This window comes from Homalodisca vitripennis, chromosome 6, assembly GCF_021130785.1.
Source record: "Homalodisca vitripennis isolate AUS2020 chromosome 6, UT_GWSS_2.1, whole genome shotgun sequence".
NCBI classification, from domain to species: domain Eukaryota; kingdom Metazoa; phylum Arthropoda; class Insecta; order Hemiptera; family Cicadellidae; genus Homalodisca; species Homalodisca vitripennis.
The window spans coordinates 35,443,072-35,564,346 of record NC_060212.1 but is presented as its reverse complement, the minus strand read 5'-3'; the positions used below and the strand labels follow the sequence as shown (position 1 = coordinate 35,564,346).

At 32.4% G+C, this 121,275-nt stretch overlaps 3 protein-coding genes across 4 annotated transcripts; 2 read left to right on the top strand and 1 right to left on the bottom strand.

The window, feature by feature from the left end:
- Positions 1–3,255: 3,255 nt before the first annotated feature.
- On the bottom strand, positions 3,256–20,290 carry LOC124364272 (UNC93-like protein MFSD11). The gene is made up of 5 exons (XM_046819618.1): positions 19,970–20,290; positions 18,706–18,831; positions 10,942–11,116; positions 9,174–9,309; positions 3,256–5,491 (listed from the first exon to the last, which is right to left on the bottom strand). Exons 1-5 carry the CDS (start codon positions 20,232–20,234, stop codon positions 5,330–5,332), a joined length of 864 nt encoding a protein of 287 aa, XP_046675574.1. The 5' UTR covers positions 20,235–20,290; the 3' UTR covers positions 3,256–5,329.
- A 13,120-nt stretch (positions 20,291–33,410) lies between these two features.
- On the top strand, positions 33,411–41,782 carry LOC124364271. The gene is made up of 4 exons (XM_046819617.1): positions 33,411–33,650; positions 36,988–37,257; positions 38,926–39,154; positions 41,480–41,782. The coding sequence occupies exons 1-4, from the start codon at positions 33,429–33,431 to the stop codon at positions 41,758–41,760; spliced, it is 1,002 nt and encodes a 333-aa protein (XP_046675573.1). The 5' UTR covers positions 33,411–33,428; the 3' UTR covers positions 41,761–41,782.
- Positions 41,783–53,738: 11,956 nt separating this feature from the next.
- On the top strand, positions 53,739–119,287 carry LOC124364270 (UNC93-like protein MFSD11). 2 transcript variants are annotated; one of them, XM_046819616.1, is made up of 8 exons: positions 53,739–53,958; positions 84,135–84,304; positions 92,187–92,363; positions 104,682–104,977; positions 106,115–106,240; positions 113,428–113,602; positions 115,232–115,367; positions 118,032–119,287. In XM_046819616.1, exons 1-8 carry the CDS (start codon positions 53,833–53,835, stop codon positions 118,191–118,193), a joined length of 1,368 nt encoding a protein of 455 aa, XP_046675572.1. In that variant the 5' UTR covers positions 53,739–53,832; the 3' UTR covers positions 118,194–119,287. The 2 variants fall into 2 exon arrangements, with proteins under 2 accessions (XP_046675572.1, XP_046675570.1); XM_046819614.1 differs by lacking the exon at positions 53,739–53,958 and adding an exon at positions 62,579–62,847.
- Positions 119,288–121,275: the final 1,988 nt, after the last annotated feature.

Here is a 121,275-nt window from a genome sequence, read left to right as displayed (position 1 = left end):
TTTTACGAATAAACTTTTTAAGGTTCTTTATTAAAATACTGAACAATTATTATAACATAAAAAAATATTACTGTCATTTTTGTTCCATTTACAGTAATCAATGTGTTATACACACACAAATAAAAAAGAAACAAACTATTCACAATGCTCTTAAAAAAACAATAGCATAATATTACATGAAAACAGCTGACCAACAATCAGCAACCAAATCAGGTGTTTTAAATGAAGAAAAAACTAATAAACAAACTATCAAGACATTGTTGAGCAAGTCTATGTTTTGAACGTGATTGTCACCGTTTGAATGTTCTGTTCTTCTTTGTAATTCCTGTTAGTTTTTCCTGTTAATTTAAATTTCTTTTATTACTTTGTTTCTTGTACGATATGAACCGTTTTACTTTTGAAGAGTATGCTGATATTCACTTTGTGTACGGACTTGCTGGAGGCAATGCCAGATTAGCTAGCAGATTGTACAGAGAGCGCTTTCCAGATAGGCTGCACCCAGTTCATAGCGTCTTCAGTGCCGTTCATATTCGTCTTAGGGAAACTGGACATTTGAAAAATAATGTTGTAGAACGGGTAAAATACAGACTGTTGATTTTGAAGAAGAGGTTTTATTATTCGTAGAAGAAGAAAACCCCTCCAGCAGCGTTCGCGCTATTGCTCATAATTTGGATGTATGCAAAAGTTCTGTGTGGAAAGTGTTAAATGAAGAACGTTTGTGCCCTTACAGACATCAGAAAGTACAAGCCTTAGAACCTGCAGATTTTCCTCTCAGGGTAGACTGCTCTCGTTGGTTCCTTCACAAATTAGTTGATGAACCCGATTTTTTAAGGTATATTCTCTTTACTGACGAAGCATCATTTACTCGAGATGGCATAATTAATAGCCAAAACAGCCATTTATGGGCTGAAGAGAACCCTCATGAAATTGTGCAATGTAAGTTTCAGCACAAATTTTCTGTTTAATATCTGGGCTGGAATAGTAGACGGATATTTGATTGGGCCACACATTATACCAAACAGACTGAACGGACCTTATGAAGTCAAAAATTAAAAAAGAGGTTCCAGACTTAATTGACACCCTGTATATCATTCTAAGGGAAGCATAACAGCCCCTCTTGTTCAACAAATTATCAGGATGAATTCCACTTGGTCCTCCATTCACATTAAATTATTTATACATCATAAAGGACGTCTATAAGTTCATCAGTTTCATGAGATGTACGTTTCAGTATGATTGCCACAATTGTGAGCCAGTTTTGACCAAACTAGAAATAGTATTACTTCCATTTATTTCTATTAAGCTACAGGGTTGTAAAAACAGAATTATGGCAGTTGAACTCTTAATGACAAGGAATCAACAATACCACAACTGGCAACAATTTTATGATAAAAAAAAAAATAAAATGATTTGTTGACTGAGCCACACCTAAAAATATTTGGTAGATTCCAGTGTACAAAGTAGATTCTTGCTTCTCACTGATCTTAAACAAATCTAAAATTTTGGGCTGGTTTGAATACAGTTTTGATATTGTCTCATAAATATTCTACTTATTTTATCGGGTTTTCCTTGAATGTAAGTCATGTAGGCTAGTTTTGAATGTTCTTCATTTGGACTCTGATCTAAATATGACAAATTTTGACAAGTAAATCCAAAATTAGATTTTTAAAATACATTTATCTGTGTTTTTTTATAACAATAATCAAGAACAAAAATAACTTCAACAAAGAAGATGTGTGAAATTGTCTAAAAGTTAGTAAATTGTGATATGAAAGTCATTTTGTTATTTTCATTAGTCAGTGGTTAGTTAAGCTTCAGCCAATCACAATAAAGCTGCGTTCTTCAACTTGCCTATACAGACTGCACACCATTGGAAGTTTTGGTTTAATATCTGTTAACTGAAGATCGCTATCCACAGCAAAGCTGAAATATCTCAAAAAACCAATTTTGTAAGCAATGTTTTGATGTGGTGTGAACGGGAAGGCTTTGATGTTGGTTAATATTATTTCTTTCGTGATGGCTAGGGATATCTTCTAAATATGCAGCATTAGTAATAAAAAACATCTCATTAAATCTAGCTTAAAACTTATAATCATAAAATATATTTTTACTCATGTAAAAGTTTTATACTGATTAATAAAATAATTTGGAGCAATACTGCCTATAATTCACACTAGAACTCTGTAGATAAAAGAACAAGATAAAATAACATAAAATAAAATTAAAGCTCTATCAGTAATACAACAATTTTAGTCCGTGAAAAATGGCAGAATCCAAATTGAACTCCTTTTTGTAAGGCATGCATATTTGGAATATTTGTACTAAAAAATTTCTTCTGGAAAATCAATATCGAAAAAATATAAAGCTTTTGGATGTGCATTAAACATGTCTTTAAATTGAGACACATAAATAATTTAACAGCCACAAATAAACATGTAAGTGTTACAGGCTTCAACCTTGTTATTATGTATGTGGCTAAAATCCAAATAAATCCACCATGCAACAGTGAATTTACTGTGGGTTGTATAAATTAAGCAATCAAATAAATTTTCAAAATTTTGATGGATTAAAAGGGGAATTCCAGAAAGTTGAATCGAATTTCAGACACAATGGATACAATCAATCAGTAGTAAACAAGTATAAATGAACCAGAAGAATCATTCCCAAGTCAGTAAATCAGAATAAAGATAAATTTGCCTTTATGTCAATACATTGTGTGCCAGGTTTGTCTGAGAAAATTAGAAGAATAGGTAGAAAGTATAACATTAGAACTGTGTTTAAAACACATCAACTCTGAGACAAAGTCTCGTAAAAACAAAACCAAATATTGGATACAATAGTTACCATTTATTATTGGTCTCTGGTCAATTCTCTGTGGTTGGTCGGTGAGTGCAGACTTATTGTGACCTGTATTCTTTAGTTTGTTCAATTATAAAAATGAGCGTTTTGTGTTTATTAAATGGATGTTTTAGTGTTAGTGTGTCTGGAGTTGACACACAACATGGTTGTTGTGATTCCTGACTTATGCATGTCATGATGCTCTGGTATGATTTGGTTACTTTAATCTGAATTGTAGTTATGTGGTAGGTTAGTTATTCACATGAGGAAGAGATCAGATTTCATATCTCGAACATAGTGTTACTGATCATTTGTAACACTGAACAATGGCAAATGTCCAGAAAAATCCTGTTTCATCCATAATCCTTCCATCGCCAAAACCAAACTTCAAACACAAGGTTATAAATAAAAAGAGCAGATTTTTAAATGTATTATATTACACTTAAAATATTTTATTTCTGTATCACAATTCATAAAAAACTATTTATTCCCCTAAACAGCTAAGAGGAGAAGAAGGGTGTATAAAATTCAATAAAATTTTATACAAGAACATACAATTAGATTAGAAAGGGACATTCACATGATTCCTATTCCTGTTTGTATTATAAACTGATACCTTTGTACTACATCCTTAATAATTATCATTAATTAAATGCAAAATAACATTCAAAATTAACAAATCAATAAATTAGGGTCGTTTAATTAAAATAAATTTAAGATAACTAGGTGTTAAAATTCACTATTTTAAAGTTCGATAATGTAGTTGCGAACTGGACAAAAATAAACTAAATTATTATTTAAGTAGTTTGATTAACAATTAAAATTAACACATTTATTAAGTATAATTTGAGAATCAAAATTAAAAGTAATAAAAATAAATTGTATTAAGTATTAAACATTGGTCTCATTTATAGGAAACTTATTAAGGTTCGTTGTTAAGCAAATATCTTAAGTGCTTTAACAAGGGCTTACAACATATATTATTATAACAAATTAACAAAGTTATAATAAAACAGATATTCTAAATTTAATTTACTATTTTTGCTCGCCCTTTCAAAGCAGCAAAATATTTACAAAAATTAACATTGTGCAGGTTAAATTACCAAATTGATTCTAAAAACTGCTTTGTTCAACAGTAATCTTTGTTTTTATAACTCTACTTCATCAGTTTTTACTATGAGGATTAAAGCTTTCTACAGCAACTTAAGAGCCAGCTATAGTAAAACGACCTAAAGTTTTACTCAATTAGAATAATGTTACACCTCAACAATTTTTCGCTTTTAGTTTTGGTTGTAGAACTGTCAGAGATGCCTCATTTTAAGCTACATTCAATATGCATACAAAGAGTTTATACTTTTTGTACATTTAAATAAGGAATCGCAACAACAAAAATTTGAGATTAAAAAAAAAAATTACAAATAAAAATATTAAAAAATGGTTTAAGTACGTATTAATAATATGTTTGAAAGTGGGGCATCTCCCACAATTCTACAATTAAAAATAAAATGTCAAAGTGTGTGAGGCTTAACATTACTCTTATAGAGTTGAAGACAAGATGGCCGCCAGTACGGCTGACTCTTAAGTGGATATTTACAGGACAACGTTTGTCCGTATTTGGCTGTTTGATCACACTGGAGAGCAACACAAACTCACTTGGCGGTTCTAGGGTGTTCTGTCGTTAAAATTGTTTTATTGGAACTTTCTAATATTTACAGCTGATCTGAAGTTTCAGTTTCTGAATGTACTTAAAGACTGGGATGAGAACACACTCAGCAACTTATAGGAAGGAATACGTTTCGATCGACTGGATAAATCTTTTGGTGTATTCAACATTTTCAAAAGAGTCCTCATAAGAGCAGGCACCCAAAATCAATTTTTTAAATTGAAATTCCCATTTTAAGATACATTAACTAAATAATACTCGTGTTGACATCTTCCCAAAAATTATAAACATAAAACATTGAAGGAATCTTTGAGCTAGCAATACAAAAGTGTGCACAAATTCAGCACTTAAAAGTACATCTTGAACTAGTGAATATGATTTTAATACTTAAAAATTAATTTCCAGTACTAGAAAGTCACTATAAACTGAATTTTTTAAAGAATATAAAAAACATTATTGACGGCCACATATCCTTAAGGAAGGGAATACATGTTTACATGAAACATGTTTCCCTGTTAAACATATATGAAAACATAATCACAAAATTATATAATAAAAACTCAAACTTAAGCCATTAAAAAGAGCTTCCAAAATTCTAACAAAAAGTCATTTCAATCAGTCATAAAAGTAAAATTCTAGACTTAGAACCGCCTAATAACACAAATTAACCTAACTTTTAAATACAACTCTAAATTAACTATTTTAAATTTAAATGGAGAAACAAATTAAACAAAACGTTCACAGCAAAACATGTGTTCAGCTAAGCTCGCCCATGGAGATGTTGACTGGAGGAAATGGCACCGACGGTACAAAGTGAGACGAATACTGTTAGTGTGTGCTGAGCGCCTGACTGGCGACCCCACGCTTCACCTGCGCAGTGACCACAGCATAGCCGATACTGCCGGTCAGCCCGGTCAACACCAGAATCAGCAGTTGAGTGTGCAGACCCAGCATTGTGCTGCTGTAGAAACTGGTAGCTGATGCTAGCGCCTGCAACAATATTGGAACTGTTAGTGTGTGCTGAGAGCCTGCTGTATTAAGTATTAAACAGCATACAGTATTAAGGTGACACCTTTCTTGACTTGTACATACGAGACATATCCAGAAAGTAAGTGTACTGAGGCTCTCACGGACAGGACTTTTCTCTCAGCATGTTGGCTACACTGCTGTGTAGCCTGATTCCTTCTACGAGAACAGTTTGATATCAGTGCGTTGAGACAATATGTTTTGTGAAAAATGTCAATTCAATGTCCCGCCAAGATTGAAATACACACCGTCATCCATTATCTCAATTGGAAGGGAAAAACTCTGGTTGAGGTTTATAATGATGTCAAAGTTGCATATGGTGTTAAAGCTCTGAATCGTACGAGTGTGTTTAAGTGGTGTGACAAGTTTTTGAAAACAGTCGTACATCTGTGCATAATGATCAGAGGAGTGGATGACTTTAAATTGTGGCTGAAATTCTGGAAAAAATTGAAAATGTGCTCATAACGACCACAGATTGACTATGGATGAACTCTGCAATATTTCTGCAAATCTCCAGATCTCTGCTACACAAAACCATTAAGTTGACAGACCAACACAAGATGAATCGAGCAGAGGTTGAGTAAGAGTTTTTGAGACGCTATTAACTCCATAGATAAACTGATTTATCCACTCCATTATTTGGAATTATCCAGTTTTTAATCTCATTATAAACCTCAACCAGAGTTTTTCCTTTTAAACAAGATAATAGATGAAACCGCATTTTTTGCACTTGGTGGAAGATTGGATTGTTTTTTTTACAAAATGTACTGTCACATTAACAAAATGGTTACAACATACTGATCTCAAAATGGTTTAAAGTTTGTTATTCACGATGGAACGTTTGAAAGGATAACAGGATTTTGGACACTTGCCATAATTGGTAAAAGTCCGAAATCCTGTTATCTTCTCAAAATGGTCTTGTTGCGGAGGGGCGGAATCAGTCTACACAGCAGTGTAGCCAACTTGTTGAAAAATAATCCCTGGATATGCCTCGTAGTAGACTAAATTTTGTGGATTAGAATCTATTTTAATCTTCAGGTGCCAGAAATACATCAGACATAACGTTTACAAGAACAGACAATTTTTTTTTAACACCTTTACTCAACCCAAAGCTAATAATAGCTGTACCTAAACGAGTATTGTTGCCATTAGTCGGTTGTCTGAACCTTCACATCAACTTCTTGCTGTTACCTGATACTTCGACATGTCAAGGCTGGTTTTTTCCTGTCCTGATGTCATAGAAGTCTATAAATTGGGTTGGCACTCTCACAGTTCATCAACTTCTTGATCGGTTGTACATGAGAGGTTAGTCACAGATTGACTTTGACAGTAAATAAAGCGCTTTTTTGAATATTTTCATATCGGTATATTTAGGAGAAACCATATTTTTTAAATACATAACAATAATTTTGGCTTAGCGATTAAAGCATTTTGTAGGTATATTTTTGTTACAAATTAGTATGTTTTGAAAATGCAATACTTTTTGCACATTAGTCTGAGTTTGGCTGGTTCATACTGTTATTTCGGGTAACAACTTATTGGTCTGGTTTGGCTGGTTTTCCTTTAAGATAAGGATTATATCAAACTAGCGGACCCGGCGCGCTTCGCTGCGCATTTCAATAAGTTTCCCGCGGCTTCGCACGCAATTTCCCGTTGAAAACAGTACACTATATTCACTTATTCATTTTCTATCACATTCTAAACATTGCTGAGATAATTGATAGTCGTTCCTTCGTGAGCTTCTTGGGCGCATTATGAAGGTATGTACCACATTCCTGATACTTCTGTCAAAAAAAAACAACTAAGGTTGATTTTATAACATTCTTTATATTTGTAGCCAACGTAAGATAGTAATTATGATATCTGCATTGCTCTTCTGATCAAGCATGAGCATGGTTTATATTAAATAAATATTGCAGTTAAAGGTGAATTTTTACATCAAATTTGAATTGTATTATCTGGATAGTAAAGTCTATGTTTAACAGTGATTGCAGAAACAGTTTAAACAAAATTTGTCGTTTCTCTTAAGCTTACTCTATGCTTTAAAACTATAAGTGTAGTAATTAAATTATATATAAATATATTTTTTTGTCGCATTATATATGTTTACAAAGAACAGCTGATTAAAAATTTGAAAAGACTCTTTCACTTAATAACATATGTTTGCTGCAATGCATTTCTTACGGGTATTTCTGTAACCAGTGGGGCGGAATCCTGAATCGGGAAAGGGATAAAAAGTATCCTATAACCTTCTACAGATCAAGACGAACAAATAAAAAAAAAAATTAGGCGAATCCGTCCAGCCGTTTGTGAGTGATGCTGTTACACACGAACAGTTTCATTTTTATATAATAGATAAAACAAATTGTATGAGTGCATTTTAACTTCACAACAATCTTATTCTAATTTTCTTTGGAGTCTCCAAATATATTGAGGCATTTATCTTAGGCAAATTAGCTGCGCATATACCATTTCAGCACCAACGTTTTGGTATCCATCAAGCATAGAACTTGTGATAGCCGATATTTTGTGTAACAATTTCATGCAATAAACAGAAATAAAAAGAAATTTGTGGAAAGTCCTGTAATCTTGAAATGGTAGTTTTCAAGAATTTTCTCACTCACTTTTACCACCAGTCAATCTATAAAAAGATGCTCTTTGTGAACGTTAGCAAAATTATTTAATAATTTTTCCTTCACTTATTTTCACTTCTTATATTCTTTCAATTAACTGCAGAAAACAAACTAACATCTTTTAATAGACTTTATAGCACATTTTAAATGTACAATAAGGATATGAAATAACAATATGACCCTTTTCAAAATCTGAATAAATGAAATAAATACTACAATTCAAGTTTAGTTGCTGGATAACCAAACACGTTAACAGTATCCCTATAATGGCATGACAAAACAGATTTTTAAACATCTGCTGACATTACGGAATGATTGACAATAAAGAGCAAAGATATATGTCTAACATAAATGAGGTCACAGTATCTTAATCATGTTGATACATTTACACTTTGCACTATAGTAAGCACTGATTTAAGTATAAAAGTACTATGCGGAAGAATCATTTTAGTACAAACTGATTATTTTATAGAATATTGTATAATATGTAATAGTGTGATATTATTGTAATATCACACTAGCTTCAACTGATGCATTACAACACTACCAGTCCAAATTCCAAGTAGTAATGTATGTCCATAGCACAGTATTTATGATAGACTTCCTTATGTGGCAGATTGCCACGGAGGTAGACTTTTATTAATTTTTTTGTCATTTACGAAAAACAGTGTGAAAATTTGTCAGATTGTCTCCATCCCAACCTATTCTAGCTAACCCTACGTTAGGTGTTCAAAATTTAAGTTTTAACTGCAAAAACAACCAAAAACACAAAACATTTTGATATATTTGCGGAATGAAATTAACTCCTTCCACTGATTAACGTAAAATATAAAGAAAAATTTAATAATTTAAAAGATTTAACAATGGAAATGCAGTATTTACTTGATGAATGATCTCCACCACGGATGGATAAAAATTTAACCAGTACTTTCTCTGGTACTTAACATACGGTTATGGCTATTTACTATTTATTCTCGTGCATTAGTACTTTTAGGAAATATAATTAAACTTACATTGATAAAGTTGAACAGAGCTACTGTCTGAGAACTGTCGTTAGGGTACATCGTCTCCAGGAGAGAGTAGATCTGAGATGTGAAACAACCATCTCCAATACCAATCATCATGCCACACAGGAGGCAGAGTGGAATACTGGAAATAGAACATCCAGTTAGACAAATCACATGGCAATGCAGTCTGGAACTATTCTACAAAACCATTTATTCAACAAATATTATAATATTGTGTTATGTATTGTTCAAAATAATTTGTCTTATTGTGAGATAAAAAATTTAAAATATATTATCACTGCTGTGTTTTTAATCTAACTCATGTATCAGTCAATTATAAATTACTACACATTTTTCTCTTTTTTTGTTGATATACTTGAAAGGGCCTCAAAATCATTTGAATGCAACATGTCTTTAAAAATGTATCTTTCCTTTTTTCTTACCTGATAGCTTAATAAAAACATATGCAATCAATTATTTTAAAGAATCCGTAGTAATTAATGATCATGAAACACCAGGAACTCAATAATTATAATTACTATTCTCTTCAAATTTTGCACATAACGTGTATTTTTCACATCCACCTTATATTTATTTAGCAACATAGAATTGCATACCTATACAGTTGGAGGAATTTAGCTGTGCTCGTAGGGCCCTAATACTACCCTTTCAACAAATATATTATAATATAATATAATATAAACGCTATCTGTGTGGCGGGTTGCATTTACGTGCTAGCCGCTGAGATGAAGGCGCAACAATCGCTTTAACGACTTTAAACTCACGATGTCGATTTGCAGATTAGTATTGACAAATACGTTATTTTCAAAAGCACGTTAAACAACACTATAACAACTGAAAAACAAGGATAAGTCCTATTATTGCTATTATTTTGTATTATCTTATTATTTAATTCCACCACAATCAGCACTGTCACAAAAAAGTCTGATTTTAGCGAGTGTGGTGAGTTATTTGGGCCAATACCCTCCTGAAAGGGTTTTATCCATGAGTCACAGGAAATGTTTTCGGGATGCAGCGCATAATGCTACCCCGCCACCCCTCCTGCCTTTCACCATACACTCAAGGTCACACGCACAGCTAAAGTCCTCGAACTGTACATATTGATGGTTCGTGGAATTAAGGATCAAATTACAAGAGAAGTACTGTAATATAATACCAATAAAATTGTGATAAAGGATCACTTCAGATGTTTTGTAATTTTGTACTACTTTTTACATCACTTCAAGAGAGAGGTTACTAAGTCATTAGAACTTGCATTACAACTCTTTTGCTTTTTCGGTTTAAGCATCCTATCTATAAAATTTCTGAAATACCAATTAAACCCTAATGATCATAGACCATTTCCTCAATAGTCTCATGAGAGTAAAGAAGATAGCTGTACAGATACTAGCCATTAAATATTGCTGTCTGGAGAAGGCACTTTTTCTGCTCTGTTGACATCATATGCCGTAGCGTTGTACTGCAGTGCTTCTACCCATACCTTGTCTGAGCATGGGATATGTGGACATATTGTTTCCTACAGGTCTACCATTGAGATAGTGATTTCTGCCACACGAGATATCTATCCCAAAAAATAAGCTTTGTTTCGTTCTTTACAATGAGATATTTCAGAGCCCTTTTGGTGTAGCTGTATTCCTGGATAAAAAGGCCAATCCTCCAACTCATGAGAAGGACAATTTTAGTGAAAACTTCAATAAAAGTACTATTTAAGGGAAAACATACTAAAATCACAGAACTAGTTCATCTCACTTACTTGCTTGTCAAGATAGCCGTGTCATAGGTGTCACCAAACACGGCAGCATTTGGCAAGTTCAGGAACACCATGAAGAAACACGTGGCTTGGACCACAAATCCTGTGGATACTATCCACACACCTCCCCACTTGAACTTTGAAAAGTGAGTGCCTTTTAAAATGAGGATTGAACCGGCTGAAACAGAACAAATGGTTGATTGAATAATATCAAGTATGTAAGCTACTATATAAAATTGGTGATTCTGGAATATACGTATGTAGCCAATTGAATCCATAAAACTTATTTTTATATGCTAAACAACTATAAACTTCACATATATTTTGTGTTCATTGAAATATTAAGAGGACAAAAATTTTCTGAAACAATGAAATATGTTTAAAAAATCCAGATTTTACGGTTATATTTATTCACACAACTGTTATTGGAAAAGCTAATTATTTTTTTTATTTTTCTCGTTGTAAAACAACAGAAAGATGTTCACATTTAACTGAGAAAATGAAAATTATTATTGAACACATTTTAAAATCATCATCATTATAATTTACTTTACGTTTCACAATGCTTCAAAAGATTATTTCTTGAAATATTTGACCTCACCGTGGAGTTGCAGATGATTTTGGCTTTATGTTAATTCTAAATCTGCCTGTAATATATATCTGCCAATACAGATGAGTTGTGATCACAACTCAGAACTGAGATGATTAATATATATTTATTTATTTATATTAATTAAAAACCTACCTGTATATTACTTTATTAAAATAAAGAAATTTGTGTAGTAAATCATTAGTTTGATTATGTTCCACAATATCAAACAAACTTTTAACTTAAACCGTTTTAAACTTACAGTAACATTTTAAACTCCAAATGATTAGAAGTATACTAAAATAGCCACACTATCAAAAACAAAATACCACAAAACTAATTTATTCTGAACAAAGTTTAAAGGAGTCGTTTTACGTAATTATCTGTGCAATTACTTTAATCATTGTGTGTGTTATTGAGGCCAAAGTTAAAATAGCGATGACATTGGGGCCGAAAGTCATAAAAGTAGTGTTATTGTGAGATAAGGGCAATTAACTTTTATTAAACTGTGATTAATGTATCGTTGAAAACAAACAGATATTACAGAGGATGAGGACATGGAAGAGCCTCACCTACTTTTTAGCCTAAGATGTTAAGGAGTATCCTACTAATTAAATACAAAACAATTCATTCATTTCTGCCAAAGCAGGCCATTATAATGCCTCCATTGTTGAGAGCTTAGTAGCAACTGAGAGAAAAGAAATGGAGGATAATGACAATATCATATATAACAAAATCAATATAAAGAAAGCAAGTACTACTGATGCAACACCCTCTCACTCCTACTGTCGGTTAACCAGACATTATCATGAACAACAAACCACACTTTTCTTTAACCACAAAACATGGTAGTAGAATTTGGAGAAAGAACTGTGATCTTCCTTTACACGGAAAAAATACATATTGGAGGAAAGAACTGTGCATTTCTTTTATCACATATTTGTGCCAATAACAAAAAAAAAAAAAAAAAAAAACTAAACTTTTGTTTTATTTATTTATTTATAAATAAATAAATAAATAACATGATCGATTTATCTGCTAATATCGGTTGGGATACTTGCTGTATTATGCCTGCAATTGTATTGCCTGTGAGTAGAATATACACCTATGCCACCCTCATGTGACAGAGAATGGAGTGGAGACGTAATATACCCGTGTCATTTTGAGGTAGTCATGATTTTATTTTGGAGGATCTATATATTTAGATATATTGTATTCAAATATGTCACGTCTAATCAAATAAGAAATCCATAACTTCGCCGAACCATAGGGTTGTGTTTGTTTTCAACTCAAGGTATTCCATGAATCATTTTTAATCTAATTTTTTTACTTCTTACATTAACCCTCCGACTGCCACTCAATGGATATCTGTTGCTTATTTTTGTTCCTTAAACGCCAATCAATGGGTATCCGTTGATTTGGACTGCCCACTTAATCTCATTTATTGTAATAAACAGTCAAGTAAACAATAAAGTATCAATGTGATTCATATACCATTGGAAAGGTACCGAGTTGCTGAACACAGCTGTAAATAAAATTATACCGAATATTGAATATAGTATAATTTTATTAAATAGGTAATATAGGTATAGGTTTTATTATAAGTTTATCACAATTTATGAACATTTTTAGTAATTGATGTAGTTTTGATCTCAAAAACCATGCTGCCTGTAGTACCTTATATTTTCGCGTAAGTAAAACTGATTTATTTACCCAAAGACTCATACAAATCTATACATTTTCTGAAATTCTGAAAATAGACTAAATTTGCGACCCGGGAATTTGAAATTTATATTCTGAACTATTTTTTTTAGGCACACCCTTCCCCCTTTTTTACTTAAAAATAATAAAATAATTCTCCAACTCACTGTAAAAAAAATCAAATGAAAATATTTACCCTAGTTACTTATTATTGTTGCATTATACTGTTCACTGAAAACAAAATAATACCAAATACAATTAGGTTTGAAAAAGAAAACAAATTTTTACAAATTTTAGAAAAATAGCTTGCAAAACTGAGAAAAAAGGGCCTGGCATTTAAGGAGAACATTAAGAGCAGGGGAGGGTTAATTATTAAGTGTAATTGAAAACTTGGAATTATATTTATTTAAACAACTGTTAAGCAAATAACTACACACTTTACTAAATGATCACTTCTTCAATGTTAATACACTCAAAACAATAGCAAAAAAGGATATTTCTATGAATTGAACAAACAAACCATACAGGTATCAAAGTAGTTCAGTCATTGCAATGTATCCATCTGCTGTTAATTTATTATGTTATAAAATGTATTGATACAGCCAAAAAAGTGAATTTTTATACTCTGGCTGGATAAGTTATAATCCTGTTTATGAAACTACATACACACCAAAAAGATGCTGGTAATTGAGGTGATAAAAGTGTGTATAAATGAAAAAAATCTTGCATTGTCATATTTGAAAACAAATTACTGCAAAGTTAAGTCACAGAATACAATCCAACAAAACAATACCTATTTCTGATAAACTCAACATAATAGAACATAAAACATTTCTCTGTCAATTGCACAAGTAAACATTACAACAGACAATGCTGTTGTCAATTACCCACCTGCTGGCAAATTGTTTTGACCAACACAATAAAATTTCTTTTCTACACAGGCAACACTAATTTTGATGATGGTGCATGATCACGCTATGGAATTTGGCTGAATGTTAGCAAATATTTGTTATCCTCTATTTATTCATGTGATATTGATATAAACCATGCAAGTGAACTATAATTAACTGAATCGTAAGGACCCATACCTCGACCAAACAGATTAATTTTTTTTTTAATGTAAAGAGATAACAAAATATTCGAGTCTTGTATTGTGACTTACAATAGTTCGTAAATTGCCATCTAGCGAAAGGAAATAATAAACAGGTGGGACAAAAAGAGCTCATACTGAAGATGACTCAGAGTAGACAAACTTGCATTTCCACAAAGCTGTATATAATCTTGTTTATTCATTTATAAAAAATTAAGTACTTTTTAATTCTTAGGGTTACGCTTAATTTATGGCTTAACTCTCGACAGCGTGACCAAAACATTTCCAGTTTTGAATCGTGTTTACAATTTTTTGACACAGCGTGGTGAACAGGAAAACCTTATTTATAGTCAAAGTTTACATAAGAACACATTTTTTTGTGTGATCAGCATGACAAGTTAATGCAAGTTTTCACCTTACATCACATGATCATTGTACATTTCACGGACTGGACGATGAATGTCAGCTGATTTTATGTTTATAGCCGTCATAATCTGACAACTGAGAAAAAGTACAGTAAATAATACTATTACTATTTTAGTGGTGTGTATGCAGTCAGAAAGACATATTTTAGTGTCTATTTGTTACATAGCAAAATTTTAGCTAATAAAGCAGCATAGCAAATCATTATCAAGTAAAGAAATTTAAGAAAATTGATGTTATTGGAATAAAATCTTCCAATATAATTAATTCTTTTAACACCAGCCACTCTGTATTGTGGTTTGAGAATACTGCTTTTATTTATTATTATGTTCATTTCTTATTTGTGAAAGAATTTAAGTTTTTTTTCATTTATTCAAAATTCAAACATAGTTTACAGGCAAACAATAAATACTTGTTTAACTATAATAATAATAATTACATTTGAACAAATACAAATAAAAAAGTCAAATATAAAAACTTTTATTTAGATTTAAGCACAATAATTATTTAAGTAATGTTAAGAAAATTGATGTTATTGGAATAAAATCTTCCAATAAATTAATTCTTTTAACACCAGCCACTCTGTATTGTGGTTTGAGAATACTGCTTTTATTTATAAAATTGTTCATTTCTTATTTGTGAAAGAATTTAAGTTTTTTTTTTTCATTTATTCAAAATTAAACATAGTTTACAGGTAAACAATAAATACTTGTTTAACTATAATAATAATAAAATTTGAACAAATACACATAAAAAAATCAAATATAAAAACTTTTATTTAGATTTAAGCACAATAATTATTTAAGTAATTTTAAGAAAATTGATGTTATTGGAATAAAATCTTCCAATATATTAATTCTTTTAACACCAGCCACTCTGTATTGTGGTTTGAGAAAACTGCTTTTATTTATAAAGTTGTTCATTTCTTATAATTTGTGAAAGAATTTAAGTTTTTTTTTTCATTTATTCAAAATCAAACATAGTTTACAGGCAAACAATAAATACTTGTTTAACTATAATAATAATAAAATTTGAACAAATACACATAAAAATGTCAAATATAAACACTTTTATTTAAATTTATGCACAATAATTATTTAATTGACAAATATTTTTGGCTAGAAGTTAATTAATAATAGTACATACTGAATGTAGAAAAAGAAAAATATATACATTTAGCTTTCAAGAATCAAGAATCATTTTATTGTCGTCCCACATTACAATGCCATGACAAAGTCAAAGAAATTAGATAATACTAGGTTTAGCACTTATGGTCATAAGTACATGTCAAAAAACATAAAAAAACTAAATTAAAATACAATGTCAATACTGCCTGATAACATCTCATCAACAGAATAAAAAGCTTTTTTCTTAAGCCATCTTAAAACAACATTTTTAAAAACTTTACACGTAATATCTCTACAGCCTAATGGTAACTTATTGAAGATTTATTGGTAACTTTATTGTAAGGAGAGATTTAGCGGTTTTTGCCAATGTCATGTACTTTGAACAATATAATACCTGTGACCCTTTTACTAAATTATTTAGGTGAATCTTATTAAAAATTAAGAGAGAAGTATTGACTGTAAATGCCTCTCAATGAGCATAATTCAGTCAAATTGAACCTTTACTACAATTTTCAGCTGTTTGCAACTTGCTGTTCAAGTTCACAGTAATGTTATAAATTGCTAAGTACAAAATTATAGACTAACAATGAGTAATTTTATTTCTGTTCTCCAACTTTATAATGTTAGTGTGATAGATTAAAATTCGTACTGAGAATATGGATCCTAAAATTACAAAAATCTGAGTGCCTGCATTAAAAGGGTTGAACAGAATATTGACTCAGCCTAAATTCTCAGATTAAGACTATTCCAAAAGTTAAGGAATGTTGTAATCAGCTTTAATGTACGGAATATGTTCAATATCAACACAGTTCTGATAGATATGGAATAGATTCCTTAATAAAAACTAAAATTACAAGGGTCGGAAAGTAAATTTTCCAGGCATCTGATTGCTGAATGGGTGGGAGTAGCAGTGTGATCTAATTGGCATTATACATTCAGTAAGTATCTGAAGGTCACTATGCCATTCTAAGCATTCTAAACTAGTGTTTAAAATGGTCACCACAACCAACTCTCCCAACCAGTGTGAAGTAAAGAGCGTTGTTGCATTTCGTTTGGTAAAGAAAATGAAACCAGTGGAAATTCATTTTAAACTGTGTTTTGTAGAAGGAAAAGATATTATGAGCTATACTGCTGTTTAAAATGGTGCCACTTGTTTTGTGAACAACACACTAATGTTCACAACGAAAAACGAATCGGCTGATTGCCTGTCGTTACCAATGAACTCATTGAATAAACCAATCATAGGGAAAATTTAAGTTTCACAATCAAAAGTATTTCAAAACATTTTTTCCACAATATAAAAATACTTGGATAGGTATCATGAATTTTGTGTCCGATGGGTACTCTAGCTCTTGACTAAGGACTCAAAACAAAGAGGATGAGACTGGCTCAAAATTTTCTTATCCAGACTATTATGAAGATGGTACCAACATTTTTTAACCACACAGTCACTGGTAATTAAACATGGGTTTCTTATGTTAATGTCGAACAAGAAAAACAATCAATGAAGTGGGTTCACACCTCGTTGCCACAAAAACACCACAATCAGTTACATGCATTGATGACAGAGTTTTAATCAGTAACAATTGAAAAGCTAGTATCCAGATACAAAAACTGACCACATATAACTGGTAGGCCTAACCATGTTGAAAATTGTTTAAGAATTGTTCTTTCAAATGTATATAATATAAGATCTGTAAACATTATATGCAAGTTTTTATTTATTAAAGCAACTTTAACAAATGACCCTCATATAAAAACAAAATAGGAACCTCAAAAGTAATAAAACCTAAATTCAACAACATTAAAAATCAAGAAATGATTTTAGCAGTAATTCAAAACGTAACAAGTTTCATAATCATGACATAAAGAGCCAAGCATGTACTGAAGATAGATGAAAGACTTCAAAACTACGTCATTAAAGAATGATCAACAAGACGCTTTTGATCTGACGAGTTAGAGACACAAACATTCAGCATTACTGTTTACCTGACAAAATTTCACTTTTAGAAATGACGAAGCTACATTTCTTTCCATCCCGTATAAGATGTTCATCCAATGATGAATGGCAACATTTTGCGGTTTTAGCCAAGCTCAATCTACTATCTACAGATACATCTGCAGTAAATCCTTTGGCCTGCTTGATGAAAGCTATATATATATTTGGATTTATATGAATTTAAAAGAAGCTTTTTGAATGAATACAAATTATTTTACCATTGCCAGGCCAATGAAGATGATTCCCAGTTTTAAAATTGTTCGAGTCACAAAGCATACACAGGCACACATGACACCTCTTTCTTACCACACGTGTTAACCTTTTAGATGGCAGAGAAAAATAGAAGAGAACTAAATATGGACTCCTGAAGGACACCATTCTGTAATTCCAGTACATTTAAGAAAAGCTTTCCTTATCTACTTGAAAAATGAATGGTAACATGCTTTGTTTTTAAATACTACTTTCTTTAAAATAGGAATTACATTTTCATGCTCATTTTTGTGTACTCCAAAGATACTAGGTGTTTCTAACAACATTTTTATATGAAACACTATCACAAGTCCTGGTTAGTGTATTAGCGGTTATCTTCACAAGCCCTCCATAAAAATAAATTTCAACTTTGGAAACAAAGGTTTTAGAATGATTTCAAATCATCTTTGACTTCTCCCTTTGACATTGACTGCCTTTAATTCTTATAAATCTGTTCCTTTTTCGTGGGAACACAAAGTGTGGTTCAAAGTGTAGTTCCCTACTGTTATAATTATAAATTAGGCTACTCAAACAAACTGATAGATACGATAACTTTAAACTCAAAAATTTAAACAAATACTATACTTACTGACAAGTTCTCCCAGACCAATAAATATGCCCACAAGAGGAATGAGTTTCTTACTGTCTTCGCCCAAATTTCTGGTGAAACCCACACAGGCACTATAGATTCCTGAGTGGTACGACACTTGGAATCCTGAAACATACAAAATAAAATGTCATATTAGTATTTAATAAATGAAAGACAAGAGAATGACGTTAAATGCAGTGATTAGATGGATAGAAGTTGTAACAATACTGAATCCTTAAATCCATATATCCTCAGGAGCACACTCAATTTTTTATTTGTTTAAATGTACACTATTTTTATGATTGAGTTAGGAATGATAATAGGATTTTGGACATTTGCCATAATTTCGTTACAGGAAAAGATCACAAAGTTTCAAGAATTGAAATCTACCCCCTTCCTTGTGTCAAAAATACCTTAATACATACTGCTTCACATGAACAAAAAAAACCTAAAAGTGTGGTGATGCACTTGTCACACACTAAACTAAATTTGACACAAAAAATGATTGTATGTCAAAACTTCGAAGTAATACCTGACTGATACAACCACAGCACTCAGTACGTCCGGACTGGTGAGAATGAAAACAAACTATGTCAATGCTATAAACCAAGAGCACCTGAGGAAGAGCGTTGATTCCAATCCTTGAAACTTAGTGTTCTGTTTTATTTAACATATAAAGATCACATTTGTCCAACAAATCCTATTATTTTTTTCCAATTATCCATTGTTAATAACAAACTTTAAATATGAATTATGAATTTCTATCACTTTAAAAACATTTCATAATTGTATATGAAACAACATTTAAATATGAATAATAATTTTTTCACTCTATAAATAAATGTAATAAAAAATAGTTACGGCATTATTTATAATTGTAATGCACATACTTATTTACTCTTGTTTAAACATTATTATTTTGGTTATTTTAGAGGGAAAGTGGGAGAGGAATAGCATTTCACTGTAACTTTAATCTTATATATAACACCTAGTCTTGTATATAACACCAGAGTGCTGGAAGGTACTTGGTTTAATATTTCCAAAGATAAAATTCCTTGTCCAAATGCAGCATGTATTCCCTGTTCAAATGCAGCATGTATTCCCTGTTCAAATGCAGCATGTATCCCCTGTCCAAATACAGCAAGTATTCCCTGTCCAAAACAAGGCAAGTATTCTCTGTCTAAAAAAAGCAAGTATTTTCTGTCCAAATACAGCAAGTATTCCCTGTCACAGTGAAAATTTACATTATTGTATCTCTACTCACCAAAATAACAAAACAGTGGACAGAGCATCAGAATCCTAGGCTTCAACGCCAGCCTGACGGATCTGGTGAAGGCCTCCATGGGACCAGCCTCGGCGATGAAGGAGACCCTCGAGGCCCACAGAGATGCTTCATCTCTCTTCTGACTCTCGTGCTCGGGTTTCCGCAGGAACAGCATCAGGAACGTTGCGAACGCAGCGATGGCGAACAAGACTACTATGACCGTGTTTCCTGTGTCGTGATCGATCCTTGTCTTCCCTCGAAACATGAAGAAGACGAAAGCGTTTCCAAAAAATAACCTGAAATATGATAAGTAATCATTACAAGTGGAGAACTCAATGAATTAAAATAGTTTATGAAAGCTTTATAACTGAATAAACTAAAAAAAATCTATAAATTTATTTACAAAATAATTTCTTAAGACGCTTGAATGTTGAAGTAAATAATATGCATTTATAGTGGATTTAAATGTCCCAATAAAACTTAAAAATAATTAAACATTTACTAATAATTTGAAATATACCCAAAATACGAATATTCAGTTCCATTTCACCATCCGCTTGGTACAGCATCTGAAATTTGACATTGGTATAGATTGACTCCTGGCGTCTGAAGTAATCTGTACCGGTGTCAGATTCAGATGCTCCACTAAGAGGAAAATGAATAGGAGCTAAACTTAATGTTCGCATTAAATCAAACCTTCCCACCATATGAGGTATTTTGGGATAAGTCAAAATGTTTAAACAGGAACCCCTAGCAGCAAGTGACACCTCAATTTATATATATTATAAAAAGGAGAAGAATGGTGCAAACTAGAGCTCTCTATTTGGTGTTCAATTAGTTTGATTTTTTTTATAAAACCCCCACAGTTTGAATTACATTTAAAGTTATTGTAAGGCAGATAAAACATTAATTCAGTAATTATTTTGAAAACTTAGGACATAAAATCATAAAACAAGTCATTACAAGAATTAACAAACATCAACAACTATGACTGACATAGCATTTATTAGGTTTTGTTTTGTCTGACCGAAGCCCATTAGGAAGTCCTGGGAACACAATTAGCTGATTTTGCCATAACATCTCTTATTGTTTACCAGTCAGTACGTGAGACACATTCAGACCACTTTGACACAGTAACTGGACCCCTAAATGATTTCCCTATAAAAAAATTTAAATTTTAATTGGCTGCCAAATTTGATAGGGTAATATTAGAGATCTCTAGTTTGCACCATTCTTCTTCTTTTTATAATACTTTTAAAATAGATGTCACTTGCTAGGAGTTTCTATTTAAAACTTTTGACTTATCCCCTAAATATCCATTTGGAGGGGGGGGGAGAGTAAAAAATTTTCTCACGTCTAAAACCTCCTCAGTTAGTCATATAAACATCCCACAAAGTAAATCATTCCGTCTCTATTCATAAGTTAATATGGGCGTTGGGGCTTTTAGGACACCCTGTGTGTTTATGTATATATAATAAATAATAATAAATTCATTTATTTGCCATAAAACATATATATATATATATATATATATATATATATATATATATTTAAAATCTCATGTAAATAATGGTATTACTTATTTAGATGCAATAGACAAAATGCGGGTAATTGTACTTTTCAGGATTATTTGATTTATTTGTTTGATAAATCAATGTTATTCCATCAACCCTTAAAAATTTCACTTCAACAAGTTGGAAAGTACAAGAATAGTATAGTTCTTGTATGTTATATAGTTCATTGTAATTATAAAAACCATTATTTAATAATTATTTTGGGTATCTACATGTAATGTAGCTATGGTGGGAAGGGTTGATTGAATGCTAATATTGAGTTCAGCCCCTATCAGCCTATTGGTGTGAGGTTAGCCGCTAAGTGGCCAGGTCAAGGGATAGAGCAAGTGGGCGAGTACCGAGCAGTGGTGGGGATACTAGGAGAGGCGGAGGGGTATTTACCCCACCCTGCGTGAACTAAAATCGCCCAGTGTCTTTTTGTAAGTGGTTTGCCTATAAATGGATATCACGAAAAATCAGATGTGTACTTGTACAATCGAAAATGACTCTCAGCTCCCGGACTATAATGGCTCACAGGTGAGGAGACAAAAATTCATTTGAGAGTGTGGAGGGAGGGAGTGAGGAAGATTAAGAGAGTAAAAGAGAGAAAATGTTCAATTGCTATCTATTACTGCAATTGAATGACACATTAAAAAGTCTAGGATTATGTCAATAAGGAAAATGCCATAGTACACCGGTTGAAAAAATTAAAAAAAAAATTGTATTACTAAGTTTTTGACAAGATAAAATTCAACATAATTTAAGATATATCAATAATTATATACAGCAGAAATTAAGTTTATGAAATTATTTAAATTTTGAAAAATTGATTACCATAATATAGCTAGTGCTACAAACTGGTTTTTATTCAAATGAGTTACGAGAATTATTAGCATTTTTAAAAGCATCATTTTTCATAACAGAAAAATACAAATACAATCATTGGCAATCTAAAAATTACAAGTTCCAGGATGTCCGACGATTGCGGGCAGAAAGTTCAAGGACTTATAATTGTAGTTCAGGCTCACACTACACCGTGACGTCAGAGAAACAGCTGTTCATTGATTGTCTATCATCAAGGAGGCTTTTGCTACTGAACATCACAGACCTACAAAGTGTTATTTGTCTGATTATATTAACGATTTTGACCTTCACTTAAGCACTTATGCTTATTATTAAATTGACATTATTAGCTGAATGAAATGAATGAAGGAAAAGCCACGTCCTTTCTGTGATACTGACGTCCAATTAGAAAGCGTTTATGAGGTCAGTGATAAACTGGTAAAATCTGGTTGTAGCCAGATCAACTTCAGCCTCTGCCTCGGGGTCACTTTACTATGGGGATTACACTGAATTTTTAATACGGACACAACAATTACCAAGTCAAATTTTTACGTTGGAAAAACAATTGATGAACAAACGGGATTCCATACTTTAATTTTGTGTGCTGAAATTCCACATTAAAATTAAAACTCATGAGTTGTATTAATCCATTTATGTGTCTAACATAACTACATCTATTAGAGAGATGGATAATGTGCAGATTGAGTGAGGTTACCTGTGTAGTTTTATTACTAAAATTTAACAGTTCATTAAGGAGCCAGCTTTAGTAAAATGATCTTGAGTTTTCTCCATAATATTAAGCTCAAGCAGTCTTACGCTCTCATTTTTAGTCATAGAATTATGGTAGATGTCTTATTGTAAAGATATACTTAATATTGCATTTAAATGCGTTTTGGTTTTTTTTCAATATACTTCAGGGTTATTCAGAAAAAATCTCAAATTTTGTTGCACATCATTTTAATATTCAAAAAGTATAAACTAAACAAAACAAAAAACAAAATAAGTGTTTTGGATGAGGTTTAAAATTGTTCTATTCGGGAAAAAACTACAAATAAATTTACTACAGCCGGCTCTTAATAAATTGACCAGTGACCAGAGGGAACTAAGAAAACCAAATCACATTGGACTTGACTGTACTGACAGGTTGACTTAACTACAGTCTGTTTGAGAAAATAAATATGCATTTATTTATAAACATGGATCTATTGAATAGGAATTCCAACCCACTGCTTAGAGTTGCTGACACGAATTAATCAAATTCCCAAACTTGCACAATAGAAGCAATATATACTTTATACATATTTTATTTTACTTATTGTACATTATATAAGTTTTATGGGACAGTGGACCAGAAACTGCTTGAAATATTAATTTTTCACTGCAGAACAGTCATTGTTTTAAATAATTAAGAGAATGATGCACTCAACTCCAATTGTATGGAGCCGATACAATAATTTTTCAGTCACATTAAATTTTAATTCAATCTTCTCAAAAGCAAACTTTATTAAAGCTAGAAACTTGCCAGAAGTTTTATAACTTGTAATGTTTTACTTTTTTACAGGAATAAAAATATATTCAAACAGAAACGTTCCTAAAATGTACAAATTTTGTACATTAATCCGCCAAAACACTGTTCAAAGAAAACATTTTCATTTCGATAGTTAAAAAAATTATTCAAGACGATTCAGAAAGGAAGATTTGTACTAAACCTGAAGAATGGGTGACAAATGTTCACACATACATGTGTTGAAACACAGGCAAGTATTTAAAGTTTGGAAAACCACACACACACAAAAATGTTTTTGAGATTATGATTGGTACCCAAGATTGGGTTAGGCAATGGCTCATTTCCTTTATGGGATTTCTTTTTATTAGGTATGGTATTTCTGCACCTAAAAACAAAGCAAAATAGTGTGTGTTTAAAAAAAATAATTAAGTAGTAGAGATCACAGCTTGTTGGAATATTTCATATCATATTACATAATTTATTGTGAAGTATAGTAGTAAATACGATTACTAAAGCTACTAACTGAAGCACGATGTAGGTATATTCTCCTTGAAACGTTTTTAAAACAGTCTAAACATATTACTGTTACACTTAAAACCTTATATAGTAAAAAAAGCTTATATAGTATAGTAGTCTTTCTTGAACACATTTAAATATGAATAAACAATCTTGTCCAAACACTAACTGTTTTTCCTTTGTAACACTTTTTTTCTAATTATTTCTACATAACACATAATGATTTCAGGAAAAATGTCAAATTAAAAGCATAATTTTGTTAATTGTAACGATTTCTAAAAAAATTGATCTGAAATGAGTTTTTGCTGTAAGGACAGTAATGAAAATCACAGAAAAGGAGAAGAAGATAAGTGGGCAATTGACAGAGGAGAACCGGATTATTCAGGTTTCTCCGAGATGGGATGGTCAAGGCTCATTGAACACTCAAGGTATTCGCATATCACAGTGGCTGTGGTGGTGCAGGCGTAGGTAGACCGTATAAACAATTCTACTGCTAATGAATGGCAGCTGGCTTTCTCAGAGTAAACAATGTCACATGATCCACTGATTTGCTAATCATTATTTATGTTGTATCCTTCTTTTTTGTTCACATTTCCACTTCTCCCACAGCAAACAAAATGTCAACACAACAAAACTTACAAGCTGAGTGAATGGATTCATTTGAAGGCTTCTCATATTCAATAATAAACAATAAATTACTTCTAAAAACTAGGTTGTAATTATGCGAATGAATTAAATTCGTAAAAATTGAGTATCATAATATAGCTAGTACTATAAACTAGTTTTTATTCGAACGAGTTACAAGAATTAATAACTTTGTTTAAAAGTTTGTTATTGACAATAGAAGGTTTGAAAAGGATAACAGGATTTTGGGGGGGGGGGGGTGGGGGGGGGGGGGGGTGGGGGGGGGGGGGGGTGGGGGGGGGGGGGGGTGGGGGGGGGGGGGGGTGGGGGGGGGGGGGGGTGGGGGATACAGTCGGTGCCAGGAGCCGGCCTTATTGATCTAAGTGAGCAGGTCAGTACAGTAGCCTACAGTGAGTCAGTTTACCCTCCCTCGGTAACAGTATTTTGTCGGGTGCCCGATCAACTCTATCTCATAACGGCTGGTAAACAATTATTATTACTGTCAAAGTCTTGAGAGTTATTTATTTAACATTCTACAGTCGGTGCCAGAAGCCGGCTTATTGATCTAAGTGATCAGGTCAGTACAGTAGCCTACAGTGAGTCAGTTTACCTTCCTTCGGTAACAGTGTTTTCGTCAGTTGTCCGATCAACTCTATCTCATAATGGCTGGTAATCAATTATTATCACTGTCAAAGACTTGGGAATAATTTATTTGACATTCTACAGTCAGTGCCAGAAGCCGGCTTATTGATCTAAGTGAGCAGGTCAGTACAGTACAGTGAGTCAGTTTACCTTCCCTCGGTAACAGTATTTTCGTCGGGTGCCCGTTTAACTCTATCTAAAACGGCTGGTAATCAATTATTATCACTGTCAAAGTCTTGGGAATAATTTATTTGACATTCTACAGTCAGTGCCAGAAGCCGGCTTATTGATCTAAGTGATCAGGTCAGTACAGTACAGTGAGTCAGTTTACCTTCCTTCAGTAACAGTGTTTTCGTCAGTTGTCCGATCAACACTATCTCATAATGGCTGGTAATCAATCATTATTGCAGTCAAAGTCTTGGGAGTGTTTTATTTGACATTCTACAGTCGGTGCCAGGAGCCGGCCTTATTGATCTAAGTGAGCAGGTCAGTACAGTACAGTGAGTCAGTTTACCTTCCCTCGGTAACAGTGTTTTGTCGGGTGCCCGATCATCTCTATCTCATAACGGCTGGTAATCAATCATTATTGCAGTCAAAGTCTTGGGAGTGTATTTATTTGACATTCTACAGTCGGTGCCAGGAGCCGGCCTTATTGATCTAAGTGAGCAGGACAGTACAGTACAGTGAGTCAGTGTATCTTCCCTCGGTAACAGTGTTTTTATCGGGTGTCCCATCATCTCTATCCTATAACGGCTGGTAATCAATCACTATTATTGTTAAAGTCTTGGGAGTTATTTATTTGACATTCTACAGTCGGTGCCAGGAGCCGGCCTTATTGATCTAAGTGAGCAGGACAGTACAGTACAGTGAGTCAGTTTACCTTCCCTCGGTAACAGTGTTTTTTATCGGGTGTCCCATCATCTCTATCCTATAACGGCTGGTAATCAATCACTATTATTGTTAAAGTCTTGGGAGTTATTTATTTGACATTCTACAGTCGGTACCAGGAGCCGGCCTTATTGATCTATGTGAGCAGGTCAGTACAGAACAGTGAGTCAGTTTACCTTCCCTCGGTAACAGTGTTTTTGTTGGGCTGGTAACATCTCATAACGGCTACTAATTAAACATTATTAATCTCAGAGTCAATAACTTTGTGCTGCGCAAAGGTACTCATTTTATATTAACTTTATTAATTAGAATAATGTACAACACTTTTTTATTTATAAATTTAGTTTGTAAAATATTAATTACGATGTACTTATTGTGTTAATAACAATTATTGTATCGTAATTTGTTCCTAAATAATAAATAAAAAGCGTGAACAAAAGTAATCACCCTCTAATTTTATACTACATAATTTAATCTAATTCATTATCATCAGGAATCGTTCTCAGATAACATTAAGCTTGTTTTAAATTACTTTTGTGTTTTGCATTTCTTTCTTTTAATGAATCTTAACTGTAAAAGTAAACTTGTTAAAAACTAACCACCACAAAATGAAATCATTCACAAGTTTGATTTTAAACAGTTACCAAAAAACTTTAATCTTGTCCCTGTTTTCATCCTTTTAAAATCATTTGTATTGAAATCTCGATACTTTTGGGAATAAGCAGTAGGCACTCGACTACCGTTTGATAAATGAATCATTTAACATTTTAATCACCTGCCGTTGTATGTGGGGCAAGATATCAAATTTTTAAGTTATTGTTTTATTTATTAACGTCTCTCACCATCTCCAAATTGGAAAATGGCAATACATTTCTTTGCTCCATATAATTTATTTATCAAAAATATATAAATAGTGTTTTAATTTACTTGTTTGAAGACTAAATCTCAGATGAAAAATAATGTCACAACATATAATATAATATGATCGAACTTAAAATTTTATTTTGAAACAAAAATATGATAAACGTATTTATTTATCAAGATGTTGATTTTTATCTCTTTAATTTCAATAGCCAAAAATGGGAGTTGCAATTTTACAAATTTACTATTCTCTTATCTTTAGAATAACGACAATAAATGTCTAAAGATGTCTAATCAACATTTCTTGCATACTGATAATTTATATTGCTAAAATCAAACTATGTACACCTACAATCCTTCATGTATCAATGAACATTGGTATTTATACCTCACAGACAATCTTTAGTAATTTTTCACAGAGAAAAGATTTTACATAATGTTTAAAAATGTAATTATAGTGATAGAATTTTAACATTTTATGTATTACACAACACATGTCATACTCCGAATTCGTGAAAACGTGTTGACAAAGTTTGTTTAAACATTATTTCTAGTATCTTCAAATAGTTGAAGTTACATTTTTTTAGAATTAAAAAAAATATAATTTAGAATACTAATACAACAATCAATACAAAAATATGGAAGTACTATTGAATTAAATAAAGATACAACAAACTCTATTTAAATAGATATATTGGAATATCTATATTACCTAGATATTGACAGTTTCTTTTTAGATAAAGAACTCTTCTCAGAATAATGTTGCTTCAATGATGTTACTTCTTCATTTTAATTAAACTCTCCAATCCTTAATTCCGATTTCGTAATTTCTCTTATCGTAGATGTAAATTATAGATTTACGGACCAGTTTTACAAGATAATATAAATAGTTAAAAACCTGCAAGAACTTCCTCTTCTCACATAATAAATATTTTACTCCAATCTCCATCTATCATAAAGATAGTTTTACCAACATTATATTAAAACCTATGTTTCAAATTCATTTTACACAAAAATTTAAGAAAATTATTTTTCTAGTAAATGTATAGTAATTGTGTTAATTAGTTTTATGTAGTTTATGTAAGTAAGCCGTAAGTTAAACAAACGTATCATAAAACTTACTAAAACTGACATTAGTCTATTCTAAAACATTACACTACCGTAAATTTCCCAATAATGTGTTTGGTTTAATTAGGAACACATATACAGCATTAAAGAAGCCTAGGCAAAAGACCAGCCTCTCCTGAAAAGAGAACGAGCTGGTTTACAGAACAAGAAACCAAGAAAATAACATGTCCCAAACCAAGAAACCTGCAAAGCTGTACGAGTTATGTCTGGAATTATTATGTCCAGTCCTGGAGAAGATGGGGGGGACGGATGGACTGGAGTAAAACTGCTGATCCAGGACCACTGGACAAACTAGGTTAGTGTTCACATAATAATGCTGTATTTGAAATTTTGTAACAAAAACAATTCTCTAAAATAAAATGTATTTTATACTTTATTCGAAAATTACATATTTTACGTCAATACGTTTAAAATAATATTATTACTTAATTAATCTCAATTTCTTTCTTCAGTGTTAGTCTGAATTATGAAAACCTGATTGGTCGCGTTAATCAAACAAAATATTTTGTATTAAAATACACTTAAAATTTTGGATAAATTAGATGTATAACGCCGACTCACATTTTTCTTCTATTTTAAACATAAACAAATACAACTGGCTCAACAATACACCAGTTCCCAATAAATAATGGAAGAATTGATTTAATATATAATTTTTATAAACTTATTAATTATTACATCGGATGGAGTAAACAGCTCGTTTTCCAGCATAAATTAATTTTATATAAGTTTTTTCTTTATGAGTTAACGTAAACACAAGAATCAAAATGGATTTTGAAAATAGATTCTAGCGGTAAGTTTTATTATCTACTTTTGCCGTAGATTGGATATGGTATTACATACTCTTCTGATTTATTTTAAAATCTACATAGTGCCCTTAACGTCGCTCCATAGATATTAGAACGTAATTTTACTAATTGCTAATTGTTTCTTGTTAATTGTTTATTATGCCATTAAATCTGTAATTGGCAGGTATTGTGGAAAGTTACTTCTAATTCCTATAGTGCGTAATGTACCAAAAACTCTGTATTTTCAAGAAGCAGTACATTTTGTAAAGAAAGAATATATACAGTTGATTACCTGAATTTTTATTTACTTTTATAGCATAGTAAGAAATAAAATATAAACTATATACCAGTAACAGGTAAGCGTATTTAAATTACTCACTTAATAAAAGTGCACACTTTAAGTATTTATTTCAATGTAATTCAAGTTCATTGATAAAAAATATGTAATCAAAACTCATTTTTAGTTAGAAATTGTTGTTTTCCAGCAAGTATGGTAGTAGAGGACCTACTAGTTCGAGCTTGCCGCGATGCCAAGTTATGGAACGACTCCTGGATTGTGTTCCTGACACCTAAAATTACAGCAGCTGTATTGAAGTGGGATAGACGTTGTACTAGAATATGTTGGCGCTAAATGTAAAGTAAGTATACTCTGCTTTCATAAGTTTTACTTTTTTAAAGCTTGCCATATTAAATTCTGGAACTAAGTTATGAAAAATATATTTTGTAGTAAATGTAAGGAGAGATTATCTAGTTTAGCTAATTGTTTTTAGGTTATTTTTGTGTATAGTAAATAATACAGATTTAATACGTTTTCATTTATATCGAAAGAGGAACTGCTTTTGAAACTACATCAGTAGAAAGGCAAGATTTCCTGTATTAATGTAAAATTTAAATTCAGTAGCCTATTTTTGTGCAGTAGCCTATTTAATGAGGTAGCCTACAAATAAAAACTTATAATGGACTGGTATTAGTTTAAATACTTATAGTTACTGACTTATTAAGTTTATCATCCAGTGATATTACTGATATCACTGTCACTGGACTCAATGTCACTAGGTTTGTAACTGTCACCACCACTGTACTCATAGGAATCTGATTTCATGGTCTGCATACCTATCTATTTCACTGAGAGTTAGGTAATCGGGATTATGAAAATCTAATGGTTTCTTATCACTCATGTTTAAAACTACGAAACAAACTAAATAAGAAACGAAGGGCAATTTTTGATACTATAACCTTAATACGGCACTGACATTAACCATTAACCTCTCATCAAACTACACGTAGCATCGATGACCATACCTTGGTACGCGCGCAATGCCGCAATTAGCCTACGCGTCATCAGCATATGGCGAGGCCCTAGATGACGCACTTATGCGTCATCAGAACTGAACCTGTTAAGGCATTTATTATATTGTTTATGCTTGATGTATTGAAAAAATGTTTATAATGAAAATACTTTAATCTGAATCTTGGCTAATTATAGTCAATTTATTTCCAGTTTTTGGAAGTTTCTAGATTGCTCTAAGAATTAAGGCACAAAGAAACATTTCACAAGTAATTCAGCATATTACTGCAATATTACTTAAAAATTTAGTGATGCTTTAGTATTTATAAACACCACGTAACGTAATGATTTTCATTTTCTAGAATTTGAGACGGGTACTGTTCAAGTGGGTAGCCGATAGTTTTGAACCAATATTTTTGAAAACATTGCCCAAATCAGTCTGCAGTGTCGACTTCGACGGTGAGCTCTACAACAGAGGAAGTGGCGAACTGCCGGACCTCGACCATCACTCCTGGCTACCTGAATCAGAGAATATTCTCAAGTAGGTTTATTCTTAGATATACTAATAGCGTAGTTTTTCATTTACAGCTAGAGTATTTAAAAGGTAAAATAGCACTTAATATAATAATATGTAATATTAATATTGTTAATATTATAATATTACATTGCCTTGCAGGAATTAAGATTAAAATAAAGATTAGAAGATTGGACATGTCTTGTAAATTATCAAAATCTCTTATTTTATATAAACTTTATAAATTTTCTTAATAAATGTTTTGATTGTTCAAAATTATGCCAGGTTATGTGACTATATATTGATCTTAACTGCTGCAACATGAATTGTAAGCCAAATAAATACTCATTAAAATCAATATATATCAAAAATCAAATAATATATTTTTTAAATATGGCTTTTTTTAATAACGTATGTATTAGAAACAATTGTCATTGCAAGTGCATAGAAATGTCTAATTAATCAAAAATCAGTACTTGAATCTAACAGTACCTTTTCTATCTCTAAAAATAAGAAATACTCAGCCATTAAAATATTTATAGCTATTTTAATATACAACAATTTTAATCAATTAGGGTTATGTTGGATTTTTAATAAAATAAAAATTATTATTCTTTCGAAAATGTTAAAATATGACGGTTTTGCAGATAATTTAATTGATCAGAATTTAAATTGCCATTATCTTGTAAAGAAAATAATATTTTTTGCTTATATCCGTTTGATCAGCTAACATAATTGACAAGTTTCGATTTATTTGTGTTAACCGTTCCGAGGTGTGTTTATTTTAAATAAAAACACATATGAACATACAGACACTAAACGAGTCAAGATAAAACATGTTTATGCTTATATGAACATTTTTACCTCGTTATCGTGTCTACTACCATTTTTTTGGGGTAGTGTCAACTTCTCGCGAAAATTCCCCATATGTAGGCTGAGCTTCGATGCCTCACTCGAAAGGATTGAAATCTTGAATTTCTTTCTGTCTGTCTACTTGATATCTCGAAAACAAAATGACGTACAGGATTAGACTATTGCATTAAACTTCATATATATTTGAATAACACTCAGTTCGATGATGGTACATGTCACTCTATGGGATTTCACTGAGCGTTATTGAATATTATGGAAAGCATTATAGCAACGAGACATTAGCAAAGTAAATAAATTTGTAGACAAACCACACAATAGTGTGAGATTTAACGTGTAACATTTTTTTATTCATGGAATAAACGATTTTAAAACAATAAAGTGGACAGTCAGTGTAAAACTCTGTGACAAGATTTTTAATTTCAGCGCACTCTTGCGTTGTACAACCCTCCCTAAATTACCGGATCTTTTATTATTTGAAGATTGCTGTGAAATCTAACTTAATGAACAAAAAGTTTAATGTGTCATGTGGAAAGACATTATCTCGAGAAATATTTTCATCCCTAGACTTTATATTTTGCATGAAACTTCATTTCTACATAGACCACAATTCTTTTTCTATGATGATGCAGTTCAACTATGGAATTTGGCTAAGCGTAATTTTTCTGTATGTCTATCTGTCTGGACATATCTAGATAATGAGTTATTGATTCGAAATTTTGCATGCAGCCTGTTATGCGACACATGGTGTGGCGTACCCGTACCTTGCCCTTATCTGTAACTGTTGCTGTTTAATATCAATAAAGATTGATGAAAAGGACTCGCGCCGCCGAGGCTCGAACTCGGATCTCTCACTTGCCGGGAGAGAGTGCTGACCATTACACCAGAGAGCTCTTATTTTTATCCAATTATTTTGGATTTGTCTATTCCACATGCAAGAAAAAATAATATTGTTCGAAAAAATAATTTTTGGCATTCAACAAAATATAAAATTACAAATCGTCAAAAACCGAATTCGTGAATTTAATACCCGTTAAAAAGGTATCAGCTGTGTTTTTTACACATAAATTTGTATATTTGTTTTTTCTTTTTTATTATAATACATATAAGTTACGTAAATAAATATAATATTGTAAATTTCACAATATACGTAATAGGTATGATTTCTCTCTGAAGATTTACATTTTTTATATTGTTTAATTATTATATAATTCATACTGTCTTGATCTCCACTCACAGGCTACGTCCATGTTGAGATAATTTCGATACTTTGTACACTATATGCTTTGATCTGCATGTATATGAGAAAATAAATACTCATTCATTCGTTCAATCTCGTATACTCATATTCCCAGAAATCAGAAGTCTTTAAATTACATTTAAACAAATGGCATGTCTTTTTTCAATAGATGTCTTCGTCTGAGTCGAAAAAAGTTGATGGTCCTGAACGAGAAGTGCCTGGTGGAACTGCATTTGGCAACACTGTCTGTAACAGCTGATCAGCTGACTGAGGTGCTCCAGCTGGCACCTAACCTCAAACTGCTCAGGCACTATCAGCTAGTATCTGCTCTCTACAAGCTGCACAGCGAAACCTGGAAATCTGGAGGCTCTTTGTCTAAGTACAAACTGGCCAATCTGGACGCCGACTTCTCTCACGTAGTAGGTTAATCTAATAATTAAATTATAACTGTGTAAACGAAGAGATACGTTTTAGTATAATATAACATGACGTTATCAAAATAAACCAGTTGTATATATCCAAAGTTAAGATACTTTGGATATATATATACTTTTACTTATATATCCAAAGTAAAAGAAATTTCTTTAATAGAGGTTTAGAAACGTTTAGGCTTCTATATACAAAGTGTCTCACGAGTAACCCAACAAACTTCTCAGTTGGTTTCCTATCATCAGCATAATGAAAAAGTTCATATAAACATATGTGCGGATACGCTTTGTTAGCGACCTACAGCTAGCGAAATATTTCGCTCGATTTTCTAGTAAAGGACGGAAATAAGACGAATCTAATGTTTTTATGGCGTAAAGATAGTTGTTAAATTTATTGGATTTTATTTTCAGTGAACTGAAATATTTATCATAAATAAAATCATGAAGTTGATCTGTATAGATGAGAGTGACATTTTTATTTTTATTTGAAGGTAAATACAGTATAATGTGATGATGTGTTACTATCAGATTTTAGTATAACACTGTAAGATTTTATAAAAATAACCATTTACGCTAACTATTGTATCTTCTGAGATATCCTGGACAACGTATAATATAGCTACAGAGGTAGGCTACAGTTTTAATACGTTGACAGCGGCGGACTCACTACTACACCAGCTCTCCTAAAATCGGCAACATGAACAGTGTCTCAGTGAAAGTGTTAGGCTGGGCGCACACTGGAGGAGCATTCTGTCTGAGACAAGCGTCCCGAGTCATTTTGTCGGAAGCATTTTGGACTGTTTGTTCCTCCAGTGTGCGGTTACCTCCGGACAAGCACCATTTTGACTCGAGAGTTAAATTAAAAATTAGTTGGTGCGCTACACTTTGGCGTAGCAACACGTACAACATGAGTGCTGAAGAAGTAAATGTTCTTTGTTTGAAGGTTATTTTTGACGATGGAAGGATTGTGAAGGAAACCGGATTTTTCCTAGTTTGTAATTATGTATTAGGTTAGTTATTACCTGAAGAAGAGATCAGATTGCAGATCTCGAAAACGTAGTGTTACTGATTTATTGTTTCACTGAACGATGGAAAATGTCCAGAAAAATCCTGTTTCCTTCAAGTAAATGTTTGCATTGTGCTTATGGGAGTTTGTAAAAATGTTGGGATATGCCTCCGGAAAGGAAGTATTGGGTTCACCCAATTAATGAAAAGAGGGATGTGAAATCTCTTATATAAGAACTAAAAGTTTTCCAGAAAAGTTTTACAACCATTGCAGAATGAGTGTAAAGAGTTTTGAGAAAACTGTTGGACATAGTTCAAGACCACATTACGAAGAAGGATACGAACTGCCGAAAAGTATAACAGCGGAGGAAAGACTTTTCATTACTTTAACGTACAGTACAATACAACATTTTTATTGCTTATACAAAAAATTGGATTGCAATGCTACCAGTCACAAAAGATTTGGAAATACTAACCTAACAATAGTAATTGAATAGCCTAAATGTATCCTTTGGGATATGTTTTACGTAAAAATAAAACATACCTACATATGTAGCCTATAAATATTGAATTAAATTGTGATATTATTTCCCAATTATTATTATTGGTACATAAACTCATCCACACTATAAAAAGCATTTACCAACAAAAACTCTTTTAATTTCGATTTGAATTGTTTCACATGACATGTGTTTTGTAATTCATTAGGTAATTTACTGTACAAACAAATGCCTGCATGTTCAGGAAGATTTTTTAAACAAATTTAACCGGTGTTGATGAGGACGGTATTTAGATTTGTTTCTTGTATTGTAATTGTGAGTATCATTACCCATAATCAACACACATCTGAACAGGCAACATTTTTATCGTTTCTAAAATATATTATACAAGGTAGGGACATTAATTCTAAACTCCTTAAAAGCATTAATGTAATGTTTCTATTAATATTAATGTATACATGTGTAGTAGATATAAAAGAAATATCATACTGAAATTCTGAAAAGTTTTTTATTGAAAGGAAAAATACAGTATCAGGTAATAACATTTGGTTTAAAATATCGCATTAGAGGCAATACGGTACAAGACAATTCAGTTAGCTCATTGCAATTGCTGAGTCTGATAATTAACAATGTCCATTGCCGTCTGCAAAGGCGCTAAATGCAGATTAGATCCATGATTTTGTACAGACTTCAAAAAAACCACTTATACTTGAGTTTTGTTGAAAATGAGAATACAACTGTAATTTATTTTTAGCAACCGCTTCAAAAATCTTACCCATCGTATTCATAAGAGAGACAGGTCTATACGAAGATACTTCATACCCATCACCAGCCTTTAAAAATAGGCACAACACACGCAATCTTAAATTTATCAGGAAATATTCCTTGCTCAAGCGACTTATTAAAGATATTACTCATTACAGGAGCAAATATGTTTAAATTTCTCTTTATTGTAATTATACTGATTACCATCAGTTCCGCAACTACGCTTGTCCTGCAAATTACAAATCACTTTAAGAATTTTCATAATTATTTATCTTTATTTCATTCAAAAACACTTCATATTCTTGATTGTCCTCGAAAAACAAATCACTTACAAATGATTCAGTTCTTAATTTAGCTACCAAAACTACCAAAATAATTATTGAATTTCATTCGCCACCACATACTCATTACCTTCCACCAAACATTCTTTACTATTCATCCTAATGCTACTCAATGACGATTTTTTATTCTTTACAATTTTCTTTATAACCCCCCAGTATTTTTTTGAATCCCCATTACAACTGTCTTATCAAATGAGAATAAAAGGTCCTTTTTGCATATTTTAGTTCTCTATTTACCCTTCCAGATAAGCGTTTGTATTGCATTTTAATATTCAAATCATTTCTGTGTTAAGCAAAACACAGATAATGCGCATGCGCGGACTCTATTGCCTGCGACGGCTGTCGCGAGGCATACAATTTCCACTAGCAGTCTGACACTGTTTCGAGTGACTCGCGACGTTACGAGGCGCCTCGCGTCATGCGTTCCCTAGCTGTGCGCCGGCCCATTGAAATGCAAGTAGAAGTAGGTATCCGACAAATTTGTGGAGTCAAAATGACTCGCGACGCTTGTCTCAGACGGAATGCTCCTCCAGTGTGCGCCCAGCCTTACGAACACATAATAATGTGAAGAACAAACATATCACAGTTTGATGAGTGTTTAATGTGTTAAGTACGTTGGATGCAGCAGGTTTAAATCAAAAGTTTTGACATCCTCGCCCTCCCCCCTCATCATCACCATCAGTAACAATCAATACTTCAGTAGGTTGTGTCCGGCAGGTAAGATGCCGCATGTCTCCACAAGCCGTGCTGCCCGGAGACGCTATGAGACTCGCCACCCTGCTGTGTCCGGACGTGTCCTCAGTGCGGGTCCGCATCGACTGCTCGACCCCGCACGACATCCTCAACCCCCTCACCACTATCAGGAAGTTGAAGGAGCTCAGTGTCGTCTGTGTCACCAGTGGAGAGAGGTGCAACCTGGACTTCTCTGACATCAGTCCCGTCCTAGAGGCACATGGGGAGACTTCACTCGTCTCTCTCGAGCTGAAGGTATCATTTGTCTCGGATAAACTAACCTGTTGAAAGTCAATTATTTAAGAGATCTTTATTTTGTCTAGGATATTCTTGGGTTGGTTTTACGGCTTTGAAGAACTTGTGAGGTTTTGTCATGTCCGCGTTCTCTAAAGATATATTTGAAGAGCCTTATAAACTTTTACGATTGGTTTTAATCTTCTTTCAGTTATTAAACACTGTTTGGCCGAAAACCCGTTTTAAGTACGGTTCTGAAAGTCAAAATACAGAAAGCTTACTTTCGATCCAAATATAGACGTACTTTTGTTTATTTTGTAACAAACTACTAAATGTGAAAAGAATGGTAAACTTTGGAAACTTTAAAAAATATTTGTTTCAAGATATTTGTGAGATTTTTTTATTTTGTCAATAACCTTGTTCTCAAAAATTTGAATTTTTCTTTTTTTCTATACATTCTCAACGTATTTTGGAACATTTTTATGTATAATACATATGTGTTAAACAAACATTTAGCATTGAAAAATAACACTTTCAAGCTTTATGTAATAATGACCGAACCCAATGTGAATTGTGTCTGAAAGGTGCACATACCAAATGTCTGAAATCACGTTAGAAATACCTGTGCATTTATAAACAGTTCACCAGAACCTTGTTATGAGTGTTATGACACTAATAAAGCTTATATCATATTTGTCTGAGTTATTGAAAAAATGTGTTCATGGCTAAACCCAATAGTGTAACAAATCTCTAAATAATATAGTTAAGACTAGAACATCAATGAACAATTTTGTGAGCTTACCCACATTGAAAGTAGGTTTATGGGATGCTATAAACACAATAATGGAGCCCTTGAAAGATTAATGGGGAAATATTGTAAAACAGCTGTAACTGACAATAAGGATTTTAGAGGATAAATACGGTAATAAAGCGCAAAATAGGTCAATGAGGAAAGATAAAAGAAATAGAAGAAAGAAGACAAAGAGTGTGAAACTACTGTGCATTGCAGTACGGTGCAAGTGACTTAGATCTTGAGATTCAACACTACAATAATTTATTATTATATGTAAAGATTTTTCCTGAATTTTCTTCACTGCTCAAACAATTTAAATTTTAGGTAGTTTAATATGTTACAAGTTATTATTTTAAAAATTTAAAAATATTTATTTTTAAAGGTGATTTACAGAAAAAGATATTTCTTAAAATTGATTACTTTAATTGGATTTAAAATCTGTTAACAATGCAGAAAGATATTACAACTACAGTGGGAAACAATGCATAACTCTACTTTGTAGAATTATTTAGTAATCGGTACCGAAATTTCCCAATTTAACATGGATAACACAGAGAGTACAAAGTTACCGATCGCAAACCACAGATTTACTATTTCTCTGGCCATATTTTGTTCCCTCTGCCCAATGCTGCCAACTGTTGATAGAGGAGGTGGAGAGCCACCAGGTGGTTTCACTGTGCCCACAGTTGGAGACCCTGGAACTCAGCGGCTGCGGCTATGTCTGCCCCTCTACCTGTGGTAGCTTCATTTGTACCAACTGTTGGCAGGTGATAGAGGAGGTGGAGAGCCACCAGGTGGTTTCACTGTGCCCACAGTTGGAGACCCTGGAACTCAGCGGCTGCGGCTATGTCTGCTCCTCTACCTGTGGTAGCTTCATTTCTACCAACTGTTGGCAGGTGATAGAGGAGGTGGAGAGCCACCAGGTGGTTTCACTGTGCCCACAGTTGGAAACCCTGGTGCTCAGCGGCTGCGGCTATGTCTGCCCCTCTACCTGTGGTAGCTTCATGTGTGCCAACAAGCCCTCCTATTTGAGACGCCTACGCCTGCTCTTCTATGCGGACGGGGACGACTTCAGTTGGACCCACAACGTCCCGCAGTGCTTCTGGAAGGCTGTCCTTTCAACGAGTACGTTCAAATTCAAATTGCTTAATTTCACATAAGCTGCTCTGTATTTTGTTGTCTCAGGACAAGAAGCTGAGAAATTTCATCTAGTCCTAAAAGGGCCTTAACGCTGCTTTCTGAGTGACAGGATATTCTGAATGGGTAAGGTTGGGAGTAGGGGCCGCCTCTTGTCGAGATCCACGTGAAATGGTGTTGAGCATAAATCTCGGTCATGTCTCCTTGGAAGAAGGAGGGGAGAACTCTGTACCAGCCTAACCAGTCAAGACTGGCAGGGGTGGTACGCCCTTATGTCTAAGCTAGCAACAGTCTTTAATACCTAGGGAGCCCCACCAACTCCAACAGTCATCTCCTCCAATAGGCTAGACCTATCTAAATATGTATCTGGACAATTTCGGTCAGGGATGTGCCACTCCTGGCCATCTTTAGGGTTGCCTAGATTTAAGTGACATCAGTTTTTGCTGTACCCTGAGAAGTTTAACTGGAAAGTATAAACCAGTCAGAAGTTAACTCTCCTGGCCTCTTCAACATACGTTACACTACATAAGATAAATTCGTCATCAATTTAAAATAATTTGAAACTAACAGAAAACTCAGTGTCGATATAAGAATTGGCAATTATACATTTTTCAAAAGTATAAATTAACAATAGTAAATACATTGTGTAACGTGGAGGTGGAGGAATACGATATTATAATATAATATTTACAACTATAAAACAATTTTGTTTCATCAACAATTACTTCAAATAACTAAAACTCCAATGTTTTTAATTTTTAAATTAAACCATAAATAAACAAGAGTTGCTTGCTTTCCTGCATACATATACAATGACACTAAAAAATAACAATAAATGATTAACAGAAACAAACGTAGGCTATTATCAACAGCACTGAATAATTAATTCCATTAATAAGGAAAACGTCAATATGACAACACTTTTGTGTCAATCCCATTTATGTTATGACTGCTCTACGGAACTCGTCTACCGAATAAAACAAACTTTCCATGGGGAGCTGACGTAGCATTTTCCTACAAAATCTTTATATATTATGGTTTATTTGTAAGGCTGAATGAAAGTTCACTGAATAGTTTTCTTCCTATACAGTTCGAAAATTCTCCATACGAAGTTGGTTTACGAAATGGGAGGGTAATATTATTCTTGTTTCTGGTATGATATGAAGTGTGGGAAGAAACAGTTTGGATAGTTAGGAAAAAATATAAGTAGTTTGTATTACAAAGTATTTTCCCTTATATTTTGTTCAATCAAGTTCTGATTTATGGGTTAATCCAATGTCATAGCGCTTTCGCAGTCTTTCTGTATAAGAAGTTTCTTACAAATGAGGATACAACAGCTGGAGATGTTTCCAGGAATACTGTTGGATTGGTGCCAAGGACGTAGCCAGTGAGGGGGTCCAAGGGGTCCGGACTTCTCTCAAATTTTGAATTTTTCGATTACTTTTTTAGTAAACTATTACTATTATTATTAAAATAATTCAGTATTAATACATGTACTGCTGAAAGATCGTTCTCAACAAAGAAACGGGTGAAGAAATGTTTAAGGAACAAAATGGGGGCCTTCTCTCTGTCCACTATGGGAAAATATCAGTTATCTGGACCCCCCAATTTTTTTTCCTAGCTACATTCTTGATTTGTACGTAAACTATCTGGTAGATTTTTATCCATTAACAGCCAGCTGCATTTAAATTATCGTCGATTTCCTCCCTCCCCCCCCTCTTCGCCCGCATATGAATAATGTAAACCTCATGCAATTTTATGCCCTCATTTTTAGTTGTAGAATTGTGAGAGATGTCTCATTTTTAGATATAACTAATACGCATCCAAACTCTTAATAGATATTTCCTTACCAAGTTGAGGAATGTCCGTTATTACCATAGACATTTACCTACCAAGTTAAGTAATAGCCTTAATATTACCATATACACCTACCGACCAAGTTAAGTAATAGCCATCATTATCATAGATATTCATTTATCTACCAAGTTAAGTAATAACTGTTATTACCATAGATATTATTTACCTACCAAGTTAAATAATAGCCTTTATTACCGTGGATACTCATTTACTTATCAAGTTAAGTAATAACCGTTATTACGGTAAATATTTATTTATCTACCAAGTTAAGTAATGGGCGTTATTACGGTAGATATATTTTTACCTACCAAGTTAAGTAATAACCATTACAACACAAACATTTACCAACCAAATTAAGTAATAGCCGTCGTTGCTATAGATACTTATCTACCTAGTTACGTAAAAGCCTTTATTACCACATTTACTTATAATTGTGAATAAGTTGTTTCTATCCAGATTCGTCCAAGAAGTCCCGGCTGATGGGCATCTTCCTAGAGTCGCCCCGGATGACAGAGACCACAGCTCTGGAGCTCTGGCCGAGCTCTCGCACCGCGCTGTATCCCGAGCTCGGAGTGGCCAGCTTCTTCCGGTACAGCGAGCTCACCCTCGACAACATCAAGAACCTCACATCCCGAGCTCCTCTCCGGTATCTGAGAGCTTCTGACTGTGAGAGGATACACCCAAAGAGACTCAGGCAGATGTGTTCTGCTCCAGATCTTGTTATCTGTACTTCTTAATAATAAATTTGTATGAATACATAATTACAATTTCGCTGTCATGGTTTGATTTAAGGGTATTCTTTTGCACTACTACTACATCAACTGATAGGTTTTACTTTTACAAGAATGTCTTGAAAAAGTGCCTCATTTGTTGTTGAATTTGTGAATGTCTCAGATGATTTTGGGTGGACGAAATGGAACATCTACAAATAAACAACATCGATTGTTAACACCAACTTGAATTATCAATTGACGCGTGGTACAATGTTTTATGTCAGTTAATTTGGTTTTTGAAAGAATTGAGCGATGACTGTCAGACAATGTTTAAACTGGTTGCGGTTGCCATTCTCCCTACCAGAGAAGTATGGTATAGAACTGTTACTTAGATCTCAGAAAGCGAAAGAACAGTACACAGTTTGTAAGCTCGGTATTAATAGCAACCCCTGCCAGAGTGAGTAAGCAAACAATCTATCCTAGCCTATAGGCTACTAGTATGTAGGGTTCTTTGTTTCCCTTGTCATGAAAATTGCAATACATTGACAGCCGTTGGGAATTATATACAGGTATTCTAAATTTTACTTTCATCTAAGGGATCCTGGAAACTACAATAGATACAGCAGGATTAAATGGACAAAGGTGTGGTAATAACACGACCAACAAATCAATCAATCTTTTTGGCAAAGACGTGATTTACATGTATAGCAAACGTCAATATTACAAGTTCAGAACTACAATTTTGTACATTCTTCCCACATCAGGATCACATTCAAACATACAATTCAACATTCATGCATCTTAGATCCTTTGCCATTATCCACCTACAGCGCCGGAGCTAATCTCCCGATTGGTCGATCTCTCAGTCAAATGTCAAAAACTCGATAACATTATAAAATGCTTGTGATGCTCAAAAGAGTTTGTTCATTTGGGTGTTGCTGAAATTTTTATCCAATTGAGCAGCTTGTTGGTGAAGTGAACACCTGCCTGTGAGGGCAGGTTCGTAAATACCGTTCTGTGCCTACCAATTCGGTAGTTTCCCCTGCCTCTGGTCTCACATGAATGAATGTCTTGGCCAGTAGTCATGGTACATACAGACATACAGAACAAAGTTGCTTTACAAAATGTAAAGATGTGGCAGATTCAACAGCCGCAACGTTTTGAAGGTTTCTCTACAAGAGTTTCTAAAATTCAAATGATTATTCGAATCGTTTGCTTCTGGAATTTGAACACTGTCATGAAATGGTTGTTTGCATGGGCACCCCACAGAACCCCACTCCGTAGGTGATATGAAGGTAAATCAAGCGATAATAAGCCGTCTTCAGAATCTGAGTTGGGTAATACTTGGCTACAATCTTCAAGACATAAATGCCTGAGGATAATATGGCGGAAACATGGTCAATGTGGTTCTTCCATGTCAACCCTCTATCAATGTTGTCATTACCATATACTTGGTAAGGCTATTATCTATAATTTATTTATAGGTTGCGCCGTTCACTAGATGCGCTCAAAAACAGTTTTTCTTAAACATTATAAAACTGCCACAGCTCTATTATTAGTACATATTTTTTCCTTAAAAGAAAGTAGTTTTCTGCTAATTATAAAAATATCTATATATGTTATTATTCTTGTGGTTTTCGTTAAATCATTTATAAAAACCTTTTTTTGCAGGGTTATATTTTATAATACTATTTGGATTGTTGGTAAACCTGACTTTTCACTGCATATAGTGTTATAATCAGCTGTTTATTGAAACTAAAATTATATGACAAGGTCAGTCTCAATATTACTGTTATTGAAATGTTTTATTGGCACAATAGCATGTTAATTTCAAACTGTATAATCTTATTGCAAATAAAAATAAAAATCATGTTATAAAAATAAATAAACAAGCTAATTAAATCTTTAAAACAACCTATTTTGCTCTAAGAATATTAAAAAGAACATAATAAATAACTTAATTTTGAATTATTTTATAGTAATGTAAACGTAAAGACTCAGTTTTTAAATAGGTAGTTTTTTACTTACAAAGGGTTTTTGATTTGTCCCAGTGTCTTCATAACGCACACACTACGATTTTAATACTTCATGTTGCTTTGCGCGTATAAACTGTTAGGTTTTTTAATTTAATGGCGTCAATTCTTACGGGCCATCTAACATTTTTTGCCTCATAGCATAACCTTTGGTCATTTCCTCATAAGCAAGAGGTCTTCGTTGAGTTGCTATTCAGCCCTTTCTGTTTCTACTAGATTCTTACACGAAATAAAAATGTAATCTTATCTAAACCAAATGTTCATGTGGATGTGTTTAATACCAATATGTTGATCTTTCTGAGATACTTTAATGGCAAATTTTTTGCGAACTTTAAATTCAGCTCCGTTTCACCTTCTGCTTAGTTCATCATCTGAAATATGACACTGTCACAGACTTGACTCCTGGAATCTGGAGTCAACGATGGCCTGAGATATCCAAAAGTCGGCAACGATGAGGGTCAGAACAAAACGAACTCTTTACACCCAGACTACAAGATCAAGTGTGACCTAGATAAAGAGTTCACTATCAGATTTCAGAGGGAAGTTAAGGGTATCAAAAACTAGGCTTTCTGAATTTGAATGAAATTGGCTCATCCGTTAACGCCGCTAATCTACTTATACATACACATTAGCTTTTTAATACTTTCGATATAATTTGTCAGTTACAATTGTTTTATTATAAAACTAAATAAATGTTAGCACGAAAACCAAACTAAAAATTTTAAACATTGGATGTGAATATTCAGATACCAAATATCTTGACCAATGAATAGCGTAATTAATTGGCCTGTTGGCCTTAATCTATCTCTTCAATCCCCTCCATATACAGTGATAATGAGAGAAAAATATTTTATGAAGCACACCCAGAATTAGGACAACGAAAAAGGAAAGGATTTCCAGGGCATTTCCCAATTTAATCTTCGGAAAATACATTCTAAATAGTTATACTTTAAATATCAAACTCTTTGAATTTTCTGCATCAAACATTCAGTTTTCGTTAGTTTTATAAACATTAAGATTCTTCCATATAAAATTACTGATAATCCAACACATTTTCCCAATCAAAAAAACATTGAAGAGTATACAAAATGACAAATGCCACTATTTTAACTACCTGTTAACTCTTGTAACCAAATAAAGGTGTTTTGGGCTGAATTTCCAAGCATAAAATGTTTTTCATATTCTCCTCGAATCTTAAACATTGTTTTATGTAACCTCTATGCTGAAATTAGCTGTACAATAAGACAGTAACGCCTGCAATTGTTAGTAAAGCAATAATTTTACACAGATATGAAGAAAACTGAATTGAAACCATTCAGGCGTTGTTGAAAGAGAACATAATACAATAATTTTTTTAATAAAAATAACTGACTTCGAAACACTAAAATAAAATCAAGGGACTAAAATGTAAAAAAACACTTTTTACGAAAGAAATTATATACGGCACAACTTTGAAAGGCGGTCCCAAATTTTATGAAACACTTGTATTATAAAGTTAATTCCAAAGTTACAGTAATGAAAAATTTTTGCCTCATTGTAGTCTTTCCTAATATTATGTTAAATAAACAACACAAAAATACATTAAGTTTAGTACTTTACAACACAGCAATAACGGATTCGATATATGAACATCGATATGTACAGTGCATTCTGAAGTCGATACAGTATATAAGACTAAGGGGGACAGTCGATACAGTACGAGGTCAATGGTAGTGATAAAAAGTGCAAGGGACACAGACAGGATTCGAACCTGCGGTATCTCTAACTCAAACTAAAAAAAATGCCGATCAAGTTGCTTCATTGTAATTGTTGCAATGCAATCGTTCCTTCATGCCATGTTTCAAAGTACTCCTACCAGAGCGTTTCCTGAAAACTTAATGTAGACTAGACTATTGCCACAACAACTCCAAGATAGCATATGATGATTTAACGAAATTTCAATCTCCGCACTTAATCTTGGGCCGTTCCTCCAAGATGATAATTTTTCTAATTCGTTGTCATATCACATCAAAAAATGGCAAACTCCTGTTCTTTTCAATTTCTATCATAAGACGTTCTATTAAATCAAACATACAATTGAAAAATATTTTCAAGCCAGCCAAAACATTAAAGCACTGGGGGGGGGGGGGGGTGGGGGGGGGGGGGGGTGGGGGGGGGGGGGGGTGGGGGGGGGGGGGGGTGGGGGGGGGGGGGGGTGGGGGGGGGGGGGGGTGGGGATAGTTATTGAGGAGTAAACTGCTGAATTCTAAGAAAATTCAAAGTTGTGTAAAGTTTTATTCGCCTCGGCTATTTTCGAAAATATTAGTAAAAATAATTTAATAATATTTTTTCAGTAACTGGCTTTTGTTATCATAAATAAATTTTAGCTGCAAAATTTGGTATAGGGGTAATTTAATTTATTAGTTTTAAGAGACTAGTAATGTTTTAAGTATTAAAATTCGACATTCACAGACAGACAGATAGCGAAAGACTATAATCATCAGAGACCCATGTTCAAAATGGTGAAATATGTTTGTCTCTCTTGACTTGAGACGATTAACTCCTGGGTATTCCTTTTTGTCAGAGAGTTACGGGACAACCTGTATATATGGGCTCTTTTACTATAAAACGCTATTTTATGTAAAGAAAAGTTAATTTATTATACAGGTTTTTAGATTTGATATGAATCGAAAAAATTTACATTGTTATAGTTTATTATTGATAATATACCCAGATAAAGAATATACATTCCGTTCAAACAATGTTTAGACCGCACAAAATTATACCACTGTTTACATAATTAATCAATTTACATCCAAAGTTATGATTTTTGACTCTAACTACAGGCGTAAAACTTTTTTAAAAATGTCTGTAGTGAGTTTTTATCAGTTGTTACCATACTGACTTCCTTGAGCATAAAATTGTTCAAAAGTTACAATAGGTGTATAGTATTAAACATAAATGATTTTATTAAAAATAACTAATTTATTCTAATCTATTGGTGTTTACATAACTCAGTTAAGAATACGAAACGGAAAACCATAAGTGATACTCCAAGTTACCTCTGAAAACCTCAGTACTTCCCTGGTAATATGAGATAGAAAATTAAAACATATAGTTTTTAAATATACAAAGTGCAATTATTACTCAAGACGTAATAAAATCAATATACTGATATAGGTCACCTAACATAATAAAATGAAATCAAAACACATATTAAAGGAATTGATTTTAAAGCAAGATGATTATATAAGGGACTTAAAATGAACCGCTTCCACAGTGTTGTCTAATTAATGTCAAGCTTGCAAGAAGTGTTAACCTCGTGTTACTTGATTACAGCGCTAGACTGGGTAGGCAGTAAATAAACCAAGCAAATACACTTTGCACTAGACTTGAGATTGTTTATGAGTCTCATAGCATCTTTCACAATTGATTAAAGCAAGATGTTACAGAAGAGACCTAAAATGAACCACTCCACAGTGTTGTATAATTAGTGTAAAGCTTGCAAGAAGTGTTAACCTCGTGTTACTTGATTACAGCGCTAGACTGGGTAGGCAGTAAGTAAACCAAGCAAATTACACTTTGCACTAGACTTGAGATTGTTTATGAGTCTCATAGCATCTTTCACAATTGATTAAAGCAAGATGTTACAGAAGGGACTAAAATGAACCACTCCACAGTGTTGTCTAATTAGTATCAAGCTTGCAAGAAGTGTTAACCTCGTGTTACTTGATTACAGCGCTAGACTGGGTAGGCCCCCCCAGTAAGTAAACCAAGCAATTACAATTTGCACTAGACTTGGAGCTTGTTTATGAGTCTCATAGCATCTTTCACAATTGATTAAAAGCAAGATGTTACAGAAGAGACATAAAATGAACCACTCCACAGTGTTGTCTCAATTAGTGTCAAGCTTGCAAGAAGTGTTAACCTCGTGTTACTTGATTACAGCGCTAGACTGGGTAGGCAGTAAGTAAACCAAGCAATTACACTTTACACTAGACTTGAGCTTGTTTATGAGTCTCATAGCATCTTTCACAATTGATTAAAGCAAGATGTTACAGAAGGGACCTAAAAATGAACCGCTCCACAGTGTTGTCTTAATTAGTGTCAAGCTTGCAAGAAGTGTTAACCTCGTGTTACTTGATTACAGCGCTAGACTGGGTAGGCAAGTAAGTAAACCAAGCAATTACACTTTACAACTACACTTGAGCTTGTTTATGAGTCTCATAGCATCTTTCACAATTGATTAAGCAAGATGTTACAGAAGGGAAACTAAATGAACCGCTCCACAGTGTTGTCTAATTAGTGTCAAGCTTGCAAGAAGTGTTAACCTCGTGTTACTTGATTACAGCGCTAGACTGGGTAGGCAGTAAAGTAAACCAAGCAATTACACTTTACACTACACTTGAGCTTGTTTATGAGTCTCATAGCATCTTTCACAATTGATTAAAGCAAGATGTTACAGAAAGGGAACTAAAATGAACGCTCCACAGTGTTGTCTAATTAGTCTGTCAAGCTTGCAAGAAGTGTTAACCTCGTGTTACTTGATTACAGCGCTAGACTGGGTAGGCAGTATGTAAACCAAGCAATTACACTTTAAACTACACTTGAGTCTTGTTTTTGAGTCTCATAGCATCTTTCACAATTGATTAAAGCAAGATGTTACAGAAGGGAACTAAAATGAACCGCTCCACAGTGTTGTCTAATTAGTGTCAAGCTTGCAAGAAGTGTTAACCTCGTGTTACTTGATTACAGCGCTAGACTGGGTAGGCAAGATGTAAACCAAGCAATTTACACTTTACACTACACTTGAGCTTGTTTATGAGTCTCATAGCATCTTTCACAATTGATTAAATTCAAGATGTTACAGAAGGGAACTAAAATGAACCGCTCCACAGTGTTGTCTAATTAGTGTCAAGCTTTAGCAAGAAGTGTTAACCTCGTGTTACTTGATTACAGCGCTAGACTGGGTAGGCAAGAATGTAAACCAAGCAATTCCACTTTAAACTACACTTGAGCTTGTTTATGAGTCTCATAGCATCTTTCACAATTGATTAAAGCAAGATGTTACAGAAGGGAACTAAAATGAACCGCTCCACAGTGTTGTCTAATTAGTGTCAAGCTTGCAAGAAGTGTTAACCTCGTGTTACTTGATTACAGCGCTAGACTGGGTAGGCAAGATGTAAACCAAGCAATTCCACTTTAAACTACACTTGAGCTTGTTTATGAGTCCTCATAGCATCTTTCACAATTGAATAAAACACTTTGGTCTTTACTCTTTCTAAATTAAAGGGGTATCTGTAGAAGTATTCTTTGTTCAAAATTTGTTGTTGGCGATGCGTGATTCGAAAGGATTGTAAAATTCAGGATATTTGCAATTGTTATATGATACAAAATGTATAACACAACGTTTTCGATGAATGAAATTTACCCTTTTCTTCCAGTGCAAACAATTCTAATGCTTTAACAAAACTTATATACTAAAAAGTAGGCTAATGGACTGCCATTCAAAGGTATAATTTAGTGGTACTTGACTGCTAGACGAATGGAATGAAGTCCACACTAGAAAAAAGAACCCAGGCAATTCACTGAACAGAGCCAAGAGCACAAACAACACGCCACATTCGTACTAGCTATTGTGAAACACTGACTGTTTCACCAATAAATCTGATTTAAAATTAGTTTAAAGTATTTCAAGAATTCTTTAGTATACTGTAAGAATACCTGGTAATGCAAACATTTAACAGACCGTTTCACAGTTTCTAAAATAATAATGACTCAATTTATGTAAAACATTTTGTTGTAATAGTTGCAAAAATATATTTTGGATTTTAGCGGAAGTGTTTGTTTTTAGATATTAACAACTAACTTCCTGAGGAAGTATTGACTCTAACAAGCAAATTGTTTTGTAGAAAACAACTACCTACATTAAGAATGTCCAAATTAAGTATTTAAATTTACACCGCGTCGAAACACCGTTAACACAAGTTAATTGAATACGTATGTGAAGTATTGTTGACCTTACTGTAGAGAGCAATCTTCAATTAACACAAAGGTTTTACACGCAAGGTTATGTGGGTGAATCGAAGGAATTGGAGCTATAACGTAGTGGCCATAATTCAACCATTTAACGGCCAATGTGAGAATAATGTGACATACTCTGTGGCGTAAATATTAGCTTCAATAATATATTTTAGAAAATGGCCTCAGTTACAATCGAATATATTATTTGGAGCTACGCAAAACAGGTGAGAATTGTACTCGTTGAAGACATCAGCTTTGTTACAATGCAGTGTTACAAGGAAGGTACAATGAAATGTAGAGGGAAATTTAGGGCTAAAAAGTTTGCAACTTAACCTATAAACATAAATATAGAAAATAAAATATAATCATTATTACCAGCTACTTGATCTGGTATGCAGGGCTACAATTACGTATAATAATAAATAATTTGTTACTCAATCCGTGTTTTGAAACAGTAATCGTGTTATAATTATAATTAATTAATGTTGTTTGTATGTAAAAGGAAGTATTATAGTGTTATGATAATACTGCAATCAAAAGCCTATTTGCGCTGCATGGTATAAGCACACACCTGGCTTTTCTTGAAGTCGATGATGTAATTCCTCTAAAAAGAACTCGATCAGCCACTCTAGTGTTGGTGTAGGTCCAAATGGGGGAGTGTCAAAATGGTTAAAGGCACGATAAGTAGGACAAACGATAATTTTTTGTCTCAGATCACAGGTTACTTAGCTTGACGAACTTACCTATTCAGGCAAGTAAATGAAATGTTAAATCAGCGTCAGCTAAAAATAAAAAAATCATGAAAATGGGAACTTCCAGTCTCTGTAATCTAGTTGTCTCACAATGATATAACCATTATTGATCGACGGTCGATTTTAACACGCTCACAACCACGTGTACCCGATCGGGTAGACGCGATCTTTCACAATTGCCGACGTCTACCCGATCGGGTACACACCGGGCTTTTGTAAAGTGCGATGGGGTACACGTTGTTATGCACTTTATTATTGCGTTTTTATATGTTTGCCTGGCTTGGTGTGGTTTTTTAAATTTGATCCTGCGCTTAAATAAATACCTCAGACTATAGATAAATACCTATTCTTAATTACTAAAGTAAATTAACTCTTTTATGTGCCTATTGAAGTACAAGAAGAAAAGTTGAAAACCCATAATTAATAATTGTTTTTGTGCAAAAAAATGCGAAGCCTACATAGCCTGCCTTTCTCGCTATACTTAGATGTTTGACGTGTGGTTTTTTTGCCATTTTTTATTGAACAATTCGACGGCAGATTTGAAAAAAGGTCTGGAACGTCGTGAACGTGTTAAGTGTAATCATGCTGGGGAAAATATGAACGGATACAAAATTATAGTTTAAATTATAACCCTTTTCAGTACTTTCCATTTCCACCTAAATTAAATACCATTGTGGCTGACGATCGACTTCTCTCTTGAAATAGATTAATCTGTAGATTTCAAGAGCAACCAGATTGTATGGTTAATAACTGAGTTGTAATTTAACGTTGTTACTATTAAACATTGCGTAATAAGAAATTAAAATTTGTTATTTTAGACATATTTTTTATCGTGTTTATTATTGATTTTTCTATTTATTGATTTATTTAAAATTTTTAGAGTTCATTTCATATATACTCTGAACATATTTCATTACTTGTACTTTTGTAATTTTCTTACTGACATATAGTTCATTGGGTAATTTAAATGTAATGTTTTGACGGTTTTTAAATCACTGTTGGAATTCCAAAGAAAGCTTATTTTACAGAAAATAAGGTACCTTCTTTTCTAACAATATATTTTTCATATTTTGCATATTCCCAACTTGCTATTAAAGTGTAGGCCTATTATCTTTCAATGCTAAAAGTGAAATGTAATTTATTGTTGTAATTTATATTACATTTTTCTCGAATATTTATAACAATAAAGATTTAGTGATTGAAGCTTAATTTATGTGTATTCAACCATTTTACCTTTCATTTTTATAATTGTAAATTTGATTATGTTTAAGAGGCAAATATAATTTTTTTTATAATTTTTGAAAAAATGCTAGTGTTCCGCAAAAATACATCTGCCACTGTATTTTTTACCACTTCTAGTCGAAGGGTTTAATTGTGTTACAATGTTGTTTTGAAACAAAATACATGCAATTAGAGTCAAACTATCCAACCAATGTTCAAGCTGTTAGAATTAATATTTTACTGCAAGTCTTAATGTTTCTTGTACCAAGAAGGCAGAAAGTGAGAATAGTACAGAACGTTTGTAACAACGTACAGAAGTAGTTACGAGAAAGCGGTTGTTCTGTGCAAGTGAACACGGCTTCACTTCAAACGAGTTACAGATAGAAGCAGCAGCATCATAATCGGACACAGCCCGAGTCTGGATCCAATCAGAGTGCTGAGCAATTTGCACACATCTGCATTTATTAAGGTCTGCCTACAGATCACAGCTTATTTAAATTTCATGCAATGAGCATTTTTCATAACTACTATTATTAAATTCAAATAAACATGTATTGTAATTTACTATCATTTTTTCATTTTTACCAAAAAATATATAATTTAACTAATTTTTGTACATAACAAAAATCCAAGCTTGTATAAACTACAGAATATATTTCTATATTCTTCGTTTAAAGTTAATTTGAACGATGGGAACATTTGTGAAAGACAACAGGACTATTTCACCGGATATTTACCAAAAGTTCGGTGAAAGAGAGAAACTAGCTTTTAGAGGCAAAGTTTCTAGATCTGTAATCTGATCTCTTTCTTCCAGGCTGGCATGAAAAGGATAACATAGACTCACCAAAATAGGTTAAAACCTAATAGAAATAATACCAATGCGTTGTTACACGAGGAAGGCAGAAACAAATCAAAGTTGCGTGTAGAGCTCCCACACAATACTATGTCCCAGTAATATGAACTTTCATTGAATTTTAATGCTGCTTATTATAACATGAACTAAAGACAACCAATTACGATGCTGACAAAAAACGACCAAATCATTAATAAATTGCCGAGTGGCCAAAAGTAAAATGCAAATTATCCGCCAATGCAATTAGTTTGTTTGCCAGAAACAAAGATGGCGGAGAATTTTTGTTGCTTGAATTCTCCTGATTAATTATCAAGATATTTACTGTACTCAGATTATATTAGACATTATTAATTTTAGCTATGGGGGGGGGGGTGGGGGGGGGGGGGGGTGGGGGGGGGGGGGGGTGGGGGGGGGGGGGGGTGGGGGGGGGGGGGGGTGGGGGGGGGGGGGGGTGGGGGGGAAGCTAAATAATTTTTGTTTTTTAATATTAATTTAAAATAAAATTTAAAAATTATATATAACAAATAATGATTACCTTTATATTGTATTGTAGCTGTTAAATTGGCATACCCAACAATATTGTATGGTAATTTATTTTCTTATATACTTCATTAAAAAAATTGAGTAACAATAGGAACCTTAGGTACACCTTCCAGAACTGTGTAAATGTGAATAGTGAAACATAATGTGTATTATACACAGGGAAACTGTTTGAGATATATTCTGGTACAGTTTATATTGTGACCTTCAATATATTGTCTTTGTAATATTTCTGAGGTTTGTATTAAAAAAAAACAACTACATAATTTAAAAAATAAATTCATAATCCACAAATGCATAGCTTTATAACTGTTATTTTATTCTTCACAACTTTTTATTCCAAAATATTAATTATGGTAATGGCATATTTACCTTGCAAATCATAGTTTTCCTTCCTCATGTAGTGGAATGGAAATATTGGTCTACCTCAAATCCAAATATGCACTGACACAATATTGATTAAAGCCAATTATTGCATTCCATTAATATTATTTATTTATAATGAGAGTATTACAGTAGATTAATTTAATCAGTATAACAGCAGTCATACAGATGAGATCGCACTTAAGATCAAACATAGAGTTAATAGATTTTGTAAACATCAACAGTCAGTCATTAATAAAAGTATTTTACCTACTAATCTACTACTATTTCCTGAATGTGATTGCATATAAGTTAGGTTTTACTACTAAAAATGTCCAAATCAAAGGTTGATGATGATATAGCTAAATCGGACTTCCGTGAAATGTTGAACATGGCTTGGATGGGCTTCATTTTTATGGTGATGTTCATAACGTACAACGCGATGGAAAACATTGAGGTGAGTCAGGTTTTTGTTACATTTCATGTATTAGTTCTATATCCAGGAGAGTTCACTTCTGGCTGTTTTTTTACCTTACAGTTGAACCTTCACTGGGTAAAACAACTGTTGTAACGCTTAAATCTGGGCAACCCCTAAGGAAGTCTAGGAGTAGCGTATCGCTAACTACATATGTCGAGATAACGGGCTGCATGGGTGAATCATTAGGACTAGTCTACTATTGGAAATGACAGTTGGAGTTGGTGGGGCTCCTTAAGTGTAAGAGCTGTTGCTAGCCTAGACATAAGGGCATGCCGCCTTTGCCTGCTTTGGCTGGAAAGGCTGCTACAGAACTGGCTTCCTCTTCTTCCAAGGAGACATGCCTGAGATTAATACCCAAAATCTTTCCTCATGGATCTTGACAGGAGATGGCCCCTACTCCCAACCTTACCCATCCAGAATATCCTGTCACTCTGGAAGCATTCTAAAGGTCCTTTTAGGACTAAGTGCAATTTATTAGCTTTTTGTCCAAAGGGAACAAAAACAACCCTAGTTCTAACGTTCATCTTGTAGAATCTGGGGAGTATCCTCAATTAAGTCAATTTAAAGACATGTAATCAAAAAGAATATTTTATCTGTTGTGTGTATAACTTAATATTAAGGAGTTATTTTTAGGATGGAAGTGTGAAAAATTCCCATTGAAAATAGGAAACGGTTTAGTATACAGGGCAGGGGCAGAGCCAAAATTGAGTATATTCAGGAGGAGGGAATTCATAGGGGTAAAGGGAGACCAGAGATAGTTGGGTAAGAAATAGAGATAAATATTATAATCTCAAAATTTTGGGGCCACATCTTGATATTCCCCACGGTACTTATTAATCATCATTTAAAGCAATTGATGCTCTAAACAGAATAAATAACATATACCGTCTGCATATGAAAAAATTACTGAGTTTAGTACAATTTTAATTATACATATTACAAACATCGGTGGACCAAAAACTATTCCCTTAGGTACTCCATAATGCAGTTATAAAATACCTTGTTGATGTTGACTAATTTTATTACTTCTTTTCTATTTGCACAAACATAATACAAATAAAGCATATCCTACTATCCTATAAGATTTAAATTGGCTGAACTCATCAAGTTAAACATCAACAAGTACAGGATCAAATGACTTGTATGTGTAGGTATAATAGAATTGCAGCTGAACAGAATAGAATATACTTCCTCTTGTCAACAGCATCAGTAATTTATTGCACATTGGTCACAATTATCAATCTCATGTTACTGACATTGAAGTGAGATACTCCAATAAACATATTTCATAGTACTCATAACAATCCTTGCACGAGTATTAACGAGAAATACAGATGTGTAAGAATATATTTGAGTCCGACCACCAACTTTAAGCATTGAAATATATTGGTATTGTATATAATATACTCAAATAACAGCTGTAATGGATCAAATATCCATTATAGCTACTGTATAGATATGAAATACAAATTTATAAGGTGGATTGACTATAAGACAGTTTTCAAAAATTATGTGGGAAGATAAACTTAAATTTATTTCTTAATAAATATTTCTTAATAGACAGCACATATAACTTTGCATTTATGTATAGTTTTATTTACAATATAAAAGAAGTTTAGTGAATTAAATATGCACTCAAACATTGTGAAAATAAATTTAAAAGACAACAATTTACTGGATGACAACTTTTATAGATTTTTTTATAGTAGTGATGAATTGTATGCAAATATTACTTACTCGCTAAACATATTCATTTTTTTTTTTTTTTATTACTCAAAAGTGTTATCAAAGAACTAACAAAAACAAACAAAAATGGAGTTGTCTGTAATGTTTTTATTGTATAAATAATTTACATTTAGTTGTTATATCAGTCACAGTTTTATAAATTTACTATAAGACCTTGATTAACAAGTCACCAGTCATGTACATAATGTAATTTGATGATCAAATTAAAAAAAATAAAAATTTCACACACATGTTCTGTTTCTGTATTATGGATAAAACAGACAAAATACAAAATAACAATCTTTCAAGAAGTATAATACATATATTATAATAAACATTATGTTGTTACTTTCATCAATAACTTCCAGATGGTTTTGTTATGTAAAGGAAAGATGTGACAATATTTCAAATGACCAACTTTAATTTAATTTTTTTAGGAAAAATGCTGAAACTATGTATATCACAAAATAATATCTTTATAGTTTTTTTTTATATTTATTCTACTTGTACCAATGTAATACTCTCCATAATAGAACAGTTATTATGTTATTTACGTTTTTAAAAAGGACCCTCTAGGCAGTTAGAGATAAGCTTATCAATCAAGCACAAACATCCACTATTTGCTCAGCAGTGAACCATGAATGAACTGAGTGATATAGTAGTGGTTATAGCTGATGTGTGTGTGACTGTGTCTAGACAACTGCCTGCACTGGCCTTAGATAAACAATTATATTACACTATTTCAGTCTAGGGAGATCATCTGCTTTATCTTAATCCAGCTAAAGCAATTACAGTAGTTGCTCTGTAATTTTCTTGTTCACAACCAGACTTAACCTAAGCTATGCCTTTTCAACAGGTTAACCTTGGCTTACAAACCGATCTAATTATAGCTTGTGGTAATCTAAAGAGCTTTTGGTTTTCAAGAAACTAAAATCTGTTTCCTATAATAGTCTATGTTATCATCTGTATGAGTTATCTTCTTTAGTCACAAATTTGATATTTGTACCGTACTGATTTAATATAATTGTTTTGTTGGTCTATTAATTTAGCATTTATTGTGGAGTGGATCAACAGGTTATCTATAAATATTTCTAGGATAAGTTTGAAAAACTACCTCCATAATTTTGTCTGCATTTTTTCCCGTATTAATCCCTCCATTTATTGCTTGGTGGTTAATATTTTATTTTGACATAACCTCATCCAATATAAGGGGACTGAATTTAATTTGTAATATAATTGTGATGTTGAGATAAATGAATGTAAACTAGTTTGTTACGATTAATTGATGCAAACCTATTTTATTTACTTGTTTCAATTCTTAAGAAATTAAACATTAAAATATATTTATAGAATAAAGTTTTTACAATGCAATTGGTATGAAACAAATCTTTTCTATTACAGTAAATAAAAATAATAGTATTTTAAAGCTGTTTAACTAATCATTTAGATATTTGTCTGCTTAATATGTCAAGTTCAACATGTACGCAATTAAACATCATGAGTACAAACAAGGTACTGTAGGAGTATGAAACATTACCTTATGCAACACATAAGGTTTCACTGAAGTTACATTTAAAATTTCAGACTATAGCTCATTTTAATCTTGAGATGTCCTTCATATATAGACACACAGTTTGACATTCATATATGAAAGAAATTTTTCAAATGCCCAAGACAAAAGAGAAATTGAGTGATAGGCTTCAATAACGCTCAGCCAAATCTATTGGATGGACTTGCACGATCATAATAAGTTCAAAGTTAAGTTAATATATTATGTAATTCTTTTTATGTAGCATGCAAAGTTTAAAGTCTGCAGATGAAGTCTTTCTCAAGTTATCTTACCACATGATACATTCACATTTCAAGTCATTAAGTTTATTTTTATAGCAGTGTTTAAATAATAAAATTTTAAACTAACACCAAGTCACTAAGTGCTTGTATGTGTTTTGAGTTATTGGGCTACATGATTTTTTAGGTCACATGTTGAAATGTGATATGATTTTCTTGTTATCATCATAGTTACCCATAAGGTCAATCTAAAAATGTTCGCTAACACTCAGCCAAATCCCATGGAGTGTCATGCACCATCATCAAACTCTTATGTCGCTTATATAGAAAGGAATGTTTATGCAAACTTTCAAATCTACAAACTTCAGTTCATTTTTTAGATATCATGTAGTCAGAGAGACAGATAGACAGACAGACTGATAGAAATGAAATATTTTCAGTCCCTTGAGTGATAGACTTCACTAAGGCTCAGCTTATAATCATTGAGATGTCCTTCATATAGACACACAGTTTGACAGTCATACATGAAAGAAATGTTTACAACCCCCTAGACAAAAGAGAAATTGAGCCAGCCTATTGAGTGACAGGCTTGAGTAATGCTCAGTCAAATCTATTGGATGGACATGCCCCATCATAATATGTCACAAGTTATGCTACAAGTGTGGCGGGGCTGGTTAGGACCCTAGTGAAATTGTCCGAAAGAATAGTCTGAGAATGGACCTACTACCAGCAGCTATATTTCTGTAACTCCAGAATTGAGGGCTGCCCCTTAGTGTAAAGTTAGGCAATGCTGGGACAATCATTCTTGGTTCAAGATCCCAAGCTCTTACTTCAACAGCTTCTTTAATATCGTTCTGAGTTACATCAGGTAAATGTTTGTTTTTGTTTTACTTGGTTTGTTGAAGCCTTGAGGTGCTGAATAGTATTTATATATAACAAATAACTAGATCAACTCCTTCAGTCAATGAGCTAATAGTGGAGTTGGTTGTATCCTCCAGACTAGTAGAGAAACTCAGAAGATCATCTTCCTACTCCACACTCATAGGATTAGACGATGACACGCTCAGCCATGGTTGGTGTTTTAAGAAAGGGCTCATCAGAGTTTGTGTTGTTGCTAGCCATAAGAATCCCATGAGCAACTAGGGATCTAAATTCAACAACAACAGAGCACAGCTTAATGCAAGAAAAGTATTTTCTGAAACTGAAAAATACCTGGTATCCTGAGTCCCCATATATAAGGTCAAGACCATTCAGGCCATTGGGCTTTAACCATTCAGCCCAAGACATATGCTGTTTCACTTCTACATAAATTGGGAAAATACAAAATAAAACAGTCAGCAATGAATACTAGAAGTTATCGGTAGCAGTTGACCCAATATATGAGAGTAGAAAGAAATAAAAATGGAAAGATGTTAGAAAAGATTCCAGTTGCCAATTGGACTAGCTTGGACTGGTCAGAGTTCTTCATTGAACGCAAGAGTTGGATCAAGCAGTTACCAGGTGGATGTCCATAAAGAATACTTTACTTTACAGTTACAAGGAAGAGTAGCTGTGTGTGCTGCTGGGGTTTTCTAATGTGGCACATGGTATAAATATATATGTTTGTATGAGGACTTCCACACTCAATCCTTTTTCCTCTCTTTTTTCGGAGTAACAAATAAATCTACAAAAATAAATAAAAAGTATTTATATGTGTATTTATCATATTTTTAAAATGAAACATTTGTCATAATTTTACAACTAAAATTAAGCGTGTAAAAGTTTTTAACGTTGGTCTTATGCGGCTAAAATCAAGGTAGCCACCCCTCTACACCAGGCTCTTAACCCTCCGGCTGGCAACGTCGTAAATTACGACTCATTTTTTCCCGCCGTGAACTGGCAGAGTCGTAATATACGACTCATTAAACATCGTCTACTAATTACGTCATAATTCCGATAATTACCGCTCGAATCGCATAAAAGTTGTATCACTTTAATCACAAGATCCCAATCCTTCTAATAATGTATTCACTTTTATATATATATATATATATATATATATATATATATATATATATATGAATATTTGTGATTTTACTGGCCGCTAAAAGCTCCCGACTACTTCCGCGTGACGCGACTCGGCAACTGTTAGTGCTTGTATATAGTCTTGTTTTTTTCAATTGTAATTTCATTTGTAAATAAAAGTGTTTATAACTATGTATTTTCTTTTTTGTGCATAAGTAAGTGAACATTATGCATATTTTAGATTTTTTAATAAAATTAATTTTGAGTTTTTTTTTTAATGGCTTAATATAAAAAAGTGTTTTTTGAAAAAAAAAGTTTTGAGTTCTGACCATCAAACATCCACCATTATTATTTTAGGCAAGTCAAATTATAATTATGTTTATATTGTACAACATATTCTAAAGAGTAATTTGATGTATAACACTTTTGTGTTCTCTCCAATAATTAATTGTACAGGATAAAAAATTAAAAACTCTGCCCGAAGCTTCAAAACAGGGTGCCAGTCAATAAAATATGTATTGAGATCTGAAATATTGACTGAAACATACATATTACCTAACTCATAAAATACAAGAATAAAAATTAAAATCAAATAAGTGGATTTTTCCACTTTTCAAGAACAAATGTTGGGTTAACATTAATATACTTCACCAAATATTGCAGATTTATATTTAAAATACAAAATTATTAATAATTTTACCCTATAACCCGAAGTAATAATAATGATTTATCAGGTTAAAGATTTTTTTAAATAATAAACGAGTGTTAAACAATGAAGAGATTGAATGGAGATATTAATAAATTAGACTTCTAAGCTGGATTTAATAAAATCAAACCATCCATACGATATACCGGTACTTGTATATGATGGTATAAATTCATTTTACTCTAGATTAAAACTCAGTCTTTGCTGCTTAATATTAAATTTTAGAGATATTGATTTAGAAAAATTATGGTTTGCTACAAAAATGATAAAAATTAGTTACAATCATAAAAGCAGGTTGTTTGAACATGTTCATTTTTCAGTCAAAAACGTATTTAAAAAATGCCCTTTCTTTCCAGGAATATTTCCCTCTCTTCCCTCCCCCAACACTAGCATCCCACTACAAAAATTATTCTGAGTATTGTGTGTATGAAGGAGAGGTAAGAAATTCAAGGAAACAAAGCTATAAAAATGTTTGTGAAAAATGGCTAACAGGATTACTGGTACTGATAAATACAATAAGGAAGTATTGATCAGAAGGATGATTTCAGTTCTAAGGATCACAGAATCACTTGGTTTCTCGGAAAGAGTTGGTGGTGGGGAGGCCCAATGACATCAGCTAGTGACCCTCTAGAAAGCCACTCAACTTGAAGCAGATTACTCCTCTTTATTATGTCTGCTGTATCTTATCTAGTGACGAGAATTCTAAAGAGGTCAAACTATCAAGCAGACCTTCAGCCACTCTCAATGGACTTTTCATTGAGCTTTAGTGCAAATCCGTTTTGTGCTTGATGATGTTTAAAATGGCTGCTTTAGAAACTAAACTAATCACAAAGAATGTTAAAAGTACCAATTTTAAAAATTGCAATGGCGTTTATTTTGTTCAAGTTTCAGTTTCTGTAGAAATAACGTGAAATAAAATATTCTCATGTAAGAGAAAACAACAATTTGTTAATTACTTTTCAATCCAATAAATATGATTATTGATTTGACATTTGTTAAATTAAATATTATGAACTAATCAAATAAATTTTACTTGTATAATGTAGAATAATTTACAGGAAGTAAGCGAATTTTTGCTGTGTTGACATAAATAGTAACGTACTCAAATATTGCATACAAACTCTACGCCCTGCTTATCTGACATATTAGTGATTGTTTTGCCACTTCCTAACCTAAAACGAAAGTTGTAGTCTAGAGGTGGGTTCATTGTTTGGTTTCCCTCTAGTTTTAATTGCATTTTTATCATTGGATTTCAATCAAATTCTTTATTAAGGGGATCGGTATCTCCTCAGTTATATATTTAATCGTATTTTTTCTTTGGTATGATGTATTAAAATGGTATTTTGTATTCAATTATTTTTAATTGTCTGTAGGCCTACACGACTGGTAGGTTGACTGGTAGAGAGGACTTGACAGCCGTAACTCTGCCTCTTTAATGTAGGGATATTTCATTCTATACACAATGTTTGCCATTTTTAATGGTTTTATAAAATGTTATCACTATTTTAAATCACTCACATTATTTGTTTTTATCAGATTTTAAATGGTACTCTAAGCATATTGAATTGCAGTCAATAGTTTACCTAAGACAGTTATTATAGATCTAATGGCCTGTATTACAAGTCATTACAGAAGGAATATAATTTTAGAATTGGTATTGTTATAATCCTTAAATACAGGTACGAAACGCAGCCACGATAAGTGAGTCTTAGGGGAGGAATTATGTTACCCTGGAGATCGAGTTACCACTGTGCCGTTCCTTTCCTTGCGTATGTGCCTCAATGATGATAATTTTTTTACATTTATGAAATTCGATTTTCAACGTTTAAGCATCCAACTTGACTTTTGGAAAGTGTACATTTTTTTATAATCACTAACGAAATGTTAAATACTGATATTACATTTTAAATCAATTTTAATTTGATTTAAATTGATCTTTAAATGTATGTTCTTAGAAAAATACATTGCATAACTGTCTTTATTGGAGAGAAAGGTGGCTGAACTTTAGACAGCAGAGTTCATTGTGTTGTCACCATTGGCAAAAATAATAACTGAGGGATCCAAGAAAGTAATAATAGCAAATTATATAATAATTTCAATCTCAACTCCCTCTCATTTTTCAATTTGATTTGTACAAGATGGAGGCCATAAAATCATTCCAAGAAATTATTTTCTAGGAAATTTAAACAATTCTTGAGGTTGTCAATCGTCCCTTCTAATAATTTCCAAGTGATCGATCGAGTAGGTCAAACTGTGGTATGCATGACTCCATTTTGATTTTTTGTGGTAGCCAAGACGACGAAGCAAGGCATCGTAGGGAAGCATGTGCTCGTGCTGCTCCCACTCCAAATAATGTTGAACCAAAACAAGGTTATAAGCGGCCAGCTGTGAAACAACAGTAACGCTCGGTCTCCTGACCTATACGTTAACTCGCTCGCGTCGGGTCGTCTTCACGGCTCTTTGTTCTGTTGTGTCTAGTGGTCGTCTGTCTGTGTGCCAAAATGCCGTCAAATAATGTAAAAGTGATCGCTTCAAGCAAACAAGTCACCGCTGAATCGAATCGACGCGAAATTCAGAATATGGTCATGTTAGGTAGCGGTTTTATGGTTATGTTTACTGCATTCAACACAATGGAGAATCTAGAGGTACAGTAAACACAGCATTCTCTATAAATAAGAATTATCAAGGCAGTGGTGTACAATGATTGAATAATTTTAATACACGCCATTTTAGTTTTTTAACCAGTTGTAGAGTTTTGCTGCTTAAATTTACTACAACAAATTAATAAATAACTAATTTGAACAGCTTTTTTTATAATATGAACTTATTTGTAATAAATTAATTTCAATTCTCAGTTTTTCCCATTGTCATTTAATTACGTACATCTGCACTGAATACTATTACGTTGGATTTAATAGTTGTATTATTTTGAAATTTGATTTAACACTTTGTGAACTGTTTAGTTCAATATTTATCTCCTATTAAAATTAAAACGATTGTTATGGACACTTGTTATCATCATTTGTATTATTTTTTAATTAATATTTGATTTTAGAAACATCATAAATTAATCTCTAGAATTTAATAGTTTACTTAACAGTTACAATTGAAGGGTTGAGTGGAAGAAAGGGGTAAGTCACATTTTGCCACTTTTGAGAAAAAATGGACCTAAAGTTTTTAAGTTATACCTTTTGTATTTTTTTATTTAATTCAGCTCTGAAAAATGGCATTGGGAGGGAAAGATACATAAATTTTTTTGTGGCAACTCCTGGTAAAAATTCAAATACTCCTTCCTACTAAATTTTCAACTTTTCTATCACTTACCCCCTTTTTCCACTTAAAAATGGGGTACTTGGGAATGGAATAAGGGGTTAAGTACTGTAAAAATAATACTAAGATATATTATGTAAAAGACAGAACTTTATTTGAAATGTTACCTTATGGAATACCTTTAGATGAGATTGTTGCACAACAACAAACTCTTAACACATTGTAAATACTCTTATGAAAAGGTAACTTATCAGTCTTTTCGTGTTGGTTATAAAAACTGTAACTAAAATCTAGTTTTAAAATACAAAAAGGCTCAATATCATTATTATTTAAAATCTTAAAATGAACTTAAATGGAGAAACACCCTTATCTCAATGATAAACTTTAAACTGTAACTAATAGGCTAACTCTTATCAAAAGGTAATATCTAAGTCTTTCTTTTGGTATAAAACGGTAAACTAAAATAACTAAAACCTAGTAGTCTCATTCAAAAAGGCACAATACTATTATTGTTTAATGCTTGAAAGAAGTTAAAAAGAGAACAGTGTATTTTTTAAGTCGTCTTTCCTCAGCGATAAATATTACACAGTAAAAAATACTGTTGTTAAATACAACATCTAAGTATTTATGCCTTCTCTTGTAAGCTATTTTAAAAACAATAACTAAAGTCTACTTATAAAAAAATTACAATCTTATTATTATTTTAAAGGCTTGAAATAGGTTAAGAGATATTAGTCTATTTTATTAATTAATCAGTTTTTCTCATTGGTTCAATGTAAAACTCTTTGTCACTTTTCTTTACTCTGTTTCTTTTCACTGGTCACTCTTTGTTTATCTGCCCCTCCTCATTTTCTTATGATTCTTTCTCCCGGTACCTGTTTTCTTGTTCTTTCTTCGATTACTCTCTGATAAAACCACTTATATTCTCCTTTAACATATTTAAGTTGTGTTTTCAAATTGTTGAATTTCTCTTTGGTTACAGTCCCATACCGTTTTTCCCTTGCTTTCAATGTAAACAATCTTATAAACATTTTCAGATAATATTCGATGATCATTCCCCTTCTTATTATTAGCTTTTGTGCCTTTTCTTTCCTGCTTTATCAGGGACACCCTTTTTAAATGTTGTGTTTTCATCATAGGTCTCTTTGTATAAGTAACAACCGAATTCGTCAACCCTTATCCACTTTATTCCGTCACGGAATCTGACATTCTCTTCCAGAAGATCCTTTTTTACCTTGTTTTAGGCCCAGTTTTGTCAGAAAATCCTTCAAAATCTCTAAAATGAGATGACATGTCTACAACAAAGTTTTTCTGGGCTGATTTAGATATGATTTCTCGGTACTGATTTGGCACATATACATTTTCTGAATTCTTCTTCGATGCGACCAAAATCACGGTCTGAATCCAGATAGCTATGGCCAACTTCCGGAAATGTAATGATTATATTTTGAACATTTTTTTGGCCACCATGTACTGATAAAGTAGGATCAGTAAGAAGTTTTTATTTTGTCCTGTGCAAGAATCCGACCATATAATTAAGTGGTCACAATATATATAGTTGTATCTAGTTGTATAAAGGTTGTATCTAGTTCGAATAAGGTGAGCAAGGAGCTTGCCACTTCACTACTACTGCCCCGATTCGCAACATCTTCTGTCCAAGTGCAAAAGTCAGTTTTTTTTCTGTCTCTTTAATAATAATATGTACTCCCTGACATTTCAGCTAAAATACTTCACTGCTTACAAAAATTGGTGTTTACATTTCACATCTAACATTCAACCACAGATGATGACAAACCAACAATAATCATCTGTTCTTAGTGGATAAAGGAGGCAAGTACGTATAGAGTACTGGGATAAAAGGGGTAAGTGCGCATAGAGTAATGGAAAAAAGGGGCAAGTGCGCAAAGAGTAAGTGGATGAAGGGGGTAAGTGCAATTTTAAGTGGAAAAAGGGGGCATGTGAAGCACTTACCCTCCTTCATCCACAAACTTTGAGTTCAGTTTCTGCACTTACCCCCTGAATTCAAAATAATATCTCAGCTGTTACTGCAGTTAGGACAATGGGACCCAGTGTACCAAATACAGGATCACTTACTCCCTTCATCCATACATTTTAACTCAATTTCGAAAAAAATGTTACTTGCCCCCTTCTTCCACTCAACCCTTCAATTGTGTCCTTTCAAATAACCCTCTGCAAACAATCAAACCAAACAAAGTTCTCCAATTCAAAGTTGTCTGATTCAATTGAGTATGTTTTACCTATTTAAGCCATTCTAGATCATTGCAATTTTTCTTGCAATTCAAAAATTAGTCCTGTGTTTTATAATTCATTCAGTAACAGTAGAGTAGTAGTCTAGAACAGTCCTAATTAGAAGGTATCAATGCATTTTCATGACTTTAAATAAATTACTAAATGTTTTCTTAATTTTCATAAAGGCAGACAAAAATCTTTAGTACAAAATGTCATCAAAACTGACATGAAAATAAACAGAATTACTAAAGTTCTCCACCAATTAAAATATTTGATACTTTTTTTATTTTAGAGGAGGATGAAGTCAGTATCAAGTAAGTACACACCAAAATGCTTTTTAGTTTTTTCAGCCTTATTGGTTATTTGAAAGATTTAAAAAAATGTTTTACTTCATCGTTAAATATTCTAGAAGAATAAAGAAAATCATAAGAGTATTTAGATGCATAGGAATTAATAGACCATACATTTAAACTGAACACCTTCCACAATTCTACTACTAAAAGTAAGGATGTAATGTTTAAAAGTTTATATGTTTTATATTAATTTTATAAAGTAAAACCCATTGTTGTGTCTGTATAGCTGGTTATACAGCAAACTTTATAGGATCTGTGTTTGTGTGAAAAATATATTTTCACTGTTATTTTTCAATCTTTATTTTTTTTGGGCTGTGTGCAAAAACCTTTATAAAATAACAGAAAATGTGTACATTATTGGATATTACTTTATTAGATACCAAAACTAAGGATTGAAATCAATATTACTCAAATACTGAAAAAAAACTTAATGTTAATTGGATGTGTTGTGTGTGACTGGTTTTATGTGTGGTATTACAGAACGTACTAGAGTTGTTTTATTACCCTTTTTTTAATACTTCAATTACACCTTTAAATTAGCTTACAAGCTATTTACTACGGGCAATAAATGTAAGTTGAATTTAAACAGCATTTATGTTTATTGAATATCTAAAAGTATATTTTCTCACAGGTAATATCTAAATGATTTCAACTAACCAAAGTATTGTAATTCAATTAATTGAAATTCAAATTTTAAAACGGCCACGACGGTCAAATAAATAATTGTTCAATCTTTTTATTATAACAAGGTCCTAACACGATGATAGCCATAAAACTAAAATATTCCCTTAAACTCAGCCTTTTATGAATTGTTCATTTGAAACATTGACAGGTACCGAAGAAAATAAGTTTATAAATTTATAGGAACTAACAGTCCTGGTTTTTAGTGCCAACCTCTTGCACCACACCCTGTACATCATATGGTTCAATATTACAAGCTCAGTAATGAGTAAGTGGAACTTTGCCAATTGGAGTACTGTAAAATAAACCAGTCACGGTGTTTGAACAAAAATATTGGTCAGTGTTGCACCGGTAACTTTGGAACAAAAAGCTATTAGAAAGTCTATTAGATAACGGACTTCAATAGCAGTTGCCAGAGTGCCAGAGTACTGAGGTGCCAACAAGTATTACCATGAACTAGATTGGAACAAATCTTAGTATTTATAGAAATAGTTGTCCCTTTGTTTGTGGCTAAATTTAAAGTTCGGCTTCATTGCAATTGGATTGGCAATGTAATACTTTGTTACATTATATGTTGTTGTAGGGTAAAAAAAATGTAGTAATAATATATTGTTTATGATTTTTATAAAACATGTTAAGGAAAAATAAAACTATTGTACTTTTTGGTTTTGTTGTTATTTAACTGAAAATTTATTTTATAAATTAGGTTGTACATAAAATGAATTGTTAAAAAAAATGTTTTGTTATGGTCTTCATAAAATTATAGTTTATTTTCAGAATAATAATTTTCAATTTTGAGATGTACAAAATAAGATTTACATAAATACTATACGTCTGTCTGTCCATACTAGGGTGAAAAATTATAATACCTCTACCCTCAGTATATATGTGTAATAAAGGGAGTCTATATAATAATACGTCCATACGTACATGATTGAAATAGAGGTTTGTATGATCATGTCTGATAGTTCATCTGTATGTGTGTAAAATAAGGGGTATGTGTTAATATACCGATCTGATCATACATGTGTATAAAGAGGCATAATTGAATTTGTCTATTTGTATGTACATGTGTAAAGTGGGTATATTTAAATATGTTCATCCATCCGTATGTGTGTAAAATATGTTTATCAGTACATGTGTAAAGTTAGGGGTATGTTGTAAAATGTTCGTCCATCTGTAGGCCTATGTGTGTAAAATAAGGGGTATGTTTGAATATATCAAACTATCCATACATGTGTAAGAAAAAGCATAGTTGAATGTCTGCTTGTCAGTACATGTGTAAAGTTAAGAATATGTCTGTCTATCTGTATGTAAGTTTATTAAATAACTAATTATATATCCATCTGTACATGTGTGTTTTTTAAGCATCAGCCATGAGGAATTAACCAGTTTTAATTGTGACATTTATTTTGTTAGTAAATGACATATTTATTTTCTTTAAGTTTTTAACTACAAACATTTTTATACCTATTAATACTGAAAATGTATCTGTTACATCTATAATATCATAATACTCATCTAATACCTTAACATTTCCTATATCTCAATAAAATTTGTAAAATTATGCATTGGATTTGATACGGAATAATCTTTGAGATATCTTTTAAATGTTTTAAAGCAATTTTCATTTTTAATTATAGCTGATTACTTGTTTAAGTACAGTATTTAGCACTTAAATAGTTTGTATTCATCTCAAAAGAAAACTTAATTTGTGGATGTCTGTGGTTATCACAATCAGAAAAATCTTTATTCGATTGTTACACAAAGTGTATATGAATGGCGTCACATGATTGAGAAAGTAAATGGTTCAGTTTTCTAAATAATTTTTACATTAGTAATTCTAACTAAATACAATACGATATAATTTTAACTATATTAAAAACTATTGTGAATTTTATAAAATTCAGAAAAGGAGTACAATGGCAGGTCAGCCAGGTAGCTTTTAAGTTTATTAGTAAAGAATTTATCATTTTCTATTAATTTTATTAGCATTATGCTTGGCAGCAAATTAAAAAAAAGGTCTTAAATGTATATTGGTTTTTTACAGAAAAAAATGTAAGTTATGTTTAGCTACTGCTGTATTATTTCTGTTTCTCATATTATAACTGTGGTTCTCACCACTTTTGTCTAAGCTAAGAGCACAATTTTTCACTGACATTACGGTTTTATATAACTACAAAGTAGTGTATATGAGTTTCTTGTGAGCATAATTTTGACACTCTGCAAAGAGCATATAAACCAGAGTTAATTTTTTAAACTATTTTTTCTGAATGTTTATTCCATGTCAGCTAACTGTTATGTTGTGTGTATATACCGAGTCCAATACTCAAGGGCATTCCCAATATGGGCAATTTATTTGACTAATATAACTGAATTGTGTCTGAGATAGCTAGGTAAATATAAAGGATGTACGTCATTATTTACAAGCAGAGAACTCGTCCCCATTTCAGCACGATTACTTAATTTGTAATTAAACAGATGAGTTGCAAAGTAATTAAATAGTTGAGGTTATAAAGGTTCTAAGAACCAGCGGTAGATAAGTAAATAGAACAACAAGAATAACTAGACAGTAATTACCAGCGCAATCTAACTAGAACTGGTATAATCCAGTTTGATAAGATGTAGAAGAAAGTCAAAAATTGACTGTTGGCCAAACAAATCTACAAGCACCACTACTTTAGTGTCTGCAATTTACTTTGTTAGTTACTCCATAGTCAAGGTCTTGATAAGTGATAACATATATTACTGGGAAAACAGTGATTGAATAACAGGTGGGAATATAGTGATCTACATATAACAGCACAAAGGTACATGAGGTGTGTGCAGTTGGCTCATAATGTCTTTAATTGTCTGAATCACTACCAGGAAATAAAAAATAGACCCAGTTGAACTAAAACATTTTCTTCTGTGTCAATACAGTAACAAAACTATGAATAATTATTTAAAACTATTAAAAACATGTGATGTGTCTTAAGACATCTGTGTGATATAATTCAAGTACTAAAATATTAAGTTTATACATTATTTAATTCACAATGATACATTTAATTGTACCAACATCCTTCTAAATTTTAAAATGGTCTATGTGGCAAACACACATTAAATCCAATTTTTCAACCAAAGAAATGGTATTTTATTTTAGATGGTGGTGCCCGTACATTTTTTATATTCAATTCAATAGAAATGATATTAAAATAAATATATCCATCATATGATAAAAGTATTGTAATAGAACAGAAACTTTGTTTAATATTTTTTATTTGCATGAAATATCTACTCGTATTTTGTGTTAACTTAAAGTCCAAAAAAATTATTCTTTTTATAAGTTTGTATGGTGTTCTTGCACTCATCTGTCTGTATTTGCTCGTAACTACAGTCTAGAAAATTGTTGAGAATCAATTACATTTCATATTTTTATTGTGTTTGTGAACATAATTTGTAGATCAAATTTTATAATTTTTTACTTCACTATTTAACTTAACATTCTTACCTATATTTTCTTCAGTAATCATAAATTTTATTACAAAGTTTGTATAAACAAGAACAACTAATCAACAAGGCAAGAATTATTACTCTAATCAATGATGTGGACAGAGAATTCATTGTTAGTTTTTGAGAAAAATAAACACTATGCATTATATTGGAACCTCATGTGTTTGTTTTATAAAGGTGTATGTGCTCTTTTGTCTTAAGTAGAGACCAAGCAAATGGTTGATTTTTAAACTTTCTATTTCAGTATTGCTTGGAGATATCTTCAGGTTGTTACTTCATTTTCATTGTCAGATTGTACAAAAATTATATTTGGTTTAAAATTAACTTTTTCTCATCAGCAATTTTACAGAATTTGATATAAAGATCAAATTTTTACTATTTCTAGGATCATTGAAAGACATATTAGTATAAACTGTATTTCCAGTAAAAATTGTTATTAAAAGGTATTTAAAGACCACATATCAATTATATATTAGTAAAGATAAAATATAACACGGCATTCGTCAAGTATAGTATGTATAGAATATAAGTTAAGAAAAGATACCACGTTTACTAGTTTTTGAAAACTCTTGGTTCTATAGATTTTGCTCTAAAACTTTCAACACAAGTAAAACTATGCAAGACCGTTCAACAACGCTTTTAATGAACAAATATATTAGGGTTTGCATGAGTTTTCCTATTAAATCCCAAAGTAAAATAATTAGTATAATAGAATATTAGGTACTGAAATTTTAGATAAAATCTTATTTTTTTAATATTATTAAGGAATAGAATCATTTGTAAAGCAAATGTTTTACCAGTTTTAAAATTTCTTTTGATTTTCAAACCTTTTAGAATGTTTCAGATTGGATTCCAAACATCTTAATAATAACATAAATACAAAATTGCCTTTTTTTTGTTAGTTTTACTTTCACACGTCAAACTATTCTTGAAACCGATTGTACTAAAATTGTACATGGAAATTCTTACGGTTCCTGGTATGAATATAGCCATATTTTTATTTTGAATATCTCTCCAGGCTACACCCCACTTGTCTTTAAAGTAGTGAAAAATCTCACCTTGGTCTCAAAAGTTGTGAAATATTAATTAAAAGGGTCTGTTAAGGTAATGAACTGCTCTGTGCAAACACAATCAGTGCTCATGTTTTGTTTTATCATAGTACAACCATTTGTTTAATTAACTTAATCAATATTTTCAATTTGTTTACATTCATAGTATCAAAGCATAGAGTATGCTTGATAGTAATAACATTTCTTATTTCAAACTTTTCTATAACTGTCTTTGAGCACAGAGTAAGAAAATATCCGGATAAGAAAATTAATAGTTTTATCAAAAATATATTTGTAACTGTACATTTTAAGTATTAAATACAAAATACAAAGTTACTATCTAACGTTTACTATAAATTTAAAGACCATTATAACACCCGTCTTAGTTTTCTTTTGACAAAAGTAAGCTTCTCTGATCTGAGTTTTATTTTCTTGATTGGGGAAACAGGCAAAATCAACCATAAAACAAAAAATATGACATAAATTAAAATGACCATTACATGACACTTTTGACATACCGTGATCGTAGCAACAAGGCAAACTCAACATTGACATCGAAAATATAATTCAATCGAAACAGAAGTGCTCATATTGTGAAAAGCCTAGGAAATTGTGTGTAAAACCGTGGATAACTAATGCATGAATATCGGTATTCTGTTAAAATGTAATCCAGTATGTAATTTTGTTTGCTTGAAAGGTCAGTAGAGTACCATATGAATACATTGGTAATCTAATGTAATAATATAAAAAATACTGTCTGTGTTGTTTTTCAGGCTATTTATGTTTGCTTCATTAAATCATGCAAATCCCCATAGCAGCTGTGATCGTGAAGTATGTGTAGATAACAATTTTACAATACAGATAACACCAGCCATGGATGTGAGGCGATATAATGGATGTTTCCTAACATTGTCAAAAATAACTCAAGGACAAACCCTTGCAAAATTCTGTTTGATGCAGCCAGCTCTGCTTTGGCATTTATCGGTGATGAAGATGAGTTACTACTTTGGCAATATTGGTGTCTCCGCAATCACTTATTTTACACTTTGAATGTGGCTCAGCAATTCATGACTTCTAAATCAATTTAGAGTGTCATTTAGATTCAAAGTCAAAGTCAAAGTCAAAATATCTTTATTACATTATCTTCAAGATAAGTACAGTGTCATAAAGTTTATCTTAAGAGCTAATGCTGTGGTAACATTTTCCATTTAGTTACAAATTAGAAGTTCTGTCAAAGAATTCGTTTTACAGAATAGAAGGGCCGGTCTTGTAGCCAGATCTTTAGGCGCTGTCCAAAAAGTACTTGTCAGTTTTCTTCATTTCTTCTGGCAAGGCGTTCCACATCTTTGCCCCAGAGTAGCTTGTTTTCTTCTCTGTAGAGCTGAGATGGTGTATAGGTAGGCAGTAGTTGTGAGCATGCCTGGTGTTGTGTTGGTGGGTTTGTGATCCATTGCTTGCTAGTTCGGGCATCTTGATATATACGTGTTTTATTGCCTCTAGGATGTACAAATTGTGTACTGTGAGGATCTTTAAGCTCCTGGAAGGCTTTTCTACAAAGATTCTGTGGATTGTAAGTTGCTCAGAATTCTGATTGCTCTTTTTTGGAGGACAAGGACACGTTGGAGATTACTTGCTGTAGTACCACCCCAGACAGCAATTCCGTATTGTAGATGTGATTCGAAAAGGGCATGGTAGGCTATTTTAGCTGTTGTCATGTCACATAAAATTTTTTATTCGTCTTATCACAAAACAGCCCTGTGCTTAATTTGCTGCAAAGAGAGTCTATGTGTTCTGTCCATGATAGTTTGTCATCCAGAGTAACACCAAGATACTTGGTAGCTGTAGCTTCTTCCAGCTCAGGCAGTCTTCCAGTGTGCTCTTTTCGTCTCCCCAGGACTAGTTTTGCTTGGTTTTGTTTTCATTCACAACAAGGTCATTGTTGTGACAGTATTGAACTGCCATGTTTTAGTGCAATATAACTGTCCACTTCCAGTTGTTCTGCCTTTGGTCTGCCAAGAAGTAGTACAGTGTCATCAGCGTACATTAGAGACTTGCAGTAACCTTGCATATGCTTTAGGGAAGTCATTCGTGTAAAGGATAAACAGAACAGGCCCCAACACTGATCCTTGAGGGACTCCTCTTGTGATTGGCTTCAGTTTGGATCTAATTGATTTTGATTTGCCATTTGCTGAATGTGTTATTTCCACCAGTTGGCTTCTGTTGGTTAGATAGCTGGAGAACCATGATTTTGCACTTCCCTGTATTCCAAGAGCTGTTAATTTCCTTATGAGATAGTCATGATCCAGGCAGTCGAAGGCTTTGCTGTAGTCTAAGAGGATGGCAGTCGATGTGTTTCCCTCTTCTTCTTGGTCAAGTAGGAATTCCACTAAGCTGATCAGTGCTGTGTTAGTCGATTTCCCAGCCAGAAAGCCATGTTGATGTGGTGTCAAAAGCTGATGGAGTGTCAGGTGGTCAAAGAGTCTAGTCAAGACAATTTTCTCAATTATTTTAGAAAAAGTGGGTATTAATGAGATGGGGCGGTAGTTAGCTGCTTGTGTGGGAGAGTCCTTTTTTCGAATTTAGGGTATACATTAGCTTTAGCAATTTTTAGTGCCGAAGGGAAGATACCAGAGTTAAAAGACTTATTGGTGATGTCTACCAGAGGGTCCACAAGTTCATTCTCACATATCTTTAGCAATCTAGAGGATATATCATCGTACCCTGCTGAGGATTTAGGCTGCAGTGATTTGATTATTTTGGAAACTTCTTGCCTGCAAGTTTGTGTCAGTATAAGATTTGGAAGGTCTGTTGAGGGGGCTGGTAAAGATTGTTGTTTGTCTATGTTTCCATTTTTCATAATTGTTTCTTCTGCTGTTGTGGTGAAAAAATTATTCAGATAGTCTGCTATTTCTGATGGGTCTGATGTATCCTGTTCCATTGATGTCAATTTTGGTCAGCTGATTTATTTCTGTTTTAGTTTTCCTTTCTGAGTTGATTATATGCCAAATGGTTTTTGATTTGTTATCAGCCTCAGCAATTTTAGTTATATTGGTGTCTTGCCTTATTTTTCGGAGCTGTAAGTCATATTCCTTTTTTAAAAGGAATGCTCTCCTCTTATGTTCCCTCACTACCGCTTGTGTGGTATAAGTTTTGTGCCCTTAAAAACTGTTGTTTTAATTCTGCTGCAGTTGGATCATTGACTGGATGTTTTTTGTATCTTTGTTGCCTTGTAGTAATTAGTGGACATGTATAGTTTAGTGCCTGTTGAATGGTAGTGTTAAATTTATCATATGCATCATTTGGATTTGTTGTGTTATAGACATCAACCCAGTTTTCTTGTTTCAATGTGTTTTTCAAATTGAATAAATTTCTATTGGTCATATGTCTTTTTGTCATTAAAGTGGATGGTGAGTCCATTTTTATAGCAATTCTGCATATTTGTCCTGTATGGTCAGATATACAGGTGTCTATTACTTGAACATGTCAGTTCCTCTGCCATTAAGTTGGTACAGACACAGTCAATTGATGTTTGAGATGTTGGTGTTTTTCGGGTTGGGGGGAGCTCAACTCTATACATGTTGTGGCTACTAAAGAATGTCTCTTAGCTTGTGGTGGTCAGTATTTTTAGCAAGGCAGTCAATATTTAATATCACCGATAAGTAATGTAGACAGATTCTTTTTTCACTTACATTTCTTTATGCCTATTCTCATGCTGTAGGGTTAGAGTCCACATTATTTAGATGCATACACACAGTTTAAGAATTCTTATGAGTTCACATTCAGGTGTTAGGGCCTGTAAAGGTTCACGAGTTACATCAGTGTAATCAGATATCGCTTGAAGTATATTTTACACTGCCATCAACATAAACAATAGGAAAAAGAATATTGTGGGCACAAGCACCTGCAATGTAGAACCCTGTTGAATTTCCTCAACTTTAATCTGTGAGAGACATAGATGGAGTCTGACCCCATCCAGCCTCTGGGGGGAATTTTGTTCCACCTACTAATAACCCATATGGTTGTCTAATGGATCTCTGTTCTGATGTCCTGAGCAACCGAGATGAAGACCTAACTAAGAGAGGTGGATGGAATCTTGACCCCATGCAGCTTCTGGGAATGTAATTTTGTTCCACCTACTAAAACCTCATATGGCTCTCTTAGGGATCTTTATTCTGATGTCCTGAGCAACCAAAATGAAGACCTAACTGAGAGAGGTGGATCCCCTATCTTCTGATCCCGTGTAGTCCCTAGGGAGGTAATTTTGTTCCACCTACTTATAAGACATAAGGCTATCTCAGAGCACCTTTGTTCTGATGCCCTGAACAACTTAGATAAAGTTTTATCTCACCAAAAACATAGTTTGGCAACCGTCTTAATTATGACTGTCAACCATGAAATAGCCATTCTGTAGCTGCTACAGTAGTAGTAATAGTTTTTAAGGGTAGTAATGATGTTGTTGGGTAGTGGATAAAACAGTGTAATGATTAGTATTTAGTACGATATTTATATGCTTTTGAGGAAAGGTGGGGAGAAATAAAATATTTTACTACTTTTTTCAGTCTACTCATCGTAGCTGTTTTGTTTTCACATCAGTAGTTTGTTTGCCAGCTTTCTCATTGTGAGTAAATTATACCATTTGAATTTATTGTATTATGTAGCATAGTAGAAATAAAAATTGTGTAACAAATAATCTTTAACGTTGCTTCAAACTTTTTGAATAGATAAATTATTTTAAAATCCGATATTATTAAATGAATTCCTTGATTTATTGTATGATGATTTTGTGTATCTAAAACTATTCTATTTTTAAACAAATTTGGTATCAATTGAAAGCTCATACGCTCTAGATGTGCCTTTTGTAGATTTAAAATGCATCACTCTCTAGGGCTCTGTCCAATGGGCTTTTAAAATTCTAATGTTAATCTTACAACAGTATTTTTGTTCACTTAAAAACAGCTGACTAAAACACATATTGTGTTGCTCATCCAGTTATCTTCAATCCATTAACCAATTTAATATCAGCTTACTTCTTTATGATGGTTTACACTCGTACAATATTGCACATTTCAATTAGCAACACATGTTGACTAGTTTGTATTAAACAAATGTATACCTCTTCTGTAGGTATGGCCCCATCATTGAAAAATATAAAATAATTTTTAAAAGTAAAAACAACTATTTGTTACTTATATTTATTAAAAATAAACATACTTTCATGGAAATACAAAATTCTGCACTAAGTGACTGTGTACGTAAAGAAGTCGATATTCCTGCCCACAACGTTGAACTCTTGAGACAAAGTCAGCCCTCAATGGCCGGTTAGATCAGAATGTTAACCTTCACGACAGGCTAACCCCACCTTCGTAACAGGATGACTTCTGTAACAGACTAACCATTTCCATAACAGACTAGCCAGCCGTAACAGGCTAACCACTTCTGTAACAGGCTAACCACTTCTGTAACAGCCTAACCACCTCTGTAACAGGCTAACCACCTCCGTAACAGGCTAACCACCTCCGTAACAGGCTAACCACCTTTGCAACAGGCTAACTACCTTCGTAACAGGTTAACCACCTTCACAACAGGCTAACCACCTTTGCAACAGGCTAACTACCTTTGCAACAGGCTAACTACCTTCGCAACAGGATAACCATCTTCACAACAGGCTAACTACCTTCACAACAGGATAACTACCTTCGCAACAGTATAACCACCTTCACAACAGGCTAACTACCTTCACAACAGGCTAACCACCTTCGCAACAGGCTAACCACTCAACACAGCACTGAACTTGCATGCTGTGTGTGTGTCAGTGACACATAGGTCGTTGTGTCATGTGATCTGAACAGACCATATCAGGTTACAGCGTCACTCATCAGTATCCAACACTGCTTCTGTGCTACCGTCCAATCAGGACTCGATTAAACCGTGAACACCTTGACACCTACAGCATTCACGTGAACAGAATTAATTAAACAGGTGCCTAATTTATAGTCCAGGATAAGAGTGCCACTTGTATTGTATTATCACACGCACACAACCTAGTTTTTTTATATTGATTGAGTAATTCCCGCTTAAAAAGAAATTACCTTTAGCCATGCTAGTTTTGGTGGAGATTAAAATTATAAATGATCATTTATTTTCTCAGATGATATTTTATAGCTTCAATGACACACTTTTGAACAACCATCAGACATATAGATAAATGTGAAATCTGCGTCAGCCAACTACAGGAGGACTGAATTTTTGGCTAAAAATGACTGTCTGCATGTCTCTGTACTTTGTTGGCTGATGGTTATTTAACTATTATTTATCCTTATTATTTTATCCCTGACAATAAGTTTTAAGTGTGTCAATAAATAAATAAATGTGTAAATAAATTTTTTAATTCCAATTTCAATATACAATTTTAGCTTAATAACTCTTCAACTATTGTGACTAAGTAGTTTGAACTAAACCCATTAATTCATTGATTTATGCTAATGTTTTATTTAGTATGTTTCAAAGTTTACTTTAAATTATATATTTTCAAACTGTATATTTTTAATAATAATAATTGTTTGTTTTTTAATTTTTACAGATTTTTTAAACTGTATGCAGTATTTATACATTATCAAAGTGATTTGACTATTCTGTAATAATTATTTGTAATTATTCTCATTCTGCAGTAATAACTACTAACTGATTTTTTAACATTTTTCAATGTTTAAATCAATTAAGTGTGTGTAAATTAGAAAAATAAGTTAACGTTGCCTAGTTAATGAATAATTGTCAATGGCAATAACAATCTTCTTGACAGCAAAATTTTCTTAAAGAGTTGTATTGCTCCAGTTTTCTGGTGCTTGCTTATGAGTAATTAGGTTTGAGAACATTATCTGCCCATTCGTCAAACTCATGACTGTAAAAAAAGTGCCAGGTGCAATTAAGCAAACAATTAAGAAAAGGTAATTTTGTACGCTGTACTAATTGAACCTGCAAATTTCGGTCCTTTTTTATGTGAAATAAAGTGTGAAATTGTTTCCAGCACTTCCAGAGTGATGATGGAACGTGTCAATAAAAGCTCATTTTTCACTGTTTGTCCGCCACCTGAGCTCTGGAGGGTTCCAGTTGATGGCTGGACTGATCATGTCGATACCGTCAGTTTAGGGTTTCACTTCCATCAGCTGGACCATTAAGGTGTCGATATAAATCAAGAACACAAAATATCAATATTGGTAAAATTACTCAATACGAAATTCACACTAAAGCTGTGTACATCGTAGTTCTAAGACACTATAAACATGCACAGGTTAATGTCCTAAACAATAATCAAGACTGGCAAGGTCAGCTATTATCCAAGTCCAAGCAGTAATGATGACATTGGGAAATAGTTTAGTGCTCAAAGTGCCAAATGGCATCTAACTCAGCAATATGAAATGCCTTTTGATACTTGCCACAGCAAACATATTAATTTATATAAAATATTAGACAGCTCAGTAAAATATGTTGAATATTACACAATACGCCTTTATAATAAATTTCCAAATGATTTCAGACCAGAGAATTCTTTAGAGGTCTTAAATAAAAGAATACAAATCCAAAAAAGTAAGAGTTTATTATTTTATAGACGTGTAACTAAATTCTTCACTGAATAACTTTAATCATTTTTGACCAAACATTAGGAAAGCCTATCACATGAGAGCTGCAAAAATGTTTTTTCTGTGTGTCTGTCTGTCCGCATAATATATCGGGAACAATCATGACTGATAGACTTGATATTTTTGCTTCGCTTAAGCTCAGCCAACAAATTATATTTTATGCTTTATTTTTATTTAGAATAGGTGATATTTTTGTATGTTGTTATGTAACAATATGTAAAAAAATAAAAATCTTTAACACATTACGATGCCAGCATAGAATTAGTTTTTATAGTATCACCAGATGGTACATTTCAAGTGCAAATATTTATGCAAGTCTAGCATTCTGTGAATATATGTTTCATCTTCCAGGTAAAACAATGTGTAGGATTCCAAGATGGATGAAATATGTGGTGCAGACAGTTTGGGAATTATAAGAAATCTATTTTTGTTCCCATGAGGTAACGGCCAGCATGTCAGATTGGCAGTTTGTCAAAGTTCTAGCCTTTTCAGACCCGCTGTCTGTCTGTCTGTTCAGTAAGCGGCCTTAATTACATCATGAAGCGTGTAAGCGGCTAGTAACTACAGAATTTCAACTCTAAGTCAGTTCGTTTTCAAGATATTGTGCGGATAGACAGACAGACAGAAATTAAATTTTCCAGCCCCACAATTGATAGGCTTCGCTGATGCTCAGCCAAATAGTAACATTGAGCACATTATTGATTCTCTGTAGTAGTTTACAGAACAGGTGATTGATTGTTCTTGGCACGCCCTTTACACTTTAAAAGATCACTGAACACTGAACTGACATAGTGTGATGGTTACATGAACAAGATTCTTCAATGAGTTATGACTCATTTAGTTTGCTAAATAAGATTTAATAATTAAACAACATAGCTTTGTACCGATTTTCAAACCTGTGACAAAACCTGTGACGTATAGTTTGATTGTACCTTCCTCTCCCCTACATATTTTAGGACTAATTTAAATCCTTGATTATGGAACTCTCAAAAGGTTGTACAATCCGGGGTTAAATGAAAACCATAAGCAATTTTGGTATTAACCCATTTTGGGATCCCCAAGTTAGTTACTTATTTCAAATTGGTCTATATAATTGTGTTTTGTATGTAAACGTCTTTGATATATTTGAAACTTGTGTTAATGAGTACTCGTGTATATTTTTCATATGCTGAAATCTTTTGTTATTTCAGATTTTTTAATGTAAGAATCAACTCTTTGTTAAACAAAAAAATTACTTATGACTGGTGAAATAATGTTTAATTAATTATATCCCATGTAAAGTTTAACAAAATATCACAAATAGTTCATGCCTCAATAATTCCTTTTTCAAAATGTTTGGTTTTTTCAAAGAATGTATAATCTTGGATATAGAATCCAATTAATGTAAACCATAAAGATTTTATGATTATTATTAAAGTCATCTTGTCAGTGTAATCTATTAGTATTTACAAAAACCCTGTACATTTGTAATATATATATCTTGATATCTATCTGAAAAATATGATCTTGGTCTACAAAGCAAAAATTAAAAAAAGGCTTTTTATTAAATTTTTTAAATTAAATGAACCATTAAATGCTTGACATAAAATCATATTTGCAAAAAGATTTGATTTTTACTTTGTTTACAAATGCAATATTGAAATTATGGAATCGCAAGTAAACACAAAATAATCTTTTTCAATACAACAGTGAGAAAACCCAATGTCCAGTGCTTGTTTGTCGAGCCAGGAAAGCCTTCTACAATACAATGGCGAGAAAAGCCAATACCCAGTGTTTGCTTGTAGAGCCAGGAAAGCCTACTACAATACAATGACGAGAAAAGCCAATGCATAACGTTTGCTTGTGAGCCAGGAGATTATCAATAGCAGTCCTCTGGTAGAAGTTTTATTAACTTTGATAACATGGAGCTATTCATAATATGTAGAGCTAAAATTCTTAGTAATCTGCTTTGGATAACATATTTTAAATTTGACTCGTAAAGCTAATGAAATAACCACTGCTGGGATGATTGAGGTATAAAGAAATGATGTCATACTAATGTAATTTTGTTAAGCGTAATAGAGAACATGTTTGTCTTAGTCAGTAATCAGCACACAGCACTAGCTATCTTAGTCACATCATCACTCATGGGTGCAAAAGTACAAAAGTAGCCATTAATTCGGCTGACTACAAACATTTCTCTGACAACAGCTGACTCACATGCTGCACTGCTGCAGTCCTCAGTAGCTCAAGTACAGTCTGGAGCAGAAACAGTAACGTATTCAGGTGTGCGGGGGCGGAGAGAAAAATAATAAAATCTTGTGCCAAGGGTGTAGTTTCATTTATGACTTTGGTTTACGTTTTATTATTTCAATCCTAAATAGGTGGTTAAAATTCAGTTATGGCTATCAAGCGTACATTTTTATTAAATTTAAGAACTTTTAATTAAATTAACTGTATATTACTTTTTTATTTAGTCCAAAGGTGTCGGTTTGGTTACTTCAGGCGCTCCTCATAGTTTAATATGAGTTTGTCTTATTGAAGTTGAGTCAAAGTTAAAATGTCTTTGTCAGACAGAAAGTTAAAGAGCTTAGAACTACTCACATAGAAATTCTTAAATGTTTTGCTGTATGTGCTAAACTTACAAATATTATTTCTGTTACGCTTCAAAAAACCGTAAGATGAAGTATAATCTTTAAGCTAAAGTTAGCCATGTTTTATGTAAATTACTGAAACACAAATACCACATAAACTATTAAAATCTTTAAATTTGTAAAAATGTGTTTACTTTTAGCATTTTTTCAAGCTTCAGTATAGATTTTTCTAATGACCATATTTTGTGAAACAAAAATTGGAGATTTAATTGAATGATAAAGCCATCTAAGCATCTCTTCCTCCACAGAAATAATGTTTTCATACACAAACCAAATAAACTTAGATTATAAACAAGAACCAGAATAGCTTCACTACTTCACAAATTTAAGCACCTCCTCAAAAACTTAATCACTTTCAAGTCTCTTTTCCAAATATTGATAATTGAAGAATAAGTCACTCCACCTCCTTCCTTCTGATTTACAAAGCTACAATCTGCCTTGTTTGAAACAAATGGAAAATGACCATATTAATTTAATAAATATGCGTTGTTAACTCATTTGTATTCACCCATTTATACATTTCTAAAGACTTTTCTGTTAGTTAAGAATTCAAAGTAAATCATAGTTAAAGGTATATATTAGTCCTAGATTCACCACTCACATGGTATTTAAATATCACATTAAAGTACAATTCCTCAATTGTTTGTATGAGTACCTTTATTTATCACTGAGTTTAAACCAATAGTTTTCTGGCTGTTTACACACAACAAAAATAGGTCTCGGGTGGCTTAAAACGCTACCATTTTGCATGTGAGTTGCTATAATGTTTTAATGGTGGTCTCTCAGCCTGTTAAGAGTTTTTTTTCTCTTAGAACAAGAAAATTAGAAATTGCACATAGTCCTAAAAGGACCTTTGTGCTGCTTTTGGAGTGACAGAATATTTTGGATTTGGATAAGTAAGGTTGGGGGTAAGGGCTGCCTCCTGTCAAGATCCATGAAGAAGGATATTGGGCATTAGTCTCAGTCCTGTCTCTATGGAAGAAATGGAAACAAGTGCTGTATCAGCTTCTTCAGTCAAAGCAGGCATTGTGTGGCACGCCCTTATGTCTAGGTTAGCAACAGCCCTTACCATTTAAAGAGCTCCACCAACTCCAACAGTCATCTCTTGCAGTAGACTAGAACTATTTATCCACCCTTGCACCCCGATATCTCAATATTTTCAGTTGGTAATGTGCCGCTCCTGGCCATTTATAGGGTAGCCCAGATTTAAATGACACATTGGTTTTACTATACCCAGTGTAGGTTCAAATGGAAGGTATAAACCAGCCAGAAGTGAATCCTCCTGGGGGACCCATTGCCTGCCTATTGGGAGCTACTCAGGCCCCTCTGTGGACCCAAAACAATTTTTCTCCTAGCTACGGCACTGATTCAGATAACTCTGGCATGAATCCTGAGCAGAGCGTGACTAACTCCACTAATTGATTAGTCTCACAATGCTGCCTTGATAGAGAACGTGAGAGCTTTGAAAACAAGAAACCATTGTTATTTCATCACAGGGACATAACAGTGCTGTTATCTACAACTGATGTTGATGTATTGTGGGTTAGATAGTGTGAGTCATGCTAATCACGTGGTGTTTAGTCATCTCATCCCTTTATTCTCGTTAATTTTGTGTCTCATTATCTAGATCGACCATTAAGGCTATTTTATAATCTATGAAAACCCAATAACTTTTGAGGAAGCATGTCTTCTAACCTACTTTGAAATACATTTGAGTTTCTTTAGCTTACGTATTACAAGAGACGTATTGTGATGGAAACAAATCAAAGTTTTAATTTCAGTAAAAGTATCTGTTTTGGAATTTTCATTCCTGTTATAAAAATTGTTTACAAAAAAGTTTATATTAACTTTGTGAGTGTCTTTATTTTTTGTTCAAGCATCTGCCAAAACCAAACAAATAAGTAAAACTTTACTAAATTTGGTCTTTGGAGGCAGTTGGTAAATACTCAGTGTGTTTAAAATGTAATTTTTCATTTCTACCAAAACACTGTATTGTAGGTAAAAATGTTTTAATATTTAATCAAAGACGTTTTGATTAAATTGATAGCATCTATAGCTGATTTGATGCTTAATGAAGAGACGTACTATGCATATCTGTAATAATTCTTGTAAAGAGGTAAACAACATTTAATTTTAATATAGACATGAAGTACAACTAAAAACTGTTTCAAATTTACTCATAGGAGGCTGACCTGTGCAACTTTCATTTATGTTAATATAAACTTTAGACTCTGCAGACAGATCAGTATAGATAGCTTTAAGATAACAATAGAAAATTATTATCTTTACCTGATGATGCTATCAGGGAAAAGAGCAATGGAATGTAATTTTTGAAGTTTTTGTGTTTCATCGTAATTGAGGGACTAGAAACTTTGTTACATTATCTTCAGTTTTGTCACTATATGTTTTGAGAAATCTTTTTGAGATCCACATGAACAGCCAAAGTGATTCTAGGGTTGCTCTATTTGTTCTTCAGGATCTTACTCTGGCTAGCTCCGTCCATCATCAGCTTCACCAGTGACCTGACAAATCTCCCTGCTATTGATAGTGTATATTTGTTCCAGAAACCTTTCTTGGCCAGTGCGACAGAGGATGATCCCACATTCACAGCCGACGGTTACGTGGCTCTCGGGATCTTGTACTTGTTCTTCGGGATCTCACTCTGGCTAGCTCCGTCCATCATCAGTCTCATCGGACCGCGCGTTGCTCTAGCTGTCAGCTCTCTAGGCTATAGGTAAATAGGTAAATGCTGACATCTCACATTATTTCTTGAAGAATGAGAAAAGTTTCAATTCTTTCATGAATTTTAGATTGATAATTTGGTCCAATTGACTCCATACCTTTAAGTTTGATTTGGTCCAGAATATCGAAGATCATAACCAGTATTTCTTCTAAAGTCAGTAGTTAATACACAGCATATTTCTGGATCAATAAAAAATAAAAACTTGGAGATAAGTTTGTAAATAACATTGTTGTTGATGTTTTTATGAAGTTAATGCAAATCCTCTATTTTATAAAAACAAATTTGGAAGTTATATGAACTATAAAAATTATGAGTAATTTAAAAAAAGATAATTCAGTCAAGGGCATTTTTTAAATAAAAACATATTTGTCAAACTTGAACAGCACAGTAATAAGTACAGTTTATTACAGAAAAATTATGTTCATAATTCCAAATACTTAACAGGAGAGTAAACGGTAGCACTTACGTGTAAAAATGTTATTGACATGTACAATATTAAATTGTGTAATCATTGTTCTCTAGTAAATATTTTAAAACTTTCTAAATAATTTTTTAATTTCTAAAATCTAATTTAAATTTTGTTACTTACATTAAATATTATACTTTTTATTTGTGTTTTGTTCCTTGAATTAATCCAGTGTGTAGAATACTCCTGGACAACAAAAACTGATAAAGTTTCCTTTTGAATACATAGTTACGGTATTGATTTCTAATTTTATGTATTCAGAAGTGATTGTAATGGAAGGATTGTATACATAAATTTAATGTGTTGCTGAGGTCTGGGGATGTGATTATATTGTGTGTTGTGATTGTGGTATAATTTGACTCATTTTTATAATAGAACGTTTTTATAAATAAATGTAGTCTCTGTTGGTGAGGTCTGGGGATTTTATTATATTGTGTGTTGTGATTGTGGTATAATCTGACTCATTTTTATAATAGAACGTTTTTATAAATAAATGTAGTCTCTGTTGGTGAGATCTGAGGATTTGATTACATTATGTGTTGTGGTTGTGGTATAAGCCTAAGCTTAGATTAAATACTTTCTTCCAATTTATTAAGTATTTAAAAGTCATTAAGTAATTGAGAATTTTATGTTTCATACACGGTCTGATACATCTATGCTTTTGTCAAAACAATATAACTTTTTAAACTAAATATAGTTGACCTATGTAAATGCTAATCTATGATTATATGTCAAAGATTTCTTGCATTCCTTGAATATTAAAATTTAATCTGTTATTAGATACTACAAATTAATTGTTTAAGGTTTGAGATAAGAAATTGTAACCATTTTTAAGTTTATTTGCATTGTGTGATATATTCCTGATTTTTTTCAAAATGTTCCAAATTGAATTTTTCCTAAATAAATATTTTTCTCTTGTTAGTCGTTGTTAGTTACGTACAGTCCATCGGTCACCAAAACTGGTGGGTGGTATGGGTTGCGCAGTCATGATCACTTCGTAGAAGTAATACCTGAATTGCATACATTTTAGAACCCGAGGTCGTTCACTTTCTCTTGAGTTTCTTATTCCACCTGATAAGTTATAGAGGTAAAAACTACTTACATGGTTACATGAAACACTGTTACTTAAAACTATGTAAGTTAAAAAAATCTAAAAACCTATTTTTAAAATGTAAAAAATAAGAAATGAAATAATTTTTTTAACTTATTATTTTAACACTGCAGAGAATAAAAAAAACTTATTATCACAAATATTTGTTTACACAAAGTAAAAAAATCTTGTTTAATGTAAAAATTATTTCATGCATTTTGTTAAAATATTTATTGAGCTATGATATCCATGAAATATACATGATTAACAGTGTTGTCATATCAAACTGTGTGTTCATTGACCTTGTAATCTACTGTAGTAGCCAACTTGGCTACAACTACCTCATTCATACTGAAAATTAAACTTATAATTATAAGTATTTAATCTGTGTGTAATTTTTTTGTATTTATGTTTGTTTTAAAATCTCTAATAGGAATAAAATTGATACTTTTATCAGCAAAGTCTATGGTAGCACATACAGAAAACAATTGTTATGCATACTGTATTTTTAATGTTATACAGGGTGTTTATAAACTCTTTATCAAGACAAGCAAAAAATTTAATAAAAAGGGGGGTCAGAAATGCTTAGTTTACTGTCTGTCTACATGTGTCTTCTTTTTAGATTATTATTATTTCAAAAACCAGTTAAAAGAAAAAACTTAGTTTCGGCACAATTATCTTGTTGTTTCAAAATGTTGAAGGATTGAAATTTTGAAGCTTAGTACTGTAAAAAGTAATAAGATTCTGAAAGTTCTTAAAGAATAATAAATGTTGCAAAATTTAAATAAAAAATATTTTGACACCTAGATTATAAAAACTGGTTTGTAAATAATGTAGATATCAGATTTTAACTGTTTTAATGCATGGACAAAATGTTATTGTTTGCATGTTTATTACATCATTAACCATATTAATGGAGTTCATGTTGGTGTAACACATAACGAAATAGAAGTAAACTGTTGCAAATTTTACCCTACTAGTAGTTACAAAAATGGAGGTTGAGGACTAGATTCTTTGACTTGTCAACAACATTGTCCACACAACCTACCACACGGTTGGTTCTCAATGGCAAGCCTTTTCAACCTTAACCTGCTTTGTTTAGTTCATATCTGACAACAGTGTTTTCACTGCCATCACCTGGGTTGACAGCCAGTTCTGTAGTGTTCACAGGCCTCATATGACATTTCCCTTAGCTGCAGCCATACAGACAGATATACAGATATGAGTGCGATGTTTTGCAGTCATCAGAGTTAGACAGTTCCTTTTGCTCAGCCAGTAGTGAAATACTTTTTCTATCAAGAGCAGGGTGTAGTAAGATGACCTTAAGATTTTCTTCATTAGAACAATATTAAATCTTGTGCAGTTTTTAAGCCCTTATTTTTGGCCGTACAATTACGGAAGGTGTCTCATTTTAAAGATATAATTAATATGCATCCAAACTCTTTTTAGTTTTTTTAAAGTATTTTTATGGATTATTCAGACACAAATCTCAAACCTTATTGTACTTTATTGTTTAAATATAAAAAAATTATACACTTTACAAAAATAAAAAACTAAGATAGCATCTATATGTATTAAAAATATCATTAAAATGAGACATCCTCCATAATGCTACATTCAAAAATAAGGGTGTAAAACTGTTAGAGGTTTAACATTGTTCTTATAAGGATATACTTAAGTCTCATTTTTTTACAGGTAGCTCTTAGCTCATTAACATTTTTAATGATTTTTTGGTTTTAATAATGTATTGAAAATACTTCAATGTTTTATATTTATATACATTATATTGATAAGACATTCTACTAGTATAATAATGTTGTAACTTTTAAATTACCAAGTTTGTAAATTCTTAAATGAAAACATATTATAGACAAGTCTCTGAACTGACCATTTTAGATGTTTAGAGCATTTTAAATCAAGGTAGGGGCATTGATGGCTCTATGGTGAAAAGATCAGTACTGACCGACTTCCAGGCGTTCAATTATCCTTCTGTCATGCCTGATCGCTTTCAGAAAATGAGGAATCCTTCTAGAGAAAGTTTAAATCATGTAAGGCACAATTGTACCTGTAGGTTTTTGGAAATTTCTAAACACTCCTGTAATTTATAAATTTCTTTTAATCTGTTTAAGTCCCCAGGGTCAGCACTAACTCTAGGATATCTGAACTAACTACTTGATCTGCTCCAGATTCTGGGTATATCCAGGTTGTTAATCATGAATTTTTAGAAAATCTCACATTTTTGAAGAAACTGTTGATTCATATATAACACATACTTCTAATAACCTTGATTTATATTTATATGAACTCTATCAAACAAAATTTTTATCACGTACATTTTACTATCACATTAAGTTTTATAATAGCATTTAAAGTTATTACAGCATGCATTTTATTTTAAAGTATTTCTTGAGCAATGGTTTGGGATTCCTAACCATGAAAGTTCAACACCTCCTTACTACTCCAATAAACATAAGTACAAATAAAAAGTCAGATAAAACAAACACAATTTATTTACTTAATTATTTATTGCTGTTGAATTGGGTAAATTAAAGTACCTTTTTTTTCTTATCTAGAGGGAAGAAGACAATAGTCTCCACACATAGTCCTAAAAGGACCTTTGCACCTCCCGCACTTTATGTTTACGCCCTCAGAATCTGAGACTACAGAAGCCAATCAAATTTGAGGACTCCTATTCTCTGATATCCTTGGGGCTGAGAAGGTACACCCCTTGGAAACTTTTTCCTAATTTTATATATGGCAGTACAGTTGTCATGTATGTTCCGCTGATTCTTCTGCTTCTCCGCAGAATCTTCACTCATTAGATTTTTCCTAAGGAGACCATGTCCTGTTAACATCCCTAATACTAGTCGATTATCCTCTTTACTTTGTTCTAGTATCTTGCATTGGTCATTAGTTGTGCCTCACAATCTTTTGGGTTTCTGTGCCCATGTGTGCACGTGGTGTCATAACAGCCAGGTTGTTGATGCAGCTCACATACCCTTCACGACTTGTTGGTTGTGCTTCACAAGTGTATAGGCTTTTGTACTCCACGTGGTGTGCAAGGATTGCCATTATAAACAGGATATGTGTAACCCTCTATCCCTTGTTGATTTTAGGCTGCAATCATATTTAATTGCATAAGTATACCCTACAATTTTAATTTATAAATACACACAATTAATTTATGAGGGAAAGAGTTCCAATTTTTTAAATAAATTAATTTTGTAACAAAAGTTATTTAATAAAGAATTAGAAAAGCTTTTCCTGTAGAATCCTGGATTTAGTTCACTCGTCCTCTGAACACTGAGAAAATTAAACTAAGTCCAATATTTTAGCAAAGCAACTTTTCCTGTAAGAGCTTGTAAAGTGTATTGAAAACAATTGTTTGACTTTACTATTGTTTAAAAGCACAGTTTTTATAGGTAATCACATAAAAAAACTTATTACGATCGTTGTTGTCTTCATTTTATCAGAGGTATTCAACTTTGTTGTTTGTCATCAAGTCTAGAAGTCCAATGTATAAGCATGAAGAGTAGAAATAAATATGCAGGGATGAAAATATGTTAGTTTCTTCTTATTCATAAAATGTAGTTGTAAATACAATATAATACAACAAATGTGTGATCCATGCTTCTCATTTTAGAAAATATTACTTTTCAAAAAGGTATAAGATGATTAAAATTGTACTTAACTAGAATCTTAAACATGAAACGTTTTCAAACTTGCTATATCATATGTTGCAACCTGATTGGTTGGTTTGTCACTCTTTATTCTCTTCGTTATTACCTCCTCATGGAATTTTCGTAATGAGTAACTCGTTTCTTGGTGTCTTTTTCTTTTTTTAACTTACAAAGCAGGTTTTTTTCTGAAAAAAATTATGTGTACTACATGATATCCAAAATATTTTGTTGTATTTAAAACTAAATTTTAAAAAATACCATGTGGTAAGCTTGAAAATTGGGTCAGCACTTTAAAGTGATAAGATAGCACTTAAAGGGTTAAAATTAAAAGTTTTTAATTTGGAATTTAAATTATCTGGCACAAAGATAGAATGGTGCTTCTTACTTTTCCTTTCAATATTAAAATTCACTGTCATTTCTGAAATAAGAATGGACCGACTCTAAAAATCTCTAATCAATATTTTGACGAATCGTGAGCTAATTTTAGCAAAGTAAAGCATGTTTTTTATAATTTTTTCCTTGCATACTTAACAACTTTGAGAATAAAATTATATATTTAGACATTGCATGTTGAAGTAAGTTAACATATTTTTAGCTAGATCCTCAGAGTTCCTACCTTTTTTTAGTCTTATCTCTGTCATTTGTGTATATATATCTTGTTTCCCTGTAAAACAATAAGGACCAACATTTTAAACAGATGTATGTTATAATCGTTACACTGATTTTCAGAATTTACTAAAAATCAGTCTTTTATATATATATACTCTCGTAAGTATACTCCTACTTGACCTCAGAAGTCTTTTAATTTTAGCTCTACAAGCGTTTGTTCAGAGTCCCTGAATACTTACTTAAAAGTCCATGAAATTCTAGATCTTTCAGGTGAAACTTCAAAAGTCTACAAGGTTCAGTTTTTGCTCTGTTATTGTAACTGGAGATGCCTCCATCGCATGCCAACTCTTTTGTTCTCTCCAAGATAAACAACCTCATTAGGAGTTTACATAAGTGAGCACAAGCAAACTGAGCATTTACCTTTGTAATCTTCCGCTTACGACCTCGGCCTTTTAGTTTGGCCAGAGATTATCAACTTGGAATTTAAACTCGGTGATCTCTTTGTTGGCTTTCATATGAAATTTACTTATTTGATTCTGTGAGGAACATAGGTTTCGGTTTGAAACGGGTCCACTAAGGTATTCGAATAACATTACATATTTTCCAGGAAGAAGTAGAGGCCCTTGCTTGACAATTTTTCCAAACTAACATTTAAAATCTGTGTTATATCTGTTCAAAAGTTTATATATGCTGGCTTACAAGTGATGTAACAAGCGTAGGAATACAATAGCTAACGCAATTCTCAAAGTTTCAAACCAAATTCCAAACTTAGCACTGTGGTTATCAATACGTAATTCTTAAGATTGGCTCTACTGGAGCTCATCTTTATTTTCCCGTTATAAAACTATGTGTTAAATTTTAAATAGTTTTACTCTATTATTTTTACTGTAGATTTATGGTTGATGACTCATTTCAAAGATTTACTCAGTATAGTACATCAAAAGGCATTGTAGATTATTCAATATCTTGATTGGTTTATCAGAATATCTTAAACTTGTTTGTACTTTATTGTTTCAGTATTCAAAAGTGTACGCTTTATGAGAAAATAACTAATATGCTTATGGACTCTTTTCAATTATATCTTTAAAATGATACATCTTAAAACTTGAACCAAAGCAAGAGAGAAAAAGTTTTTGAAGTTTAACATTATTCTTATTGGATAAGTTGTTTCAGTATAGCTGACTCTACAGTCAATTAATAAGCTCATCTGAAATGCATTAAGGTTTTTGAAATATGCAACTGTTTATAACAACCTATAAATAACAATAATAGATGTTTCAGAAAGTTTAAATTGTATTGTTCTTATAAGTGTTTTTCAGCCAATGCAGTCAATGTTAATCTGTAACAGGGGTAATTATCCTAAGCCACCCATCATACTCACGAAAGGCCGAGAGTATTAAAATCATTGCAAAAGCAAGTTTGTGATAATGTCATCACAATTGCATCATCACCTTTTAGTATAAATGTATCTTCAAAAATCTAAAATTGTTAATGTACCTATAATTTGACATTAGAGGGTTGTCACCCATGGAATGTAACTTTATTTCTATGTCATGCTCAGGGGCGTACCCAGGGAGGATATGGGGGTTCAACTTCCCCTGAAGTTCTGTTTTATCTCATTAGTAATTTTATTCAGATACAACTAAAACCTTAACAAATTTGAAAACTATATCACATATATTCTTAATATTTTTTACTTTCTTTTATGTTTAATAGTACACATGTACTCCTCACCTGTGGAATTATTCCTTCCTCCCCCAGATCTACCTTTAATTCATGGGTACGCCCCTAGCGGGACAATACATTACTATTTTTCCAAATTTTCAGCAAACTAGACCTCTGTGAAAGTGAAACACACTTATCGCACACATCTTTCAGTCAGGTCATCCGTTAATCTATGTTTAAATATAAATATTTATTGTTGTATTTTCTTTGGTTATTTGCAGAACCATTCCAAGCATACAGTTATAAAACAGATATTAAACTGCTAGTTTGCTGTTAAGGTTCATACATATATTTTTCTTCCAGTGCTTTTATCGCCTCTTTCTATCTCCGGAAGACATGGCTCGTATACGGAGGGTCTGTCGTGAACGGGTTGAGTGCTGCCCTCCTGTGGACAGCGCAGGGAAACTACACGATATTGAACTCTCGGCCGAAGACAATCACCAGAAACACAAGTATATTCTGGGTCCTCTTCAAGTGTTCGTAAGTACTTTAAGATTTTTAATTCTAAAACCCTCCCTATTCTGTTTTTCCATGTAATTATTTATTTGTGTATTAAATGGATGTCAATTCACATGTGGTTATGAAATATCTGTTGTGTTGTCGTAGTCAGCTAGTGCACTAAGTTTTCAGTTCAGTTGTGATATGTTCAAGCACGGCTGGTTGACTAATAGATATTGTTTGAAAGCATTGTAAAACCGTTGGCTCAAATCACTCCTCTTGATTGGTCAAGGGTACACCAATGAAGTAGAAAGAGTGGCCAGGACTGGACACATGGCAGGAAGGGTTAAAGTATTGTTATGTGACCACAACTCCAACTTTACCACTCTCATCACAAGGGCTATCTTCTGCCCTACAAACAAAAAGATGTATCCAATGAAGCCTTTTAGATGTCCCTCGAACATTGGTTTATATTGTTCCTTCCCAGTTCAAACATTTCCATGAAAACATTAATAGGCTTCACTGAAAGATCTTTTCCCACTCCCACATCATGAGGTATGGAATTATTTTATTGAACGCTTAAAAAGAGAAACCCTCTTATCTATTCATTTTGAACAAGTATATGTCTGTACTAACAATGTGTGCATTTTTGTCACATTCCTGTGAAATATAAGAATTAGTGCTGAAAAAAAGAAATAAAAATTGTTTGGTCTGAAGTTACTGTTTACTTTTTATGTCTGCATTCAATTCTGCAACATCTATGACCATAAATTATGATAGCCTTTCCTCCCCCAAGATCACAATCTAAATCTGCCCATGCTTACTCTCACAAGCATTTAGCATATCCTTCATTAGTGCATGAACTTTATTAAGCGTACATTTATATCATCTAACACTACTGTACAGTATAAAGTTAAATAATTGTTTTTATAGCTAAGCAACTAGTTGATCATGTGTTAAAATTTATATTATTTTTACATCACAGTTACAATAATTATAATAGTATTTATAGTATTGCTTCTAAGATAAAAGTATTTTATGAATTCCTCTCAAACTTACAAATCCAGCACTTCAAATACAACTGGAACACACAAACACACACAAACATAATGGTTTTTAAAATGCAGTTTTATAGCTAGGATACATTTAATGTTTCATTTGTAGACAGCAAACTATCTTGATGTGTGGTGTTGGAGAAGCAAGAATGTGAAGTGTTTGTAAACTAAAAGAATGTGTAGTGTTAGTAGACTAAATTACAGACTTTCTATTATTCTGAGAAACTTTTAATATTCAAGGCCAACAGGCCATTCTATTAGTGAATTACATCATTATAGGAGGAGAATACTGTTACACTCTTTTTCTATTTTGCTGCTCTTTGTCGTGCATTGATAAACAAAATTGGTCGCTTTCCATCTCATTTTGAACTGGACCCTTCTTTCCAGCTCAGTCATTCAACTGCCAGTGTCTACTTTCCTGTGTTGACCCACAAAATTTATTGTTCTCCATCATGTATAGCCTTCAAGACTATATACTTGTTCCCAATATATTATGTATTCGTTAGTATTTTCCTGTATTGATCCAAAAAAATTATTACTTCCCATTGTATGTCTGGGTGTCCCCTTCATTCCAGTACTTTTTGTTTTTTCTCAATATTAAACTTCAAGCTCTTGTATTTCTGTTATTAAGGAAAATACCAGCAAAGTGTCGAAAACACAACAGTCTTAAAATTACTTTGTCTATCAAAAATAATAACAATATATGGGGTGTTCTATAGAAAAAGCTGACCATCTTATTGGGAAATGGTTTTTAAAGTTTTGGTGTACGGTACATATTTTTAAATATCTTTAAAAAAGATATTTAAATATATATATATATATATTGATACTTTGATGGAAAAGTAATAAAATGTATACTTTATTTATTTGTATTTATTAAAAAATACAAATAAATGAATAAATACCTTGGTATATATATATATATATATATATATAGGTGACAGGAAGCAGACATAATAACATTTATTGTGTACAGACTGACTGCACTGTAGGGTGCGTTGTCCCTAGCTCTTTGTGTAATGACATGACTCATTAGTGTCGTTAATTAATTAAACTTCCCTGATGACTCACCAAACCAAACATCTGTTGGGCGTAAACAGCTAATCATTTACACTGTACTTTTTGCTAAAATTGATGACATCTAGTGTTCAGTGCACGTTTCAAGAACATTTCTCTGTAGATTCTTAAATAAGCAAATCAATCAGTTGTTAATGTAATAAAATGGTATAAATTAAAATGTGGATTCAATAACTGTACATAACACAAGGACAAAGCCTCCATGTGGCTTTATCAGCTTATCATTTCTGAACTTCCTGCTATGATTCAGGATGGTGTATGACAGCACAGTGGCTTGGCATTGCCCATTTGGTGTATAACATATTATAAGTGTACAAGGAAAAACACAATAGTTCCAGGCATTAAGTTTCACAATAATTTACCTATAAATATTTTGCCTTTACACAATTTTATAAATATTAAATAGAACCTACAAATTTCTTAATTGCCCGATCTTTTTAAATGCTTTTGATTATTTTTTCAACAACCTCAAAGAATGAAATGTATATTACATTATATTCATCATATTGACTAAATTATTATAGGTTTGGAAGTTTTATTAATTTTGTATGGCAAACAGTAGTGTAATTGTTGCTATTTTATATTTATATGTATATGTGTATGTACAATTATTGAATGAAGTTGGTTTTAAATTTGAATTACATATTAGTAACCCATAAATACTTTGTTTTCCGTTTTCATAACACTAAATTCCTCATAAAAATCCATAGATTGTGCAAAGTTTTATATCAACAATTTATAAGCCTTGTTACCTGTCAAAGAACTTTGTTGAGTAAGACATTTGTCTAAGATTCTATCAAATCACCATAAATATAAAATTTATGTGACATCTTAGTGTACTCAATAAAGACATCATTGTACACTATTATAAGTTGTAATACAATACAGGTGCCTCATTATAGTATAAACTTGACAACTAAATAACAACGAATAAAAATAATTTAAAACTATTAAAACATACAATTTTAATAACAATAAACAAACAATTTAAAAAAAAAATATATATATATATATACGTTTTGAAAACTGGCAGAATCTATGAAATATTCATTCTTTGAGTAATAGGCCTTATCTAAGCGGTTTTTAATTGCTGGGAAATTCTTGATATGATGTTTTTGAAACATTGTGGAAAGAATTGAAAAGTTTAATTCCTGCATAAAATGGTGTTTGCTTGAATAGTTTTATCCTATAAATTGGGAATGGAAGCCGATCTCTTTATATTGTATTATTACTACGGGGAATGACTGTTTCTAATGCCAAATGTTTCTTTCGATATGTACAAAGTAAAACTTCAAAAACATACAGAAACGGTAGTGTAAATATCTGTTGCTTTTTAGAAAAACTTCTGCATGGTGTTCTGGAGCTGGATTTGGTTAATATGTGTACTGTTTTTTTATTCTATTTATTATTTTTATTGTTTAAATACACACTGCAATTTAGATGAACATCCCCAAAGTATAATACCATACTTCATTATGCAATGGAACTACCCATAATGTATCATTTTTAACACTTCAAAGGTACATTTTTGTAAAATTATTATTACGTAGCAAGCAGCTAACTGAGCCTTTTTTTCTCAAATTTCTATAAAGGAATTCCGGCTTAAATTTTTATTCTATTTCATATCAAAAAAATAAATAGTTTGAATTTTCGCTGAAATGAATAAACCATGATTTTATATTATTCACTTGAACAAAACTGTTTAGAAAATATTCACTTTTATACATGATAAAGTAAAAACTTCTTGTAAAGAGTCTAACTTTTTAGTTAGTAACTAGACTTTGCCGTGTGTTAATCAGAAACGTATCAGTGACGTACAAAGTTTCTTTCAGCAGCCAATTCTTAAGCTTTTTCCTCAGGAATTTTGATATATTGAATATAAGAAATCTTCTTGTGTCTTAGAGACAGCTATAAAGTTCTCCACCTTCAGGTTCCTTAGTAGATTGCTGGAAGTAATACATGATACTTAAGTTCATAAGAATAATGATTTAGTTTAAGAATAAATAAGCATGACCCTCACTAATGAATTTGTAAATTTCAAGTCTAGCTAGTACAAACAGAAAAACCTTGGTAGGAAATACTATACTATACTCTCTGTAACTGTAGCAGCATCATCGTGACGGTTGAGAAGATGGCGTGTCCTATTTTAATTTTAGTTTTAGTTGATTACAAAACTAGGTAAAATGGAGGTTCTTGTTAGTCTGAGCCATGTGTTCCATATTTTCTATAGTTTTTAGATCAAAATAAACACTGCCATGTGATAATAAAAGATCTAAGTGTAAAATTAATGGAACTTGTAATGATCACTGTCTGTAATTGTTTCTCAAAATACTGATGGACTGATGATTTATGAACAAGCATCTGTTTGCTTCAGACAGAACTCATCTGCTGTTGGAACGTTTCTGTTATGTGCATCAATCATCCTGTAAAACAAAATTAAGTTTTTAAAATTTTAAATTGCCTCAATTCAATAAAAATATTAGAACACTGGATACACAGGAATACTAACAGAAGCACGATGTAGATATTATTCTCTTTGAAACGTTTTTAAAACAGTCTAAACGCATTACTGTTACATGTACAGTTAAAAATACCTCAGCCAACGGCGATTGATGTTCTGAGCTCACAGTGTGTACAGGGAGGAGGAGGGGAGGGGAGATCATATCAATAAACGAACTTCGGAAACCAGCCTTGTTTACCACAAAGTAACCGTATCTCTCCGATTCTAGTTGTTCATGCTGTCTGCTGGTTGTTCTCCATCTGTACATTACTTTTTACAGCAGTTACAACAAACTATAGATAGATTTGCCTATTTTGTTGATCATCTGTAATCTGTAAAATATATATTGAGATCACCGTCGAGGAGAATTGTTTTGAACTCAATCAGTATTTATAAAAACATGTTTAACTACAATCTAATGTATTTTCAGTATTTGTTTGTTTTTATTTTCTAAAATTAATTCAATGAAAAAATATTAAAATGATAAAAAATGCCAAAACGATATTTCTTTTACATCATATATTTTTAGCCTAATAAACTAGAAACCATATATAAAAAATAGTTATATCAACCAAGACAATAAAAAGACAATCCTAACTTTCAAGAGCATAGCGGATTTATGTAGTTGGATGATGTTAATGTAACTTTTATTTACATGTCTAATTGTTAGTTTTAATAATGTCTAGCTTAAAATTATATAATTTTGACTTCCACAAAAACTATTGCACCTGGCAACCAATTTCTTTCTTGGTGAAGATCCTCTATCTATTTCTTGAAAACTAGTTAGATGCATACACAGAGTTGTCTATCAGCTTCTACAAGTAGGTTTTTCACTTTTCACAATGGTTAAAAATTTTAAAGGAGGACCCTTCCATCACTAATTATGCAGCTGAAAGAATATTCCAGCTGAAATAATATTGTAATGAAAAGAGTGGTTAAAAAAATATATATATATATATATAAGAAAAAAATTTTATTCAGATGCGTGTAAATTATATCTTCGAAATGAGACAAAAACTCTTCCCTCAAAAGTAAGAAGGTAAAATGATTTTACATTAACATTGTCCTCATTTTTCAAAGACTGAAATAGACAATAACATTTTTTAGTAATTGTGTTTCTAATAATCACTGTGAAATACTTCACCGAATTGTACAGTTGTCGATAGGTTTTAAACAGTACACTTCAGATAAGAGCTTCCTAGTCTCGTATCTCACCATTACACTGATTGTATGTCTAAAAACAAAAACGTGCACATATCACGTACAAGATAAGAAACTGTTACTCAAGAACACATTTTGGCAGACAGACACTCCTTACCGATTTAATGCAAAAGATAATTTATTATCGGCAGCGGTGTGATTGTGTAACCTTTTTTAGGACATTATGTAACATGTGATTGCCTTCTCAACACAGTACTCTTAGATACGCTAAATTTAGGCCTAAACCAAACTGTCGTCAGTAAATTCATAACCATCCAGTTGAACTGCACAAATGTTCCTTTATGATGTAAAGGACGTTCACGTTCAAATTTTAATTTCTGAGGCAGAAAAAAGTGCATATTAAGTGTGTATGTCTCTGTAATGTACAGTCTGTACCAAAAGTACTATGTATCAACAGATATCTCTAAAATGTCTGCAATCCTGTCAAACTTTGTATGAAATTGTGAGGATTCTCTCTTTAGTGGAAGTGAATCTCTCAAAAATGGTTCAGGAGTCTTAATCGAAAACATTCTAGAGGAACCTTTCTCAAATGATACATCAATTTAAAGAAAATTAAAAGTAAGGAATATTGGTTTAGCAGTTACAAAGGGAGGAAAGTGTCATTTTGTTTCTCTGAGAAATGTTTGTATGCAGAAGGCGGAGCCCAATTTTCTCCTGTTATACATACAGACACACTGTTTTCCCTTACCTATAATTTTAATATATAAACCATTAAACTTACATTCTCAATCCATTATAAATAACAATGACTCTACCATGACCTCAATAGCCCAAAAGTATTTTTATTAGCAGGTGTTAATATTCTAATAATTACAGTTGTATTGCTTTATTGGGCACTGCATTGCATATGTAGGAACATATAAAAATAATGTTTTCTTAGAGCAGTTGCAATTTAAAGTTAGAAAGTGATCCATTCAATCATGGATTAGGATGTTCCAAACACCCTAAGGTTGTGATACTCAGTAGCCAAAGCCTCCTTGATGATAGACAAATAAAGAACAGCTGTTTCTCTGACATCACTGTGTACTGTAAGCCTGAACCCCAACTATAAGGCCTTGAACTTTCTGTTCGCAATCGTCAGATATCCTGGAACTTGTAATTTTAAGAATTTTGTATAGTGGGTGGTTGTAATTGTTATTAAATTTATAAAAAATAACGCTTTTATAAAAGGTATTAATTGGACATCTGCCGTCGTTATATGTTACAAAAGGTATAATACAACGTTTCGAGGATTGGAATCTATCCTCTTCATCAGGTGGGAGAAATTAATACATACAAAAATAAAGAACAGAAAGAGAAAAAGAAAGGAAAGAAAAGAATTCAAACATATCTGAAAGCTGCTTGGACGATGGATAGCAAATAACCCATAATGATGGCACATGTCCGAAATCCTGTTATCCCTTCAAACCTTCTATTGTCAATAACAAACTTTAAACAAAGTTATTAATTCTTGTAACTCGTTCGAATAAAAACTAGTTTATAGTACTAGGTATATTATGATACTCAATTTTTACGAATTTAATTCATTTACATAATTACAACCTAGTTTTTAGAAGTAATTTATTGTTTATTATTGAAAGTGAGAAGCCTTAAAATGAATCCATTGACTCAGCTTGTAAGTTTTGTTTTTTTGACATTTTGTTTGCTGTGGGAGAAGTGGAAATGGGAACAAAAAGAAGGATACAACATAAATAATGATTAGCAATCAGTGGACATGTGACATTGTTTACTCTGAGAAAGCCAGCTGCCATTCATTAGCAGTAGAATGTTTATACGGTCTACCTACGCCTGCACCACAGCCACTGTGATATGCGAATACCTTGAGTGTTCAATGAGCCTTGACCATCCCATCTCGGAGAAACCTGAATAATCCGGTTCTCCTCTGTCAATTGCCCACTTATCTTCTTCTCCTTTTCTGTGATTTCATTACTGTCCTTACAGCAAAAACTCATTTCAGATAATTTTTTTAGAAATCGTTACAATTAACAAAATTATGCTTTTAATTTGACATTTTTCCTGAAATCATTATGTGTTATGTAGAAATAATTAGAAAAAAAGTGTTACAAGGAAAAACAGTTAGTGTTTGGACAAGATTGTTTATTCATATATAAATGTGTTCAAGAAAGACTACTATACTATATAAGCTTTTTTTACTATATAAGGTTTTAAGTGTAACAGTAATATGTTTAGACTGTTTTAAAAACGTTTCAAGGAGAATATACCTACATTGTGCTTCAGTTAGTAGCTTTAGTAATCGTATTACTACTATACTTCACAATAAATTATGTAATATGATATGAAATATTCCAACAAGCTGTGATCTCTACTACTTAATTATTTTTTTAAACACACACTATTTTGCTTTGTTTTTAGGTGCAGAAATACCATACCTAATAAAAGAAATCCCATAAAGGAAATGAGCCATTGCCTAACCCAATCTTGGGTACCAATCATAATCTCAAAAACATTTTTGTGTGTGTGGTTTTCCAAACTTTAAATACTTGCCTGTGTTTCAACACATGTATGTGTGAACATTTGTCACCTATTCTTCAGGTTTAGTACAAATCTTCCTTTCTGAATCATCTTGAATAATTTTTTTAACTATCGAAATGAAAATGTTTTCTTTGAACAGTGTTTTGGCCGATTAATGTACAAAATTTGTACATTTTAGGAACGTTTCTGTTTGAATATATTTTTGTTCCTGTAAAAAAGTAAAACATTACAAGTTATAAAACTTCTGGCAAGTTTCTAGCTTTAATAAAGTTTGCTTTTGAGAAGATTGAATTAAAATTTTAAGTTACTGAAAAATTATTGTATCGGCTCCATACAATTGGAGTTGAGTGCATCATTCTCTTAATTATTTAAAAATGGCTGTTCTGCAGTAAAAAATTAATATTTCAAGCAGTTTCTGGTCCACTGTCCCATAAAACTTATATAATGTACAATAAGAAAATATAATATGTAAAAGAATATATTGCTTGTAGTCTATTGTGCAAGTTTGGGAATTTGATTAATTCGGGTCAGCAACTCTAAGCAGTGGGTTGGATTCCTATTCAATAGATCCATGTTATAAATAAATGCATATTTATGTTCTCAAACAGACTGTAGTTAAGTCAACCTGTCAGTACAGTCAAGTCAATGTGATTTGGTTTCTTAGTTCCCTCTGGTCACTGGTCAATTTATTAAGAGCCGGCTGTAGTAAATTTATTTGTAGTTTTTCCTGAATAGAACAATTTTAAACCTCTTCTAAACATTTATTTATTTTTTGTTTTGTTTAGTGTATACATTTTGAATATTAAAATGATGTGCAACAAAATTTGAGATTTTTTCTGAATAACCCTGAAGTATATTGAAAAAAACCAAAACGCGTTTAAATGCATATTAAGTATATCTTTACAATAAGACATCTACCATAATTCTATGACAAAAAATGAGAGCGTAAGACTGCTTGAGCTTAATATTATGGAGAAAACTCAAGATCATTTTACTAAAGCTGGCTCTTAATGAACTGTTAAATTTTAGTAATAAAACTACACAGGTAACCTCACTCAATCTGCACATTATCCATCTCTCTAATAGATGTAGTTATGTTAGACACATAAATGGATTAATACAACTCATGAGTTTTAATTTTTAATGTGGAATTTCAGCACACAAATTAAAGTATGGAATCCCGTTTGTTCATCAATTGTTTTTCCAACGTAAAAATTTGACTTGGTAATTGTTGTGTCCGTATTAAAAATTCAGTTTAATCCCCATAGTAAAGTGACCCCGAGGCAGAGGCTGAAGTTGATCTGGCTACAACCAGATTTTACCAGTTTATCACTGACCTCATAAACGCTTTCTAATTGGACCGTCAGTATCACAGAAAGGACGTGGCTTTTCCTTCATTCATTTCATTCAGCTAATAATGTCAATTTAATAATAAGCATAAGTGCTTAAGTGAAGGTCAAAATCGTTAATATAATCAGACAAATAACACTTTGTAGGTCTGTGATGTTCAGTAGCAAAAGCCTCCTTGATGATAGACAATCAATGAACAGCTGTTTCTCTGACGTCACGGTGTAGTGTGAGCCTGAACTACAATTATAAGTCCTTGAACTTTCTGCCCGCAATCGTCGGACATCCTGGAACTTGTAATTTTTAGATTGCCAATGATTGTATTTGTATTTTTCTGTTATGAAAAATGATGCTTTTAAAAATGCTATTAATTCTCGTAACTCATTTGAATAAAAACCAGTTTGTAGCACTAGCTATATTATGATAATCAATTTTTCAAAATTTAAATAATTTCATAAACTTAATTTCTGCTGTATATAATTATTGATATATCTTAAATTATGTTGAATTTTATCTTGTCAAAAACTTAGTAATACAATTTTTTTTTTTTTTTTTCAACGGTGTACTATGGCATTTTCCTTATTGACATAATCCTAGACTTTTTAATGTGTCATTCAATTGCAGTAATAGATAGCAATTGAACATTTTCTCTCTCTTTTACTCTCTTAATCTTCCTCACTCCCTCCCTCCACACTCTCAAATGAATTTTTGTCTTCTCACCTGTGAGCCATTATAGTCCGGGAGCTGAGAGTCATTTTCGATTGTACAAGTACACATCTGATTTTTCGTGATATCCATTTATAGGCAAACCACTTACAAAAAGACACTGGGCGATTTTAGTTCACGCAGGGTGGGGTAAATACCCCTCCGCCTCTCCTAGTATCCCCACCACTGCTCGGTACTCGCCCACTTGCTCTATCCCTTGACCTGGCCACTTAGCGGCTAACCTTACACCAATAGGCTGATAGGGGCTGAACTCAATATTAGCATTCAATCAACCCTTCCCACCATAGCTACATTACATGTAGATACCCAAAATAATTATTAAATAATGGTTTTTATAATTACAATGAACTATATAACATACAAGAACTATACTATTCGTGTACTTTCCAACTTGTTGAAGTGAAATTTTTAAGGGTTGATGGAATAACATTGATTTATCAAACAAATAAATCAAATAATCCTTAAAAGTACAATTACCCGCATTTTGTCTATTGCATCTAAATAAGTAATACCATTATTTACATGAGATTTTAAATATATATATATATATCAATAGTAGACTTCTTGATATAAAGTTCCTTTAATATTTCGGCTTTTACCGTTTTCAAAAAGGGATAATAAAAAATAACATATATATGTTATTTTATATATATATATAATATATATATATATATATATATATATAAAATATATATATATATACATAAAATATATATATATGTTTTATGGCAAATAAATGAATTTATTATTATTATATATACATAAACACACAGGGTGTCCTAAAAGCCCCAACGCCCATATTAACTTATGAATAGAGACGGAATGATTTACTTTGTGGGATGTTTATATGACTAACTGAGGAGGTTTTAGACGTGAGAAAATTTTTGACTCTCCCCCCCCTCCAAATGGATATTTAGGGGATAAGTCAAAAGTTTTAAATAGAAACTCCTAGCAAGTGACATCTATTTTAAAAGTATTATAAAAAGAAGAATGGTGCAAACTAGAGATCTCTAATATTACCCTATCAAATTTGGCAGCCAATTAAAATTTGAATTTTTTTATAGGGAAATCATTTAGGGGTCCAGTTACTGTGTCAAAGTGGTCTGAATGTGTCTCACGTACTGACTGGTAAACAATAAGAGATGTTATGGCAAAATCAGCTAATTGTGTTCCCAGGACTTCCTAATGGGCTTCGGTCAGACAAAACAAAACCTAATAAATGCTATGTCAGTCATAGTTGTTGATGTTTGTTAATTCTTGTAATGACTTGTTTTATGATTTTATGTCCTAAGTTTTCAAAATAATTACTGAATTAATGTTTTATCTGCCTTACAATAACTTTAAATGTAATTCAAACTGTGGGGGTTTTATAAAAAAAATCAAACTAATTGAACACCAAATAGAGAGCTCTAGTTTGCACCATTCTTCTCCTTTTTATAATATATATAAATTGAGGTGTCACTTGCTGCTAGGGGTTCCTGTTTAAACATTTTGACTTATCCCAAAATACCTCATATGGTGGGAAGGTTTGATTTAATGCGAACATTAAGTTTAGCTCCTATTCATTTTCCTCTTAGTGGAGCATCTGAATCTGACACCGGTACAGATTACTTCAGACGCCAGGAGTCAATCTATACCAATGTCAAATTTCAGATGCTGTACCAAGCGGATGGTGAAATGGAACTGAATATTCGTATTTTGGGTATATTTCAAATTATTAGTAAATGTTTAATTATTTTTAAGTTTTATTGGGACATTTAAATCCACTATAAATGCATATTATTTACTTCAACATTCAAGCGTCTTAAGAAATTATTTTGTAAATAAATTTATAGATTTTTTTAGTTTATTCAGTTATAAAGCTTTCATTGAGTTCATTGCTTTCAAACTATTTTAATTCATTGAGTTCTCCACTTGTAATGATTACTTATCATATTTCAGGTTATTTTTTGGAAACGCTTTCGTCTTCTTCATGTTTCGAGGGAAGACAAGGATCGATCACGACACAGGAAACACGGTCATAGTAGTCTTGTTCGCCATCGCTGCGTTCGCAACGTTCCTGATGCTGTTCCTGCGGAAACCCGAGCACGAGAGTCAGAAGAGAGATGAAGCATCTCTGTGGGCCTCGAGAGTCTCCTTCATCGCCGAGGCTGGTCCCATGGAGGCCTTCACCAGATCCGTCAGGCTGGCGTTGAAGCCTAGGATTCTGATGCTCTGTCCACTGTTTTGTTATTTTGGTGAGTAGAGATACAATAATGTAAATTTTCACTGTGACAGGGAATACTTGCTGTATTTGGACAGAAAATACTTGCTTTTTTTAGACAGAGAATACTTGCCTTGTTTTGGACAGGGAATACTTGCTGTATTTGGACAGGGGATACATGCTGCATTTGAACAGGGAATACATGCTGCATTTGAACAGGGAATACATGCTGCATTTGGACAAGGAATTTTATCTTTGGAAATATTAAACCAAGTACCTTCCAGCACTCTGGTGTTATATACAAGACTAGGTGTTATATATAAGATTAAAGTTACAGTGAAATGCTATTCCTCTCCCACTTTCCCTCTAAAATAACCAAAATAATAATGTTTAAACAAGAGTAAATAAGTATGTGCATTACAATTATAAATAATGCCGTAACTATTTTTTATTACATTTATTTATAGAGTGAAAAAATTATTATTCATATTTAAATGTTGTTTCATATACAATTATGAAATGTTTTTAAAGTGATAGAAATTCATAATTCATATTTAAAGTTTGTTATTAACAATGGATAATTGGAAAAAAATAATAGGATTTGTTGGACAAATGTGATCTGTATATGTTAAATAAAACAGAACACTAAGTTTCAAGGATTGGAATCAACGCTCTTCCTCAGGTGCTCTTGGTTTATAGCATTGACATAGTTTGTTTTCATTCTCACCAGTCCGGACGTACTGAGTGCTGTGGTTGTATCAGTCAGGTATTACTTCGAAGTTTTGACATACAATCATTTTTTGTGTCAAATTTAGTTTAGTGTGTGACAAGTGCATCACCACACTTTTAGGTTTTTTTGTTCATGTGAAGCAGTATGTATTAAGGTATTTTTGACACAAGGAAGGGGGTAGATTTCAATTCTTGAAACTTTGTGATCTTTTCCTGTAACGAAATTATGGCAAATGTCCAAAATCCTATTATCATTCCTAACTCAATCATAAAAATAGTGTACATTTAAACAAATAAAAAATTGAGTGTGCTCCTGAGGATATATGGATTTAAGGATTCAGTATTGTTACAACTTCTATCCATCTAATCACTGCATTTAACGTCATTCTCTTGTCTTTCATTTATTAAATACTAATATGACATTTTATTTTGTATGTTTCAGGATTCCAAGTGTCGTACCACTCAGGAATCTATAGTGCCTGTGTGGGTTTCACCAGAAATTTGGGCGAAGACAGTAAGAAACTCATTCCTCTTGTGGGCATATTTATTGGTCTGGGAGAACTTGTCAGTAAGTATAGTATTTGTTTAAATTTTTGAGTTTAAAGTTATCGTATCTATCAGTTTTTGAGTAGCCTAATTTATAATTATAACAGTAGGGAACCACACAAATGTCTTTGAATTCCCACGAAAAAGGAACAGATTTATAAGAATTAAAGGCAGTCAATGTCAAAGGGAGAAGTCAAAGATGATTTGAAATCATTCTAAAACCTTTGTTTCCAAAGTTGAAATTTATTTTTATGGAGGGCTTGTGAAGATAACCGCTAATACACTAACCAGGACTTGTGATAGTGTTTCATATAAAAATGTTGTTAGAAACACCTAGTATCTTTGGAGTACACAAAAATGAGCATGAAAATGTAATTCCTATTTTAAAGAAAGTAGTATTTAAAAACAAAGCATGTTACCATTCATTTTTCAAGTAGATAAGGAAAGCTTTTCTTAAATGTACTGGAATTACAGAATGGTGTCCTTCAGGAGTCCATATTTAGTTCTCTTCTATTTTTCTCTGCCATCTAAAAGGTTAACACGTGTGGTAAGAAAGAGGTGTCATGTGTGCCTGTGTATGCTTTGTGACTCGAACAATTTTAAAACTGGGAATCATCTTCATTGGCCTGGCAATGGTAAAATAATTTGTATTCATTCAAAAAGCTTCTTTTAAATTCATATAAATCCAAATATATATATATAGCTTTCATCAAGCAGGCCAAAGGATTTACTGCAGATGTATCTGTAGATAGTAGATTGAGCTTGGCTAAAACCGCAAAATGTTGCCATTCATCATTGATGAACATCTTATACGGGATGGAAAGAAATGTAGCTTCGTCATTTCTAAAAGTGAAATTTTGTCAGGTAAACAGTAATGCTGAATGTTTGTGTCTCTAACTCGTCAGATCAAAAGCGTCTTGTTGATCATTCTTTAATGACGTAGTTTTGAAGTCTTTCATCTATCTTCAGTACATGCTTGGCTCTTTATGTCATGATTATGAAAGGTTTGAATTACTGCTAAAATCATTTCTTGATTTTTAATGTTGTTGAATTTAGGTTTTATTACTTTTGAGGTTCCTATTTTGTTTTTATATGAGGGTCATTTGTAAAGTTGCTTTAATAAATAAAAACTTGCATATAATGTTTACAGATCTTATATTATATACATTTGAAAGAACAATTCTTAAACAATTTTCAACATGGTTAGGCCTACCAGTTATATGTGGTCAGTTTTTGTATCTGGATACTAGCTTTTCAATTGTTACTGATTAAAACTCTGTCATCAATGCATGTAACTGATTGTGGTGTTTTTGTGGCAACGAGGTGTGAACCCACTTCATTGATTGTTTTTCTTGTTCGACATTAACATAAGAAACCCATGTTTAATTACCAGTGACTGTGTGGTTAAAAAATGTACCATCTTCATAATAGTCTGGATAAGAAAATTTTGAGCCAGTCTCATCCTCTTTGTTTTGAGTCCTTAGTCAAGAGCTAGAGTACCCATCGGACACAAAATTCATAATATCCAAGTATTTATATATTGTGGAAAAAATGTTTTGAAATACTTTTGATTGTGAAACTTAAATTTTCCCTATGATTGGTTTATTCAATGAGTTCATTGGTAACGACAGGCAATCAGCCGATTCGTTTTTCGTTGTGAACATGAGTGTGTTGTTCACAAAACAAGTGGCACCATTTTAAACAGCAGTATAGCTCATAATATCTTTTCCTTCTACAAAACACAGTTTAAAATGAATTTCCACTGGTTTCATTTTCTTTACCAAACGAAATGCAACAACGCTCTTTACTTCACACTGGTTGGGAGAGTTGGTTGTGGTGACCATTTTAAACACTAGTTTAGAATGCTTAGAATGGCATAGTGACCTTCAGATACTTACTGAATGTATAATGCCAATTAGATCACACTGCTACTCCCACCCATTCAGCAATCAGATGCCTGGAAAATTTACTTTCCGACCCTTGTAATTTTAGTTTTTATTAAGGAATCTATTCCATATCTATCAGAACTGTGTTGATATTGAACATATTCCGTACATTAAAGCTGATTACAACATTCCTTAACTTTTGGAATAGTCTTAATCTGAGAATTTAGGCTGAGTCAATATTCTGTTCAACCCTTTTAATGCAGGCACTCAGATTTTTGTAATTTTAGGATCCATATTCTCAGTACGAATTTTAATCTATCACACTAACATTATAAAGTTGGAGAACAGAAATAAAATTACTCATTGTTAGTCTATAATTTTGTACTTAGCAATTTATAACATTACTGTGAACTTGAACAGCAAGTTGCAAACAGCTGAAAATTGTAGTAAAGGTTCAATTTGACTGAATTATGCTCATTGAGAGGCATTTACAGTCAATACTTCTCTCTTAATTTTTAATAAGATTCACCTAAATAATTTAGTAAAAGGGTCACAGGTATTATATTGTTCAAAGTACATGACATTGGCAAAAACCGCTAAATCTCTCCTTACAATAAAGTTACCAATAAATCTTCAATAAGTTACCATTAGGCTGTAGAGATATTACGTGTAAAGTTTTTAAAAATGTTGTTTTAAGATGGCTTAAGAAAAAAGCTTTTTATTCTGTTGATGAGATGTTATCAGGCAGTATTGACATTGTATTTTAATTTAGTTTTTTTATGTTTTTTGACATGTACTTATGACCATAAGTGCTAAACCTAGTATTATCTAATTTCTTTGACTTTGTCATGGCATTGTAATGTGGGACGACAATAAAATGATTCTTGATTCTTGAAAGCTAAATGTATATATTTTTCTTTTTCTACATTCAGTATGTACTATTATTAATTAACTTCTAGCCAAAAATATTTGTCAATTAAATAATTATTGTGCATAAATTTAAATAAAAGTGTTTATATTTGACATTTTTATGTGTATTTGTTCAAATTTTATTATTATTATAGTTAAACAAGTATTTATTGTTTGCCTGTAAACTATGTTTGATTTTGAATAAATGAAAAAAACTTAAATTCTTTCACAAATTATAAGAAATGAACAACTTTATAAATAAAAGCAGTTTTCTCAAACCACAATACAGAGTGGCTGGTGTTAAAAGAATTAATATATTGGAAGATTTTATTCCAATAACATCAATTTTCTTAAAATTACTTAAATAATTATTGTGCTTAAATCTAAATAAAAGTTTTTATATTTGATTTTTTTATGTGTATTTGTTCAAATTTTATTATTATTATAGTTAAACAAGTATTTATTGTTTACCTGTAAACTATGTTTAATTTTGAATAAATGAAAAAAAAACTTAAATTCTTTCACAAATAAGAAATGAACAATTTTATAAATAAAAGCAGTATTCTCAAACCACAATACAGAGTGGCTGGTGTTAAAAGAATTAATTTATTGGAAGATTTTATTCCAATAACATCAATTTTCTTAACATTACTTAAATAATTATTGTGCTTAAATCTAAATAAAAGTTTTTATATTTGACTTTTTTATTTGTATTTGTTCAAATGTAATTATTATTATTATAGTTAAACAAGTATTTATTGTTTGCCTGTAAACTATGTTTGAATTTTGAATAAATGAAAAAAAACTTAAATTCTTTCACAAATAAGAAATGAACATAATAATAAATAAAAGCAGTATTCTCAAACCACAATACAGAGTGGCTGGTGTTAAAAGAATTAATTATATTGGAAGATTTTATTCCAATAACATCAATTTTCTTAAATTTCTTTACTTGATAATGATTTGCTATGCTGCTTTATTAGCTAAAATTTTGCTATGTAACAAATAGACACTAAAATATGTCTTTCTGACTGCATACACACCACTAAAATAGTAATAGTATTATTTACTGTACTTTTTCTCAGTTGTCAGATTATGACGGCTATAAACATAAAATCAGCTGACATTCATCGTCCAGTCCGTGAAATGTACAATGATCATGTGATGTAAGGTGAAAACTTGCATTAACTTGTCATGCTGATCACACAAAAAAATGTGTTCTTATGTAAACTTTGACTATAAATAAGGTTTTCCTGTTCACGCTGTGTCAAAAAATTGTAAACACGATTCAAAACTGGAAATGTTTTGGTCACGCTGTCGAGAGTTAAGCCATAAATTAAGCGTAACCCTAAGAATTAAAAAGTACTTAATTTTTTATAAATGAATAAACAAGATTATATACAGCTTTGTGGAAATGCAAGTTTGTCTACTCTGAGTCATCTTCAGTATGAGCTCTTTTTGTCCCACCTGTTTATTATTTCCTTTCGCTAGATGGCAATTTACGAACTATTGTAAGTCACAATACAAGACTCGAATATTTTGTTATCTCTTTACATTAAAAAAAAATTAATCTGTTTGGTCGAGGTATGGGTCCTTACGATTCAGTTAATTATAGTTCACTTGCATGGTTTATATCAATATCACATGAATAAATAGAGGATAACAAATATTTGCTAACATTCAGCCAAATTCCATAGCGTGATCATGCACCATCATCAAAATTAGTGTTGCCTGTGTAGAAAAGAAATTTTATTGTGTTGGTCAAAACAATTTGCCAGCAGGTGGGTAATTGACAACAGCATTGTCTGTTGTAATGTTTACTTGTGCAATTGACAGAGAAATGTTTTATGTTCTATTATGTTGAGTTTATCAGAAATAGGTATTGTTTTGTTGGATTGTATTCTGTGACTTAACTTTGCAGTAATTTGTTTTCAAATATGACAATGCAAGATTTTTTTCATTTATACACACTTTTATCACCTCAATTACCAGCATCTTTTTGGTGTGTATGTAGTTTCATAAACAGGATTATAACTTATCCAGCCAGAGTATAAAAATTCACTTTTTTGGCTGTATCAATACATTTTATAACATAATAAATTAACAGCAGATGGATACATTGCAATGACTGAACTACTTTGATACCTGTATGGTTTGTTTGTTCAATTCATAGAAATATCCTTTTTTGCTATTGTTTTGAGTGTATTAACATTGAAGAAGTGATCATTTAGTAAAGTGTGTAGTTATTTGCTTAACAGTTGTTTAAATAAATATAATTCCAAGTTTTCAATTACACTTAATAATTAACCCTCCCCTGCTCTTAATGTTCTCCTTAAATGCCAGGCCCTTTTTTCTCAGTTTTGCAAGCTATTTTTCTAAAATTTGTAAAAATTTGTTTTCTTTTTCAAACCTAATTGTATTTGGTATTATTTTGTTTTCAGTGAACAGTATAATGCAACAATAATAAGTAACTAGGGTAAATATTTTCATTTGATTTTTTTTTACAGTGAGTTGGAGAATTATTTTATTATTTTTAAGTAAAAAAGGGGAAGGGTGTGCCTAAAAAAAATAGTTCAGAATATAAATTTCAAATTCCCGGGTCGCAAATTTAGTCTATTTTCAGAATTTCAGAAAATGTATAGATTTGTATGAGTCTTTGGGTAAATAAATCAGTTTTACTTACGCGAAAATATAAGGTACTACAGGCAGCATGGTTTTTGAGATCAAAACTACATCAATTACTAAAAATGTTCATAAATTGTGATAAACTTATAATAAAACCTATACCTATATTACCTATTTAATAAAATTATACTATATTCAATATTCGGTATAATTTTATTTACAGCTGTGTTCAGCAACTCGGTACCTTTCCAATGGTATATGAATCACATTGATACTTTATTGTTTACTTGACTGTTTATTACAATAAATGAGATTAAGTGGGCAGTCCAAATCAACGGATACCCATTGATTGGCGTTTAAGGAACAAAAATAAGCAACAGATATCCATTGAGTGGCAGTCGGAGGGTTAATGTAAGAAGTAAAAAAATTAGATTAAAAATGATTCATGGAATACCTTGAGTTGAAAACAAACACACCCTATGGTTCGGTGAAGTTATGGATTTCTTATTTGATTAGACGTGACATATTTGAATACAATATGTCTAAATATATAGATCCTCCAAAATAAAATCATGACTACCTCAAAATGACACGGGTATATTACGTCTCCACTCCATTCTCTGTCACATGAGGGTGGCATAGGTGTATATTCTACTCACAGGCAATACAATTGCAGGCATAATACAGCAAGTATCCCAAGCTCTCAACAATGGAGGCATTATAATGGCCTGCTTTGGCAGAAATGAATGAATTGTTTTGTATTTAATTAGTAGGATACTCCTTAACATCTTAGGTTAAAAAGTAGGTGAGGCTCTTCCATGTCCTCATCCTCTGTAATATCTGTTTGTTTTCAACGATACATTAATCACAGTTTAATAAAAGTTAATTGCCCTTATCTCACAATAACACTACTTTTATGACTTTCGGCCCCAATGTCATCGCTATTTTAACTTTGGCCTCAATAACACACACAATGATTAAAGTAATTGCACAGATAATTACGTAAAACGACTCCTTTAAACTTTGTTCAGAATAAATTAGTTTTGTGGTATTTTGTTTTTGATAGTGTGGCTATTTTAGTATACTTCTAATCATTTGGAGTTTAAAATGTTACTGTAAGTTTAAAACGGTTTAAGTTAAAAGTTTGTTTGATATTGTGGAACATAATCAAACTAATGATTTACTACACAAATTTCTTTATTTTAATAAAGTAATATACAGGTAGGTTTTTAATTAATCTAAATAAATAAATATATATTAATCATCTCAGTTCTGAGTTGTGATCACAACTCATCTGTATTGGCAGATATATATTTACAGGCAGATTTAGAATTAACATAAAGCCAAAATCATCTGCAACTCCACGGTGAGGTCAAATATTTCAAGAAATAATCTTTTGAAGCATTGTGAAACGTAAAGTAAATTATAATGATGATGATTTTAAAATGTGTTCAATAATAATTTTCATTTTCTCAGTTAAATGTGAACATCTTTCTGTTGTTTTACAATGAGAAAAATAAAAAAAATAACTAGCTTTTCCAATAACAGTTGTGTGAATAAATATAACCGTAAAATCTGGATTTTTTAAACATATTTCATTGTTTCAGAAAATTTTTGTCCTCTTAATATTTCAATGAACACAAAATATATGTGAAGTTTATAGTTGTTTAGCATATAAAAATAAGTTTTATGGATTCAATTGGCTACATACGTATATTCCAGAATCACCAATTTTATATAGTAGCTTACATACTTGATATTATTCAATCAACCATTTGTTCTGTTTCAGCCGGTTCAATCCTCATTTTAAAAGGCACTCACTTTTCAAAGTTCAAGTGGGGAGGTGTGTGGATAGTATCCACAGGATTTGTGGTCCAAGCCACGTGTTTCTTCATGGTGTTCCTGAACTTGCCAAATGCTGCCGTGTTTGGTGACACCTATGACACGGCTATCTTGACAAGCAAGTAAGTGAGATGAACTAGTTCTGTGATTTTAGTATGTTTTCCCTTAAATAGTACTTTTATTGAAGTTTTTCACTAAAATTGTCCTTCTCATGAGTTGGAGGATTGGCCTTTTTATCCAGGAATACAGCTACACCAAAAGGACTCTGAAATATCTCATTGTAAAGAACGAAACAAAGCTTATTTTTTGGGATAGTTATCTCGTGTGGCAGAAATCACTATCTCAATGGTAGACCTGTAGGAAACAATATGTCCACATATCCCATGCTCAGACAAGGTATGGGTAGAAGCACTGCAGTACAACGCTACGGCATATGATGTCAACAGAGCAGAAAAAGTGCCTTCTCCAGACAGCAATATTTAATGGCTAGTATCTGTACAGCTATCTTCTTTACTCTCATGAGACTATTGAGGAAATGGTCTATGATCATTAGGGTTTAATTGGTATTTCAGAAATTTTATAGATAGGATGCTTAAACCGAAAAAGCAAAAGAGTTGTAATGCAAGTTCTAATGACTTAGTAACCTCTCTCTTGAAGTGATGTAAAAAGTAGTACAAAATTACAAAACATCTGAAGTGATCCTTTATCACAATTTTATTGGTATTATATTACAGTACTTCTCTTGTAATTTGATCCTTAATTCCACGAACCATCAATATGTACAGTTCAAGGACTTTAGCTGTGCGTGTGACCTTGAGTGTATGGTGAAAGGCAGGAGGGGTGGCGGGGTAGCATTATGCGCTGCATCCCGAAAACATTTCCTGTGACTCATGGGTAAAACCCTTTCAGGAGGGTATTGGCCCAAATAACTCACCACACTCGCTAAAATCAGACTTTTTTGTGACAGTGCTGATTGTGGTGGAATTAAATAATAAGATAATACAAAATAATAGCAATAATAGGACTTATCCATGTTTTTCAGTTGTTATAGTGTTGTTTAACGTGCTTTTGAAAATAACGTATTTGTCAATACTAATCTGCAAATCGACATCGTGAGTTTAAAGTCGTTAAAGCGATTGTTGCGCCTTCATCTCAGCGGCTAGCACGTAAACGCAACCCGCCACACAGATAGCGTTTATATTATATTATATTATAATATATTTGTTGAAAGAGTAGTATTAGGGCCCTACGAGCACAGCTAAATTCCTCCAACTGTATAGGTATGCAATTCTATGTTGCTAAATAAATATAAGGTGGATGTGAAAATACACGTTATGTGCAAAATTTGAAGAGAATAGTAATTATAATTATTGAGTTCCTGGTGTTTCATGATCATTAATTACTACGGATTCTTTAAAATAATTGATAATTGCTTTTATTAAGCTATCAGGTAAGAAAAAAGGAAAGATACATTTTTAAAGACATGTTGCATTCAAATGATTTTGAGGCCCTTTCAAGTATATCAACAAAAAAAGAGAAAAATGTGTAGTAATTTATAATTGACTGATACATGAGTTAGATTAAAAACACAGCAGTTATAATATATTTTAAATTTTTTATCTTACAATAAGACAAATTATTTTGAACAATACATAACACAATATTATAATATTTGTTGAATAAATGGTTTTGTAGAATAGTTCCAGACTGCATTGCCATGTGATTTGTCTAACTGGATGTTCTATTTCCAGTATTCCACTCTGCCTCCTGTGTGGCATGATGATTGGTATTGGAGATGGTTGTTTCACATCTCAGATCTACTCTCTCCTGGAGACGATGTACCCTAACGACAGTTCTCAGACAGTAGCTCTGTTCAACTTTATCAATGTAAGTTTAATTATATTTCCTAAAAGTACTAATGCACGAGAATAAATAGTAAATAGCCATAACCGTATGTTAAGTACCAGAGAAAGTACTGGTTAAATTTTTATCCATCCGTGGTGGAGATCATTCATCAAGTAAATACTGCATTTCCATTGTTAAATCTTTTAAATTATTAAATTTTTCTTTATATTTTACGTTAATCAGTGGAAGGAGTTAATTTCATTCCGCAAATATATCAAAATGTTTTGTGTTTTTGGTTGTTTTTGCAGTTAAAACTTAAATTTTGAACACCTAACGTAGGGTTAGCTAGAATAGGTTGGGATGGAGACAATCTGACAAATTTTCACACTGTTTTTCGTAAATGACAAAAAAATTAATAAAAGTCTACCTCCGTGGCAATCTGCCACATAAGGAAGTCTATCATAAATACTGTGTTATGGACATACATTACTACTTGGAATTTGGACTGGTAGTGTTGTAATGCATCAGTTGAAGCTAGTGTGATATTACAATAATATCACACTATTACATATTATACAATATTCTATAAAATAATCAGTTTGTACTAAAATGATTCTTCCGCATAGTACTTTTATACTTAAATCAGTGCTTACTATAGTGCAAAGTGTAAATGTATCAACATGATTAAGATACTGTGACCTCATTTATGTTAGACATATATCTTTGCTCTTTATTGTCAATCATTCCGTAATGTCAGCAGATGTTAAAAATCTGTTTTGTCATGCCATTATAGGGATACTGTTAACGTGTTTGGTTATCCAGCAACTAAACTTGAATTGTAGTATTTATTTCATTTATTCAGATTTTGAAAAGGGTCATATTGTTATTTCATATCCTTATTGTACATTTAAAATGTGCTATAAAGTCTATTAAAAGATGTTAGTTTGTTTTCTGCAGTTAATTGAAAGAATATAAGAAGGGAAAATAAGTGAAGGAAAAATTATTAAATAATTTTGCTAACGTTCACAAAGAGCATCTTTTTATAGATTGACTGGTGGTAAAAGTGAGTGAGAAAATTCTTGAAAACTATCATTTCAAGATTACAGGACTTTCCACAAATTTCTTTTTATTTCTGTTTATTGCATGAAATTGTTACACAAAATATCGGCTATCACAAGTTCTATGCTTGATGGATACCAAAACGTTGGTGCTGAAATGGTATATGCGCAGCTAATTTGCCTAAGATAAATGCCTCAATATATTTGGAGACGCCAAAGAAAATTAGAATAAGATTGTTGTGAAGTTAAAATGCACTCATACAATTTGTTTTATTTGATATAATCCTTATCTTAAAGGAAAACCAGCCAAACCAGACCAATAAGTTGTTACCCGAAATAACAGTATGAACCAGCCAAACTCAGACTAATGTGCAAAAAGTATTGCATTTTCAAAACATACTAATTTGTAACAAAAATATACCTACAAAATGCTTTAATCGCTAAGCCAAAATTATTGTTATGTATTTAAAAAATATGGTTTCTCCTAAATATACCGATATGAAAATATTCAAAAAAGCGCTTTATTTACTGTCAAAGTCAATCTGTGACTAACCTCTCATGTACAACCGATCAAGAAGTTGATGAACTGTGAGAGTGCCAACCCAATTTATAGACTTCTATGACATCAGGACAGGAAAAAACCAGCCTTGACATGTCGAAGTATCAGGTAACAGCAAGAAGTTGATGTGAAGGTTCAGACAACCGACTAATGGCAACAATACTCGTTTAGGTACAGCTATTATTAGCTTTGGGTTGAGTAAAGGTGTTAAAAAAAAATTGTCTGTTCTTGTAAACGTTATGTCTGATGTATTGCTGGCACCTGAAGATTAAAATAGATTCTAATCCACAAAATTTAGTCTACTACAAGGCATATCCAGGGATTGTTTTTCAACACGTTGGCTACACTGCTGTGTAGACTGATTGCACCCCTCCGCAACAAGACCATTTTGAGAAGATAACAGGATTTCAGACTTTTACCAATTATGGCAAGTGTCCAAAATCCTGTTATCCTTTCAAACGTTCCATCGTGAAGTACAAACTTTAAACCATTTTGAGATCAGTATGTTGTAACCATTTTGTTAATGTGACAGTACATTTTGTAAAAAAAACAATCCAACCTTCCACCAAGTGCAAAAAATGGGGTTTCATCTATTATCTTGTTTAAAAGGAAAAACTCTGGTTGCCACAATTTAAAGTCATCCACTCCTCTGATCATTATGCACAGATGTACGACTGTTTTCAAAAACTTGTCACACCACTTAAACACACTCGTACGATTCAGAGCTTTAACACCATATGCAACTTTGACATCATTATAAACCTCAACCAGAGTTTTTCCCTTCCAATTGAGATAATGGATGACGCTGTGTATTTCACTCTTGGCGGGACATTGAATTGACATTTGTCACAAAACATATTGTCTCAATGCACTGATATCAAACTGTTCTCGTAGAAGGAATCAGGCTACACAGCAGTGTAGCCAACATGCTGAGAGAAAAGTCCTGTCCGTGAGAGCCTCAGTACACTTACTTTCTGGATATGTCTCGTATGTACAAGTCAAGAAAGGTGTCACCTTAATACTGTATGCTGTTTAATACTTAATACAGCAGGCACTCAGCACACACTAACAGTGCCAATATTGTTGCAGGCGCTAGCATCAGCTACCAGTTTCTACAGCAGCACAATGCTGGGTCTGCACACTCAACTGCTGATTCTGGTGTTGACCGGGCTGACCGGCAGCATCGGCTATGCTGTGGTCACTGCACAGGTGAAGCGTGGGGTCGCCAGTCAGGCGCTCAGCACACACTAACAGTATTCGTCTCACTTTGTACCGTCGGTGCCATTTCCTCCAGTCAACATCTCCATGGGCGAGCTTAGCTGAACACATGTTTTGCTGTGAACGTTTTATTTAATTTGTTTCTCCATTTTAATTTAAAATAGTTAATTTAGAGTTGTATTTAAAAGTTAGGTTAATTTGTGTTATTAGGCGGTTCTATGTCTAGAATTTTACTTTTATGACTGATTGAAATGACTTTTTGTTAGAATTTTGGAAGCTCTTTTTAATGGCTTAAGTTTGAGTTTTTATTATATAATTTTGTGATTATATTTTCATATATGTTTAACAGGGAAACATACATATATTTTCTTCCTTATTTGGCCGCAAACAATTTTTTCATTCTTTATAAAATTCAGTCCATAGTGACTTTCTAGTACTGGAAATTAATTTTTAAGTATTAAAATCATATTCACTAGTTCAAGATGTACTTTTAAGTGCTGAATTTGTGCACACTTTTGTATTGCTAGCTCAAAGATTCCTTCAATGTTTTATGTTTATAATTTTTGGGAAGATGTCAACACGCATGTTATTTAGTTAATGTATCTTAAAATGAGAATTTCAATTTAAAAATTGATTTTGGATGCCTGTCCTTATGAGGACTCTTTTGAAAATGTTGAATACACCAAAAGGCTGCTCCAGTCGATCGAAACGTATTCCCATAAGTTGCTGAGTGTGTTCTCATCCCAGTCTTTAAGTACATTCAGAAACTGAAACTTCAGATCAGCTTTAAATATTAGAAAGTTCCAATAAAACAATTTTAACGACAGAACACCCTAGAACCGCCAAGTGAGTTTGTGTTGCTCTCCAGTGTGATCAAACAGCCAAATACGGACAAACGTTGTCCTGTAAATATCCACTTAAGAGTCAGCCGTACTTGATCTTGGCTTGAACTCTATAAGAGTAATGTTAAGCCCCAGACACTTTGACATTTTATTTTTATTAGTAGAATTATGGGAGACATCCCTCTTTCAATGCTGCAATTCCTTATTTAAATGTACAAAAAGTATAAACTCTTTGTATGCATATTGAACGTAGCTTAAAATGAGGCATCTCTGATAGTTTCTACAACCAAATGGGGGGGGGTGGGGGGGGGGGGGGGTGGGGGGGGGGGGGGGTGGGGGGGGGGGGGGGTGGGGGGGGGGGGGGGTGGGGGGGGGGGGGGGTGGGGGGGGGACGCAAGGGTTGATTGATCTAGCCTTGGTTAACCAAGTGTCCTTCACATTCTTTTTCAGGAACTGGACAATCAGCGATGGAGGTCGGTCCCTCTTGAAGGATGGAATCCTATGGGCAGCTGCAATATTGGCATCCTCCACTTGTAGGCCTAGGGCTGCTCCGACATCCTTTACGATAGTTGTTGCATCTTCATTTGGGGTTACGGGAATGCCACTTATTTCGATGTTGCACCTCCTGGAGTTACTGTTCAAGAGACCTAACTGTCTCTTTAAAGATCGATAACCTCAGATTTAAGCTTGGTGTTTTCAGCACGGAGTTCAGCATTCTCTTTCTTAATTTCGGCAAACTCTTTATTAAGTTTAAGCATTAGAGAATTAGCTGTGTCCATTTTATCTGACATAAAACTGCATGGAGTTAGTAAGCTCAACCATTTCACTACTCGATTTGGCCAGTGCGTTAAACACTTGTGTTTGAAGGTTATTTAAGGCTTGTGTTAGGAAGTCTTTTGTTATTCCTTCATTAATTGGAACAGTATTATTACCTTTTTTCGTGGTAGTGCTTTCCTTACATTTCCTTACATTTCCATGTCTGTAGTTGAGATCGGGTTTTAGCTTCATCTAGGCTATCTTTAACACAATTAGCATGGTATATACTATCACATTGTGAAGCAGTACACCTAACCTCACTTCCGTCAGTAGCACAGACTAGATTGCAAACACCACAATTAGCGACCATGATTTAACAAATTAGTAACGTTAACTATTAATGTAAATCTTCTGTATGTGTACAGTTATGGACGGGTAGAGAGAAAATACCAAATAAATTAAATTGACGTAACACGTAGCAGAACACGTCTGAACGGCTCAACTGACTGAGCTAGGACTCCCTAAAACCTACCTAATATACCTACCTAAAATATACCTAAAACTATTTAATGATTTTGTTCTTTACCAAAGCAGTAATAATTGTGAGAGTAATTTAATTATGTCATTTGAATGGTTGCTCTAGGTTGTTAATAATATCTAAGAGCTACATTTAAATACCTATATGCTGTTATGATATCAATGGGAGATAAATCTAAAATTATTATTCAGAATGCTGGTGTGATATTGTACTATATTTGAAAGGCACCGATAGAGTACACAGGGACTGCAGTGCGCTGTATCTGTCGTACTCACAACTTAATTAAATGCTTATTTTTAAAGATTATGTACGCATACAAATTATATAAAGCACTACCTGTAGAGCTTTAAGTTCAATCTCATGTAGGGATAAGATTAATATCATCTAAATGTTTGTTGCTAGTGTCTAAAACTGCAGATAAAATTATTGTTGTGCGAAGAGTAAAAATCTTGACAACTCACTTTATTGACACCTCCACAGTGTTGATGTAAAGTGAAGAGTACTTGTCCCTACAGTTGTTGAGAAATAGGTTTAGAACACAAAGAATTACGTTTGTTTAGTCTCTCATGTTAAATTTAAGATGTGTGCTTGAACCTGTGTACCTTACGTACATGAACATGGCTCCTCAACCTATTTCATCGATATAGATGTGCGTACATGAGTACTGTGTATTTATCTTTAACTAATGTATACTCATAGAAGCAGCCTCTACTTGTGTGATAACTGGAAAGGGAACAGAAAAGAACAAATGGGATTACACAAACACAAAAAACGTCTTTATCTATACAATCATATACATTATACACATATACATTTATATAAGTGTATTAATAATTGGAATTCCAGCTTCACACAATGAAAGAAATCTGAAATCCCATTTAAACTTTTACATATATCGAAAACTGTAGTTTAAATTTCTTATAATTAATTAAAAACCCAACTGAATTTAAATATGGCCAAACAACTATTAATAATTATT

Coding starts and splice junctions, on each gene's coding strand:
- LOC124364272 (XM_046819618.1), bottom strand. CDS start 20,234: ATGTTTCGAGGGAAGACAAGGATCGATCACGACACAGGAAACACGGTC. Junction 18,832..19,969: donor TCCACTGTTTTGTTATTTTG/GTGAGTAGAGAT, acceptor TGTATGTTTCAG/GATTCCAAGTGTCGTACCAC. Junction 5,492..9,173: donor CTCTGTTCAACTTTATCAAT/GTAAGTTTAATT, acceptor ATATTGTTGCAG/GCGCTAGCATCAGCTACCAG.
- LOC124364271 (XM_046819617.1), top strand. CDS start 33,429: ATGGTCCTGAACGAGAAGTGCCTGGTGGAACTGCATTTGGCAACACTG. Junction 37,258..38,925: donor TCGTCTCTCTCGAGCTGAAG/GTATCATTTGTC, acceptor AACTGTTGGCAG/GTGATAGAGGAGGTGGAGAG. Junction 39,155..41,479: donor GAAGGCTGTCCTTTCAACGA/GTACGTTCAAAT, acceptor GTTTCTATCCAG/ATTCGTCCAAGAAGTCCCGG.
- LOC124364270 (XM_046819614.1), top strand. CDS start 62,704: ATGCCGTCAAATAATGTAAAAGTGATCGCTTCAAGCAAACAAGTCACC. Junction 84,305..92,186: donor GTCAGCTCTCTAGGCTATAG/GTAAATAGGTAA, acceptor TTTTTCTTCCAG/TGCTTTTATCGCCTCTTTCT. Junction 106,241..113,427: donor TGGTCTGGGAGAACTTGTCA/GTAAGTATAGTA, acceptor GTTCTGTTTCAG/CCGGTTCAATCCTCATTTTA.